This window comes from Dipodomys spectabilis, unplaced genomic scaffold (assembly GCF_019054845.1).
Source record: "Dipodomys spectabilis isolate Male_0828 unplaced genomic scaffold, ASM1905484v1 ptg000145l, whole genome shotgun sequence".
NCBI classification, from domain to species: domain Eukaryota; kingdom Metazoa; phylum Chordata; class Mammalia; order Rodentia; family Heteromyidae; genus Dipodomys; species Dipodomys spectabilis.
In genome coordinates this window covers 23,061,036-23,203,958 of record NW_024870822.1, presented here as the reverse complement: position 1 = coordinate 23,203,958, position 142,923 = coordinate 23,061,036, and the positions used below count along the sequence as shown (strand labels likewise).

Genomic DNA, 142,923 nt, shown 5'->3' with positions numbered 1-142,923 from the left:
TGTTGATTGCCTTTACTAGAGGGTGAGGGTTTTCTGTGGACCCTCAAGGACCTCTTCAAGGTGAGGGAAGAAACAGGGTGAGTGAGATTCAGAGGGCTGTCAAAGCGACTGTTGTCAGTTTTACACTAGAGCTGTTAATATTTTCACTTGAATGAAGGATTCTGAAAAGCACAGGACCATATGGTCTGTACCTTTCACTCCAGTATCCTACAATTTATAATCCAATTAGCCTTTTACCTATTCAGAGTTATGTCAGAGAAGTGTCATTTGCTTAAAGTTACACAATTGATGACAACAGGATTAGAACTCAGTTTTCCTATTCCCAATTCACTCTTTGCTCACTATTCTACTAGGTATCACAAATACTACACTGAACAATAACAATAAGAATCCTGTAACATGGCGCATTTTATTTTAAAGGTAAAAATCTCTCTTCACTATAAAATTTCCTTCAGAAAATAGTGGCCCCCAGGCCAGGTAGAAAGCATTTTTGAAGTCCAGTCTGAAGTTAAGCTTTGTCAATGTACTCTTCATTGTTGTAATTAGAGCCTGGCACATAGTAGGTGCTCAACAAATGCACATGGAATAACTGGATTAATTTCTCTTTCAGCAAGTATATAAGCTCTGAGTACTTAACAAGCTTCTCATGGACCTTCTATCTAACCATTTTGAATTTGAAGACACCCAATTTTGCTTGGGGTATGCTTACTTCATTTCAGATTGTCTTGTCCTGTGTCATGCCTCCCCCTCCAATGGTCAGTTTAGCATATGGAAGTATAAATATCATCTTTTTAGTGGGAAACTATATATGCTATGTTATACAGCTACTTGTGACATTGAATAAAAAGACATCATCTTAGGGATTATTTTTGAAATGCCTCCATTTGTATATATTTGCTCTAACATAGAAAGAATTGTACAGTTTTTCATTGTCATTCTACCTGTATCAAATATTTTTAAAAATTATTAAATAAAATCTACTAGGACTATGACCCAATAATTTATAACAATTTAAAGTTAGTGTCTTAAGTGTTCTAAGTTTTTATTCTTTGCAATTGAGCATAATGAAAACTATTAATAACAATTAACTTACTTTTACTAAGGCTAAGGCGTAGATGATATTCACTAGGAAAACAAGCCAAAGCTTACTGACCTCTAACTTCTGCTATTAATAGTTGTCATCCATCTTCATTTATTTTCCTTTGGCTATTGTTTTGTTGGCTCCCCAACTTGTGTGATTTTTGCCTGTCCTACAAGCTTTATAGACACTTTTTTTCCAGCACTTCGAACTCTCATTAAATCACTTTTTATGAGCCTGTTAGATGATCCCTGCTCTTTGGTTTGCTGTGATGATCCTCATCACAGTTCCTGAGTAGCTAGGATTACAATCATAAGCCACTGGCACCAAGTTATTGACCCAGGTTTCTAAAGAAATGGTTTTCAAGGCAATGTTTTCTCTCTTACTCCAAAGGCCTTAAGTTTGTTTTGTATGTTCAAAATGTACTGTGGAAACAATCATCATTGCTCTTTGTCTAACACAGGATGCAGATCCTGGGTTGGAATTATCAGAGCCTATTCCCAGACCTTTACTTTCTCTTGGATTAAAGCAGAGGGAAAGCACATCCTGCTGGCTTACTGTTTATTCCTGAGGAGTACCCCGATGAAACAATATTCATCTTTTCCTGGGTTTGTAGACACAAATGAAGTACACTGATGGTTATGTATACCTAAATGTTGTGAATGACCTGTGACTGGTATAAAGGGTAAGTATAAATCCAATAAAAGGAACACAGGTCACAGATATACAACAGCTTCTTGGAAATTTTTATACCCTCAGCCTCTAAAGAGGTTCCTAGTAAGAGAAAGACAAGATAGTAAGACTACAAATAGACTACAAGTACATGATTAACAAAATACATGTAAGGTTTAAGTGTCGTGTATGTGTGTGTGAGAGAGAGAGAGAGAGAGAGAGAGATGGTGCTAGGGCTTGCCTGCATTGCCTCATTGCTATTGCTTAACTTTTCTGCTCAAGGCTGGTGCTTTACCATTTGAGCCATGCTTCTACTTCCAGCTTTTTGCATGTTAATAGGAAATGAGTCAGATTTGTATTATTGGGCTGGCTTTTAAGCTATGATCTTCAGAGTTCAGCTTCTGAGTAGCTAGGATTACAGATATGGCCTTATCAGCACCCTTTTTCCTTTTGGTGATTTTGAACTCAGGGCCTCCTGTTTGCTAGGCAGGTGCTCTACTGCCACATCTCTAGTCCTTTATTGAGATGGAAAATTTTAAGTTGAGGTCTGGGTTTTTAAAGTTGGACCATGGTCCAACATTTTTTTTTGCCGGTCCTGGGGCTTGAACTCAAGGCTTGGGTTCTGTCCCTGAACTATTTTGTTCAAGGCTAGTGCTCTACCACTTGAGACCCAGCTCCACTTCCAGCTTTTTGCTGGAAGTTAATTTCAATTGGAGAGTAACAGACTTTTCTGCCAGAACTGGCTTCAAACTTTGATCCTCAGATTTCAGCCTCCTGAGTGGCTGAGCCACTGGTGCCGGTTTGTTCCAACTACTTTTTGACTTCCTGTTGTGGCAAGGATAACAGGTAAACCTTTATCCTCCCAGTTTCAGCCTCCCACAAAGCTAAGTGGACAGGTACAAGCCACCATACCCAGCTGTAAGTTAAGAAGGGGCCTTGCAACTTTTTCTGCTCAGGCTGGCTTCAAACTAATCTTCCTAGGAACTCTGTAGTCTCCCAATTAGCTAGGAGGATAGACATGAGCCTCTGGAACCTAGCTTTTATGAATTTTGATAAAAATGTGAATTTTTTCACAGTACAATGATGATATAACATCAACAAATTTGAAGCCAGGCACCAGTGGCTCATGCCTGTAATCCTAGCTACTTAGGAGGCTGAGATCTGAGGATCATTGTTTAAAGCTAGGAGGAAAGTCCGTGACCCTCTTACCTCCAACAAACCACCAGAAAACTGGAAGTGGTGCTATGGCTCAAGTAGCAGAATGCTTGCTTTGAGCTGAAGAGCTCAGGGACTGTGCCCAGGCCCAGAGTTCAAGCCCCACAACAACAACAAAAAAGCAACCTCCCCCACTCCCAACCAACCCCAAACCATCAGCAAGTCTGAATATGTTGCCTCCCCCACTTTTTGGGGGTCAGTCATGGGGCTTGAGCTCTGAGACTGCACCCAAACCCTGAGCTCTTTTGCTCAAGGCTAGCACTTCACCACTTTAAGCACTATTGCCACTTCCGGATTTTAAGTGGTTAATTGGAGATAAAGCAGGCTGGCTTTGAAATACATTTCTCAAATCTCAGCCTCCCCAGCGGTTAGAATTACAAGTGTGAGCCACTGTCACCAGGCTTGCCTCTTACTCTTATACATGTTTTTTCCTCTTAACACTAAGATTCTAGAATGTTTCTCTACATTCTTAAATCATGGAAATAATTTTACAAGAAAAACACAAAACTACCACAGGGTGGAGTATTTTATCCATTTTTAATTGTCCAATAGGTTAAGAAGACATGATAACAAAAGTCTATTAGTAAATGTTTCTATTATAGTGTCATTGTGTTGCCCACCATTAATGTGGGTGATCAGCTGATCTCCCTAATTTCCAAGTCATTTTGTTTTCCTTTGAGGTACTGGGGATTGAAGCCAGGGCCTCCCACATGCAAGACAAGAACCCTACCATTTAAACCATTCCCTCAGACCTTCCAAGTATTTTCTTATTACTAAGAAAGTAAGCTTCAATAAGGAATACAAAACAAAGCAACCCTAAAACCCAAAACCCAAACATGTATACACATATATGATCTATGGGAATTAAACTCAATTTGAAATGAATTTCAAATTATAGTACACAAACATCACAACCCTCCCAGGAATATAAATATTTAGTATAAAGAATATAAAATAAAGGCCTTCAATTAGGTAAAACTTACTTGCTAATGATCATTTATTGAACAATTTGTCATTTTCTAAGAATAAGAGAGAACAGTATTCTTAACCTCTGAATTCAGGATGTAGTCAAACTAATTTTCTCAAACTACATCATGAGAAATCCTTTGTTACTGAGTTAGGATAGGGAAAACTATAACTTACAAACATGAGAACATTTCACAGTCCTAGAAGGCACACATATTTCCTATCAAAGTAATGCATTTAAGTATTTCATATTTTAAAAAGACAAAGCTGTACAGAATAGAAAAAATGTACATTTTATCCATTAAACACATTTACAACTTTTATAATTAGATATAGTAGAACCTACTTAATATTCATACATCTAAAGAATTATCACCCAGTTTAATGAACAAACAACCATGTTCATTTATTTCACAAGGATAATAAAAATTATATAATTCACAGTAGATCAGTTAGTCTTGGAGCTCATATTGTAAGATAAAAGATGTGGGCAATATCGAGTCACTGCACTTGCTGTTTAATCCTTCAAAGGTGAATTCTGAGGAGTAAAACCCTTGGCTTTAAAGATCCAAACCCTATAAATCTGTGTTCTTCATTTTCAGAAACATTTTAAATTTAGGCAATCTGAATTAAACTCAGCAGTCTAATCCAAAAGGACAATTCAAATTTTTAGAGCTGGAAAACATTTCAGAGGACCACTTATCACAAGATTTTTCAAAATATATCCTACAGCAGACTAAGAATCAATGGAGAGGATTCAGGGATATGAAAACTTGTATTATAAGTTTGGGGTTTTGCATGACAAAAATTCAAATATATAGCATATTACCCATGCATTTTTATGTTTTCATTGGTTGACTTAATATTTTGTCATTGTGTACATAAAGGTTACAGAATGAAATGACTATATGGGGGGTAGAGTGTATGCATGCACTTGTGTATATGGGTTCTAAAAATTACCTTGCAAACAATGTTGCAAAATTGCTGGAATAATGTGAAAACCAAAGATAAAAACTTCTAAAGGAGGAATCTACCAAGAGGGGCTTTCAAGTTCACATCATCACCCAGCGCGTTGCAAGGTTGATACAACAGACCCAAATACTCAGCTTGCATTAACACCCTATAGAAAGTATTTAGTTATTTGGTACCTTTTACTGTCTCCTCATGAATGCCATTAGATCTTTCTTCCTTGATACAGTTTTTTTTATCTTATTTACAAACCCATTAAAATCTTATTCCCAAATTTTTACCAATAAGCAGCAACTTAAATTGTGTACCTTAGTATTAGGAAAACAGTGTTTTCAACTTACTGGTAGTAAGTCAGAAAATGTATGTGAAGTGTTAAAATATTTTTTAAAGATGACATCATGGCCTAGTTTAATATATAATAAAACATTAATGTTAAAATTTTTACTTCATAAGTAAAATCTAAAAACATGGTTGAGTGTTACAGAAAATATTATTATATCCTTTTTAGAGACTTTCACAGGTGTACAGTGGAGCAGTAGAAGCCAAACCATCAATTTTTCAGAGATGCTATACATACATATGGTAGAAAAACCACTTCACTTTCCTTTCTTTTAATCTAATAAATCTGAAGAATCTGAAACCTTCATAAGCATCAAATAACTTATGATCTGAAAATACAAAAGAATTTGTGAAGGAAAGTTTCCTTCTGAAAAACCCAAGATGAGCAAGCCTTCAAAACCCAATCAAAACAGTCAGCTTTAAGAATACATTTCCACAACAGACTTTCCAGCAGAAATTCATTTACAGAGCAAAGTCCCAATTTTACAGTCTTTATCCAAATTATACATCATGGGAAATTTGTGTTTCAGAATACACTGATGAAGTTAAAGGTATGAAAGCACTGTGACTCTTTTTAAGTAAAAACTACTAAAGGAGCAATAATTAACCACAAGGGGGGCATACTCCTTTGTCTCCAGCAGAAAGACTAGCTTTTGAGTTTGCACTTTGATGTAGCTTACCTTTTCAGTCATTCAAAATTTTTTTTCAGATGACTACAACTTTTCAGCAATTTTCCAAATTTACTTTAACTCTATCTAAATAAAGGCCAGAATACTTCCCTGAAAAACAGTAGTGAATCAAAAGCCTCTGGAAATATTGCTATTTTCGGTTAGCAAAGGATTCAAGAGCAATTTGTTCCAATATACATTAGAACAGATAAATAATAGGAAAATATGGTCTAAAACAGTAGCAAATTTTGGCTTACCATAAATGGAAGACACAGGAAGTTTACTTTTTAAAAAATGGGGCATATTTTCAGTATAGCAAAAATAGGAGGGTGAGAAAATTAGTTTTTCTGCACCAGTGCCACGATGTCCCACCATGTTGCCAATGTATTCATAGCCTACAATATCCAGAGAAACTCATCCCCTAAAGTCATGGCCTATGGGGCTGGCCTGCCTCATCAGCCATGTTAAGAATATAGTTAGCCATATCATCTTCAGTGGGTGCATCTGACACCACCCACGATTCATTTGCTCCAGTCATTTGTAGGCGACAAATGGGGCAATTCCTGTGTCGGTCACTCCTGTTAAAACAAAAACACTTTGTTTTCCTTCCCTCTTTTTTAAAAAGGTTTTTTGTCTTTTGTTTTTGGAAAAAAAAGAACAATGATACACGTACATGGCTTTAGAAAAACAGCATAAATGTATCCAATGAAAACCTCTCAATTTCAGTTTCTTACACAGAATAAACATGATCAAGCCTGTAAATATGTGTATGTACATGTGTGTGTCTGTGTGTATATCTTTCTGATATTTATATTGTCTATATTTGTAGACTATTATGGATCAGCACATATTAAGAGTTTTTTCTTTTTTTTTTTTCCCCTTGAGATAGTCTTTCTATGTAGTTCAAACTGGTTTTCCAAGTGGTAGGATTACAGGTGTGTACCATCACACAAGGCTTAAGTTTATTCTTTTTAAACATATACTATCTGGACATGCCATTCATTATTTAACTAGTCTCTTATAGAAGTATATTTCAGTTCTTCCCCGTCTTTTGCTACCACAAGCACTAACATTAAATCTTATCCCTGTTCCCAAATAGGTGAAGTTTCCCCTTATAATAAAATTCCTTATGAATCCTAAAAGGCAACTCGTTCTTACCAATGGAGATTTGATCAAAGTGTGAAGTGTAAATATTTTTGAATTTAAATGGAAGCCATTGCTCTAGGAAGGGGAATAATACAGCAAGGAAGAGTTTTATCAGTAAACTTCCTTCCTCCCTTCCTTCCTTCCTTCCTTCCTTCCTTCCGGGGCTTGAACTCAGGGCCTAGACTCTATTCCTGAGCCTCTCTGTGCTCAAGGCTTGAGCTCTATCACTTGAGCCACAGTGCCACTTCCAGCTCTTTCTATTTATGTGGTACTGAGGAATCGAACCCAGGGCTTCATGAATGCTAGGCAAGCACTCTACCACTAAGCCACATTCCCAGTCCTTATCAGTTAACTTTCTAAGTGATACCTACATGGCTCTCAAAAAATAGAACTATGCTTTAGAGGTCTCTGAAAGGTCTCTGACCAATCCCCTGGTCCATAAGTGACAAGAAGAACTGTACAAAAATGAAGCAATGTTCAAAATGAGATGAAATTTATATGCAGGATAATTTTTCTGATTGAGAAAGAATACACATATAATCATTTAATAAAATTTTGTTTTCTAAAGGTTTTTTGGGTCAAATATTACTGTGGAAACTTAAATACCATATTTGAGCTATGTTAGCATTATCCCCACCCCCATCCAGACCTGAGCTCCTCCCTGCCCTAGAGTTCCATACAGCTGGCCACTCACTCTCTCTGCCTAGACCTACCTGCAAGCACACCTACCCCATTACCAGCCCCAGAGCTACCTGCCACCTGAATAGGGGCAGATGCCATGTGCTTCCTCTCCCAGGGTAGATAAGGCTCCTCTAATAAACCTTATAATAATCTTTCTCCTGTATGTGCCTACCTCTGCTTGGTCCCCTGGGATGGTCATGAAGGATTCTAACAAGCTAGAAGTACATTATGTAAGGAAAAAGTGTAGTGTTTTTCTCCTCATCTCCCAATCTGCAACTAAAGTAATCAAATTTTATCAACAGCTCTTTGGTTTTTACATAAATAGAAATTTATCCTAAAACTGAATATGAAAGCTAGAGCCTGCATGTATTTTTCAAGATATTTTACAAGATAATATGCTCTTTGGTGCACAAAACATCAAGCAAGAAAGACAGTGAGTCCTAAGAGGTGAAAAGCCAAGAAAGCCCTATATTAGCCCAAGCTTACTGCTTGATGAGTTTCCAGCCCTGGAGCAAGAAAACGAAATCTACCAAAAGCCTAGTAGACTGGCAGGGCTGAAGAGATAACCCAGACACTCAAGAGCCCAAGGCAGCTAGAGGTCATGACACAGAGGAATGCAAATCATTTTTTAACTTTTATTACCCCAAAATCAAAAAGTAATAAATCGAATCTCATTAAAATTAAAAACTTTTATTCTCTCAAAGACATTTTTTTTTTCTTTTTGTCCCTGGTGTGCTTAAACTCAGGGTCTAGGTGCTGTCTCAGCTTTTTTGCTCAAGGCTCATATTTTACCACTTGAGCTACAGCTCCACTTCCAGCTTTTTACTGTTTAACTGGAGACAGTCTCACAAAGTTTATTGCCCAGGCTGGCTTCAAACTGTGATCTTCTGATCTCAGCTTCCTGAATAGTAGGATTATAGGTATGAGGCATTGGCACCCAGCTCTCAGACATTCTTAAGACAATGACAAGATAAGCCACAGAATGGAATATGTGCAAATCATATACTGTGCCTGATAAATCACATGTATCTAAAGTATATGTAAGGGACTCTCAATAAAGAAACTGGCAAAGGTTTAAGTGGACATATCACCAAAGAGAACATACAGATGGTGTATTAGCATGTGATATGTTTTTCAATGTTATATCTGTCAGCAGGGAAATGTAAGTTAGAATCATAAATGAGTTACTCTACAACCCGATTAGAATGGCTAAAACTACAAAGACTGGAACATGTCAATACTGGCAAAGATGTAGAACAACTGTAACTCTTATACAGTGCTTATAACAGTGTTTGGAAAAAGATACAACTGCTTTGGGAAAGAATTGGTAATTTCTTGTAATGTTAAACCTCTTACCATATTCCTGTAGGTATTTACCATAAGGGAAAAACTCATATGATCATAAAAATATATGTCCATAATGAATAATGGAGCTTTCATGTGTAATTTATCTACATCTACAATGTGACTGAATCTCAGGATAGTTTTAGTGAATAAAAAAAGCTAAACAAAAAGAGTAGATCCTGTATGATTTGTCATAAAAATTCTGGAAAATTCAAATTACTTTTAGAAATGGAAGCCATTAGTAGTTGCCTTAGAAATAGGGTGTTTGGAGGCTTTGCATTTTACAATAGTGCACAAGGTAATTTGGAAGGTGGGATTGCTGACTATCTTGATGGTGATGTAGTTTTTAATGGGTGTGTGTATATGTTAAATTATTGTATATTGATTATAAATTCTCCTGAGTGCTCAATTCTTATTATAAAGTGATGAGCTTGACTAATTGATCTCTGACATTCCCTCTAGAGCAAAGATTTACGCCTTCTAAATACATACCAAGAATAAATATAGAAATGAAGAGGAAAAAAAGGAAGAAAAAGGAAAAGACTAGACTAAATTAGGCACAAATTTTTTGCAGCAGGAGTATCAAGCCAAGCTATATGACCACATTTTATGAACTTTAGGTATAAAGATAAAAATATCTGTAACAAGTAAGAAGCATGTGATAACATATTATATTCATAAACTGCTTTGTTAAATGGCAGCTCCTTTGAACAACCTCTTAAAGATAAGAAAACAAAATAAAAGAAGCATGTCATAAAATTTCTTATACTAAAGAATAAGAATCTCTCGTATCTAATACTACAGTTTTGTACTTTTCAAAGTTTATTCAAATACTATGTCCCACATACTCTTTGCCTACCCCCAGAGGCAGCAGATAACTTACCATTTATCAATACACTTCTGACAAAAGCTGTGAGCACAGGGCAGGATGAGATCAGCTCGACCATCCATACAAATGCAACATTCCTCCTCATCAGTCAGCTGCTTCACCCTGTGATGTGAAAACAGAGCTGGAACAATGATATTTTCTGTCCATGCTTCCTACTTTGTTTTCATTGCCTTAAAAGCATTATGGAACATCCAGGGGATAAAGCACAATATGTGCAAAAGTTAATACCAGACTAAAAGTAATACCTTCTAGGAATAACAAATACATTAGGAAAGAAACACTTAGGAGAGGTAAGATTCATAAAGACTGGTTAAACAGAATTTGGGTAGAAACTGGAAATATTCAGGTCTTTCTGAAAATAACTTGGCCCACTTTTAATCATATTAAATACATGAATTCAACCAGCACATAATGTATTCATTATATAAGATGAAAGCTGCTTGAAGGCCTGTATCAGGGTCTTACTATGCTGATCTTGACAGAAATGAAGGACTGGCTTAGTCTTAAGTATCTCAACTTTTTAATACATTTTACTTATCAGCATATATTGATAGTACAAGGGGGTTGCACTGAGATCATTCTACAGATGCATACACAGATGCATTACTATCTCTTATCAACTGAGGCAAAAGTAGAGCTAGAATTTGAACACAACTTGGTTCTAGTCTATGCTTGTGTTGCCATTAAAGAGCCAGATATCGAGGACTAACAATTACAAGACAAAATGGAAAACTTCACAGTAATTAGAATCATCTGAGCATGAATACAAACTTGTCGATGGTAGTGAGTCTCATATAACTGTGTGCATGCATGGGGGGGCTAGCAGTAGTCTTAACTTGCAAAGTTCAAGTTGGGCTCTATGGCAAAATACGAATGAGTCTTGCTCACCCCAAGTGTTATCCAAGCATCAGCAGCATTTGCACCACCTTGGAGCTTGACAGAATCTCAGGCTCTTCTGCAAAACTACTAAAAGTCTGAGTAGCACAGTACTGTAAGATCTTTATGAACTAGAAAATTGTAAGGCAGAGGTTGGAACATGAGTGCATTGAGAAGCCTGAATGTGAGTCCTACTTAGATCCATTTCTAATTATATGGTATGATATTTATTTGTCTATACATATTTCTTCACCTGACATGGACCAATAATTTTATTCACAAGGAACTGTATTTAATGAGTTTATCATAATTTTAATAATCTGTAAAAGTACAAAAAATATAAGCTATTAATAAAATTATGCATCAGATATACAGCTGGGCCTCCTAAAGGCCTCCTAAAATCCTCTTCCATTTGAAAGGTCTTTTTCTATTAACCAGTGTATCAGAGTTGCATTAAAAACCAAAAAGTACAGGAAGGCACATAGCAGTCTTAACAGGCACTGAGTTTCCCAATATCAAGGGCACATGAAAGAGATACTTTTGCCACTTTCATTAAGGTAACTGCAACAAGAAAAACATTTGCCACTATATGGCCTGAACATATGGGAAAACACCATCCTTAGCTTTTAGAACACTTAAAAAAAAAAAAAAACCAGGGCTGGGAAGGTGGTTCAGTGGTAGAGTGCTTGCCTTGCATGCTCGAGGCCCTGGGTTCGATTCCTCAGCACCACATAAGCAAAAAGAAAAAAGCCGGAAGTGGTGCTGTGGCTTAAGTGGTAGAGCGCTAGCCTTGAGCTGAAGAGCTGAGGGACAGCGCCCAGGCCCAGAGTTCAGGCCCCACAACCGGACCCAAAAAACAAAAAAAAAATCTCACCAGTCTAAAGAGGGAGTAGAAAAAATGGAATATTAGATCTCTTTGAGAAATGGATCTTTCAAATAAGATAAGCCTAAATACTGCCTACAATGTTCTAAGTCTCATTTGGTCAACAGTATTACCTGTTTAGCCCAAACCTTGAAAATTATTAAAGATTAATAGAAAATCATAAATTGAAAATATAATTTAACTAACATAATACTTGGAAACCAGGTGGCTAAAATGAACTAGAAAATGCAACTGTAAATCAAGCAATAAAAGAGAAATTCTTGTTAAACACTTCTTAACCTTAAAGGACATGTGTCATTATAGATTTCTGCTATTTACTGAGTATGACAGTAAGACAAGATGTCAGCATGTCTGCGCTAACCTAAGTTTTTCTTTTCCAATGAGATATTTATAAGTTTAGTGTCATGACAGTCAAATGGCCACAAATAGGAACTTTCACATGTTAAAGGTTAACAGAGAAGGAAAAGAAAGTTTAGTTAGATAATAATGTAATATTAGATCTCAGTAAACAAGCACCATTCCAGAAAACTCTGGCTGACTTAATTTTCTTTCTTTCTTTCTTTTTTTTTTTTGGGGGTCCAGTTGTGGGGCCTGAACTCTGGGCCTGGGCGCTATCCCTCAGCTCTTCAGCTCAAGGCTAGTGCTCTACCACTTGAGCCACAGCGCCACTTCCGGCTTTTTTCTTTTTGCTTATGTGGTACTGAGGAATCGAACCCAGGGCCTCAGACATGCAAGGCAAGCGCTCTACCACTGAGCCACCTTCCCAGCCCCAGACTTAATTTTCTTTTGGTAACTTAGTACATGCAATCTATGCACCAATGATTTGCTGATTCTTGAATGGACTGCACGTCCTAGATCCAATATTTAAATATTTAACCTTCAATTAGTCACTTTTTGGAATGATTTTGTCACTTCTTGGACTTCACTCTTTAAATAATTCTGGCTAAGAACCTAATACTTACTAAAAAGGGGGTATTAATATTTTCTTTGTCATTAAATGTCAGCATATAGAGAGTAGATTTGTGGAGATCAGGCTGACAGAAACATTGTCTAGTTAAGAGCCACTTATGTTTAGGTTTAATTTGGCAATATAAAATGAATGGAAGCAAAGCAGTAGGGGCTCACCTAGCTATGCAAGAGGCTGAGATCTCAGGATCATGGTGTAAAGCCAGCTTGGGCAGGAAAAATCCACGAAAGACTGCTCTACAATTAACTACCAAAAAGCTAGAAATGGAGCTGTTGCTCAAGTGGTAGAGTGCTAGCCTTGAGCAAAAAACTAAGGGACAACTCCCAGCCCCAATTCAAGCTCCAGTACTGGCACAAAAAACAAACAAATAAACAAAAAACCCCAAAACAAAAGTGAATGGACTGACAGAATAATCTAAAAGCTGATCTGGGCTATAATACCAACTGAGACAAAAAGATCTGAGATTTCAGATTTTCCAATATTTTACATATTGGAGAATAAGTAAAATAGGAATTATGCACTGTATACCTTCCCATCCAAAGACTAGCCTGACAAGATGTTACAGAGGATGAGTTTTCCCCAGGATCTTCAGAGGTGGAGGTTTGAGCCAACACTCCTGCTGCTTGACTTGTTATGTCTTTATAAAGCTGAATAAACTGGTACAAATTCATGATCCGTGATGCTTCCACAATGCCACTGCTTTTGTTAATCTAAAAGTACAAAGACAATGAAAAAACAAAAGGGGAACAAAGATTCAATAGGAATCCAATACTCAATAGAGGCTTATGGTTTGTAAACTACCTTAAAAAATAAGAGTCTGAATAAATGCATAATATCATGTTGCCTTCATTGTGGGGTTCAAAGAACGTATACAAATGCATCTCATTAGATAGATAGATACTCAACTTATCCTTTTAAAGTTGAGTGGGGAGGGAAGAGATAGTAGTAGAAAAACAAAGGAGGGGGTAACAATAAGAAATGTACTCATTAGCTTACTGACATAACTGTAACCTCTCTGTATAGCATCTTTACAAGAAGATAAAATTTAAAAAAATTTTAAGTCATAAAAAAAAGTTGATTAGGAATCCTTTTGTTTAGTGTCAATGAAGTTATTAGATGACTTTCCTGGGCTAAGAAATGAGGTTTAGAGACCAGTATTGATAACTCACTTTAATTTTTCCACTTTAATTTCTCATTTTTTTTTTCCTCTTCATTCTGTCTTGTTTTTGAGACAGTCTTGTTACATAGTCCAAACTGGCCTCAAACTCATGATCCTCTTGTTTCAGCTTCTTGATTGTTTGGGTTCCAGGTGTGTTTGTCTCCAGGCTCAGCCAATAATTTATTAATTAGGACTTAACATAATGGGATACTTTCTTGAGTACCCTTAAGATCTATTTTATAGCAAAACTTCTAAACTAAAACAAGAAGAATACACTACAAAATTTACTAGCAAAATGTTGTTAAAATACCACTAAAAACAAGCCAGGCACTGGTGGCTCATACCTCTAATCCTAGCTACTAAGAAGGCTGAGATTTGAGGATCACTGTTCAAAGCCAGCCTGGGCAGGAAAGTCTGTGAGACTCTTATCTCCAATTAACCGCCAGAAAACTGGAAGTGGCGCTATGGCTCAAGTGGTAGAGTGCTCACCTTGAGCTAAAGAGCTGAGGGACAGCACCCAGGCTGAGTTCAAGCCCCACGACTGACAGCACCTTCCCCAAGCAGATTTTATATTAAAAGATACTACAGTAACACAAATATTTGGAATAAAAACAATAGTTATTACTATTTATTGTTTTAGCATTGGAAAAAGCAATTAAAAATAAAAAATAAGCCACATTCCTTTTGAGAATCACCTCTAATAATCAGAAAGTTGGTTAAATTTTGTGAAGATCAGATTTGTGTGAAGATGCAAACGTATAACTTTTTTTTTTTTTTTTTGACAGTTGTGGGGCCTGAACTCTGAGACTGGGCACTGTCCCTCCACTCTTCATTCAAGGCTAGTGCTCTACCACTTGAGCCACAGCACCATATCTGGCTTTTTCTGCTTATGTGGTGCTGAGGAATCAAACCCAGGGCCTTATGCCTGCAAGGGAAGCACTCTACCACTGAGCCACCTTCCCAGCCCTATATAACATTCTTAATGTGACAGGAATTTACATAGGCTCTGAAATAGGTCTTTATAGTTGAGGGAAGTTCCTTTAGAATTGTGTAATTTAGAGCAAATTATAAGTAATTCATACAAGCTTAGTACTATATTAGTAAAGTTTATCACCCTATAACTGTTCTAATCATAGAACCCTTGTTATTAAATTTATTGAGTACCCACAATTTAGGTGGTACATGCACTATGTGTACTGCTCTAGGTACTTAAAAACATAGTGTATTCACCACCTCCCCCCCATCAAGTTTCATGACAGGGAGGAGAGACAGACCCAAAAAAAAGTGGATTCAGTTAGATGAAAAGCAGTGTTATAAAGATGAAACAAGAGAGAAGGGAAACTGAGGTACAGAGGAGACCTCACAGTAAAGTGAGTCACAAGTGGCCATTTAAGGGAAATGATCATTTCAGACTCAGAGAATAAGAATAAAAGCTGTTCAGTGGAAGTGCACCTGGAGAGAAGCACGAATAGAATGAGAGAAATCAAGAGTAGTGGAAGATAAGTAGCTAGGATTAGAAGCATGAGCCGTGGGTGTCTGGTTTAACTTTATTACATGTGCTCTTGCGCATGTGTGCACTGTGCACTTGCACTCTGGTCCTGGGGCTTGACTCAGCTCTGGGCATTCTCTCTTAGCTTTTTTGCTAAAAGCTAGCTCTCTACCACTTGAGCTACAGCTCTATTTCCAGCCTTTTTTTTTTTTTTTTTGTATGTGTATGATTAATTGGAGGTAAGAGTCTCATGGACTTTTCTGCCTGGGCTGGTTTCAAACTGTGATACTCAGATGTCAGCCTCCTAGTAGCTAGGATTACAGGCACGAGTCACTGGCACCTGGCTGCCAGTAGTCTTTTATTTTGGTATTCACTTTCTAACTAATTCAAGAGTCAATCTGGTCAATCTAACCAAAACTAATCATGGTAAGCACAGTCCTCCAGCCAGGGTACAGGTGTCTTAACATTGACCAATGGGTTGCACAGAGAGTTATGCTGGGTCTTTTTTTTTTTTAGTTTCTTGTTCTTTTTTTTATTTTATTTTATTTATTTATTTATTTATTTTTTGGTCGGTCATGGGGCTTGAACTCTGGGCTTGGGCTCTGTTCCTGCGCTCTTCAGCTCAAGGTGAGCGCTCTACCGCTTGAGCCATGGCGCCACTTCCTTGTTCTTTTTTTTTAAAAGTTAAGTTTTTTATTGTGATAATACTGTACAAAGGGGTTACAGTTACATGAGCAAGGTAATAAGTACATTTCTTATCCAGCATTGTTGCTTCCTCCTTTGTTTTTCCCCTACCATCCCCTCTTCCCTCCCACCTCCTCAGCTACCCCTTCCACCCCCCCCCCCCCCCCCCCCCCCCGCCTAAGTGGTAAAGTTCATTTTTCGACATAGCGTCTTGTACATCTCATTGTTGCAATGGGTCCACCTGTATTCCTATTTAAACAATTTGTTTTTTCTCTTCCCCTCCACAAATTATACCAACATCAAATACAGTGAAAATAGCGGTTGTATGGTGGGGGAGGAACATACAAAACAAAACAAAAAATCACATGGTACCTTATAAATACGTTAGAATAGCAAGGAAGAAAAAAAAAACCATTTGTGTCCCTATCTTGGGGTTCATTTCACTTAACATCATCTTATCTGACCTTTTCTGTTTGTCCCTGACATACACTAGTTATTGCAAATAAGGGAAACCATGGGACCTATGTTTCTTTGAGCCTGGCTTACTTCACTTAATATAATTTTTTCCAAGTCTTTCCATTTCTTAACAAATGGGGCAATGTTATTCTTTCTGATGGAGGCATAGAATTCCATTGTGTGTGTGTGTGTGTGTGTGTGTGTGTGTGTATATATATATATATATATATATATATATGTATGTATGTATCTCACATTGTTTTGATCCATTCATCTACTGAGGGACATCTGGGTTGGTTCCATATCTTAGCTATGGTAAATAATGCTGCAATAAACATAATTGTGCTGGTAGCTTTAGTATGGTCTTGTTTGTGATCATTTGGGTAAATGCCCAAAAGTGGGATTGCTTGGTCATAGGGGAGCTCTATGTGGAGTCTTTTGAGGAACCTCCATACTGCTTTCCAAAGTGGTTGAACAAGTTTACACTCCCACCAACAATGCAGTAAGGTTCCCTTCTGTCCACATCCCCTCCAGCATCTGTTGTTATTAGAGTTCTTGATTATAGCCATTCTAACTGGGGTGAGGTAGAATCTCAATGTTGTTTTGATTTGTATTTCTTTGCTGGGTCTTTGTCTTTAACCAATCCCGAAGCCTGTCTATTTCAGGATTTCCTGATAAGTGAGAAAATAAATAGTTTGTGTTTAAACTAGTTTAATAGGAATCTTCTGTAACTTGTAGTTGATGTCAACTTAAATGATAGAAATAATAGACATTCTAGTTGAGGGAACTCACTAAGTGGAGGGACTGAAATGGAAACATAACAGCTTAATTCACTAGGACTGGTAAAAATGTAGTATATAAAAGGAAATAGCTGTGAAAAAAAGCATAAAAAATAGTTTGTAGCTACATTGTAGATGGCCTTGAATTAGGAAGTAAAGAAGATTTTGAAGGCAATGAGGAATGTAGAGGAATTTTAAACAAGGCAATGAGGTGATGAGAGTTGTGCTTTAGAAAGGCTATTTCACAGCAACATAAATTAGAAGAGTCTGAAGGTGTGGAGATTAAAACAGATTCTAGCTGAATCACAAGGGACCTGAACATTAAGTACAGTCTCCTTGAAAATGTAGAATTGATCTTAGTCATCTTATATGGTATTCTTAGTGCCTGGCATGCCTGCACTCATGTTTTTGCTTTAACAAAATGACACTGAAACATAACAGATAAAACTGACAACCCACTAAGAAAATATGGCATGCTTTTTAGGTAATCCTCAGAGCCTAGATCTCAAAAGGAAAAATCTACTCAGGGACATTTTGGTTGGTTAGGTGTAGATGCTCATGAATAAGCATTCATGTTCAATTTATGACATATGCATACGGATTATTTTTATTGTATCATCGTTCATTTTAGGATAGGGGTTGGGATAGAAGGCCTACTAAAATTTGTGCCTTCATTTTCATACTAAGGTCAGTATGTGTCAAAAGGTTAATGAATGTTTATTTGAATTGAGTCAGAGGAGGGAGGATAAGGCTTTTTGGTTTTTTTTTGGCAGTACTGGGGATTGAACTCAGGGCTAACACTTGAGCCATGCTTCTACCTCCAGTCCTTTTAGCCTAGACTGGCTTTAGACCATGATCCTCCTATTTCCATCTCCTTAGTAGTTGGAATTACATGAATCCCCATGTATGGTAGGAAGGAGGCTTTGTAATGCTCTATAACAAATATCATTATACTTGTAGCAGAATTGATAGATTCAATTATCTGAAATGTAAAGACTAAACTAAAAGATGGTACATTAATGATACATACTTAAAATCACCAAAACAAACCCAAACACACCTTTCTAATAGATTTTCAAATGAATGAAATTCAGTGTTTTTAAAATAAATTATTTCCTGAGATAACTTTAATTTTTAAGGTGTCTTCTTAGACCTAAACAGAGTATTACCTTCGGACCTTAGGGCTCCATAGTAAGCTAACGCTCCAAAAGAGAGATGGGAAGTAAGGATAATTTAGTTTACTATTCCTCTCCTTGACTCTAAAAAGCTGTTACACAGCAAGTAGGGATAACCAGACAATAAGAGTATGAAAATTATGCTTTACAAGACATCAAATTCCTAACATTTATTTCCATTATATTACATTATTAACCATGGTTTCAACCACCAAAATATTTTAAGCCCAGAAATAGAAGCCTCTAGTAGTTTTACCTTAGTACAGACCACCCGCACAACTACTTTCCAAAAGGCAGAGGAATCGGACCCAGGTTGCACCTCAAAGAGAAGATGTTTTTCTTGGCCAGCAGCTACCTTGGCAGTTCTAAAAAGAGACAAGTCTATTTGTTAATTTTATGAAAAGTCAAACAAAATAATAGAGTTATGATTCAAGACACACTTTCAGCTAGTAGTATGGCTCATTGGTAACAACACTTGTCTAGCGAGGGTGAAGCCCAGAGTTCAAACACCAGAGTTGCTTTAAAAAAAAAAAAAGGCTAAAGTTTTGGGTTTTATTTTTTCAGAGAAGGAAATATGAGGAAATCATATGAAGGACAATAACTAATTATTGAATACTAGCTTAAAACTCAGTATAGAGAATGTTTAAAACATAAACATAAAACATCTCAACTGTCTTCATTTAAAGACATGGAAAACAAGTCCAAGAAACCTCGTACTTAAAGAAAAAAGTTCAGATGATTTTACATATTAAATTTTGACTAATGGCTGAGATATGTATAAATATCTTATCAAGGTATTTTGTTATTTGTTGAGTCCTACTTAAGCAACCACATTACTATAACTCTTCAAAAGTATTTGGTTTATAGTCAATTTGGGTTATGACTAAGTAAAACAATGATTTGAGATACTAAATGTAGCTGAGTAATTTTAAGAGTCACAGACTTCAAATATAAAAAATAACACTTTTAGAAGGGCATCAGTAGCTCATGTCCCTAATCCTAGCTACTCAGGAGGCTGAGATCTGAGGATAGTGGTTCAAAGCCAGCCCGGCCAAGAAAGTCCATGAGACTCTTATCTCCAATAAACCACTAGAAAACCAGAAGTGGCGCTGTGGCTCAAATGGTAGAGCACTAGCCTTGAGCTGAAGAGCTGAGGGACAGCGCCCAGGCCCAGAGTTAAAGCCCCGTGCCCGACCAAAAATAAATAAATAAATAAATAAATAATACTTTCAGAGGATTACTCAATATCACACTATCTACACCAATTTAAATCAGTTCAAAGACATATCTAAATATTGCAGCTTCCCTTTTTGGTGTTAACATTTCTCTGAGACCATCAAAAATAAAGTCTGCCAGTAAAAAGAATCCAGCTATGTGAGTTTCTAGTTCTGATTTCTGTCTCTCTGTAAGTTTGACGTTACAGTTGTCAGAAAGTGCTGCCCTTGTGAAAGGCCCAACTTTAACTCATGGAAATTGGTTTAGATTGCACTGATGGTGTTGCTCAGTGGCAAAGTGCTTGCTGAACACACACAAGGCCCCTTGACAGCAAAACCAAATTAACCACTCAAAACCTCAAATCCAGTCTGAGGTGTTCAAAAAGAAATGTACTCATTATTTGTCATATGTAACTTTAACTCCTCTGTACATCATCTTTATAATAACAATTTTAAAAAAGAATATGAAATCACACCATGCACTGGTGGCTCAGTGCCTGTAATCCTAGCTTTTAGGAGGCTGAGATCTGTGGATCATGGTTCAAAGCTAGCCTGAACAGGAATTTCCATGAGACTCTTATCTCCAATAAACTACCAAAGGGCCAGAAGTGGAGCTGTGGCTCAAGTAGAGTACTAGCCTTGAGCAAAAAAAGCTCAGGGACAATGCCCAGGTCCTGAGTTCAAGACTCAGGACTGGCACACACATATACACACATACACACACTCAAAGACTATATCAGAAGTAATGGTTCAAACAGAATTATGCAAAAGATTTATAGGATAAAAGTAGAATATTAAAATTTTAAAACTCAAACAGATTTTATTGAAAAAAATCAGACAACACACAGATATACACAGTAACATGAAAAATCTCCCTCCCTGCCCTCTTGTCTCACTATCTCTTGACCCAGAGAACAAGCACTAGGAATAGTTTAATCTCAAGTGTTCTAGTCCATTGTTTTGGTTTTTGGTGCCCTAGTACTAGAGTTTAAATTCAGGAGCTGCTATCCTTAGCTTTTTCACTGAAGGGTAGCATTCTACCACAGCCACACCTCTACTTCTAGCTTTTTGGTAGCTAACTGGAGCTAAGAGTTTCATGGATTTTTCTACCAGGTCTGGCTTTGAACTGCAGTTCTCAGATCTCAGCCTGCTCCATGCTAGAATTACAGGGATGAGCCACCCAGCTAACCTGTTCTTTATTCTTCATGCCTGGCTAAAAACAGTAGACTCCAGCCATGTCCATATAGACTACTACTTTCTTCTTACCTTATGTATTATATTTGATAAAGGGTGTCTCTTATCCAACATAATTGTCATAAAGTGCAGGAAAATGGTACATGCATTATACACATTTATATACTTAGTGGTCCTGGGCTTTTAGGTGACATTTTTATTACTTCTCCAGGACAGGTAATAAAAAGAGCTTCAGGCTTGGAAAGAGTTAGATCTGCCTTTAATACTTTGGTAATTAATTTAGGCCTCAGTTAAAATATCCAACCCTCATGATTGTTTGCACAGTGTTCAGTGAATGTTGCTTAAATTGAAGACATTAAAGAGAGAACCTTTAAGGTGTACATTTTAATTTACACATACATTTTAATTCTTCATACATATATTTTAATTATTTTCCCCAGATAGAAGACAGAGAGACAGAAGACAAACAGACACACAGACAGACACACAGACACAGACACACACACACACCACACATGCACTACAAAGAAAGGTAGAAGTGCTGCTGTTAGAGGAAGATTTAATATTTAATAGCACCCGCCATCCCCGTCCCTATGGGAGAAAACAAACTACAATATTTTAAAATGTAGTGGTCTGAGCCAATGCAAGGACAAAGAGCCCTATGTGTTTTCATGTATCTATATTTTATACAGGTTAGTATAAATTTGATATAATAAAGAATACATTTACAAAGATAAGAGAAATTTTTATTAGGTATGCTTGTTAAGAAGGTAGAGAAATTTAGGATTTACTAAGAAATTTAGGAATTATGTAGAGACTGAAAAGTATTGACTACTGAGAAAGAAGAAGTGAAATAATTATTTCTGAGAGATGAAAATGGCTTACTATCATCTATGTATTGTTCTGGCAAAATTATGTATCAATAAGAAAACAAGGGAACACACACACACACACACACACACACACACACACACACACACACACACACACACACACACACACACACACACACACACACACACACACACACACACACACACACACACACACACACACACACACACACACCAGAATTGATATACACAAGCCTTTCATTTACTTTTGCCTATTGTAGTCTTTCCCTAGAGTAGCTAACTGACCTATCCCCTTCTATTATGCACCCTGTAAATTCAAAACAAGAGTCAACTTATAGTCTGTTAGTATACAGTTGAGATGTTGGATTGTATTATATTCTAGAATTGCTTTAATATACTCATGGTCTGTATTCCAAGTTTCATTTTAAGATCCTTTAATCTCTTCTGCTCCTACTTTATATTTTAAAAACAGTTATAAAAGAAAAGTCTACATTAATATTAACTTTTACTACAAATACCTTTGGTTACTTCTTATATAGCAATGACATCAAGGAGCAAACATCAAGAAGTAAAAATTAAAAAGAACAAGTCTTACACATCATTAAGTTCAGCTACTCTCCCAAGAAATTCTTCATAAGTTAAGGAGCCGCTTTCTCGAACCAATGTCATGTGTTTTGCTACTTTTTCTGGCAACTTGTTAATAACCAACTGTGTCTGATCCGAAATTTGCTGTCCCATGATGAAAGGATGTCTTTTAGAATCCAGAAAGAGTGTTGCTTCTCATAGTTTCTGTCAAATATATACATATATTTATAAGTTACTTATATTAAATATTAAAATATGAATATATCCATTCTTCAAAAACAAGTAAGAGTAAACTAGTAGAGAGCTAGGAGAGCTTGGTATACTTACATGAACCTAAGAATTTGTTTAAATACCTATATATTTAAAGTAAAACATTATTTGCTTTTTTTCAGAATCACATAGTTAAATGAGAAAGTAGGATTCACTTATGATATTGGGAGGGTAATAAATCTCTAATTCTACCAAGTCAAAAACCAATAAGACACACACATACCTACCTACACACTCTCAAGTGACTATATTTAACAGGAAGCTTGTATACTTTGTTTTCCTAAGAGCAATTTCTTGACTGCTTACCAGGTAAGATTCCAAACTAAGAGCTTTCCATATATGATGTCACGTGTAAAAAGGTAGGCATTATTAAAGCCCTATTTTATGGATAAGAAAGTGGAGCTATGTGACTTTATATATACACTACAGGTGAACTCTGAGCTCCTGTTTTTCATATTCATTATACCATACTGGCTCATAATATCAGCTAAAATGTTATTATTGCATTTATGTGTACTATTTTTTATTTTGAAATCCATATAAATGAAAGATTTTTAGTATGAAAAATTTGATATAATTTAAACATTAAAAATAATTTAACTGGGCTGTGAATGTGGCTTAGTGGTAGATTCCTTGCCTAGTTGCATGCATGAAGATCTGGGTTTAATTCCTTAATACCACATAAACAGAAAAAGCCAGAAGTGGCGCTGTAGCTCAAATGATAGAGTGCTAGCCTTGAGCAAAAGAAGTTCAGGGACAGTGCCCAGGCCCTGAGTTCAAGCCCCAGGACCGGCAAAAATAAAAAAATAATAATTTAACAACCCCATATATTCTGCTTAAGCCACAGCTTCACTTCTAGATTTTTACTAGTTAATTAGAGATAAAAGTCTCAGACACTTTGGGGCTGGGAAGGTGGCTCAGTGGCAGAGCGCTTGTCTTGCATGCATGAGGCCCTGGGTTCGATTCCTCAGCACCACATGAGCAAAAAGAATAAAAGCCGGAAGTGGCACTGTGGCTCAAGTGGTAGAGCGCTAGCCTTGAGCTGAAGAGCTGAGGGACAGCACCAAGGCCCAGAGTTCAGGCCCCATGACTGGACCCAAAAAAAACAAGTCTCAGACACTTTCCTGCTCGGCCTGTGATCCTCATATCTCAGTCCTCCTGAATAGCCAGAATTATAGGCGAAAGCCATTGGTGCTCAGCTGAAAACTACTCTTGTTCTTTAATTCCTCTAGGTATTTTTAATTTAGATTTTGTATAATTTTGTTTTCTAAATATGACTATGCTTAGTTAAAAGGCAGAATCACGCCAGGCTCCGGTGGCTCACGCCTGTAATCCTAGCTACTTAGAAAGATGAGATCTGAGGATTGTGGTTCAAAGCCAGCCTGGGCAGGAAACTCTGTGAGACTCTTATCTCCAATAAGCCACTCAGAAAACCAGAAGTGGCGCTGTGGATCAAGTGTTAGAGCGCTAGCCTTGAGCTGAAGAGCTGAGGGATAGTGCCCAGGCCCAGAGTTCAAGCCCCACAACCAACCAAAAAAAAAAAGAAAAAAAAAAGGTAGAATCACTATTTTAGTAATTTGCAACCAATATATCAATAAAGCAATAATTTGTTGAACTCACTTTAAAATTTAGCCACAAAACATTTAATAACCATTTACTCTAAAATCTTCAGAGATACACTTCTATGTGTTATGACTAGAAAAGAATTGGATGTGTTTATTTTAGATAGTCCTTTTCCTTTGATAAGTAACAATTTATTACACTATAGTAAGAGCTGAACATCTGGTTAAAATTAGGCTAACTGTTGAATAGTGTGTTCCTACAGTGATTCACTCAACAAGTGGGGATGGCAAGTCCTATTCAATACAAATGCTCATTAATAAAGGCACTGGCATTATGTGTCAATCCTTCTAAGCATGTCATATGTATTCACAGAAGAGTTTAATGTACTTTTAAAGTACCTTGCCCAAAGTCACATAGTTAGTAGTAGGGTTTTTTCCTTAGTTTTTAAAAACAAAGATAGGAAGCTAGGATGTAACTCAGTGGTTGAACAATTCCTTACCACATATGGGTCCTTAGTTCCATCCCCAATATGGGGGTTGAGGGAACTATGTGAGTATGAAAATCCAATTTTTAAAAACCAGATCTCCAAGAGAATTTTATTTCATTTAACCATAAAAGACTACTATTTTCAGGCTGGAATGTGGCTTAGTGGTAGAGTGCTTGCGTAGCAGGCATGAAGCCCTGGGTTCAATTCCTCAGTACCATATAAACAGAACAAAACAAGTAGCACTGTGGCTCAAGTGGTAGAGTGCTATCCTTAAGCAAAAGAAGTTCAGGGACAGTGCCCAGGCCCTGAGTTCAAGCCCCAGGACTGGCAAAAAAAAAAAAAAAGGACTATTTTTTTCTCTAAAATTAATATCCATATCATGTAACAAAGGATTTTTTTTGTTTTTGTTTTTTTGTTTGTTTTTTGGTCATGGGCCTGAACTCTAAGCATGGGTGCTGTCTCTCAACTCTTCAACTCAAGGCTAGCACTCTATCACTTGAGCCCCGGCACCACTTCTGGCTTTTTCTGTTTATGTGGTGCTGAGAAATCGAACCCAGGGCCTCATGCATGCAAGGCAAGCACTCTACCACTGAGCCACCTTCCCAGCCCCAAAGGATATGTTTTTATAGGAAAATTTTTGCCAGGAAATTTGCTTTATCATTTAATTAAAAAGTAACCATAAAGCCATATAAAATTAAGATGAGTTACAATAAGAATGTTTTACGATTATCAAAATTTAATGTACCACATTTGGAGTTTATTCTCTCGATGACCTTAGACAGAGAAAAATATAGTGGTACAAAGAAAAAAAAAAAAGGAAGAAAAACTATGACTACTGTTTTGAATCAAAGCCTAGCTGGCAACAATTTTATCGAGGAGATAAATGAAAAGGAGTTCTTAAGGAAGATTCAGACTACTAAAATTTTTTCTGAAGGCAAAATTATACATTTTAAATATAAGCCAAGTAGATTTATAGCCACTGTATCCAAAGAGAAACAATGAGAGATCCTAGCTTAGAGGAGTTGGCATTGGCATGCACTATCAGTGATTTAAGAGTGTCACAGGTTAATAACATCTCAACCACCTAGGGTGATGCACATTTTTTATTTTAAGCCAGACAGCTCCCAAAAATAAACCAGCAAAAAAATCAATAAACTTAACAGAATTTTTTTTGGGGGGGTCCAGTCGTGGGTCCTGAACTCTGGGCCTAGGCGCTGTCCCTCAGCTCTTTAGCTCAAGGCTAGCGCTCTACCACTTGAGCCACAGCGCCACTTCCGGCTTTTATTCTTTTTGCTTATGTGGTGCCGAGGAATGGAACCCAGGCCTCATGCATGCAAGGCAAGCGCTCTACCACTGAGCCACTCTCCCAGGCTTAACAGAAAATTTTAATAGAACTTGAAAATAGAACATTAAAAGAAAAGTCCTTCTCAACTTTATCCCGACCTTTACTACATACACATATATATGAAATCATTAGGAACAATTGATTGCCAACTAGTGTCATGTGCCTGGTGTTTATGTTCTAGGGATATGACAGTGAGAAAGAGAAACAGTGCTTACCACTATGGAGCACCCAATACAACAGGGAAAAGACTCAGTGGTCATACACATAAATATATAATCACAGGATGAAAAATACTAATTCAAACACACCTAGTCTTGTGCTAGGAAAGAAATCTCTGAGCAAACATCTGAGTTCAGAAGAACATTCAAGAGAGGTTAGTAGCATGGTGACAGAATATTCCAGGCTGAGGTTTATAGAAAGGTCCTCCAAGAGGAAGGAGCGATCACACCAAAATGGGTTCTGTTGAGCACTTTTATTGATGACCTGAAGATAGATGTTTCTCTTTTTGCTTATGTAGTGCTGAGGAATCGAACCCAGGGCCTCATGCATGCAAGGCAAGCGCTCTACCACTGAGCCACCTTCCCAGCCTGAAGATAGATGTTTCTCTAACTGTGGCTAACCAAAACTAGAATAAATGATATCCACTGATTCAAGATTAAAATACTAACTTGTTAAAAGTAAATTATATTTATTACAGAAAAAAAGTGACACCTGATTATTTTTTTAAAAGCATCTAGGTAAAATAGGCTTAAAAGCAGTTAAATATAAAGTTTTGAGGGTTTTAATCAAAATAAGTAGCCAATATAATAGAGACATCAAAAATATTTAACAAATCCTAAACTCTTGCTAGGAGCAGATAGCTAGATTAGAGAGAAAATTTTCAATACTATACAGAAGTGGAAAAGGTTATTACATGTTAAATTACTTTTCCTAAAGTATGGAAGCATTTAAGTAGAGATTAGAGGTTCACCTAATTGAATATAAGGGAAGAGTTTTGCCTGGGCGGTAAGTGGAGTAGGTGATCTCTAAACTAATATTTTACTCTCAAAATGAAACTTAACCCTTCCTCTAATTTTCCTGTACCAACTCAATCAAAAGGTAGGATTCTAAACTAGACTGAAACTTGGAATCATACCTATTTTAGCAGAAAAAAGCCCTCAACTTTTATAATTCAGTCTCAGTATTTAATGTAAACTCATAATTATTTGATCAATGTATGTCCAGGACCTAATATTTTTATCCTCTCAGGGTCTGAGGCTGGATATAAGAATTAAACTCTCAGCCGGATGCTGGTGGCTCACACCTGTGATCCTGGATATTCAGGAGGCTGAGACTTGAGGATCATGGCTCAAAGCCAGCCCCAGATGGGAAAGGCCATGAAACCAGAAAACTGTAATGGCACTTTTCCTCAAAGTGGTACAGTGGTAGTCTCAGGGACAGCACCCAAGTGCTGAGTTCAAGCCCCACAACCAACCAAAAAATTAAAAATTAAAAAAAATTAAACTCTCACAAAACAAATAGGAAAAGATATGCAAGTTTTATTTAGTAATTTTTACATGTGCATAGAAGTCCTCACCAGAAAGTTAAGACCCAAAATAGGGCCAAAGGCTTAGAGGTATGTTGGACAAGAAACAGAAAATTGTGAAAATATGCAAAGACAAAGGGGTTTGGGCTGGAGAACTGCATTCTCAAGTACTTCTCATGTTGTGGTGACAAAACTCCCTGGCAGAAACCAATGTAAGAGAGGAAGGACACATTTTGATTCATGGTTTCAGAGGGTTCAGTTTATGCGCTTGGGCAGAACATCATGGGCAGGTGTGGAGCAGAATGGATAACTGAAGTGGAAAGAGGAAATACAGGAAAAGGCAAGGACAAGGAATAATTCCCAAGGACATGCCTCCATTGACCTACTTCCTCCAACAAGGTCCTACCACCAACCTTTCACCACCTCCCAATAATGCCATCATATTTAAAAAAATGATCAAGGTATTAATCCACTCATTAATCCATTCAGAGCTCTCATGATCTAATAGTATCACACCCAAAAGTGTGCTTTACCAGTTTTCCAACTGTTCATCAATCCAATCACGTTGACAATCTAATTGTGGAAAACTAGGAAAACAGTTACTTTAAGGCTTATACAGATTTCTCCTAACTCCAATGCTGTCTGCTTGTCTCTATTGTTAAGAATGTTTTCCTTTCCCCTGAACTTTTCACCTGGGAGTTTTATCTCTTGCTTTCAGAAGAAAAAGGAAGGTTAGAATGTACCTCTTATATCTGCTACATCTAGAAGTGCAAAATAACCTCAAAATAACCTTTATGCCAAAGAACATTTTTAATACCCTACACTGTTCACTAAAGCTGTATTTAAAAAGAAGCCTTGTTAATTTTTTTTGTTGTTGTTGTTGGTCATGGGGGCCTAAGCGCTGTCCCTGAGCTCTTTTTGCTGAAGGCTAGCCCTCTACCACTCTGAGCTACAGCACCACTTCTGGTTTTTAAATGGTTAACTAGAGTTAAGAGTCTTATGGACTTTCCTGTCCAGGCTGGCTTTGAACAATGATCCTATGATCTCAGCTTTCTGAGTTTCTAGGATTACAGTGTGAACTACCTGCACCCAGCCCTTGTTAAACTAAAAACAATATTTTTTTTAAAAAAGGAATCCTTGTTGCCTGTTTATTGAGTTAGGAAATATTCATTTCTCTTTGTGCATTGTTTGGCTCTGGTGTCCTAACTCTGAATGGTAGGGTTTATTGTGGCAGCATATTAGCATGTTTCTTTTGTGTGTGTGTGTGTTTATATTTTCTTTTTTTTATTGTGAAAATACTGTAGCATGTTTTCTTGTCATTGCACTTGGTATCCAGGAAACCTCATCACTGACTCCTTGAATTAAAACACAATCTATTTAGAGACTGCCCAAGACTGATGGCCACAGTGGTTCTCAATCTGAGAGAGAATCTTGAATTCTTTATACAGAAATCAATACTAATATTAACATCTACTATTAATGTAAAAATATGATTGTAATTTGTATGCAATATAAAGCCACAACATATTCACAAAACCAATCTGTCCAGGTCATCCTTTAGTCACCCACTACAGATTTTTCAGTTTGTCCTCTTTGGTGACTGACTGTACCTACTGCTATGATTGCACATATCACCAGTCAAATCACTTGATCACTCCCCTCCATGCACGTCTGCATTTAGGTGTGTTCTCCTTTCTGGAAGATACTAGGTACAACATGTTTTCTGAATGTTACTATTCAGATACATGTGTGTATGCTAATATGGTTATTAATATATGTTATTATTGTTAATTTGTTGACTTGTCTATTATCACTAAACTAGGAGAGAATTAGAAAAAGAAATGTAAAACTGTAAAACCTGGTCATTATCAAACATATAAACAGGGAAATTATTTCATATTAACAAAATACATCCCTCTAAATTACTGAACAGTAGCACTGCATAAGAACATAATTTGTAAACCACTGGCCTAAAATTTAGTAAAGGACACATCTGTAGTTTTAAGATTTCTCCAAGGACTACTTTATTCTCAGACTACTATCTTGTCTGTAACATAGTCCTTTCCAACAAGACGGAGTGGGTTTCAAAAACCATTGGAGGGACTTTTCTAAATAAAGAATTGTTATTTTGAAACTCATAAGGACATCAAGGATTCCAAAAATGCCACATTCTCTGGTGGGTGGTACAGACGAATTGTTGTAGTGCAAATATTCCTTATAAAAAAATTTAACAATCACATCACACATAACTACAAAAAAAGCCCCATAAAAACTTCCTGAAAATTTAAGCCATAATCAGCCATTCATAAAGGACCAAGTCAAATTCAAATGGAAAAGCCTGAGAGTGCAACAGGATGACTAGTTGCCAAGTACTGCAGTATTTAGAAGACCTCTCTGAAAGCCATTCCCTACCAAATTTCAGATCAAGTTTAATCTCAGTAGTAAATATTAATTACTATAACTAGGTTACTAAGGATACTATTTACTTTTTACCTATTGCTTACTTAATCTCTACATCTCTAAGTATCCCAGATGTTTTAAAAGACAGGAATATAACACAACAAATTAACAGATACACAGTGAAATAATTAGGCTAGTCACATAATTTGGAATGCCTGTTCTAGGATCAAAAATGTTAATCAGAAAAAAGTGTTTTCTAAATACATTCCATATTTTGAAATAATACCATAGATTTGTATGAATTTTCTTGGGAGCTTCCGGCCTTTTTAGGAATGGAGGGGGGGAGGGAAATGTGTGGATAAGAATCAAGAGGAATCAAGAGGGATCAAATATAAAAGTCATACACCAAAAAAGAACGATTTTTGAAAGTCATATTCTGGGGGCAGCAAGAAGAAAAAATGCTTAGTATTTGAGTTCTGAATTTAGAAAGCATTGCTACTCTCTTAGAGGGGTGATTTCCACACAGAGGGGACAAATTCAGAAGCTCTGGTCAGTGGCAGTCCATGCCCCAGGCAAAATTCTGAATAGATGCAGTTCATCTATAGCTAGGAGAATGGGTGGAGCACAGAAACAATCAACGAGGTGCAGAAGCTGGAAGAATTCTAAACAACTGTGTGACTTTCAGCCTTAGCGACGAACATGTCAGAGGGGGGAAAAAAAGCTGAGTACCTTGAAATAGGGCAGGGTCAGGATGCCAAAATATGCCATTCATTTCAAAAAGGGAGGTTGGGGGGACAGATTTCAACAATAACAGTAATAGTAAATCCATATTCTGTAAACTCGAGATAACTAGAGGAGTGTTGTCCCGAAGGGCTCCTTCTACACTTATTGGCCAAAGGATATAAAGGGAGCAGCTAGCGCGCTGGGCAAGGGCTTCGGGGCAGCACAGCAGCCTAATCTAATTAGAAATGTAGGGCTTAGCAAGAAACCTGACCCGGCCTGTCCGGGTGACGCCCCAGGCCAACAGTTCCTGACGCGAGGTGTCCCGCGCGCAGGGCGCAGCCCCGGGGGCCTCCTCGGCCCCTCCTTAAACCCCAGGCACTGCTTACCAGCAGCTCAACCCGGTCACCAAGTGACTGACCGCGGCGGCGGTCATTTTCAAACGAACGCTTCAGGGCTCCGGGAGAAACACCGTCACCTCGCTCGCCCAGAGCCACACCCCCAAAGCTGGACCAGCTCCGTCCGCGCCCGCCACTGGGAAGCTCCGGGTGGGCGCCGCGCATCCACAGACCCGGCTTCCAAACCGGCCCCGCGCGCTGAGGCCTGGACAGGGCGGCCGGGCAGGGCCCGGCTTTCCCGAACTCCGGCTCGGCAAGCCGAGGCTGAGCCAGTGTGTCCACTCCCCAGCACGACAGAGGTGGGGCACTAGGAAGGGACGTGGGGAGGGAGCAGCACCGTGAAGCTCACCCTTGGTTCAAGCCATCGCGCTCCCGGCGGCAGCTACGCCGCCACGGCCCGCCGCTGGCATCCGCGGGCGGCGACGGGCAGGACAGTGTCACGGTCGCAGCTCATTGACGCAAAGGCTCCGCCCCCCCCCCCCCCGGCGTTGCCAGGAGACGACGCTCTGAACTCCTTCCAAAGTCGGCCCCCGCCCTACTGGCTGATAACTTGCTGAAGCCGGAGGCCTTTGTGATAACGAAGGGGCGACGGGCCAAACGCAGGAGCCCATTGGCTTGAAACGAGCCTAGGCAAGGGCTTATTGGGTGGCGTGGGGGAGACGGCTTGGCCAATTGCCGCCTTTCCTGGCGCCAGTTCCAGAACTGGGCATCTTCATCTCCAGAGCCTGCGCATCCAGCTGGTGACAAAGGCTGCACTGTGAGCCCCGGTTTGGCTAAGGCTTGGATTCCAAGCCATCAGTGCTGGTTAGTTAGAGATGAAATCTATGGACTTTCCTGCTTGAGCTAGCTTTGAACCGTGATCCTCCAGGTCTAAAGTAGTTAGAATTAGTGGTGTAAGCCACCAGCTCCCCGCAGCTTCTGAATGTTTGACGAATATGTGAACACTAGAATGCCAAAGAGCTTAAAAATAAAAGTATAAGTAACAATCTAGTAAGTTCCCAAATAACAACAACAACAAATTCAAAGTCCTTAAGCCAAATCTAGGCCTGGAAGTCAGAAATCGAATTCTGTAGAAAATATCCTTCTTGGCTTTTGTCAGTACTGAGCTTGAGATCAGGGAACTCAAATCCTCAGCTCATTCTTATCTTGCTCACAGCTGGCTTTCTACCACTTGAACTACACGCATCTCCAGCCCAGCAATTTGCTGGTTAATTGGATGGAGTCTTGTAAACTTTTCTGCCTGAGCTGGCTTTAAACCAACATCCTCCTGGTCTCCGCCTCCCAGTAGCTAGGATTACAAACTTGAACTCCAGCCTTGGAAAAATTGCCTTTTGTTGTTTTTGAGAGAGGTTTTTGCTATGTAGCTTAGGCTTTCCTCAAGTTTTTTATTTTCCTGCCTTGGCCTCTTGATTTCTGGAATGACAGCCACACACCAGCATGTCTGGCTTGACATTTCACTTAAATTGGACATTATATTGGAGGTTCTAGTCAGTAAAATAACACAAAAGACATCTAGATTAAGAAATAGATATAGCAATCTTCATTTGCATAAAAATAAAATTATAGGAAAAGCTTCTAGAACTAAGTGCATTTAGTGGAAGTTATAGGATACAACAAAAGCCAATCGTGTGTCTATAAATTAGCAGTAAACTGAAAATTAAAATATAAAAAATACTATTTAGCAGTAAAAAGTATGATATGCTTAGGGAAAACTGAACCAAATATGTAAAAGACATACATACTGTAAACTGTACAAACTTTTTTTGGGGGGTCCGGTCGTGGGGACTGAACTCTGGGCCTGGGCGCTGTCCCTCAGCTCTTCAGCTCAAGGCTAGTACTCTACCACTTGAGCCAGAGTACCACTTCCGGCTTTTTTCATTTTGCTTATGTGGTGCTCATGCATGCAAGGCAAGTGCTCTACCACTGAGCACCTTCCCAGCCCCTAAACTGTACAAACTCTTGCTGAGAGAAAGACCTAAATGAGTATATTGTTCTTAGAAAAGTCGATATTTTAAAGCTGTCATTACTGTCTAAATTAATTTATAGATTCAAGGTAATTTGAGTGAAAATTCTGAAAGATCTTTTTTGTGGAAATAACCAAGCTGATTCTAAAATTCATACGGAAATTCAAAGGATCTTATGTTTGTAAGACTTTGATTAAGGAAAACAGTATGAGGATTTACACTGCTTGATTTTAAGATAGTAATCAACACAGTGTGGTGTCTGTGTAGTGACAATAGGAGAGAAGGGAATCTAGAGATCTACACCTATGTGATCAATTGATCAATTTATTTTCAGCAAAGCAAATCAGTGGCAGAAAAGACAATCTTTTCAACAAATAAAGCAAACAAAATAACAAAAACTTTGAATAGTTACACAAAAAACAAACCTTTTACTCATACCATATAAACACCCTTTCCTCGTACCCTATAAATGACATACCCTTCCCCTAAAAATCCTTTTTCTCATATCATATAAAAATTACCTATAAATGGATCTCAATGTAAGAATTGAAATTATAAAACTTCTAGGAAAAACCAAGGGAGAAAAATCTTATGATCTTGGATTTGACAAAGATTTCTTAAATATGATACAAAAATTGATATAAGCTATACTTAATTGATAATAAACATTCTTTCAAATGACTGAAGACAATGAAAACATAAGCCACCAAGTTTGAAAAAGTATTTGCAAAATATATTTGGCAAAGGACTTTTATCTAAAATGTACAAAAAAATCCTACGACTCCACAAGAAAATCCAACTTTTAATAAAAATTTGATCAATTTTCCACATTCATAGATGATAAACACATGAGTAGAAGCTTAGCATTATGAATCATCAGGGAAGTGCAAATTAGAAGTGTAATGAGATATTGCTGTGTACTCTCACCATCAGAATGAGTAAAATTAAAGAGCTTGTACCAAATGCTGAGACGAGTAGAGAACTAGAATTCTCAAATACTGATGTGGAGAATGTAAAATAATACAACCATTTTGGCAAAGTGTTTAGCCATTTCTTAAAAAGCTTAACACCTACTACATAATCTAGCTGTTTTACCCTTACGGATTTCTCTAAGGAAAAAAGAAAGCATGTGTCTACACAAAGACATGCATGTAAATATTCATTGTGTTTTTTTAGTAGACCCAAGCTTGAAATAATCCAGGTATCCATCAACAGGTGAACAGAAAACAAACTGGGGCATACCCACACAATGGAATACTGCTCAGCAATAAGGAAAAATGAATGGTTGAAACACTCTATGACATGGAAGAGTCTAAAGTAATTACATTAGGCCAAAAGGGGAAAAATAAGCACAAACTTGTGACAATATTTATATAAGATTCTAGGAAATCTAAACATCTTTAGTGACCAAAGTAAATCATCAGTAGTTAGTTACCTAGGGATTAGGCAGCCTGAGGAGGATAGAAGGAAAAAAGAAGATAATGTTAAAACAATGAGGGAAAAATAATGAGGGATGAGTACTTGAGACAAATAGCTCAGTGGTCGAGCACTTCTTAGCATATTTGAGGCCCTAGATTCCATCCCTACCAATATAGATTCCTTCAAAGAGGATGAGAGGAAACCTTTTTTATTTTGGGGGTGGGGGGCAGTGGGTGAAGAGTAGTGACAGCCATGCCCATTCTCTTGATTATAGGTAATAATTTCACAAGTATATATAATAAACCTTCTCTATAATCAGGTGTATCATATTGTATACCAATAAAATGACTGAAAAGCAGTAAGCTACTTAACGTGGTTGATCCAACCCTGACTTGTCAGGAAATCCCCTCTCTGCAAATTGCTTCTGTTTCACAAAATGAGCCAGTACTCCTTTTCCCATTTGGGAACACTAGGGGGTTGAACTCAGGGCCTTGTGCTCACTAGACAAGTGCCCTACCAATTGAGCTACACCCCTAGTCCCCCTTGTTTCTGGTTTGTTTTTCAGATAGGGTCTTGAGCTAGCTATTTGCCTGGGGCCAGCCCGAGACTGCAATCCTACTACCTTCGCCTCCTGAATAGCTGAGACCCAGACCACGCCTTGCTTGTTTGAGATAGAGTCTAGATAACTTTTTGCCCTGACTGGCCTTGAACTGCAGTCCTTGTCTCCTAAGTAATTGATATTACAGTTGTGACCCAATGTTATGGTGGGGACAATGAGGGTGGGACTAAGGAGACTACACAAATTCAGAGATTTGGAAATTAGAATGAAAATAGCATTGCTAGTAACCCTAGATAGTTCTTTCTTATAATAGCTTTCTTCTTAACTTTGCATATGCATAGTGAATGTAAAATAGAGTACTACAGTATCATTATCCTGAAATATAGGAGATTAGAAACCTTCCACAAAATAGGAATTGTGAAGTTATTTTGTAGCAGGATAAGGGAACTTTTATTTATTTATTTTGCTGGTTCTGAGGCTTGATCTCTGGGTATGGGCACTGTCCCTAAGCTCCTTTTGCTCTAAAACTCTACCATTTGAGCCACAGCATCACTTGCAGCTTTTCTGTGATTTAATTGAAGAGTCTCACAGACTTTCTTGCCTAGGCTGGCTTTGAACAGCCATCCTTAGATGTTAGCCTCCTGAGTAGCTAGGATTATAGGCATGAGCCACCAGTGCCTGGCTTATTTTTCTTATATATTATAAAAGTATAGGGAAATAATTTGAAGGGAACTATAACCATAAACAGTATTAAGGACAAAAAACTTCTCAATCCTTTTATGCAAAATGAAGGTAACTGAAACCTTTGATACAACTATTTAAAGATAATTTTAAAAACATGGGCATTCAGAATTTCATAGTTTATATAGGTATTTCCCAGTTAATGTGGAAGTTTTAATTAAATTATAGTAAATATAGTCCTGTAGTAAAACCAAAAGGATTTGACTCCTGCAGTACTATGTATTTTTCTAGGAAGGAATGCATGACATCTCCTGTTTTTTTGGTAAGGTCACTCAACACCTGTGACAGGACTGTGAGAATATTGGAGAAGGACTGTGAGTGGAATAGACTGGAAACATTGTTAACTTCCTATATGTCATTTGTAAAAAATCCTAAAGTCAATAACAATCATCTGGTCCAACATTCTTCTCTTTCAGATGAGGTAACCTAGATTTAAAGATGGAAAGTAATTCACTCAAGGACTACAGAGCAAGTAACTGAGTTGAGACAGAGCCAGATTTTCTGGTCTGCAATCTAGTGATTTTTCTCACAATGTATTAACACTAACTATCAGTGTAGGATAAAAAGGAACAGCATTACACCACAGTCAAAGTTAATGCTTCATCTTCCAGGATACTATACTTAAACTTTCTGTATCTTATTGATTTCCTTCTTTTCTGGCTACTTGTACTCAAGTTTTGTCCTTACATCTCTGCTTTTATTTTGAAGACATTTGGGAAGCTCATTCATTCATAGCTTTAATTATGTGTGTTTGGGTCATTTCCATGTCTGCATTGCCATTTGCCAACTTTCATTGGCCTTCCAACCCTACATTTCCATATTGCCAATGAATAGCACCCATAGAAATGGATGTGCCTTAGTAATGGCACCAAATGCAAAGATTTCCATATCAAAATGGTATCAGGATTCTAGAGCATTGATGTTGCGGTCAGCAATAGTGACTGCAAAGATCACAGTACCTGGAGAATTCTGCTGTGGATGGATGACCAGGCAGTAGACTCCAGTAGATCTCATCAGAGGAAGCATTGTTGATTGTTTACAGGCCATCTAGGAGATTATATCAAAGACTCGGCAGTGTTGGTTTGTTGGTTGTGCCAGTGTCAAGAATATAGAGAAGCATGGCTTTTTTGAGACAGTGAACCAGGGAGATTGGTGATTCATAGAGGCAAAAATCACAGAAAGCAGTGGAGAAAACTTAGTGCCATATGGAAGGCAACCTCAGTGGTTTATATGCACATTTATAACCTGTTTCTAGATAAGCTTGGAGGGTTTCTGTGTCTCTGTCTGTCTGTCTCTCTCTCTCTCTTTTGAGAGAATAGACTTCTGCTTTAACAGATCTAACTTTGTCCCCCAGCAAAATGTGTGAATTCCATACTAGTAACCTGGTTTTAGTCAGGTTAGCATCTATCCTTCCACAAAGGGTAACTGGAAAGGGGGCATATGGAAATGGGAAAATTCTCCTGCTTATATTATAGTTTAAAGCCATTCTAAGCTCTGACCCTGACACTTTCCTTCCATGCAAGTGCATGGAGAAAACACAAGACAATATTAAGGTATTTGTTCCTGAGGCTGTAGTTTTATGCATTTTTACAACATCTAAGTCTTTGCTATTACCATCATTATTTATAATATTGACTGCTGCTGAATGGTGAGCTTCATGAGGCACAGCAAAGTACTCAAATCTTTTGGTATCCCTAAAGATTTTATTTTAAGTTGAATTTTTTTCTTTGATTGCCAAAGAATGCCAACTTAGCTGAAGACTAAGTGGAATAGAAAAAAAAAGTATTTGAAAGTGCTTATAAAGGGCTCTACTTTCCAGAAAATGATGGCATTTAGTATAGAAATCCAGATAGCTAAGAAAGCATCTTAGACTTCAAAGCCTAAAGGATAAAAATCTAGAATCCAAAGAATCAATTTTTTGCCAGTGTTTATTAGGTTTGTGATTGCTGAAGGCATTCAGCTTTCTGACTTGACCATAGTCCAAACACATTCTATTGTTTGCCTGTTAACATGTGATGTTCAGAGGTGAGTCACTGGCCAGCTCACAGAGTAAATAAAGAACAAAGGTATGTACTTTATGTTATCTTCTGACTAGTAGTAAGCTGTCTTCTACAAGAGCTGTATGTCGAACAAGAGGAAGCCAATATTAAAAAAGGAAACTTAGGTGGACAAGAGCAGTCATCTCTAAATCATCTTAGCACTTAATAGCTGGTAAATTGGTATGGTTTGCAGTTCATGAAATATCACAAGATAGTGCACATTCACTCTGTAAGGTCCGCTCCTGGATGGCAAGCAGACTCCACCCTCCTCGCAGCAAAGTCTCCACCCAGTACCTGCGTTACCTAGGCAACTGAGACACCTGGAAGAGGTCACATCTGCATCCGCTGAGGTCACATCTGAATTTGATGTGGCCACACCTTTCCCCGCCCATACCCTACATAAGGCCTAGCCCAGGCCCAGACTCTCTCTTTCTCTCTCTGTTCGTTTCTAGCTCTCTTGCTCTTCTTTTCTAGCTCTCTTGCTCTTGCTCTTCTTTTCTAGCTCTCTCTGCTCTCTCTCTGCTCTAGCTCTTTCCTCTCTCTTTCCCAGCCACGTGGAGTGCCAACCTTGCCTGGTCCCAGCAGGTCTTCTGAACCTTGCCTGTTCCCAGCAGGTTTACTGAATAAACCTACCCCTTACCTGAATACCACGTGCGTGCTGGTGCTGTTCTTACTTGGCTACCTCTTTTTAAAAACCTAACACACTCAATATTTATTAAGAAGCTATTTTGTATATGCTACCTTTCCATGAAATACAAAATATGGCACATACTACAGGGCTATATAAACAAATTGCAAAATGAAGACTCACTCATGTGATGTGAGACAACCTTTTAAAGAAATCCCAAAGCTTCCAGCTGCCTAGTGTTCATGCTTTTGTGTCATCCTCTGAGAATGAGCTGGACATAGTGACTCACCTCTACTGAGGAGAGTATAACAAGAGTAACACGATGTCATTCCAACAGTAGGTCTAAAAGACTATAAGATATACTCTTATCTGTCCTACTCTTTCTCTGGCTCTTCTTGCTCTCTGCCTGTGAAGAAGTAAGCTGCTATTTTATAAGACGTTCCAATAGAGATGTCCACGGGGGATGGGAAGAAGGGAAGACTGTGGCCAGCAGCAAAGAACTTAATCAACAGCCATCTAAGTGAACTTGGGAGTGATTTTCTAACTCCATCCAGCCCTGAAATGACTCTATCCTTGGCCAACATTTGGATTATTGCTTTGTGGGAGTCCCTGAAACAGATATCTGGATTCCTAACCCTCAGCCCATGAATTAATACATGTTCTCAGTCATTAGGGTTTGAGGTAATTTATTTTGCAGTGAAATAAGCAAGGATGCCCTGAAACTGAAGGAACAGCACTTTCAAAAGAAAATGCAGCATACCTCTCCCCATAAGCCATCATCATTTCAAAATATATAGTGCACAATCATTATCTGTAATCATCCTATCATGCAACAACACACCAGAACTTCTTACTCCTATCTCCCATGACTTAGAGACCATCAACTAGCCCCTCTCCATCCCTCCCTCATCACTACTGTCCTCAGCCTCTGGTATCCACTATTCTACACTCAGCTTTTATATGTTCCAAGTATAAGTGACATCATGTGGCACTTGTCTTTCCATTCCTGACTTGTTTCAGTGATTATTTCCTGTTTCAACCATGTTGTCACAAAGGACAGGATTTTGTTCATCTTATGGCTGAATAGTATCCTGTTTGTATGTGTGTATGTGCAGGTGCCCACACACATTGCAATTTAGGTTTTCACTTTTTGGATATTGGGAAAATACAAAAAAATGGTAGTTCATGGTACTGACATCACTTCTTTCAGACATAATGCTAGTAGGGGGAATTACTGGGTCATATAGCATTTCTGTTTTTAATTGTTTGACCTTTGTGCCTTTGCAATAACCCAAAGTTCAGATTATTTTTTTTCTTGTAAAAACATTCATAAAGGTCTAGCTCAACTATTGCCACTTTTATGAAGGCTTTGTAGATTAAACAAAAAGTCAGAAGTGGCCAACTACACCTGTAACTCTAGCTACTCAGGAGACTGAGGCAGCCTGGATATTTTTGCAAGATCTTGTCTTAAAATAGATTTTTTTTTTGTTTAAGCAAAAGGGCTGGGACTTGTGCGAGCAAGCCTCTGAGTAGATCTTCAGCACTATGGCAAGGGTGAGGAGGGGATGAAAAAGGGCTAGAGGGTAGTTTCCCATAGTCTGTGCTTCAAGGCAATTAGTAGAATTCAGTTGACACGATCTCTTGTAGCTTAATGGTGGTCTGTGTATGTAGAGCCCAAGAGTACAATGAGAAGAAAGAATGTGAAAGGATAGACACTGGGGAGGCAGAAAGAATTAGATCCTGATCATAGGGGCTTGTCTACTCTTACTAACAATGTGTCCACTTTATCCTAATTTCATCTCAAAGAGTTATATTTTTTAGTTGATTGGGAAATGGTAAGCCTTTAACTGGTGCGTATGAATGAGTAATTCTTCATCTGGCCACCGGTTACTGGGAGTGGAGCATCAGTGAATCTGGAAAGTGAGTTTTTCATAAATTTTATTTTCAGATCCTTTCTTTTTACTAGTTTTCATAAAACAATAGTAATGTTAGCTAGTATAGTTTTCAGATGGCTTCATTTGAATAAAATCCAAAAGCTGGAAGCCCTGTGTTGTACCTCAAATTTATTTACTTTTTTTGTATGTCTGGGTTCTGGGACTCAAACTCAGTGCCTAGCTTTCTGGCTTGGCTTACTCACAGCTGGCTGGTGCTCTATTACTTGACCCATACTCCAGCTCCTTTTCCCCAAAGTTAAAGAGGAATCACTGATTTGTAAAATAGACATCTTTCAGATGCTGAGAATGGGCTCAAAAGCAATGACCACTAAGTAGCAAGAGTATGCCTAGTGCTCAGATCTTGGCTTTTCATATTACTTTGTAAAAGAAAGGGGAGAGAGAGAGAGAGAGACAGAGACAGAGACAGAGACAGAGAGACACACAGAGAGACACACAGACACAGACACAGACAGAGACTGAGACTCAGAGACAGAGACAGAGACAGACAGACACAAACAGACACACAGAGACACACAGAAAGTAAAAAGAATGTGCTTAAAGTTTCCAATAAGACCAGAAAGCTAAAAAAAAAAAAATGCTTCAATAAGAATTGGAGGATGGGAACAGGAACTCTCAATTGTCAACACAAGTAGTATTGGCTACAATATAAAGTAGAAATAAGCATTCTGGAGACAATCCTAATACAAACCAATAAATAAACACATGAGTGAGTGAGAATAGATGAATCTCAAATGCAGGAAAATCCCAGGTAACTTATGTAGCTCTTGCAGGGTGTAAGCCATCTATATTTGTAGTGACTGTGTATAGTGACTTTTTTCGGAAGAACACAGGATAGGAGGAGGGAAAAGAATGAGCCTACATGGTAGGTCATATGGATAGTGTGTACCATGATATGTGTTTCATCTCTGTGTCCTTCCTTCTACAAACACCTGACCTCAGTGAGATCATGGGAAAAAGAGAAATCTCAGTGGGGTATTACCTGACCATATTCCTCAACACGGACCAAGTTGCTAAAAACAAGAAGAGCCCAAGAGACTGTTATAACCAAGAGGAGCCTCAGTACACATGACAACTAAATGCATTGTGGTATCCTGGATGCCACATCCTGGATATCAGGGAACAGTAAAGGGACATTAGATTAAAAACTAAGGAAAGTAGAATAAGGTGTTCAGTACAGCTAATAATAATGCATCAACGTTTATTTATTATTTGTAGCAGATTTTCCCTACTAATATAAGATGGTAATTACTGGGGGAAATGTGTATGTATATGGGAACTCTGAAACTATCTTCACAATTATTATTGTGTAAATTTAAAACTTCTGAAATCAGCAGTTTATTTTAAAAGTAAAATGATCTTCTAGAAATTAAATGGGGACATCTTCAATAACTTGGGCACTGTGGAAATTTGGATATTTTTTTGTTAATAGAAGAAGATTCCCATTTGACTTTAGTGTGATTAAAATGTTCAGCAGGCCTGACTCCACATATAAACTATTGTGATGGAACACTTACTAAATTTTATTTACTTTTAATAACAATATTCAGTTAACAAAGAACTGATTTTCATTATGTTGGGAAACTTAAAGCATTTTCCTTTTGGTATGAGTGATTTTACATTTCTTAATAAGGATTTATTTAGTTACCATACATCATTGTTGTTGTTGTTGTTATTGGTATTATCTTACACAGCTGTTCTTCTCTAAGCAATGATTTTGCTTTGGGCACTCATTGTAAGTAACAAAACAAGGGCAAGACAATATGGCATTCTTTGGTGTGAAAATTGGGGTGGTACAATTCTGGTCAAGCCAATTGCCATTTATAGACTAAGTAGTGTGCAAGCATCTGCCTTACTCCAGTTTTCCACACTTACAAATCAGTCCTTGTTGGGCCCACACTGAAATCTTAATATTTGATAGTGACATGGTCTTTCCATAAACATACAATTTCAGAGAAGTCTCCTCCTTAGGATGGAGTATCTTTGGCCAAAGAATTATATCTATTAAGTTTGGGCCAGGGAGGCAGGCATGCAGAAGGACATTTTGGGGCAGGGAAATCCCTTGTACCCTCTGAAGACATTATCACATGGCTACCTGTAGTTTTTGAAGACTGACTTTGGCAAGCTGGAGTGTAGATCTTACTAGGATGCCTTTTTGTATTCTCATTTCTTTTTATTCAGTAGTGAATAAAAGAATTTGACTAGGAAGGAGACTTCTAGATGAGCTAGACTAGCTATAGGTTGACCATAGCTATCTCTGCTATTAGGATTTAGGGTTTTTGTTGTTGTTGTTGTTTGTTTTGCCAGTCGTGGGGCCTGACCTTTGGGCCTGGGTGCTGCCCCTCAGCTCTTTAGCTCAAGACTAGCACTTTACCACTTGAGCCACAGCACCACTTCTGGCTTTTTCTGCTTACATGGTGCTTGAGGAATCGAACCCAGGGCCTCATGCATGCAAGGCAAGCACTCTACCACTGAGCCACCTTCCTAGCCCCAGCTTTATGTTTTTTTGCTCCATGCAAAAAGAGTTAAGCTTCTCTTGAGTCCTTTTTTCTTGTCACAGATTTAAGAAAGAAAGAGTCCCTGAAGTTGACACAGAAGTTTTGAATTGTTTTCTTGTTGTTTTTGGCAAGTGCTCAGTTTCAAGATTGAATATTGGAATGACTTCCATCATCCTATGTTATCATTTGCAAGAGAAGTGTGGTATAGTGTTGGGAGCCAACTATCTCACTGGAACATCTTGAGGCTGTTTCACCTTCTCACCTTGCCCTAAGCAAATACCCTGCAGCTACTAACGACCACCTTTTCACCTTGCCCTAAGCAAGCACCCTGCAGCTACTAACGACCACCTTTTCACCTTGCCCTAAGCAAGCACCCTGCAGCTACTAACGACCACCTTTTCACCTTGCCCTAAGCAAGCACCCTGCAGCTGCTTCGGCCAATGAAAAAGCTTCCTTATTCCAAGCATATAAATACCCTTGTGTGAAAAATAAAAATTGGCAGCTTGATCAGAATCCTTGTCTTGCTGTCATTCTTTGTGTCTCTTGTCCCTTCATTCCTTCTCGCTTAGGTTCACTGCCCTGGTTGAAGTCCTGCGGGTCTGGACAGTATAGAGAAAGGAATATGGGCGGGCTCTTCTGTTATCCTGGCCTGGGATAAAATCCTACCTTTACATTTACCAAGACCTTGACCCAGAAAGTGATTTAACTCTTCTAAAAGTCCAATTTTCTCTCATACCACATGTTCTCTTTCTTTGTTTGACATACTTCTTTTCAAAAAATGCTTTTTATTGTTTTAAAGTGGTTGTACAAAGGACTTGTCATTCAACAAAGCAGTTTGTGAATGCTAACTGATTTGATCAATGCCATCCCTTTCAACATTCTCACTCCTCCTTCCCAATCCAGCCATCCCTTCACTTTTCTTGAATTGGATGTTTTTGCCATTTCACAAAGCAGTTTATGAGTACGATGCATCTTGATCTATGTCACCCCCTTCAACACATTTTCATCCCCTCTGACCCACCCCTTCCCTTATTTTTCTTAATTTTATGGTTTATACAATGAAATTTGACTGTATTTCCCCCCCCCACTACCTCTCTTCATTCATCTTCCCATCTCCCCCCTCTTGGGAATACATATTTCCTAGTGGTTATTCTGTTAGGCTTGATTTGGTCTTTCTAAAGAATTATACTATTTGAGCTCTCCATTGAGTTTTATACTTCAGTTAATTCATTTGTAACCATTTGCACACCACCCTGTGTGTTTACTTATAGATTCATAGGCACATTCTAGTTACCACAAATGAGAGAAATCATGTAACTTGTGTTTCTCTGGGTCTGGTTTACTTCACGAAAATTTTCCTAGTCTTTCATTTTCCTTACAAATGGCACATTCCTTCTAATGGAAAAGTAAAATTCCATTGTGTATATATACCACATTAAAAAAATCCATTTGTCCATTGAGGGACATCTGGGCTGATTCCATATGACGGCTATGGTAAACAGTGCTAGCTGTGCTGATGGCTTTATTGTAAGCCTTGTTTGTGCGCTATTGGATAAATGCCCAGGAGTGGAATTGCTGTGTCATAGAGTAGTTCTATGTCTAGATTTTGAGGAACATCTGCATATTCCAGAGTGGTTGAACAAGTTTACATACCCACCCAACACTGTAATAGACAGTTTCCCTTCTGGCATTTGTTATCGTTAGTTTTGATAATGGCCATTCTAACTGGGGTAAAGTAGAATCTCAGTGTTTCTATTTGCATTTCCTTTATGGCCAAAAATATTGAACCTGTCTTCATGTGTCCAATGGACACTTTTACTTCTTCTGAGAAGTTTCTCTTTGTCATTAGCCCACTTATTATTTGAGTGGTTGTTTGTTTGGAGGTTTATTTTTTGAGAGTTTAATTTTTTGAGCTCTAAGCCATATTTCTTTTGAAATAAACTTTCTTGTCATCTTTACTAAAATAACAATGAATAAATAAAATTCTGATTTTAGAGTGAATGAAAAATGGGAGTTAATGATTCTTATTGCTCAAGGAAGGTATGGAGATGAAACTTAGTAACATGAAATGACTATCAACTTACTAGATGCTCAGCAAAAGTTTGTTTCCTCCTTTCCTTTCTCGTCCTTTCCCCTCCCTTCAATCCCTTTCCCTTCCCTTCTTCCCTTATATAATGGTGGAAGTATGGAGTGATAACAGTCATTTCCAGGTTTCTTCAGAGGATTAAGTTCAGGATAACCCCTCTCATAACAAAATCCACAATTGCTCAAGTCCCTTTCATAAAATGGTGTAGTATTTACACTTAATCTTTGTGCATCCTACCATATACTTTAAATCATCTCTAAATTACTTTTAATACCCAATATAATGTAAATGCTGGGCAAACAGTTTCCATATAGTATTTTAAGGGGACTAACGACAAGAAAAAGGCTATCTATGTTTTTATAGACACATTCTATAAAAAAAAGGTCAATCTACTCGGTTGAGTTTGTGGATAGAGAACTTTTTGGAGGTGGGGCTGTGTACTGTTTATAGCTGTGTGGGCATTTCTTCTCCCTGAGTAAGGGACATCGTTGTCCAAAATTAAAGAAAAAACAATGGCATCCTACAAGATGGGATGCCGACAAGATGGGAGATGTGTGGAAGAATTGAGTCTTTTTCAGCTAACACAGAGAAAGGACCACTACTTTGGCACTTTTCCATTTTCACTTACACTCCTAGAGCTAGACAAAGCTAATAAAATTTACGGACTAACAAAGCAGAGTTTCAGACTCACACCTACAGGGTCAGGCAGGTAACAGCTACGGATGACAAAGACAACAGGAAATGGTACCTTTCCTTTGGGATGAAGGTGCAGGAGGATTGTGGAAGAAGAACAGAACATACCCCATTCAAGAGGGACAGGCCCTACTCAACATCAGCTGATTATTGCCCTGAGAGAATGTAGGTTTTTGTCTCCAGGTCTTTCATTTTTGCAAGGGAACCTAGAGAAATATAAGCACATAAAAATCTCTTGATTTTAATTCTTGGTAATTAAACTAAATTTAATTGTCGGGCAATGAAGAAAGACTATCCCATGGGTTATGTCTTCCTGAGTACAAGGACCCACAGGATGGTGAAGTCCCTGGTGAGGGAGGAAGATAATTAATAGTCTATGCATGTGGGGCTAGGGTGGGGGTGGGGATAATGCAGGTGTGGATTCTGGACAGAGGTAAGAGAAAGATGGAGATCCAAGATAAATAACCTACCTTGAATCTCTGGCTTTCCTCTGAACTCTGAAAATCTCATTGAGATGTAGCATCTGAGGCCCAAGTAAAGGTCTAATTTGGTTTTTTTTTTATTGTGAAAATACTGTACAGAGGGGTTACAATTACATGGGCAAAATAATGAGTACATTTCTTATCAAGCATTGTAGCCTCCTCCTTTGTTTCCCCTTCCATCCTAAAGGTCTAATTTGTGTGTATTTGACCAATTTAAAATAAAATCAGTTGAAGCAAATACAAACCCACATGTTAACATATATAATACTGGGTTCATATATGTTTATATTTGAGCAACCAAAAGTGTCTCTTTTACTTTTCAAAAGCATAGAATGTGGTTTGTTTCTTTAATTTTGCACAGGAGATATAATTTTTATGTAAAAGAGAGCAAAGAAAATTTCTAAATGTTTTAATTTCTGTTTTGGCACAAATATTTTTGCATCAGGCTCTTGTTGCTGGGAAACAAGAGTTGGTGATATATTTGTTATTGGAATGTAGAGGTAATAATGTACTTTTTAGTTATGTTAATAATAAATTAAGGTTAAAATATTAAAATAGTTGTTACAGTAGAAAAAAATGATTAGTCTTAGCAGAAAAAAGTTCTGGAAGTAGACAGGCTAGGGATATCAAAGCAGAAAAAAAGTGTTAGTTTTAGACAGCACTCCACTATAGCAATTTTTTGATGAATAATAATATTCATGATGGAACAAATACTTCACAAAGCACCTGAAATATACAGGTTGAGCATCTGTAATCCAAAAATTCAAAAACCGAAATGCTTCAAAATTGGAAACATTTTGAATGTTAATATACTGCCTCTCAAATGGAAAATTCAACACCATGAAACAGTTTCTTGCACAAACTTATTTAAAATATTGTATAAAAATACCTTAAGGCTCAGAGCCTATATGCAAGGTATCATATTCTCTCTGTGTGTGTGTGTGTCTATATATATGCAGCATTCCTAAGTCCGAAAAAGTCTAAAACACATCTGCTCCCAAGCATTTTGGAGGAGGGATAGTCCATCTGCAGGCGATATTTGGCAACTACTCTTTGAATCTGATTTATGTGTGGTGTGTGTGTGTGTGTGTGTGTGTGTGTGTGTGTGTGTGTGTGTGTGTTTCAGTCATTTGGCTTGAATGCAGGGCCTGGGCACTGTCCCTGAGCTTTTGTGTTGAAGGCTACCACTTTGAGCTACAGCTCTACTTCCAGTTGTTTGGGGGTTAATTGGAGATAAGAGTCTCACAGACTTTCTTGCCTGGACTGGCTTTGAACTGTGATCCTCAGATCACAGTAGCTAAGATTATAGGTATGAACCACCAGTACCAGGCTAAATCTCACTACTTTTTAACATATTAAGTTCTTCAATAATAATTTCTATGATTCTGATGAAATAGAATTTTGTGAGTACTTTCTTTTGTTTCTTATCCAAGTTTATTCTTCCAGAGAAAATAGCAGCAGCAGAGAGAAAAGAAAGTGTGCATGTTCTAAAAAGTGATTTCAATCAACTCACTCAGTGAAGGATACCTGGATCCTGTGTTTATGCCTCTGTCATAAACATTGCTGTCAGTATCCTGGCCTCCTACACTGTATTTTTGCTTCCTAGGGATTAGATCTCAAGTCATGTGGCTCTCCATTGCCTTTAGTTGCTGAAAATTTCCTTTCTTCTTTTACTTGTGCCTGGCTCAAGGACATGCCGAGTGGTGTGTTTCCTTTTCAGAGCTATGGAAGGCCTCCGGCCTGGTCTCAGGGTCTCTGGCCCTCAACTCAGGCAATTATGAATGTGTAGGGATGAACTCCATTAGGCACTTTGGTAGTTCCTTTCTATCACTGGGCTATTACTAGGACATAGTCAGGCTAGAAAGGCTGTGGGAAGCTGTGGAGGTAGGAGGAAAGGTCCAGGAAGGATTATAGTAAGAAGAGCCCTCTCTTTGGAGAACTCCACAGTTGTTTCCTGTTAGAACCCAAAGACATTTTTCTTTGGTTCTTTGGCTCTTTTAGTTTCCCCACCTGGAGCCAGGGGACAAATCAGGAAAGAAACCAGCCTCAGGTGTGCCTTCATAGCACCTTCTCTACACTTCAGCTTCGAGACATCTCACTGTGGTTTTTGATGGACTCTTAGACTCTTCTGAGGTTTTCTCAGTTTTCTTTGATTCCTCATTGGCATTGCTGTCATCAGCCTTCTCTTCTTTTACTACCTTGGTTTCAATCATTTCTTTCTTCTGATTCTTGTTTGTAAAAGGGAAGGCCTTCACATACCTATAAGCATACACAGAAAATGACAGTGAGAGGCTTCTCTGGAATGCAATGGCACGTATTGGCACAGTCCTTCCCCACACTGTACCTTTATTTCAGAGCCCTGATAAATTGTACTTGCTTATAAACACATCCCCATCTTCACAAATCAATCTAAAGTGGACGGTATCCTCAGACACAACTATAGACACAACTCTTCCACCAAAAACAAAGCCAAAAATCAAATGTAGCATATATTTCCTTAGTGATCTATTCATTTATATCTTGATTTTCAAAAGGACAGCACTGATGTCTTTGGTCTGGATGACATGGCTATGCTGAAATAGTTGGTGGTAATGAGGGTGGGTGAGATGAGGAGAGGTTTATGGAGTAAGAAGTGTAGCATCTCCATTTTGACCAATCAGAGGCCAGCGACAACCTCAGAAGAACACAAGGCAGGGAGGTAAAGAAGATGATAAGACTAACAATGTGCCAACAATCTTACCTTTTGATGTAACAAACTGCCAGACCAGCTGCAGCACCAAAGAAAAGGAGAGCAAGCACCAGCAGAGCCGTGGGGACACCTGGGAAATAGACAAGGCCTGCTGGTCCTTCACTTACACATTGGTGTGTGCACATCTAAATGACCCATCTCAACTCTGCATGTGATAGAGACAAGAGATGATGTAGAAGAGTCTCCTCTGTAACCATTTATGACATGGGGGCTCTCATTCACTTCTTTTTCTCTTTCTTTCTCCTTCCCTTTCTCTCTCTCTCTCTCTTTCTCTCTCTCTCTCCCTATCTCCCCCCCTTCTCTCTTATTCTCTCTCCCCCCTCCACCCCCGCCCCCAGTCCTGGGGCTTGCTCAAGGCTAGCACTATACCATTTGAGCCAAAGTTCCACTTCACTTCCAGCTTTTCTTGGTGCCTAGTTAGAGATTAGGGTCTCATGGACTTTCTTGCTTGGGCTAGCTTCAAACCCTAATCTTCACATGTCAGCCTCCTGAGTAGCTCAGATTATAGACATGAGCCACTGGCACCCTTAGCTTCTCATTAACGTCTCTGCTTCCTGCCTATAGAACCGTCGACCTTGCTGCTCATGCTCTCTCTATTTTATGTACTTTCTATTGTAAGGAAATGCCTCCGTGGCAGACCTAAGCTCCGCCCTCGATGGCAGCACCTGCACAGTAGGTGAGGCACCTCCTATTTCTGGCCTCAGACGACATTAAAGGGCTTCCAAGGAGCCAGACGGTACCATTTTCTCCCTTTGTTCATGAGAACTTAGCCTTCGGCTCCTCTGGCAATAAATCTTTTCCTCTATGTGACTTTTGTCAGCGTGATCTTTTGGGTTACTTTCTGCCTAGGTTACATTTTCCTTTCAACTATAAAAAAGTTGAGTTTATTTCCTCTGGCCTTAAGACCCAATCTAGTTAACAGGCCTGCCTGAGAAAGAGGTGTCTGAAATAAAGTCTTAGAAGTTAAAGGATAGGTTTTTCTCTTTATAGAAACATACTTTTTTTTTTTTTTGGTCATGGGGGCTGAACTCTGGGCCTGGACACTGTCCCTCAGCTCTTCAGCTCAAGGCTAGCGCCCCACCACTTGAGCCACAGCACCACTTCCAGTTTGTTTATTTTTTTTTTCCTGCTTATGTGGTGCTGAGGAATCAAACCCAGGGCCTCACACATGTGAGGCAAACAGTCTACCACTGAGCCAACTTCCCAACTCCAGTAATAAACTTTTTAAATCTTTTTTTTTTCTTGGTGTGGTACAGGGGTTTGAAATCAGGCCCTGGTTCTTCATCAGCTTTCTTGCTTGGCTGGTGCTCTACCACTTGAGCCACACTTCTATACTTGCTTTTTGCTGATGATTTTGAAGATGGAGTCTCTCGGACTTTTCTTCCTGGGCTGGCTTCAAACTGTGATCCTCTAGATCTCAGCCTCCTAATTAGCTAGGATTATAAGTGTAAGCTACCAGAGACTTGATTTTTCAAAAGTAAAGCTCTTTTATACTCACAATCTGAAGCTTGTTCCTTAAGATTTGACTTTATGAAAGTTGAGTGCGTATTATGTCTTTATAACTGGCTGCATTTGAGTACCTCTCTGAAGACAGGCTGAATTCTATATGTCATCTTAGTACATAAACACACACATCCACACCTAACATAGAACCAGAAAGCACTCACCTCCAAACCCAGCAACTTCATTCTTGAATGCTGCTTCACTTTCAATAGTTGGTTCTCTGTCTGTAGCTGCAGAGCTAGTTTCTGTATAAACCTCTGTGATACAGATCAGTTTTGTCTTCCGTGGAACTGAGGTGGTAGCTGGAGCAGGAGTGGTAGCCAGAGCACGTGTAGAGTGAGTGGGTGATATGGAGGAAGAGGTGCCGTCGCCCATAGTGAGCTCGGCTGTGTACGTCACAGTTTGTGAGTCAAACATGGGATCAAAGGTGGTGATGGTTTCTGGGAGGCACGAGTTCACCCATGTGTCTGTTGGGAGAGGGAAGAATCAAGACATTGTCATAAAGAAACTCTCAGCTATTCTTCCCACCTGTCTCCCTACCCATCAGGCCTCTTACACTGCAGCCAGAAAGCTCTCACCAAAACACACATCTCATCATGTTACTTGACTGCTTGGTTGACAAGACCCTACATGGTCCAGCCCCTGTCTCTGTGAAACTCATCAGCCCAGGCTTCTCACTGCTTCTGCCCTGTTGAAATCCCTTCAGGTCCTTTGGCATCTCATCTCTCTCATCCCAGGCTTCTTCACGATGCTTTCTTCACCTTTACAACTCTGCTCTTTACTTAGCTAACTCTACCTAAGGTGAAGTAGACGATGTCAAGTGTCAGACCATGAATCATCATGCTGACTTTTTTACTAGATTGGGTCCCTGGGTATATGTTCTTGTCCCTCCATACCCTCTCTCATGGCAGTTCTCGTTACACTGTACCTCACTGGACTCTGAACTTCCTGGAAGAAGGAAGCTTTCTGACTTGGTTTTCATGGAATATCCTCTGTGGTTGGCACATAGTACATACTCAATAAATATTGGATAAAGAAGGAAAAAAGGAGCAGATGAGGAAGCCATACATATGATGCCAAGTACATATGATGCCACTTCAGGATCAGATCCATGAAAAACAAATTTCTCTGTACTCATAAAAAATGTGTAAGGAAGCATTTTTAAAAAGGGATTCAGAGGAGAAGGCATTTACATCCAGTATGGAGGACCCGTGTGTTCATACAGCAAATGGTTATGGAGTACTTATGCCCTTTTTGAGGTGTTAGGTACATGTAACAAGGGAGACAGAGTCCATTCTCCACCCCCCCCTCCTTCCCTCCTTCCCTCCCTCTCTCCTTCTCTTTCTCTCTCTCTTTCTCTGAGTGTGTGTGTGTGTGTGTGTGTGTGTGTGTTGGTTTGATTGTTCTGCAAAGCTGAAGACCAAACTCAGGACCTTGTACTTGTTAGGCAAGTGCTCTTCCACTAAGCCAAATCCCCAACCCCTAGAATCCCTGTTTTTAAGGGGTATACATGCATTTGGAAGGATAAAGCTAATAAAAAATAATCCAGAAAAAATAAAACCAACAGGAAGTGGATTAAACTGATGAGGGTAGATGATGAGGGATACTTTGGAGAAGGTGATAAGAGGTCTCTCTGGGAGGTGACACCTTAGCTGAGAACTGAATGGTGGAAAGTAGCCAGTCATTGAAGATCTAGGACAACAACATTTTAAGTAAAGGGAACAGAAAGTACAAGAGGCAGAGAGAGGTTGGATGAACTGAGCCCATTCAATGAATACAAAGGCCAGGATGGCCAAAATACAGCAGTAACTCATTTGGTATCAAAGAGGGAATAAGATATCCCAGTCAATAGGAATGCGTGAGGCAAGAATCCAGAAGTTAGGAAGTAGAATTAGATGAGGAATATGACAAGAAATATAGTAAGTTCAGATTGAATGGTGTGTGTATATGTGTGTGTGTGTGTGTGTGTGTGAGTGAGAGAGAGAGACAGACAGACAGACAGGCAGGCAGGCAGGCAGGGAGGCAGGCAGGCAGACAGACAGACACAGAGACAGAGATTGAGAATATGAACAAGTATAAGAAGTAAACAAGACTAGGAAGAGAGAGAATGTCAGTGGTAGAGGACCAAAATTTATAATTGCCATGTAACAAATTTGGAATTATTCTATAGGAGAGGGAAGTTTTCATATACATTCACTTTTATGTACAAAAGACCTCATAATTTATGACATAAATTCTCAAATGGGAAGTAGTCCAAGGCTGTGAAGCAGAGGAGTAATGTGACTCTCAGTGGAAGTGTAGAAAAGATGAGCTGCAGAGGGAAGGGATATAATTCTGGAGCAAAGAAGAAGATTGTTATATTTTTCTAGAAATGAGAGATACCAGAAACATCAGATCCTAAAATTTAGATCTCAGAAGGTCTAGCAACAGCACAAAAAGCCATTAATGGAATACTGGCTGAATAGAATAGAGTCATTCATTGGAATCCATAAAAAAAAATGATGCTGAAAAAATGAGAGCTGTCTCCATCGATTGATACAGGGTAATTTCTAGGAGTGAAGTAGAAAAAAGTCACATGCAAAGCACTAGCTATGGAATGCTAGTGTTTTTGTAAGAAAAGGAAATAAGACACTCCCTGTCCCCCTTCCTTTATTCACAAAACAACTTGGAGGGATAAACCAGCAATGAGTGGGAAGGGTGAGTCATGAGTAGAAACAGTACAGGAGGACGAGAGGGAAGACTCCTCTCACTACTTTTTCAAAAAGTACATTTTGGACATTGAGCCACATAAATGTTTTACCCATTCAAAAGTAAAATAAAATAGGACAATAGACAAGCCATAAAACTGATCACAACCAGAAGCAAATGAGACCAATCCACTTCAAAATGAGAATACATTCACATAGAGTAGTGATGCTTTTTTTTTTTTTTTACTTTTTTTTGTGGAGATAACTGGGACCTTACACCCTCATTTGTTTTTGTTTGTTTTTTTTTGTTTTGTCAGTCGTGGGGCCTGAACTCAGCCTGAGCGCTGTCCTTCAGCTCTTTAGCTCAAGGCTAGCGCTCTACCACTTGAGCCACAGTGCCACTTTCGGCTTTTTCCGCTTATGTGGTGCTGAGGAATTGAACCCAGGGTCTCATGCATGCAAGGCAAGCACTCTACCACTGAACCACCTTCCCTGCCCCAATACCCTCATTTGGTTATCTGCTCATGGCTGGCATTCTACCACTTGAGCCATACAATCAATATGGCATTTTGCTAGTTAATTTGAGATGGAATCTTGCGGACTTTTCTGCCTGGGCTGGCTTTGAACTGTGACCCTCCAGTTCTCAGTCCCATGGGTACTAAATTGGGCACCCAGTTGGGTAGTGACTTTTTATTTTTATTTTTTTTTGTCGGTCGTGGGGCTTGAACTCTGGGCCTGGGCGCTGTCCCTCAGCTCTTCAGCTCAAGGCGAGCGCTCTACCACTTGAGCTACAGCGCCACTTCCGGTTTTCCGATGGTTTATTGGAGATAGGAGTCTCACGGTCTCTCCTGCCCGGGCTGGCTTTGAACCGCGATCCTCAGATCTCAGCCTCCTGAGTAGCTAGGATTACAGGCGTGAGCCACCAGCGCCCGGCGGGTAGTGACTTTTTAAAGATCCATTTTTGCCCCACATTTCCTGACCTAACCGAGAAGCACCACTGCGAAGCAGTGGTAATGAAAATAATTAGCTTGCAGATCTTGATTTTTAATGAAAGTTTCCCATTTAAAAAAAAAACAGGGCTCCTTGGAGAACCAAGTATTTCCATATCTGGGACACATTACAGTTCTGGGAAGCAAGGAATCAAAGAATTACTCAAAACCTAATAGGATAAAGTGAAAGTCAAGTAGAAGCTTCTCTGACTTGATGACTTGGGACAATGTGAGCATCTGAAAGAATAAATGAACAATAATTATAAAATATGTTGCAACACATTAAGTAAATTATCATGTGTTTGTGATAGTAAAATAGTATAAGGGGAAGGGGAAAAAGTGTGTGTGTGTGTGTGTGTGTGTGTGTGTGTGAAGGCTTCTTCTTGGGAGGACTAGATGACCTTTGCTAAGGTTAGGTCTGCTGCTGCTCAGGTGACAGAGCTAGAGATAGTTAGAAAAGACATATCATAGGGGAGGCTGAGGATTTGACTCACCAGATGAGTTGTAACAGTAGGCCTTAAACTTTCGGTTCACTGGAGCATTCCAAGTCAGGACACCAATCCCATTCTTCCCACACCTGGGGTTTGGGAGAATCCTCGGGATGACAGTATACCGTTCTCTAACCCATCCATAACTGTGAAAGAACATACACTAGATGAATGGACCAATCTATTGTTGAACAAGGACAGAACCAAGCCAGGCCTAGTGTCCCTTGGCTGAGATAGGTGAATCACAAGTTCAAGGGCAGCGTGGGCTATATAGTGAGATCCTGTCTAAAAACAACAAAACCACCACCACCACCACAACAAAAACACTGCCAAAAGAGCTCTGGCAGCATTTGACAATCCAGCTGTTACTTACCTGCATGTCTCAAAGCCAAACTTCTGTGCTGCTGCAACCTGGTCTTTGCTGGCTAAAGTTAGTCCCAGCAGCTTACAGGCCTCACTGGCTTCCGTGAAATTCATCTGCAGTTCTGCCTTTTTGCTCACAACAGTGACACCCATAATTCTGCATGGCACTGAGATGGTAAGTTCTGCAAAGAAAGGCACATAGTTCCTCAGCTTATTGCTGTCTGTTCCTAGACCCTATAAAGCGCATTGTCTCCATGCAGTTGGTAAAGTCTGTGTGGCTGGGACTGGATTTAGAATAATAAGACAGGCCAGGAATTTCCCACAAGGAGAGCCTGTTGGGTTAGATGAGTGTGTTTCTCTGGTTCAAACTGTAAATCTCACCCATCAGAGTCCATCCTATCCTCCTCATGAAGGTATTTTGCTAACCCTTCAAGTTCCTGAAGGGGAGGGAGGTGTCTAGATAATACAGGTTGCTCCAAACCTGTTTAGAATCCGTAAAAGTCTGACACAGAGAAAATTCAAGGCTCTTATTGATAGGATAATTAATAATACCAGCAATAACTCCAAACTAATGTGGTCGATGACACCACCATTTCTGAAAGGGGATAAGATGTACTTGTTAGAAGAGAATGGGAGTTTTTAGTTCCAAGTCTTGTCTGGCCATTGGGGGGCAGGCTCACTCAGAAGTTCCTAGAGGAACTGAGCAGGCAATCTTTCAAGCATGGTAGAGAAACTAAATATAGGGAGGAGAATTTTATTTTTTCCAGTCCTGGGGCTTGAACTTAGAGCCTGGGTGCTGCTTTTGATCTTCTTTTGTTCAAGGCTAGTGCTCTACTACTTGAGCCACACCACTACTTTCAACTTTTTGGGGGGGGGGGTAGTTTATTGGAAATAGTTTCACAGACTTTCCTGCCCAGGAATGGCTTCAAACCATGATCCTCAGATCTCAGTTTCCTGAGTAGCTAAGATTACAGGGCATGAGCCACTGGCCCATAGCTAGGAAGTAGAATTTTAGAGTCAGATCTGGTGCTTGGATTTCACCTGTGTTATTTGCTAGCTCTGTAACTGTAGGCTAGTTGTTTTATCTCTTTAAACCTGTTTCTTATTTGTAATATAAAGAGGAACACTATCTACCCCATTGGAGAATGAGAGTTAAGCCAAAGAGTTCTAACAAAAATGCTTAGCCCAAACCTGGTGCAGGTGGCTCATGCCTGTAATCCTCACTGCTCATGAGGTTGAGATGTGAGGATTATTATTTGACGCCATCCCAGGCAGGAAAGTCTGTGAGATTCTTACCTCCAACTCAGAAAAAGCTGAAGTGGTGCTGTGGCTCAAGTGGTAGTGTGTTGGCCTTGAGCCAAAGAAGCTCAGGGATAGCACCCAGGCCCAGAGTTCAAACACCAGGAACAGCAAAAAAAAAAAAAAAAAAAAAAAAAAAGCTTAGCCCAGTGCTGGGTGCATAATAGATATTGATAAGTAACCATTGATAAACTATCATCATATGTTATCTTCAGAGCATTTTGGATTAGTGAGTTACTGATTGGTCTTCCACAGGAAATGGAGGTGGTTGAAATGTTAAGGATGTGAATAATATTTTTTTACACACAATCTAATGGACCTAGAAGACCTTTTGAACCTTTCCTTCCAGGTTCCAGGATTTATAGTTCTGTATGAAACTGCCACAGTACACTATATTGAAGCTCAGAGCCTTATCCACTGAAAGCCAACACAGGGTGTTTCCATCTCCCCAGCAATTGCTGTGCAGAAAACTCTGTGGAGTCAATGCTTAAAAACCTCCATAACTTTCTTGTGGGTATTTAAGGGAAGTTTCTTCTAACGAACATAGAAAGAACATTCCAAAGTCCTCTGTGTGCTGTTGCTGTGTTGTGGAGCAGGGGGGAGTGGAAGGGGTTTGTCTCTGAGGCACAGGATTAGGGAATGGTTGCTAGCTTCCAGACTCTTCTCTCACCAGCATTTCAGTAGGAATGATGGTGTATAGGCGAGCAGCAATACTGCCATTTGTACTCTTAGTCACTCCAACACACTGATGTCACTCTGTGCCTAACCTTGCCTCTTTTAGAGAAAACTGAGGCTCGAGGAGAAACTAAGCATTTCTCCAAGCTCACATAGAGATATTTAGGAGGTATATTAGGGGGACAAACCCGATTTTGCCTCTCATTTTTCTTCTTCATGGCAATACTATGATTTGAGGTTAGGGTTTTGTGCTTGCCAGTATGGTATTCTACCACACCTAAGTCTCTAGCCCTGCTTTTTGCTATTTTTTTTTTCTTTTTTGAGATAAGGTCTCACAAATTGCTCTGTTTATGCTGGCCTGGAACTATGATCTTCCTGTTCTCTGCCTCCAAAACTTCAGTTCTTAACTGAGATTCTGCACTGTTTTCTACTACTATGCTATAGGGAGACAGACAGACAGACAGACAGACAGACAGACAGACAGACAGACAGACACACACACACACACACACACACACACAAAATTGTCCATTAGGACACATGTAACTGTCTTGGAATTTTGCCTATTTATTTCAAAGCCTTGCTATTGCTCATGGTGCTTCTTTGGAAGTTGGCTTCAGAGGGGGGTTATTTATTACACTATAAAGCAGTTTTACTATTCTTGCTATCACACTGATCTTTAAATATTATTTGGAGCCAGTGTGGTGGCTCATGCCCGTAACCCCTGCTATTCAGAAGGCTGAGGCAGGAAAGAAAATAGCAAGGCTTAATCTCAAAAAAAAAAAAAAAAAAAATGATATACCTATTCTGGGAGAATAAATATGGTTTTAGATATTTCTGCTATTGTTAATTGGTTGGACAAATTAGTATTGCTATCTGTAATAGATGATTATATTTTCCCAGATTTTTACTCAGAATTAAATTAAGTAAATCTAGCCAACAGAGGCTGGATCCATAGAAAGCAGTTAAACTTTTAAATAAAAGTAATTAATTAATTTTAGCTCTCCTATTGTGTTTATAGATAATAATACAAAGCTGGAGTTCACAGGGGGTACTCCAGCAATTCCTTTCTTAAGACTTCTATGTAAACAGCAAATATGTCTATAATCCAAGCTGCTTTGGAGGCAAAGATTTAGAGGACTGCAGTTCAAGATCAGCCTAAGTAAAAAGTTAGACTCCATATTTACAAACAAGCTGGGCATCATGGTATACATTAATCACTGCTCATAGGAGGCACAGGGAAGATAATTGAAGTCTGAGAATGGCCTGAGGAAACAATGAGAGACTTTATCAAAAAAACAAAACAAAACAAAACAAAAAACCCAGCCAGGTGCCTGTGGCTCACACCCGTAATCCTAGCTACTCAGGAGGCTGAGATCTGAGGATCACAGTTCAAAGCCAGCCTGGGCACGTATGTCCGTAAGACTCATCTCTAATAAACCACAGAAAACCAGAAGTGGTGCTGTGGCTCAAGTGGTAGAGCACTAGCCTTGAGCTGAAGAGCTGAGGGATAGCACCCAGGCCCAGAGTTCAAGACCCACAACTGACAAAAACAAAACAAAACTAAACTAAACTAAAATATAAAAGGGTTAGAACCATGGCTCAAGAAGTAGAGTGCACAAGACCCTGTATTCAAGCCCTAGTACCACAAGAATGGAAGAAAGAAAGAAGAAAGGAAGGAAGGAAGAGAAAAGAAGAAAGGAAGGAAGGAAAAGAAAGAAAGAAAGAGAAAGGAAGAAAGAAGAAAGGAGGGAAGGAAGAAAGGGAGGGAGGGAGGGAAAGGGGGAAAGGAAAGGAAAAAGTAAGTGTAGTTGAAGCAGTATGTGATTAAGAATCAGAACAGAATTCAATGCTAAGTTTTTGAGAGGGTTAAATAAAACTATGGGTGTATACCTAACTCTGTATCTCTATATAACAGGCCCTCAAAAGAGTTCCCATCTTCTTCCCCACTCTTCCACTATCATGACTGGGGACCCTGCTGCTCTTCCAACCTTTTCTTTTCTTAGGAAAACACTGCCATTGTGGAGGATGGGGCAGGGTGTGAGGAAGTAATTGTCAAAGTATGACTGCCAAAAGAGTTTGAATAATGGCAGAGTTGTTGGGAAATGGGAATAGTGTCTCTAAGGAATGACTGAAAAGTAATAGTTCTGAGCCAGGGGTCAGTGGCTCATGCTATAATCGTAGCTGCTCAGGAGTCTGAGATCTGAGAATTGCAGTTAGAAGCCAGCCCAAGCAGAAAAGTCCCCTTGAGACCCTTATCTCCAACAAACTACTCAAAAGAGCCAGTGGTAGAGTGCTAGCCATGAACACAAAGAGGGTCAGGGACAGCATCCAGGCCCTGAGTTCAAGCCCAAGACCAGAAAAAAAGAAAAAAAATTAATAGTTCTGCTATTTGGTGGGATAAAAGCAACCATGTAACTCTAGTCTCCCTTAAAAAATTAAAATATTACTGTAGAGGAAACAACTCTGAATGTCTGTCCTGACATATTTCTATCAGAGGGCATCTTCTAATAGAGGAAGGATAATCTTCCTTTAATGAAAGCACTCAGGGCTTCCTTTGCCTAGAGCTGTAATAAGTGATTTGTGGTTACACTTTTTGCCTACAGTGCAGAATGAGGCTTCTGTGTAGACATTTGAAAAGCCTAGAAATTCCTGGATGTCATTCCTTTGGTTAGGGACTAATGGCAAACTGTCAAACCTGAACTTTTACAGAATTCTTTCAGTTAATTTACTATATATTAAATTTACTGTGAATTAAAAATTGCATTTCATTTTATAGTATAGTAAACTTGAAATTAATGTAATTATATAAGCACTTTGAGAAACATAAAATAGGCCAATATTTACAAAAAGTTACCCATTTTTCCCCACAGGCTTGATGGTTGTTTTTCCAACCACTGTTTGCTTCTTTTTTTGCTAGCTAATTGCAGACAAGATTCTCCTGGATTTGTCTGCTCAGGTTGGCTTTGAACTGTGGCCCTCAGATCTCAGTCTTTGGAGGACCCAGGATAACAGGCATGAGCCACACGCACCCTGGCTTTGCGTCTTGAATAAAACACTGAAAAATGAGTAACTTCTCACCTGTAATTTCCAGATAGCATTACTGAAAATATACTATACCCAAAGATAAAAGCCAAAGTTATGTAAAGGTGAATACAACTCATTTGGGAAAGTTGATGTTATGTGGAAACATTTCTGATGGATCAATACTACCAATTAGATGTTCCACTGACCTTGAGTCTCTTCAGCTGACCTTGAGTGTCTCACCATTCCCAGCAATCTATGGTCAAGAGCACAGTGGGCTGAGACCTTGTGTCTCTTATTTGGAAATATGGCAAAAGAACGTACCTTGAACTGAGATGGAGCCTTGAACCAGGAGCCCAGTGGTCCAGATGGAGGCAAGAAGCCACAGCAGACAGATGTACCTGGCCATTGTACAAACCCCTTAGAGCCAGGGAAGCTGTGCAGATGGCTACTGGCAGTGAGGGAAGCAGATGCTCAATCACCAGGCTGGATGGAGAGTTCTGGAAATATGCTGAAGCTCCCACTGTTTCACTTCATAATGGAGACATCCGGATTTCCCTGCTTTCAGGCTTCTGACTTGTCAAGGTCACTTGGGGGAAATGAGTGACGTCCCTTGAATGCCCAGGCTGTACTTTGTGGATGGCTTTCTGGAAAATTCAGCTAATGCTGACTCAGAACACACACAAATGAGGAAGGCAGATAGCACAGTGTGAGCTGCTGAAGGTTTTCCTACTTCCCAAATTCCCTGACACTGGCTTTCCCCAGGGGCTCAGTTCTCACACCATTCACAGTTATTGTTTGCAAAACCCATTCACCCATACATTCCTTGGAAAGTCTCTGTCTCTAAAGGAGATGGAGCCCAGCTGTGTTTCTTTCCCTTTGACCATCAGTGATGGTTTTTCTCCTCTTCATCTGCATTGCCCTGTGATGTGTGGAGAAATGAAAGCTCCTGAGAGCAAATGCCTCGCTCTGGGACGTTTTATCTAGGTTGGAAATCTCACTACTAATATGGGGGAATTCCCTTTTCAAAAAAAACAAAACCAAAAAACCTACATAAAAACTCATATTTACAAAACACAGAGGGTAAATTAAAAAGCTACTCATTTTATACCTTAGAAAAGACTTTTTGACTTTACAATAATAAACACCACAGGGGTTCTTTTCATCATTTTTATTTTAATAATTTCTGTTACGTTCTGGCAGGCCAATATTCAGCTAAGACTTCCCTTCTCCCTTGAGGAATGTGAGGAATATCTGTACTTGGAACAGCAGTGTACTCTCTATGTTTTCCCAAGTAGATTTTCAGGGGTTTTGCCCTCCAGGTAATTATGGAATCTTGGCTTGTGAACAGTGCTTTAAAAAAATGTGAGGATTTTTTTTTTGGACCAAAGTTTGGCTCAAGGGGTAGAGCACCTACGTGTCAAGTATAAGGCTCTGATTTCAAATCCCAGGACTACCAGTTTGTGAGTGTTCTCCAAAATGATTGTCTTCCATAGGAATACTGTATGGATAATTAATTCTAGTCTATATAAATGGAATTGATCATGAAGTTATATATCTATGCAGAAAATACTAATAATGAAAAAGAATCTGTTCTGTACAAGCACAAAGAACTTCTAAGAGGCCAGGGGAAAAGCCCCTAATGCTCTCCACTGGATGTTGTATTACTTATGCAAGCACAAGTTTGGCTTCCAGTGCCTCAAAAACATAGATGACTACTTAATTACATACATTATTACAGGCTCATGCCTCTAAGCCCTAGCTACTCAGGCAGCTGAGATCTGAATATAAGGTTTGAAGCCAGCCAGGACAGATATATATGAAAACCTCTTATCTCCAATTAACCAGCATACAGCTGGCAGTGGAGGTGTGGCTTAAATGTTAGAGCACCAGCCTTGAGTGAAAAAGCTAGGGGAGAAAGTGAGGCCCCAAGCTCAAGCCCTAGGGCTGGCAACCAAAGAAAACAAACAAACAAAAACCCATAAGATTCTAACATTATAGTAGCAGACAGAGAGGCAAGATCTTATCTTCATAGTTGTTCTAATGCCTAACACCATGTAGGAATGGAAACTAGATTTCAAGTTATTTTTTAAAAAAGAAAAAGAAGGAAGATGGGATGAGAAAAATAGATCATGGGTGGCAACACAGGAGAAATAACTTATGAGAAATAAGAAGTCACTTGATTCTGCAGGATGGGTATCTGGATAAAGGGAGTTTCCCTCATATTGTTGATTCTTAATAATGAGTTTCTGGAAGTGGAAACAATCTTTAAATTTTTTTGAAGTACTGGGGTTTAGGAACATGGCCTCATGCTAGCTAGGCAAACTTCTTTACCACTTGAGCCATGTCCTATGCCTAACAATTTTATTTTTATATCCTCATTGAATGATGTCATCATTGGAATGTGCTTTGCTTCCCTTTTAGAAATTCCCTTTGGACATTGTTTTTCATTTTTATTATTATTTTTCATTTTATTATTTTCATCATTATTTTTATCAGTGTATATTAATTGTACAAAGGGGTATCGTTTGTGATTATTTCCATACATGCACATACTTTGATGAAACTCACATCCTCCATTACTATTCCTTCAGAAATTCTGGATTGGAACTCTCTGTCTTGTTAAGTGAGGATGTTTAGGCACATGGTACTCTCTCATCCATGACTAGGCTGTTCTTAAGCAATAAGAGCTGAAGTGGAGAGCCATAAAGAAAATATTACCAAAGAGTGTTTGCCATTTTAAGAAAGCCTGGGATATAGCACTTCTACCAGTAGTTCATTGGCCAGAACCTTCTCCCATGTTTCAACCTGACTACAAAGAAGTTCCAATCTAGCTTCATGCTAACCATAAAAGGAAATACAATGTGGTGAACACAGTGTGGACTTTGCTACAGTTTACCTTTCTGGTCACATGATATTAGGCTGCCACGAGGCCCTTTCCAGAACTGAGTTATGCAGAACTATGTTCTTGAACCCCTAGCACTGTGAGCTAAATAAACCTTGTTTTGTTTTTAGGTGGTCATAGTGGTATACACCTGTAATCCCAGCACTGGAGAAGCAAAGTCAGGACAATTGATGAGTTCAAGACCAGCTGGGATTCAGAGAGACACACTTCTCCCTTTTATTATTATTATTTTTTAACAAAAGCAAGGGATGAGGATGTAACTCAGTGACAGAGCACTTGCCTCGCATGCCCAAGACCTTGTGCTCAATTCTCAGCACCTCAAAAAGTATTGGGGGCCTGTTACAGGTATTGGTTGATTATTTATTGATTTTTTGCCAGGTTGTATTATGACTAATGCATAACACATTACTACAGAATTAGTGCCTTAAGGGACTGGAGTGGTATGTCTTTGGGAAGCAATTTTAAATAACATCTATTTTTGAATCTTAGTTCCTGTGAGTCAGAAGTCTGGGTAGCTCAGCTAGGTCCTCAACTCTGGTTCTCACCACACTAAAATCAAAGTGTCCGCTGGGCTAGACTCATACCTAGAGGCTCTGGGGAAGACTGTATTTGCAAACTAATTCAGGTACATAGTAAGATTTTTTCTTTTTTGGTTGATCATGGGTCTTGAACTCAGGGCTCTGACCTCTTTTGCTCAAGGCTAGTACTCTCTACCACTTTGAGCCCACAGTTCTCCACTTTTGGTTTTCTGGTGGTTAATTGGAGATGAGTCTCATGGAGGCTGGGAATGTGGCTTAGTGATAGAGTGCTTGCCTTGTATGCATGAAGCCCTGGGTTTGATTCCTCAGTATCACATAAATTGAAAAAGCAGGGTGGTGCTGTGGCTCAAGTGGTAGAGTGCTAGCCTTGAGCAAAAGAAGCTCAGGGACAGTGCCCAGGTCCTGAGTTCAAGCACCAGAACTGGCAAAAAAAAAAGAAAAAAGAAAAAGAAAAAAAAAGAGTCTCATGGACTTTCCTTCCTGGGCTGGCTTTGAACCGCATTCCTTAGATCTCAGCCTCCTGAGTAGTTAGATTACAAGCCCTTGGCCTAGAGTTCATTTTTTGAGATTCTTGGTTTCTAGAGGCCTCTCCATCTTCAAAACAGCACAGCAGGGTTGGGAAAGTGGCTCAGTGGAAGAGGGCTTACCTTGCATGCATGAGGCCCTGGGTTTGATTCCTCACTACCACATAAGCAGAAAAAGCAGGAAGTGGCTCTATTGCTCAAGTGGTAGAGCACTAGCCTTGAGCTGAAGTGCTGAGGGACAGCATTCAGGCCCAGAGTGCAGGCCCCACGACCGAGAAAACAAAACAAAACAAAACAAAAAACAACAACAAAAACAGCACGTCACACTGAGTCTTTCTCATAATCCTCATCCTCTGATTTCCACTTCTACTCTAACCAGAGCAAGCTGTCTGCTTATAAAGGCTTATAGGAGCCCATGGGGCCACCTGGAACATCCTTAAGGCCACCTGTACAGTGTGATGAGATTGTTCCAGGAGTTACAGCTAATATTTAAAGGCTCCAGGTGTTGCCTCCTCTTTGGGAGGCATTTTTGTTAGCAATCCTGTTTATCTATCCTTGCTTAGATCCTGAATCTCTCTGAGACGAATACTTACATCTTCATTTTATCAGTTCTTTTGTTTGAAGTTTGTTTGTTTTTTAACAAAACATGTTTGGAATTTAAAAGAAGCCAGGTGTTCTAATACTTCGATCTCTCAAATTTCTGATTCTCTATATTCTTTCATTTCTACTTCTCAGTGGCTCATTCTTTCACAAGTTCTTACAATATCTCATCAAAACAACCAACAGAAGTTCACATAGTCTAACATCTGATTTCTTCCAACCATGCTTAGAGCTGTAGGCAGCCCATAGGTGGCCCTTCAAGTTATTGTGGGCAAGACTTCATATTTTGTTTTATTCACAACATGGTTCACGACCTTCCAGTTCCTAATATTAGTTTTGTGATACTTAGCTGATAAGCCACTTCCTCATATTTTGCGATCTTGTAACTAAAGGTCCTTATTCGGGGTTCATATATATATATGTATGTATGTATTAGAGTAGCCCAGCTATCACAAACATTCCTGAATCTCATTAGCTTTAGCTGTCGAAGATCCTGGTTCTAGCTGGGCACCAGTGGCTCATGCCTGTAATCCTAGCTACTCAGGAGGCTGAGATCTTAGTAGCTAGGATTCAAAATCAGCTTGGGCAGAAAAGTCTATGAGACTCTTACCATCATTAAACTTTCACATACACCCCCCAAAAAATGGAGATGGAGCTGTGGCTCAAGTGATAGAGCAAATGAAGCTCACGGACAGCACCTAGTTCAAGCCTTAGGCAGAAAAAAAAAATCCTGGTTCAGGTTTCAGAGACCTCAACAGAATCCTCAGATTTTGGTAGGCAAAGAAGGAAATAAAAAGAGTGTTAAGGCTGGGTATGGTAGTTCATTCCTGTAATCAAAGCTACTCTGTAGGCAGAGATCCAGAGGATTGAGATTCAAGGCCAGCCTGGGCAAAATGTGTGTGAGACCCCCATCTCAACCAATAGAAAGCTAGGCATTATGGTGAGCACCTATCATCCCAGCCTGTGAGTAAAACACAAAAGAGATCATGGTCCAGGTCAATCCAGGCATTAAACTGAACTCCTATTTCAAAAATAATGAAAGCAAACATGGATGGAGGCATAGATCAAGTCATAGCCTTGCCTGGAAAGCCTAAAGCCTTGAATCCAACCTTCAATACTGAAAAAGGAAAAAAAAAAATTGAGGGCTGGGAAGGTGGCTCAGTGGTAGAGCGCTTGCCTTGCATGCATGAGGCCCTGTGTTCTATTCCTCAGCACCACATAAGCAGGAAAAAAAGCCAAAGTGGTGCGGTGGCTCAAGTGGTAGAGCACTAGCCTTGAGCTGAAGAGCTGAGGGACAGCCTCTAGGTCCAGAGTTCAGTCCCCATGACCGGACCGCCCCCCCCCCCCAAAAAAAAATTGAAAATGCTGAGTATTGTGCATGAGTTTGTTTTTAGGGAAGTAGAGACAGAAATTTACATTCCCCAGTATCTGCTTCAAGAAAGACCAAAAATTCAAGAGAGCTGTGAAAATAGGATTTGGTGAAAACTTAATAGTCTATCAAAACACAATGTATTATATTTTAGACCTCATAGGAAGGTATGGGAAATGAGGCCCAGGGAGGGGCAAGGGATGAAGAAAGGTTGTTCCAGCCCTTGTGAGGGAGTCTAGAGAATAGTGATCCACTGGCTGGGGCCTCTGCCCTGGTTCTGGAAGCACTGATCTCCAAGGGCATCTAATTCAGGGTTGTAGTGATCTGTGGCTCCACTGTATGGAATGAGGAGTCATTTGACTGCTGTCCAAAGTTTGGAAATACTTTTTTTTTATTTTCAAACTCAGGTATGTAACACTACAGTTCAATGCTGGCACACCTCTGTGAGGCTTAACCTTAGGGACTGAGAGCCAGTGACCCACAAATCCAGCCTCCCCCCTGCCATTCCTTCTGCCACGCTGTACAAGGAGAACAATACAAATGATTTTGTGGCAGCCAGAAAGTGAAGGTCCTTTTAGGTGACATCAACCACCCTGCAAACAACACATCACTTTGCGACTGACCATAGGTGACCAGCCTTGTAGGGCTAAACAGAAATATCATGTTCCAGAGGCAATTTGTTTTTTTCAGGTCAATGTTGCGGTGAAACTACAAGGCCTGTTTCCATTTCACAGCTGCTTTGGCAGAGGCTTCAACTGCTTCAGGTTGAGCTTTCATTTTCACATAGACCAATGAGTACTTTTCCAGCTATTCTCTTGTAAAATGACTACCTTATCCTGCCTTTTCTTTGACCTCCCTTACTCATAATGGAGTAGTGTGGGTGAGGCCTGATGTACTCCTGCAGACCTCCCTGTAGGGCCATTTGGAGGTGCAAAAGCTCATTCTGCCTGCTGTTTGCCTCTATCTTACCTAGGGACAGGGGTTGGAACTTGTGGACAATGAGCCAGCTCAGCCCCGTCTGCATTGAAGTAGGCTAAGATTGGACATTGGCCACCTGGACTCCTGGCCTACAGCTGCTCTCTCTCTCTGGGTCTCCATTCACAGCCCGCCTTTGGCTCTGAGGGGCTCATTAACTAAAGCTCCTTCTGTAGTGTCTGGTCCCTGTGGAAGAGACCAGTTAAACCACCCACTCATGCCCCTAAGTATCTCTACTCCTCTTCACCTTAATGGCACATCCTTGGGCAATTCTGGCAGGCTTCTCTCTCAGTCATTTTCCAGCCATTGTAAAAGATGCCCACTTCGATAAACATGCTGTTTATGGAACACCCCTTGTCCAGGGGTGGGGGTTCTTCTGAAGAGAGGAACACAGTCCTTCAGCTGCTAATCTGTTTTTTATTCCTGCGCTCACATAGATTAGAGAACTATTAGAACAAGCTGAGGTCACAAGAAAGATGTGACTTCTCTAAGAGATGGTGTTGGTACTGGGAAATTCCATAAAATATCATTTGTCTCAGGCTGCCCACCACCACCTTGCATGTCCTTGGTCTGACATTTGTTCATTTATTCTCGTGTCCAACATTTACTGACACCTTCCCAAACTTCAGCCACCATGTGAGGCACCTACCCAAGAGATGGGTAAGATATGGTTCTTGTCTTTGAAGAAGAATGCCCAGGGAGACAGATACATAAATAAATTATGGTAACAAACTATAGGTAGAGGTCAATAATGAAAATGCTTAACAAATGCTGGAAAGCACAGAGGTGGTGACCCATTATGTTGGGTATGGTAGAAGTGGGGAAGAAGGTCACCAAACTGTTTACACTTGGCCTTCAAGATCGGCCTGATGGGGCTGGGAAGGTGGCTCAGTGGTAGAGCGCTTGCCTTGCATGCATGAGACCCTGGGTTTGATTCCTCAGCACCACATAAGCAAAAAGAAAAAAGCCGAAAGTGGCGCTGTGGCTCAAGTGGTAGAGTGCTAGCCTTGAGCTGAAGAGCTGAGGGACAGCACCCAGGCCCAGAGTTCAGGCCCCATGACCAGACCCCACCCCCCCCCCCAAAAAAAAAAAGATTGGCCAGATGAAAAAAGACTGGCAGGAGAAAAACTCAGGAATGGAAGTTCAGAGCAGTGAGAGCGACAGTTTGGAGAACCAGAGATGGTCTGGGGTAGCTGAGGGCTAGTTGGGGGTGTGAGGCCAGTGTGGACTGCATCTAGCTAGAGGACCAGTGGAGAAGGCGGCCCAGCAGAGGGGTCAAGGGCACAGCCCCTGGAGCCAGGTCTCTATGAATGCTGTTCCACATCAAGCCGTGTGTGCTTGACAACTTTCTTGTTTTGTGTCTTGTTTCCTTATCTGAAAATGGGAAGAGTAGTATACATCTCTGAGGTTGCTTTTTTTTCTTGATGACTAAATGAATGCTTACATATTACTGAGATGGTGCTTGACTCATACTAAGTTCTATGTGTGTTGGCAACAAAAGCAAACTCTATCAGAACAAAACCAAAAGCAACTATAACAGAAACCCCATAGAAACCAGCAGCGTCTAAACTGATAAAGATTAAAGTGAAGACAATAGCTGAAAACCAGGAAGGGAGACATTAAATTGGCAAGATGTGCTCCTTCCAGTATATGCTGAGCAGGGGGAACCCTCACCCTTTTTGCCATTCCTGGGGCTTGAACTCAGGGCCTGGCACTATCCCTGAGCTTCTTTTGCTCAAGGCTAGCACTCTGCCACTTGAGACACAGTGTCACTTCTGGCTTTTTATGCTTATGTGGTACTGAGGAATCGAACCCAGGGCTTCATGCATGCTAGATGAGCACTCTACCACTAAATCAAATTCCCATCCCCCAGGGAACCCTCTGAAGCATCCACTTGGGTTGGAAATCTAGTGTGAACTGAAGTCTAAAGGTGTGCCTGAAACACACAGAGTGAGAAAAGCTGAGTGCATACCATTTCTTCTTGCTTACCCAAGAGGAAGGCCAACTGTATAGAATCACTTTTGAAGTGAAGAAACACATGGAAAACAGAAGGTGCTGTACAGCAGCTTGGACTTGGCATTAAAATATGCCATTGAAGCCATGAGTTTTAGTGTCAAACTTTAGTCCATGTGGAGAGCACACAATACAGGTGTCCCATGACTGTCCCACACTTAGGGAAATCTAAGGATGGGCTTGACAAGGATCTTATTGCTCCAGATCACACACCCAAGAGAGTTGTTAGCTTTGTGTACATGCATGTCATATGCATTTTGAATGTGTATAGATGTATATATATTAATTTACATCTTTCCATTTCATTTCAAGCACTGAGCTAAATTCAGCCTAGACAGTATATTTTTTTCTGAGAAACCTTTCTACTCTGTGAAAAGAAACTATGCTTCCAAATGGGAGAAGGGGAGGCTGAAGGATAACCATGGAAAATGAGATGGGAAATGGGAAGATACTCCCATTCCAGGTGTGATCTTTAGGGTCAGCATTAGCTGTCAAGCACATGTCTTCCCGTTAGCCACCGCGAGGAGGAAAATGCCAACAATGAGCATCTCACTGTCCCCCTGGTGAAGATGGTTCAGCTCTCCCTCACCACCTGAGCTAGGAACAGGGGAGTTCCTTGGTCAAGGTCACTTCTTCATCCACCAGATGCACTCCCAGGGCAGTTGTGTTGATCTTCCAAGAACATCTAATTACTGTGTGTGAATAGCTCACACTATTTCTACTCCAAAAATAGGTGTTGAGTGTGAAAAAAAAAAATCCCTCCTCATTCCATGATGAGATGGGTGGCAGCATGTTCACATCTGGATGTGACACACCATATTTGGGGACTGGGTGGTGAGCTGAATCCACTGGAGCAGGGCTTGATGAGAATGAGGCTTTCTACTGTTCTGTAGGCTGCTCGTGCTGGAGTCCTGAGCTCCACCAGGACTCTCTCTGGGCTGCCGAGCAGGTGGATCTTCCAAGGGGCCCATCAGCCTGCTCCACACAAGAGTTATAGGAATTGTAGAGCCCCAGCACAATAGTTAAGACCAGCAGCACTGCAGCCATCATCCAGATCACTTGCCAGTGCCGACACAGTTTGGGATACATGACTTGTAAGAAATGGACCAGTTCTTCAAGTTTACTGTCAATGATAAAAGAGGTAGAGGGTTTAATATAATGAATTCATATTATCATGCCCAGACCCATGCTTCTCCATTTGAGGATATCTCCTATGCTGTCAACAGCAGAGGGTTTTCAGCAGAGCTGTGCATATTACTGAAAATACCTTAGGTATTTTCAGCAATTACTCAAAATACCCTAGGTCTTCTGAATGAGAATCGAGAAAGCTTTGGTATAGGAATCTATACTCAAATTTCCTTAGGTGATTTTTGATGCTACTGTAGTCCCATAGCTGCCATAGTGATAGCTACTGGTCCACAATACTCTTAACTCTGATCCTTTACCGATTCATACCTATCCTATTCATGGGATGATTACTCAAACTGTATTTTACAAGCCTGAGGATATGTGGTTAGCTGATCCATGCACCCATTACCATTGCTTAGCTGACTTAGTGATCCTGCACTTAGTGTACTACTCCCTGACTTGATACCTTCTTCAGTGCTGAGATGTGTAATTTGTTGCTCTCAGTTCCACCTTTGTGTCCATAGTGGAGGAATCATACTAAACAATCAGAAAGAGTTTGATGTCCAGTGATAACTGGTAAAGGTTCAGACCAACCGCAAGAGTCACTTCAAACCACCCCAAAGGCCATGAGAAGATGAGTAGCCTCTAGCAACTTCTAGTTCATATATTTTAGCAACCTCTTTATACTTTCTCAAATTTCTTCCTCTTCTCTTGCTCTCTCCCTTTCTTCCCTTTATCTCTTTTTTTGTACCTCCCCCCCCCTCTTTTTTTTATACAGGGTCTTGCTATATAGCCCAGGCTGGCCTTACACTTGCAATACCCTATCTTAGCCTTCTAAGTGCTGCTACTATACCCAGAAATTCCTCCATTTTGCTCACTTTCCTTTTTGCTTCTTTACCAACTACTTTTCAACCTTTGGTGGCCTAGTGAAAAGACATTTGTTCAGAGATCCAGTATAGAACTCACTGGTAAAGCCCTGTCTATTTTTAAAACTTTTTGAGAAGTGAGAATACTTGGGATTATCAAACCAAAGAGATAAGGCTCACATAGACCCTAAGGTGCAAACAGACACTTGCAGTATACTAGCCAATTGGTGAAGAGTTGGTTATTCTAATACAGAACTAGTAGATGAGTCACCATGGCATGAAAATCTCTATAAATGGCCTCCTTAGGAAGGGACCAGAGGCTCAGTGTACTTACCTCAGATGTTAAAGCTAAGTAAAGGAAAGAGCGATTGGTTTCTTATCAATATGAGAAGTGCATCAGCTCATTTCAGGTACAATTAAGCAAAGATAAAAAGTGAGCACATTAGCTGATGTGAAAATCATTGGTTATTTTAATAACTTTTGGGAAGAGAGAGACTGGAAATACAAGCTTATTTTCTTCTAGACCTTTCTAGGTTCTATTTAAATATAGTTGAATACCCAAATGGAGTCATTCTTTGGAGCTGTATTTCCATGCTCCAAAGCAGACTGCTGGAGCAGGAAGAATCAGTCTCTAAACCCACTCTTAACAGATGACCAAGGATGGGATCAAGATCAGCTTTGTGATTCTTGTCTGGTCACCCACTTCAAGTGTCTAGGAGAGGTTAGAAGCAGAATTCTTATTCTTCTGTCCTCTGTGCAGCTGCCAAATAATATATTTGGCAATGTCCGAGTACAGTGTGACTTCTGTTTTCTGAGAGTTACTGGAAAATTAAAGGCATCGGCCTAACTATCATTTTAACTTTGTAGAACAGGTTTGAACAGGTGGTGAAAAAAAACAAATATTTTATGTCACAGCTCACGCATTTCACTCCTTTAGTGTATTATGTAAATGTCAGAAGATTTCATTTTCTGTTTTATTATTACTCAGATGGGCTGAGTCACCCAAAGTTTCTTTAAAGTGATTCTCTGGAGATCAATATTTATAGCAAATTACATATTACATATAATAGGATGGAAATTCAGACACAAACACTTTAGTGTTTGATGTTGAGATTCTTAAATAAGGCACTGGCTTCTGGGCTTAGCTAAATGTTTTTAAGATACACTAAGTAGAACATGGAACAATTACTAATTTGAGACCTTTCTTGTTACTGAAGTGCCAAACTTGCATGGGGACTTGGGTTTGAGGGCAGATGGCTGTAGGCAACTCTGGGTCTAAGAGACTCAGGGATGGAGAAGCATTGCCCAGTACTGAAGATAACAAACTCTTGGGCTCAGTCCATGTTGGGTTTCAGGTGATCATGACTGGGAAGACATGCCAACCCCTATGAAGAAGATGGCTCCATACAGCTGGTCTTTAAAAGGTGAAGCGACAGCTTGGGGCTGAAGGCTGAGGACCCTATGAAGGGTCTTGCTCCTGCCTGCTATCCATCACCCGGGAACACACACATTCTCAAAATCAAAGGTTAGGTCTGAGGAGGAGAAAAGATTGGGAAACTGATCAAGGCCTCTCAGAATCAGCAGGACCAAGGGCACTTCCAAATGCTGATGACCAGCTGGGCAGAAAGGGACAAAGGAAAGGCTTTCCCTGGAGTTTTATGGAAGGGTGGGAGCTGCCAAATACCTAAGATCAAATTAGCTAGATAAGGCCTGTGCTTTATAAACCATACTGTTTATATTCCATGTACTCTCTCTGTTTATTTCTCTTTTGTTCTTGCTGTGTTTGGGAGCATTAGAAGTTCTAGCTTATTTTAGCTGTATTTAAAGTGACAAAGGGAGAGTTTTTGTCCAGGCTTGGGCTTGATGACAGTCAAGGAGAAGATGCTGTGTTGTGGCCTGAAACATAAGAGCAGATGACCCCTAACGGAGGTGGAACCTAAGGAAAACAGGATCAAATTGCTTAGAGTATGGATTATGCTTGTTCAATTTGAGTGTCTTTCATTAGGAGAGGAGTCATGCCAGCACAGGCTACCTCTCCATGGGAACGTTCCTCTCCCTCCCACTCCCAGAATTCCTGGATGGCTCTTCCCTGTACAACAGGGGGGCTCAAAGGAACTCCACGTTGACAACTATCCCTTTGGTTGAATCTTCCATTAGTGGGCTCTATTGATGACTCCTACATGCTTTGAAGCACAGTCATCCTGCTTCTAAACCTTCACTGATTACCTTTGCATGTGGGTCATTTCCAGTTTAGCAGCAAGAAGTCACAGACATATCCCCTGTCCCAAGTTCAGCAGCAGATCAAATAACCATTTTGTCTGGGGACTGCCCTAGACCCCAGAAGGGAAGTGTTCTAACGTTGCTATAACTACATTAAAAATAAATAAAATTTCAAAGCTTATAGTGTGAATGTACTAACAGAGACGATAGCATAGCATATATGAAGTTTGGGCCATTCTGAAAATCCAGTATGTTGGTGTGCAGTCATTAAACATAAAGGACACTGTCCACTTCTTCTACTGGCACAAGTTTTTCTATGAGATAATCCAAGCCTAGTAGGGTTGAGGATATATTGAGACTAGACAAGGTTACATCACCTGCTCTGTGTTTTAAAGGCCAGGCAGGAAACAGGATCTATAGTCACTTTATCTACATGTTATATTTCCTACCTTCCACTCTAATTTAGGGAAAAATATACATGAAATATAAAGTATCTTTAAATAAAAAGATAAGAATTTCCAGTCCAGAATGAAGAGACTCTATATGGATGACCAAACTGGTTGGAGACACCTTTGCCAGTAATCTGTTTGTCTTCTACCTCATGTGTTCCCTCTGTTTTGCCCTTGTTCTTATTCTTGTAATATATACCTTCCTCTCAGTTTTCAGTTCAGCTCTCTTCCTCTTGGCTTTTTTATGGGGATGGCTGGGTAATGGGCGGACCGTGCTGTGGCTGGGAACAAGTCTACTAACCACCCTTGATCCTTTCTCGGTTCCTAAGAACTCTCCATGGCTGTTTCCCTTGCTCATAAACACCTCAGACTGCTTGGCTCTTGCAAACATACCATGAATTATTTAGGCTCTTGATGTCCTTTACCTCATCCCAAATGAGTGCTCTGTTGGTTTCTGATGGCTCCATACTTGGGCCCTAGACTCATTGCTGTGCTTGACTAGCATTTCCAGAGAATTTGTGCAAGTCAGCCATTAAGGGAATTGTAAACCATTTCAGCAATGGCACAGGCTCCAATTGCAGGCTTCCCACCTGCTTCTCTGGTCCTTTTCCTCATCCTCAGTTTCTTCCATCTCCTCAGGCTCCTCAGGACTCTCACTCTTCTGTTCGTCCTCTTCCTCCTTCAGGTCTTGAAGTTCTTTGGTCTTCTTTAGACCTTCTTGGTATCTAGAGAACAAAAAGGAACAACTGAGTCTGGAATGGCCAGACATGCAACATCCTTTCCTGAGTCCATGGGGGATGGGACTGGAGCAAGCATCTCCAATGATACGTACTTCCTGTGGTTCCACACAACAGGAAAAAGCTGGGAAGGTCCACTGAACCCCAACATGGTTTATGTCAGTGCAATTTCCCCTCACTCCTCAGTCATCCTTCCTGTTTATGTGACAATGTGACAAACTGACAAGGGGAAAAATGTGGGACAGGGTCTCCTGCCTCGGTTCTTGTCCAATAGAACATTCCATAGAGATAAGATTGCATCTCCTCTCCACATAATCTTGGAATTTAACCTATGCAGCCATAGAACAGCCCCTGTGTCACAGCATACTAGAATGTTTTTCAGACATGTCAGGGCTTGACCTAGAGAGGTATTTGGTAAACGTTCACAAAGCTAGTACAGGAGTTTTCCCCCACACTTTCCGGGGGCAGATGACAGTTGTGAATGTGAAGACAAGCTTTCCTGGCATTTTCTGATGTCCTTCTCCCCAGGACTAGCACTGCCCTTAACACAAGCTGTTCACTGTTCAACAGCTGTCTTTAGCTCCAGCAGTTTGGCTTGGGCAATCCCACCAGCATGTATGGGAAGCTGTAGCTTTTGAAGGTGCTCCCTGCCATGTTCAAGGTGATTTTCCACATAGAGGTCTGTGCCCAAGTCCTGATCTATACTGTCACCCAGTGACCAACAGCTGGTCCTAGGTGCTACTGCTTCATTTAGACAAGGGGATGGGTGGAAGTGGAGGACTGGCCAGGAAAGTTGTAGGCAGCAGAGATGCAGCTGCCCCTGAGCATTGTTGGCAGCAACATGCCCACTATGCACATGTGTCAGGAAGTCTCAGGCACCACCAAGAGGAACCTACCCTGGCCCCTGATTTCCAGACCATTCTGGGCAGTGGCATTCTTGTGGCTTTGAGCCTAAAAAGAGAGTAGTCTAGTTATTGTCCAACCACACCCTCTGACCCTGCTTCCTTCTTTCTTTCCTTTGGAACAGTCTCACTCTTTCCTATGGAGTTTCTTCCAGGCCAAGCAGGCTCTGGGGCCTCTGGTTGCTTCCCTAATGTCTGTAAGAAACAGTAGAGGCCGTGGGAAGGTACTGTCTAAGATCTGCCAGGTGCCCTTTAGTGTAGCTCAAGTCTGACTCACCCCTTGTTGTAGGCCTCTTCCTCCATCCTGGCCTTGGTCTCCTGGCTTATCTCCTCCAGGCAGCTCAGAGGTGGTGCAGGGGCTGTGGCTTCACAATCTGCCTCGCCATTTGTCTTTCCACTAGTGAGAAGGAGGAAGTACAAGGTGTCATTTCAGGGAGAGGTTGATTGTCTGCAAACAGAACCATGCCTCTGGCCTGATTCCTGCTTACAAATGAATTTTCAGATTTTTAAAACTCTTTCTATCCTGAGACAAAATTTTATAAAAGCACTAGTCCATGAATCCTCCCATGAATCCTCCCATGATATTATGGGAATATCACATAATCTCCCCTTTTCCTCATGCTCCCAAATCCACCTTTATTCCTATTCCAGGAAGTGTTGTGAGTAGAAAGACAGGAATTTTCCAGTACTGAGATGAGGAAATCACAAGTAGGCCAAAATGTTCTGGGTCATTCCTTACACGTAGTCCATCTTGAGCCTCAACTCCTGCTCATTCTTTCAAATATTTACCGAGTATAATAAAGACATAGGCATATTGTAATGTGGAATTTAAAAAGGGGAAATAAGAATTTTTTTTGCCAAAGTGGTGCTTAGAAGAGAAATTTCCCACTCATCCTCAAAGAAAAACAAGGAGAAGAAAAAATGCACTTAATTACAAATTCCAGTATACATAAAAGAAACCTTACAGTGATAAGAAAGTACAAGGAGAAAATATGTTTAATGTGAATGGCCAGAAAAGGCCTCTCAGGTGGTGAAATTGAAGCTCATGACTGAAAAATGAGGTACAGCTCGTGGTATCCATGGCTCTCAAAGGTCATCCCAGACAGGAAATGCAGGATGTAACAAAGATTCGGAGACTCAAAAGTGCGGGGAAACCTGAGAAGCTGAAAAGGGTGAGTCTGGCAGGGGTTACGGCTTAGACAGGGTAAATCTTTGAGATGTGTAAGGGTCCAAACTGACTTGTCAAGTGGACAAGTGGATATACCCAAGTCAGGCAGATGAGAGCTCTCAACACGAGATATTCATTTGGTGTCATCAGATACACATGAAGTTCAAAGCTATGGAAATGGACAAGATTGCCTAGAGAGACAGCATGAGAAAAAAATGAGAAGACTCAAGAGGAAGCCCCAGCTAGCTCTGCACTAAGCTTGGGGTTGGGGTGGAGGGAGCAGGAGGAGAAGCTCACAGAGATGGAGTAGCAGCTGAAAGGGTACAGGGAAGCCAGGAGAAAGTAAAGCTTTGGGAACCAAAAGGGATATGTGTCTGAAAGGGAGAGCTTCTCATTTTCTTCTGAGTCCAAGGTGACTGACTATTAGACTTGATAATGGAGAGGTCACAGGGAATCCTGAGGTAATACTGAGGTACAAGGGTAGTTGAAAAGACGAAATAAGGAAGGGAAGATGACAAAGATGGGAAATGGAGGGGTATATCAGAGGGAACACTCAGCTGAAGCAGTTGGATCAGAGGATGAAACCCATTTGGATGTAGCAGGGAGAATAAAAGGGATGGCCAAAAAAAATCAATGTCCTTGACTAAAGAAGCCAAGATCTTAGAAAGGCAGAGGAACTGCTCCTTGGTTATAACAAAGAGCAGAAAGTGAAGAGTTGCTGGGGATTGGTGAAGGAAGATGAGACATCGGCCCTGTCACTGAAATGTTCTCTGTGGAAGGTAAGGTCATCTGTGGAGAGGTAGGTGATCCTGGAAAGGTTGAGGAATAAGTACAGTGCAGGAAAATAAATATACTAGAAAATTCTAGTAGCAAGGCTGGGCATACTGGGACCCACTTGGATATATGGATGGGTCCCAGGTTCGATGGAAGTGTCCTGATGGCCAAAGGCAAGATGCCTTCCCTAGAGATCCTGCAGCCCGCCTGGGTAACCAGAATCCCACTGGGAGTAATGTGGTTGTGGAGGAGCCCTCAAACAAGGTATAAGTGTGAGCAGAGCCTTCTAGCCCAGGTGCTGAGACATCACAGCTGCCCTCTGTCCCTGACCTCCTGGGCAGGGCTTGGGAGTGAGCCTTCACTCTGTTCCCCATTCTTGGCATAGGTGTTCTGTTTCTTAGTTTTCACTCAGACCTTGAAAATTTACATTTCATCAGGCTGGAAGCCAAAACCCATTGTGAACAAGAAAGATAACACTCTAAAAATACCAACTATTCATAACATTTCTCCCTTTGCAAGTTACATTATCCACTCCCTTCCATGTGACCTTTACCTAGTGTGCATGCAGTTTCCTATTTGTCAAAATGATTGGAGCAAGAGAAGAAAAACACAGCTGCAGCCAAGGGCAAGGAGAGGAACTCCTTCATGAAATACATTCAGACAGTAGAAATGAAATACCGGTATCACAATTTTTAATTTCTTTTATTTATAGCTGTTGACTTTAGAGGCTTAATGTTAACCAAGCATGAAGGAGGACAATATATTATAGAGGAAAAAAGCCTGCTTGAGGTAAACCTAGGTTCAAATCCTAGGTTCAACACATGCAAATTACCTAACCCTGTTGAAGTTCAGATTCTTTTACTGCAAAATGAGAATAGTAATACAGACTTGATGGTGTAAACTAACGTTGAGAACAGCCTATGGCTACCCTAAGGATTTCTGGGAAACCTTGTGCCTTTCTGTGGGGTGACTCATTCAAATGTGGGTTATTGTTTTCATAAGTCTACCAAGTCAAAAGTGTTTTTCATTGTGCTCAGCTCTTAGTAACATGAGGACTAGTTAGTCAAACTATGTTGCTGACTGGGTAGGCATATTGGATTGAATTTTCCCCACCTAGCAAATAATATTTGAAAGTGATTCCAGCCCTTTTCAACGGACACATTTTACCTCTTGGGCTCAGCAATGTTTCTAAGATAACTCTGCTCACCCTTTGCCAATCCTGGCCAACAGACCTAACTAAGCTAGAACATCTTCTTCCTCCTTGTTACTCAGTCTACATTTCTGGGGCTGCAAAGCTTATTTAAGGGGACAAATTTACTTCAGAATATTATCAATAAGGAGACTAACTTACTGTACAAATCTAGTGTCCTCTAAAATCTTCAAGCAATTTAACCTTGACTTCTTCAAAAGTATAGCTGTGATGTCAGAGATCGTAAACCACACCTCACTGTGATACCTAAGCAGAATGATTGCTTTTATGAAGCTTATCCTGGGTGTCACCCTGTTATAGCTTTACTGGTCCCTTAATGACTATTTGCCTCACATAGCCTGTCTTGCCAACACTCCATTCTTTCCCTGCAGCCATTGGCCATGTTATTTCAAAAGGAGGTCTTAAATCCATCCTCTTCTCTGAGGCCACCACTTTTCTATTCTTTTTTCAGGGAGCATAAACTACACAATCTACAAGTGGTGCAAAGTCAGGCAAGTGATGAAGTCTCTGAGCATTAGTTTCTTCATCTGCAAGATAAGGAGATTAATAGTATATCTACCTCCAGCCAGGTATGGTGGCTCACACTGCCATCTTAGTTATTTGGGAGGTAAATATTTGCAGGATTGTGATTTGAGAGAGTGTGATTTGAGAGTATGATTTGAGCACCTGGGCAAGTAAGACAAGTTTGTATGTAAGATATCGTCTCAACCAGTAAAAGACTGGGTGTGCTGATATGTGCTTGCCATCATAGCTACATAGGATGGATCAGAAGGAGATCACAAGCCAGGCTGGACTAAGCATAATACAAGACCCTATTTGAAAAATAACTACAGTACAAAGGACTGGGATGTGGCTCATGAGGAACATCTGCCTAGCAAGCAAGAACATCTCCGACACTGCCAAAGGAAAAAAAATAGTCTACCTACCTCATGGGATTATTACAAGGATTAGTTAAGACTTGTAATGTTCAGTAATTAGTAAAGTACTTGGCATATAGTGAGTGTTTAGTAAGTTGTAACAGTAATTATCGTCACCATTCCTTGACAATTCTATACCTTTCTTCTTTTTTTTTTTCTTTTGTCAGTCCTGGGGCTTGAACTCAAGGCCTGGACACTGTCCTTAAGCTGCTTTTTGTTCAAGGTTAGTGCTCTACCACTTGAGGCACTATGCCCCTTCTGGCTTTTTCTGTTTATATGGTGCTGAGGAATCGAACCCAGGGATTCATGCATGCAAGGCAAGCACTCTACCACTGAGTCACATTCCCAACCCTTTTTTTTCTTTTACTAAAAGCTGGAATGCTACTAATCTCTTGCTTATCTAGTTTATCAAATAAAGTTAGGTTTTATTTTATAAGTAAGTTCCTAGGGAAAATCATTTATTTTTTATTTTATTTATTTATTTTTGGGTCCGGTCGTGGGGCCTGAACTCTGGGCCTGGGCGCTGTCCCTCAGCTCTTCAGCTCAAGGCTAACACTCTACCACTTGAGCCACAGCGCCACTTCCGACTTTTTTTCTGCTTATGTGTTGCTGAGGAATCGAACCCAGGGCCTCATGCATGCAAGGCAAGCGCTCTACCACTGAGCCACCTTCCCAGCCCGGGAAATCATTTCTTGAGCCATCTTTTTCCTCATCCTGCACCTGTTCTGGGTTTGGTACTCATTTTCTTGTGTGTGTTTCCCTTAGCAACCTGTACTTACAGTAACATTTATGACATTGTAGAATAGTAAGATTATTTCCTGCCTTTCCCATTAGAGTAGAGCTCCTTCAGAATGTCCTATGTGCCTGGATCTTAATGAGTAATTGTTGAAAGAATAAAAGACTAAAAGAATATATCACTCTTCCCATATGTAGAACTGCCTTTGAGTTTTGCTTTGTTTTAAGCTTCAAGGTAACTTTGGATATCACTCTCTATCTATATGCTTCGTTAAGTCTCCAGTTCCTATACTGGAGTCTTGCTTTGTGAAGAACAATTTCTTACAAAATGACCTATGAGAGCAAGGTTTAGAATTCTACAATAAATCACTGGGCAGTGAGTGAGCTTCCCAGTATTTGCTTGTGAACCAGCCACAGGCTGTTTGATCTTCTGTCACAGTCATTGCCATCCCTGCCCTACTTAGTTACTGAATGCTTAGGAAATGTAGAATTGTTTTTAACTTGAAGTTTAATGCAGCAGTGTAAAACACAATGTCGATAGTAATTGTTTAGTAATATAATTTAATAAGATTGTAACGTATTTTCTATCCTATGAATAGGGTAGCTGGAATCCATTAACTGTGAACATATTCATTCATTTTCATGTTGTTTCTTATTGTTAACTGTTTGGGAATCTATTAAATATTTCTGGTTTCAAGACTTAGCTGGAAATTGCTTAGTACCCTTTGTAAATCCAGCGGGAGATGCATTAGGAGTCCCTAGTCTCCTCCTTGGAGTCCTCCCTACCCTTTTTGCAGTCAAGCTTATTTGGTTTTATTCCCAACAGATGAGTCAGTTTCAGCATACATGGCTGATGCTGATTTCTGGTCAGGTGTAGGAAGCAGCTTCATACTCCCTCCTGGGAACCTTTGCTGTGACTGGCTTTGATGCTCACCCTGATCCTTCCTCTGTTGATTCTAAACCCATGGAAAGTTAATGTCGCCAGTGACTCTCATCCATTGACATTATAGGTTTGGAGCTTTGCTTGAAGCCCCCAACTTTGCACCCTAGATTCTCCTACTAAGATCATGTTCTTATCCATTGTCTTGGACAGCAGCTCCTAGATTGCTGAACATTAGTTTTACAAGTCAGGCCCTGCCCCAGCATGATTAGTCTGCTGGGCACAGTGGGCCTTAGATCTGCAGTGACTGGCTTCAGGGGATCCTCTGAAATGGAAGGGATGAGAAGGAAAAATTTAGGGAGCTCTTCAGTACATATGTGACAATTTCTGGAAAGATTCTGAGTCCGTGGAGTAGGCACCATGGCTCTAGGGATTTGGTAAGATTCCATGGCCTTCGTTTCTTCTACATGGTTAAATGTCACCTTTTGACAATTTCCCTGTGATCAAGAAGAGAGATGAAGGGGGAGGACATATCACATAATGAAGGACCTGTGAGCTTTTAAGAGTCAAGTCAAGTGGCAAAGGAGTTACACACCAGGCAAACTTGCCACTAACCCCAGGGAGTCACTAAGTGAGAAGTGGGAGGCTGAAACATGGGGAAAGCTGAGGGAGGAATGCAGGCTGAGTGTGGAGTTGGGAGCCTGGGCGCTTACCTGCACTGATAGGGCACACAAATTTCCTGTAGGGTTAAACAAAATGTTTCTAATAGCAATAGAAAATGATGGACTAAAGTTGTCTGAAGGCAAGAAAGAAGACTAAGGTATCTGGTCCACCAAGTGAGGAAAGACACAAGGGGAAAGTTCTGAGAGGTAGCAGCTGTGATCCAGATGTTTTCCAACAAGCAAATGAAAGAATTTGAAAAGTAAGTTATAAATTCCTCTCAGTACATAGAAACAGTCTGTCTTGCTCTGGCTAAAGATAAAAAGACCTTCCAATTGCATAGATGCCTGGAAAAGTCAAGCAAAAGTCACGCGAAGCAGATACTATGGACTCCTCTCCTAACACTCATCTTCCTTTCTACTGTTTAACAACACATATTTTTCCCCACCCCCAGGAATTTAGTCTTCTTCATGGACTTTCTGTGCTTCAGAGAAAGGTGACTCTCTCCACGACTTCATGAGCAGTTTAAGCCCATAACCAGGAGCCCATTCTCAAGTCTGTGGGTGGTTTAGAAAGGGGCATTCTTACCAGTTCGACAAAACACTAAAAGAAAAGACTGTGAAGCCTTCTGGGTTCAAGCCTAGAAACAAAAGGAGGAGGAGGAAGTGGTGCCTGTCTTCTTCTAGATATTGTCTTGTCTGGAATCTCTGGAAATATCAGTCATTTGCCATAAAACTGTTGATGAAGTCAACACAGAAAGTGGCTAGAAAGCAGGGAACTGCAGATAATGAGCCGGAGCCCTACTGTCTACATTGGACAGTACTTATTATTTAAGCACTGTTGAAAAATAATGGGGGCTTTTTTGTTTCTGTAACCAAGAGAATCCCAATTACCAGAGAAGCTCTGTCTCTCCTGGACCCTACTTAGACTTGGTGCGCTTGGCTTCATCCATAGCATCTTCCTGGGTTGAGAATTTTACAAAGTGGAGCTGGAATGCATGGGCTCAGAGTCCCATGCATTACCCTAAGACTTCCTTTTCTTTGCAGTGCATTTTGGAATTGAGGATGGGAAGAGAGATGAGTTGGGGAAAGGTTCCTTAGGGATTCCTAATATTAAGAAGAAACTCAATGAACTTACTTTTCCAAAAGTGCAGGCAGTGCTGGGGTGACAGGGAGATTTCCTTTACCATTGGGTGATTCTGACTGGATAGGAAAACAAGAGATGGAAGTGAAGATGAGAAACAAAGAAAGCCAAGGCTCTGAGAACGCTGGCAATGCCGCCCCTCTCCTCCCCTCCCCTCTCTCTGCACCCTCTCCTCTCTCCTTTTTCCCACTCTGCTTCAGAGTCCATGTGTGCCTCCTTCTCTCAGGCTTTCCCTGTGCCCCTGTTCTCAGTGTCACATCCCTGGGGGACCTGCAACTTGCTCCTTTGTTCTTTTCCTTCTCCTCTTCTATATGTCCTTGAGAGCAGAGTTTACACTTGGAGCTCTCATTCTGAAGAACAGCCATGAGTTTTTCTCTGTTCCATTTCTTGATTGTGAATGAACATCAGTGAGCCTGGTACCAAACACAGGTCCCAAGTTCCTCCAGGGATGGGGAGGGGAGGGACACTTACAAAAGCCCATCACTGAGACATTTTTCTCATAGAAAAATTGTCTTTGTTTAAAGAAATTGAAATGGATATTTTTTCTCTTATTATACATTCTTCCTATAAAAATATCAAAAGGGGGACTGGACTGGGGAATTATTCAAGTGGTACAGCACCTGTCTAGCAAGCACAGGCCTGAGTTCACATCTCAGGACCACAAAAGTAAGAAGAAATAAATATAAAAAGACACCAATGATAAAATTTCAAGACAAAAAAGGATAAAAATTTCCCTTTTCTATATCATTGTCTAGAGATAACTATTTAGTAGCTCTACATATATTCATCTAGAATTTTCTATGTCTTTATATAGCTACACTCTTTGAAAGTACAAAATGGAGTTATACATGTATATACACACATATGAATGCTTCTTATTCAGAATAAATTATTGACAGTAGTTCTATCCCATAGGAACTCTGTAGTAACACTACTGGGTGTTTTCTGTGTTTCATTGTTATAAACAATGTTACAGTGAATTGAGGGAGGACAATACCAGGTTAAGAATTCAGGCTCTGGGATTGGAGAACCTAGGGTTCAAAGCTGTACCCTATCAGTCACCAGACATTATAACTTTCAGCTACTCAGAGCCACTGTAAAGTGGAAAAAGAATTGAAGCATAAAAGTATGACTGTTAGGCCAAGCGTTGGTGGCTCACGCCTGTAATCCTAGCTACTCAGGAGGCTGAGATCTGAGGATCTCGGTTCAAAGCCAGCCTGGGCAGGAAAGTCCGTGAGACCCTTATCTCCAATAAACCTCTAGAAAACTGGAAGTGGTGCTATGACTCAAGTGGTAGAGTGCTCGCCTTCAACTGAAGAGCTGAGGGACAGTGCTCAGGCCAGAGTTGAAGCCCCATGACTGACAAAAAAAAAAAAAGTGTGACTGTTTACAAGGACACATTCTGTACTACCTAAGCCCTACTCAAGGGACTGGGACCTTTTTTGTTTTTGGTCAGTTGTGGGGCTTGAACTCTGGGCCTGGGCACTGTCCCTGAGCTCTTCAGCTCAAGGTGAGTGCTCTACCACTTGAGCCACAGTGCCACTTGCAGTTTTCTGGTGGTTAATTGGAGATCAGAGTCTCATGGACATTCCTGCCCAGGCTGGTTCTGAACTATGATCCTCAGATCTCAGTTGCTAGGATTACAGGCGTGAGCCACCAGTGCCCAGCAGACTGGGACCATTTTAGAGCAGTAGGATACATGTGATATGGTCTACATTGAGCTTTTTGTTTTTGTTTTAGTCCGTCACTCAAATTCTGTGCTAGAAATTCCTCTCCTCTGGTGGCCTTGCCCCCATGTTGGTGTCCTCTCCATAATCATGAACTTGAGGGCCGGGAGACAGGAATCATCATACTTACCAGGACTGGTAAGGAGGGGATAGGTGATGAGCTGGGTGACTGGCCAGGCAGGTTCAAGGCATTAAACTTGGGAACCACAGCAACGCTGACCCTCCGGCGGGGCATATTCTGTGGGAAGACAAGTGACCTGGGCCTGCTGTCTTGGAGGTAGCAGTAATTATAGTTCTAAAGGGCTTGGGAAAGCCTTCTGGTTCCTAACATTTGGTGAATTTTTTGGTTTTAGGGTAGTGATAGTGTTTGGAATTGGTAGGAAAAAGTAACCAAAGTGAGTTGTGTTCACTCAGTTGGTGATGAATAATCTCTCAACATGTTCCTATGTTAGATGATGAGATCTTTGTGTAACAGAATGGAAATGATCCTTCCTTACAGTGTCCAAATGACTCTGTAGATAATGTATAAAACCTGCCGATAGCGACAGCAAAAGCTCAAGCATCGTATCACATTTGTTTAAGGGAAGTCAGGGAAACTACATATGAGCAAGAAAGGTGAGAAGCTACTTAGTCTAGTAATAGAAGCTTCGTAGAGGGTTTCAGGCACCCGTGTCACCAAGAGTGAAGCATTGCTTGCGTGATCACTGAAACTTCTGTCATAATCTGGGAGCCAATCCCAGTGTTCCTTGAACATGCATACCTTTCCCATTGTGAGGGACATGGACCGAGCCGTTCGAGGGACCCCATCTTCTACAGCAGGAAGGAACAGAGAAGAGAACTCATGTAAGTTTTAGAATAGGCTCCAACAAGACAAGGTATCCATGGGCTGGAACTGAACTTCAAGGGATGATCCAGGATCTGGGTATTATAGACACATCACTTTCTGAGAGATTACCTACAGAGTGGGAACTCTGTTGCTGATCAATGATACTGACTTTTTTTTTTTTAAACTGATTCTGTTTTTCTAATCCTCCTATCCAGTACTGGTTTGGAAATTATCCATTTTAGTTCTAATCTTTAATGTATTCCTTTAATGTTTGAACATACTATTTTATTTCTAAATGAATCAAGATTTCTATTACTTTCTTGAGTAGACCTTAAAACAACAATAATTCCCTTTGACTTTAATTATATTCTTTCACTATTTTTATTTCACCTTGTTTTATATTTCTAAGTTATTCATAATAGTTATTCATTATTAGTTGTATTCCACAATTATTCACTACGATAGTTAGTTTCTATAGCTTAGATCTACCCACATGCCTAGCAATGCCTTTGACAAAAATCATTTGTTCTGGGCTGGGAAGGTGGCTCAGTGGTAGAGTGCTTGCCTTGCATGCATGAGGCCCTGGATTCAGTTCCCCAGCACCACATAAGCAAAAAAGCCAGAAGTGGCGCTGTGGCTCAAGTGGTAGAGTGCTAGCCTTGAGCTGAAGAGCTGAGGGACAGCGCCCAGGCCCAGAGTTCAGGCCCCACGACCGGACCCCCCCCCCCAAAAAAAATCATTCGTTCTTATATCCCACTTTCTCTTTTGAATTCAGTTGCATTCTTCCCTAAGTATATCCTTGAGTTGTTCTTTCAGCAAGAACCTGGGAAAGGCAAATTTTCTTATTGGTTGTCTCAAAATGTCTTTACCTAGCCATCAGCCTTGTGTAATAGTTTCTGTAGAAGTGCCATTTCTAGGTTTACCAAGTCTCTAGGTTGCTCTCATATCTTTGAAGAGATTGCTTCAGTATTTTCTGATGCTATTATTACTTTCGTTGTGTTTGCCAGTCTTCGTACATTAACTTCTTTCTCTGGTTACTTTTAAGATCTTCACTTTATCATTACTCTTCTACACTTACCATTTTTTTGTTTTTATTTCTTCTTCATGCAATTAACTATGTTTTCTGAACCCCAGTATGAAAATCTTCAGCTATTCCTTGAATATTCCCAGTCCTTACTTTTCTCTCTATAGACCACCTCATGAATGGACTGCAGACTTTCTCACTCTATACTCTATATTCCATGTCTTGTAATGTATCTTCTATTTTTAAATCACTATATTCCTCTGCATTTTCAGTAACCATCTCAAGTCTATCTTCTTGTCAAGATAGACCTTCTAGTATTCTGGGAAATGAAGACTGTAGGTTCAGGAAGAAAAAATAGAGCATCAACTATATACTGATTATTAAGGGCCTCAGCTCAGTTGTGACACTTCTTCATTCACAAAGACTGTCACATAGCCTTGCATAACTTTAAAGAGATGGAGATGTATATAGAAGAAGGAGATCTGGAATATTGAGAAATTACCTCATCTCCAGTAGCTACCACATTTACCATTATTTTAATAACTACATTCTTTCATTTCCATATTTCTATGCTTCCAATAATTAATTTTGTTGTTGTTGTATGAGAGTTTGAACTTAGAGCTTTGTGCTTGTAAGGCAAGCCCTTTACTACTTGAACTACATGCCCAGCCTTTTTGCTTTTAGTTTGTTTTTCTGATAGGATCTTGAGCTAATTTTGTCCTTGCTGGCCTCAGACTACAATCATCCAACTTCCACCACTTAAATACTTGAGATTACAGGTGCTTTCTACCATATTCAACTTTTTTTTGTCAGTCATGGGGCTTGAACACAGGGCCTGGGCGCTATCCCTGAGCTCTTTTGCTCAAGGCTAGTATGCCACTACTTTGAGCCAACAGCACCACTTCTGGTTTTTGAGTGGTTAATTGGAAATAAGAGCCTCAGACTTTCCTTGCCTGGGCTGGCTTTGAACTGAGATCTTCCTGGCTCATACTCAACTTTTAATTAACTAATAAATTTGTTTTCCTTTTGGCTTTTTTGTATTAAGTAATATGGTCTTATATGTATAGATTTAACAATTTAGGTTATGATCTTCCATCTGTTATCTTAGCTACATAACTGAATATGGTATGACAGGAAAACAATCTCATAGCTTGGAAGACCTCATTGAACTATCTTTGGGAACAGAATCAATTAAATATGTGTTACTTGGACATCGTACACATAAATTGTAGGTCAAGCTTTGCAAAACAAAACGATTTTAGAGAATGTTAGGATGCATAATTTTTAAAGGGTCTGTCCCCCTTTATTCTCCTGTACAAAAATCAGAAGTCCTTTGTCAGTCATTAATTTTTAAAGACATTCAGATTATGTTACTGTCTGAGGTTCTTAGAACATAATCCTATCATTTGGTGAGTCTGATGAGTCTGGTTTGTGGTAGATTGAGTGTGTGTGTGTGTGCACACGCACGCACGTGTGCGTGTACTTGCGCACGCACGCCAAAGTATTCTATAATTTCATTCTGTGAACTTGTCTTTATCAAGCTTTATGTAGAAGGATCTGTGTGTCCTGGGTGTGGCATGTCTCTAGAGTGGCTGATGGTTTTCCAGAGGCACATCTTGCTGTTCTTTCTGATTCCTTCTGCACATTGCATCATCACCGCTGTCACTCTGGACAAGTACTTTTCCTATGAGGAAGGAGAAAGTATTTTTTCCTACTAGAGCTTATGCTAAAGGAGACCAGCTTGTTTCTTTGCTGGCTGGTGATTGTTTTTTCCTTAAGCAAATTCTATCTCAAGATCTAGTCTCAAGATCTAGTTATCTTTCTGCTTGGTTCTCAGTGTGGACTCTTTCCACAAGTATAGTTGAGAAGTTCAAGTCCTCCTCATACAGAGTGCCAGGGACCAGTCCCCATAAAACTGAGGCCACCCTGTCCCCAGGGAAGCTGCAGGGTCAGCTTGGTTTCACTTCTCTCTTCTTTTCTTGTTTCCATGTATTTCATTTCTTTTCTTGTGGATTCAGCTATTCTTTTATACCGCTAGTTTTATTTTGTCCAGCAGAAATTTCTAAATATTTGTGGTCAAGGGATTTTCAAGTTTTCCAGTCAGCCAGAATAGCAGAATCAGAAAATATTCTTCATAAACCAAGAGTTCAAACAAATTAATAAAATATTCTTTTTTACACGTGGGCAAAGGTTTTAGAGTATTGATAAAAGCAGAGGTGTGTTTAGTAAATAATTAGAAAAGCATGGAAATGCAAATTAAAATGAGAAATTAATATTGGGAGACTATAAAAGTCATGGCTCTTTTTTAAAAAAAAAACAAGAATGATGCTCAATGATACAATGAATTAATTCATTGTGCTTATTTCCTTGGAATAGAAATTAATTAAATGGAATTACCAATGAGTTATTTGACAATAAATATTTTCCTGATCTAGGTTTTTATATTTCTAGAAATATAAAGAGAAATCTTTTTTTTCCCCAGGGCCTTGCGCGCGCCAGGCGGGCGCCCTTCTGTTGGGCTGAATCTCCAGCCCCTAAAGAGAAATCTTAAAGGAAGAACCTGAACTGCAGATAATCAGTATGTCGTATATTTATAAAAGGTTTATTTAAAAAAATAAAGGAGGAGTAACAATGCTTAATAGGAAATGGACTCATTACCTTGCTCATGGAACTGTAACCCCTCTGTACAGTATCTTTACAATTAAAAATATATATTAAGAGGCTGGGAAGGTAGCTCAGTGGTAGAGTGCTTGTCTTGCATGCATGAGGCTCTGGGTTCGATTCCTCAGCACCACATAAGCAGAAAAAGCCAGAAGTGGCACTATGGCTCAAGTGGTAGAGCACTAGCCTTAAGCTAAAGAGCTGAGAGACTGTGCCCAGGCCCAGAGTTTAGGCCCCATGACCAGCAATATATACATATATATATTAAGGAAAAAAATAAAATGGGTACTATCACTTTTAAAATCATGGATAGTTCATTTCACTGTACTCTTCAAGTCTCAGCCATAGATCACTAATTATATAAAGGCTTAACAAAGCAAAGGTGGCGGGCGCCGATGGCTCGCTCCTGTAATCCTAGCCACTCAGGAGGCTGAGATCTGAGGATTGCAGTTCAAAGCCAGCAGGAATGTCCATGAGACTCTTCCCTCCAATTAACCACCAAAAGACTGGAAGTGGCGCTGTGGCTCAAGAGGTAGAGCGCTAGCCTTGAGCTAAAGAGCTGAGGGACAGTGCCCAGGCCCAGAGATCAATCCCATGACCAAAAAAAAAAAAAAAAAGCAAAGGTTGTTTGGTCAGAGCATAACTTACTGACATGCCTGCTGAGTGGGCTCACTCCCTTAGCCACAGTGCAATGCATGTACAGCTTGGAAAAACAGAAGTAGGGTAGAATACCCCTCACCAGTCAAGTCAGCCATCTTGTCCTTTCCCATGAGCCCCTTTCTCATCCTCCCCTCCCCAGCATGAGTGTGGACCCTGTGACATGTGCCCCTAGAAGTCTGCTTCCTTCTGTCACAGCCCGGGCTGTGCTGCTCTGGCTCCCATAGCTTGGGAGCTCCATTTGATCTGTGAGTGTGCGTCTTGAATCTGGATAGTGGATCTCCACATTTCAGTATTACGTGAGTACATTCCAAAGGTGCTTAATAAATATCTGGAGCATGAGTGGGATTCATGGGTAGCTACTTTATCACATAAATCTTCTTTTTGAAAAAAAGATAGGGTCTTGCTAAACAGCTGGATTTCAAATTCGCAACTTTGTCTTCATCTACAAAATGCTGGGATTATAGGTAGTCACCCCCTGCCAGGCTTCATTCCATAAAAGTGATTGGAAAGTGGAGACCACGAACCTTGCAGAGTGATAAAGCAAGAACCTATGTAGTAGGATTCCCCTCTTCTGTGGCAACTTCTCTCACGTCCAGTACTGTTCCCGAGAGGTTTGTCACAGGCCCAGAGGCCTGTGGCTCAGAAGTCTGACTGCTGAGATCCAGAGCAGACAGCCTACAGCATGTGTGTGCTGCCTTTAGACTCTGGGAAGTGTTACTGATATTCCCCAGGAAACTTGTGAAACCTCCTGTTTATAAAGGTTTCTCCATCTGTTATACTTTCCCTTCTCCTGTTTTGGGAACACGGATGTTTGCATTCCACAGGGATTTCTGATGTGACAAAGTCAATTTTCCCCAGCTTGCCACCTCACTCAGCCTGAGCCCAAGTTCGGCAGCACCCAAGGAGAGATTCTGGTCCAAAGTACTGTTATTTCCTTTCTGGACTGAGCAAGAGCCTCCCAGCTCGTCTCTCCCTGTTTCAACCATTACTCTAATCCGTCCTGCATATTGAAGTCAGTTAATCTTCCAAAAATAAAATCTGGTTATGTCATGTGACATGTGCTCAACCAATGATGACTCCCTGTGCTCAGGGACAAAGGTCTGTGTGCTAGCATTGCCTGATGGTTAGTCTAACCCACTGAGTCCCCATGCCAGCATGTCACCATCACAATCGAGGGATGTAAACATGCCAAACCATTTGCTTTATCATTTCTTCCCAACCTCCATACCTTTCTCCATGCTATGCTTCCACCTGGGATGAATCTCCTATTCCTGACTGCAGAACTCCTATTTTACTTTAAAACTCTGGCCTGTTTCCCTTTACTCTCTCAGGCAGAATCAGGCAAGCTCTTCTCTGTGCTCTTATAGCCATCTGTATAGAAACTTAAAAATATTTCTTCAAAAACATTAGTTTTACCTATGAGTCTGCTGTCTTGTTTATCTCAGCGATATCTTCTTTATCCAGGCCCTTCTTCTAACCCCGCTGCCTAGACTTTATCCCAGAGCTGGATTAAGGCAATAATTCCTGGCACTAGTTTGCCCTGGTAATGTGACTCATTGTGATTAGAGGGAGCCCATGTAAACTGCATGCATTTTCCTTAAACTACATGCAATCGCCTTGATGGAAATCCTTGTTTGGATCCCTAATGTTTTCCAGAATAAAGCCCCAGTTCCCCAGTATGTGCTACCTAAAAGGAGGTCCCAAAGCACAAAGATTGGGGGTGTCTAGGATCACTATCACACTGTATACATTAAGTTTCTTACAGTCAGTAGGCTGAAGTCAGCTGCTCTGGTTAGCTGGGTTAGGAGTTAGGGGGTCACTTTGAGGCCACTGGAATTTTCTAGCTCCAGGCCCCCCAGGTTCAAGGGGCAGAGGAGCAGGAACTCTTGCTCAACCAGAAATCAGTTGGGCTTGTCCTGATCTCTCTAGTCCTAGCTGAAAATTAGGGGCCCATACTGCAAGACCAAGATGGAGGGCAAGATCTAGTTCCATACCAGAGGGGCCACAACTGCGGCTTGAATTCTGATTTGCAAGTTTCTTAAACTCCATGAGCTCTGCGTGGTCCTTCTCGTAAGTTCTCTTCAAGTTCTCCACATACTGCATCATCACCTCTGTTGCTTTGGACATGCGCTTTTCCTGTAGGGAAGGATAGTGTGAGTGCTGGGGGTTAGAGGAAGAAAGACCCAGGCAGCACTTGTCTACTCTGAGTGAAGCCCTGGATTGTGAGGATGGAAAGGATAGAGAAAGGCCTCAGTTATGAGAGTCTAGTGCATGGGATTTAGGGCAAAGAGGTGGACCCAAACTCAAATATCAGGTGCTGCAGGAGGTAAGAGGAGGATGGGATTTATTTCTGCTTACAGAGACTGTTCCCTGAGGCTTCATAGAGATGGGGATTAAGTTGTGAATGCAGGATATATGCAGCACCTGGGTGCAAAGAAGTAGGCAGGGGAGACAAAGCACAGGCCAAGAGAACTGCAAGACAGGTTCTCAGAGATAAGACTTCATAGAACTTGTATGTAGGTGAGGATTTATTATCCAGACAGTAATCTCTGGAGAGTCAAAGTGAATGTCATTAAAATTTATGCTTCTGGTTTATACATGTTACTTATGTAGAAAGCAGAAAGCAAATGGATTTGCTTTTAAGAAGAGCAAGCTCATTTGAAGTGCGTTGTAAAGGACCTTGATTTCTAGATGAAGGAACTTGGACATATTCCAAAGGAAAAGGGGAGCCATTGAATCTTCAAGTAAAGGATGACATAATCAGGTCATGAGTGGAGGAAGGAGGGATCAGAGAAAGCAACAGGGAAAGCCAGGACAAGTGCATGAACTAGTCCAATGGAAACAGAAAGGAAGGCAAGGACACGCGGAAGCCAATGTTGGGGAGCCATCTAAACAAGGGGGAGCAGCAGGCATGGTGGCATAGTCCTGTAATCCCAGTATTTGAGAAGCTGAGACAGGAAGATTACCAGTTCAAGTCTAGCCTGGGCAAGAGTGAGGCCCTGTCTCATAAACAAGCAAGTTGCTGGGCGCTGGTGGCTCACGCCTGTAATCCTAGCCACTCAGGAAGCTGAGATCTGAGGATCAAGGTTCCAAGCCAGGCAGGGAAGGAAAGTCTGTGAGACTCTTATCTCCAATTAGACACCAAAAAGCCAAAAGTAAAGTTGTAGCTCAAGTGGTAAAACACTAGCCTTGAGCAAAAAAGCTCAGATATAGTGCTTCGGCCATGAGTTCAAGTCCCAGGATCAGTACATATAGACACACACACACACACACACACACACACACACACACACACACACACACACACACAAGCAAACAAGCTAGAAAACAAACAAAAACAAGACAGCATAATGAAGATAGAATTAATAACACAGAGAACTAGAACACATTTAGAAGGGCTAAGTGCAATAAGGAAGTTCTTTTTGCTCACACATGCCCCCAGGTCCCTAAAAGGAGTGTGCTTAGGTCCTGATGAGCCTCAAAGGGACTTTCCCTTCAGTTTCCCTGGTAAAGGTCCCCACAACCATGTAGGATTGAGACTAGCCACTTCCCTTACATCCTTCCTGTATTGCTTCTCCCAGCTGGGTGACATCCTGGGCTACACTGCTGAGAGTCAGGAAGGCACGAGTTGGGTCAGCACAGTGGCTTGGCCTTCTTTCATTTTACAGGAGGGCCCAGGGTGTACCAGAGATCATCCTCTCACACAAGCAGCAGAGAAGGACACAGGTCTCTGATAATAGCAACAGCTAAAATAACATCCACATGCTTTACAGGAATCACAGCAACCATATATGGCAGATACCATAATTATCCTTTTAGCCTAGATGCTAAAGTGGATGCCAAAGGGAAGCTGTCTAAGGAGCCCAAGGTCACACAGTAAAGGAAGGTCAGAAGCAGTGTGGGAATTCAGGCAGCATTGCCCATTGCCACCATACTGGAGCTCTGGATGCTTAGTGTGGCCAAGAGGGAGCTGAGTTTGGCCCTGAGCCCCAGCTTTGCCATCAGGTCCTATTACAGATACAATATCTCTTACCTGAAATGGCTGGTACCAGAAGTGTTTTGTATTTTGTATAATTTTTTTTTTAGGTTTTGGAATACTTGACTATGTAAAATTTAATATCTTGGAGGAAGAATCCTAATCCTCAATGTGAAATTCATTTGCATTTTCTATATACATTTCATATGCAGCCTGAAGGTAGCTTTATACATATTTTGGTGCATCTGTGTTTGATTGTGAGTTGCACAACTTTCCACTTATCCTATCATTTAGGTGCTTAAAAGTATTGGAACATTTTCTGTTTGCAGAACAGGGTGATTCAACTTACATGTTTCTTAGACTCAGCAGCTTCATCTAGGAAAAGATGGCTACCTGACAGGGTTACTAGAGGAATAAATGAAACAAAAAAAATGTGTTTCCCCACACACATTTTGCCCATGACTATTTCTGTGTGAGTTAAACAGGTGTTTTGTAAGCAAATTCTGTGAGGAGGAAGTTTCTTCAGTTTAAATACATGGGATTCTCAAAAATACATAGGATTCTCAAAAATAATATGTTTAGAAATCTCCAAGAAAAGACTTTAGCAGTACACAATTCTTCCGAGATATACCTCCATAGAGGGTTCCATAACCTAAATTGGAATCCTAGCCTTGAGCCAGTCATCCTTAAGTGGAATCTCTTATTGTCCCCGCCGGTGTCACCATGCTAGTTACTATAGTGGAGCAGAGCCAGTTGGCCGAGGCTGGGTGCTGTCACAGCTCACCTGGCGGACAGCTCCTACCACCTCAGCTCGGCTGGAGAGGCGGGCAGCCAGGCGGTGCAGGACTGCGATGTCTTCCAGCAGCTTCTGATAGGTCTCCCGGTGCTCACAGTGATGCCATAGGGACGCTGATGACTGTGGAGTGACAAGGAACATTACCTGGGGCTCTTGCATCGTGCTACAGACCCACTGTCTGTGTCCCCCAAAGCAGATACTGCCATCCTAACTTTTCCCCATGTGAGGGCATTAGGAAAAGGGGTCACTGAGGCAGGATTAAGTCACAAGGGCCCTTTTTAATGGGATTAGAGCTCTTGCCCTTTTTCTGCCATGTCAGAATAGAATGAAAATTCAGAAGTCTGCGAGCCCTGAAGGGGTCTCATCAGAACCTGACCATGCTAGAGCTTGGATTTTCAGCTTCCAGAACCATGAAAAACAAATGTTTTTTCAGGCCACCCAGGTGAGGACATATAGCATCTCAAGCAAAGACAACTAACTACCAAGCCTGAATGTGGCTCTCCTAAGACCAGACCTGGTGGTGGAGTAACTAGAAAGAAATTTGTGCGTTAAAATATGAAGGAATAAGTGGGGTTTTAAAAATGGTTTGAAGCTGGGGTTTCTGCAATGGATCACTTGATCCATTGCAGAGAAAGAATTGCAGGAGATCAGAGAAAGAAAGGTATAAAGATTAAAGGTAGAGGAGACTCAGGCCTCACAAATCCAACTGTCTGGGGAAGATCCTAGCTGGAAGAAGAGGAAGGGCCCAGGCTACAATGCCTTCTAAGGATTGGACACTCTGTATCTAGCTCCCTCCTGAGAAGCTCCCCAAACTCAGAGGCCTAGCCCACAGCTCTGAGACAGCTGGTCTTTCCAGTCCCTCCCCCAGGTCCTTCCAGAATGCTGAAGCAAACTCTGTTAGGATCTACCCCTGTTCTCATTTCAAGAGACTCTACTTGGTGAAGTGTAACACGTGTCATATCCTTTGGAGATAGTACTCCATGGGTTCCTTGCATCAGGCTCCACGATTACCGTAATGGAAGCTTTGAAGTTTTCCAGTTCCTTCTCTGTGTTCTCCTCTGTCAGGTTGCGTTCCCTTTCGGCCTGGTTAATTCTAGCTTCCAGAGTGTAGCTGTCATTTCTAAAGGCCAAGGACAGTTGTACAAACACGTTCTGTTGGGAACAAGAATGTGGGAGAGGTGCTAGGAGGAGATACTGCAGGGACAAAGCTGCAGGTGGGTTTCTTGTTTGAGCATATGACAACAGTCCCCAAGGAAGCCATATGCAAACAAAACTTTACCTCATAGTAACTCACACAAAAGGTGGAGAAACAGTAATTTGAGGTTTGGCTAGGTACTCCCCAGCACCAGAAAATGAAATGCATTTTGCTAAGAGAGGAGGGGGGGATGAGAGGAGGGAAGGGGAGGGGAGAGAAGAGGAAGGGAAGGGAAGAGAAGAAAAGAGGAGAGGCGGGGAAAGGAGCATTTTACTTTTCCCTGAATTACAAAAAAAAAGAGATCCTGTGTTTGGGTTTAGATAAACATAGCTATTGCAGCTGAGTGTATAAGCAGTTTGGATTTATTGCATGGGGGATTATGGAGATTTTGGCATGAAACCTCTGTATTTAAAGAAATCCTATTTGAAATTTAAACCTTGTTGATTTAAAGCAAACTACAACCAGCATCTAGTCTGAGTACTCAAAAATCCTACATTAATAGCAGCCTTAAGTAGCTGCCAGGAGATGAAGTAAGACAGATATGATCTAGTTAGAATAAACGTTCAGGAATAAATATTCCATGCCTAGAATGTTGCTAGCATTCCTGAATGAATTTTGAAAGGCAGTATTGTTCAGACATGTGATTCCTGGAATAAGAGGAAACTACTGGGGAGGAGAAATAGTCAGATGGACTCCACACAGGAAGGAAAGAAATAAGAAAAAGAGAAATAAGGGCCTTCAACTTTGGAGCCTTCCTCTGCCCTATCTGAGCTAAGTGGTATCAGATTTATACTCTGTAGTCACTGACTCTGCCTGAGCTTCTGAAGGTCATGGAATGCAGCCCATAATGAGCCATCTCCAGAGATGCCATGATGATGATGATGATGATGATGATGATGATGATGATGATGATGATGATGATGATGATGATGATGGGGGTGATGATGATGATGGCAATACTAAAAACAACCCCATCTTGGTCATCTATTATATGCTAGAGCTACTGTGAGTTTTAGGAGCTTTACCTCATTTAATCCCATAGCAACCCTGTGAGTGAAAACTGCTCTGATTTTATGGGCAAAGAGATTGAGACCAGAGAAGTCTTTAACATATTTAAGGTGACAGGGAGGAGCAAAGCCAGGACTTAACCTCACACTGTCTGATTCCAAAGCCTGTTTTACCTCCACCATGCTGACAGCAGATCACATTAGTATCCATGTGAACTTAAATGAACTACCTGTGGCCTGTCTCTACAATGTCAGAGTGAGCTTTTCACTCACAGCCCAGTGATGAAGGGTCTCTGTCTTCCCCAGCCTCGGTCTATAAGCAATGTGCCATGCTTAGTACTCTATGCCTGGTTATCCCCTTGATGGCAGAATGACGCAAGGAGTCCTGAATTCAGACAGAACATCTGAGTTTAAATCTTGCTGTTCCTAACGACTGGATTTGGCCTGTTGGGTAAATTATTTTACACTTAGCTTTCTCCTCTGTTTAAATTCCTGCTCCAGCTGCTTTTCAGAGCTGCTAGGAGGATCCGCTGAAGCTAGAAGTTCAATGTCTGGTGCAAGGTTATTGCTTCTCTCTGTGGTAGACATTCCACTTTGTCTTTGCTTATCTGGTCCTCAATGATCATCATTTCTCATTCTCTTGCCTCTGGTACGAATTTTGTAAATCTATCCCTTCACCAGCGAGGAACACAAGCTTCTTTGCTCACTCACCACCCATACTGGGACAAGGAGACCCAAAAGGAGTCATGGTCGAATCAGAGGATGCTGTGACAGGGGTAATGCTACAGTCAGCCTAGCTGGTCCTCTGGCAGCAGAAGCCCCCCAAAGATGAGTGCCTTCTTCCTCTAGACCAAAGTTTAAAGTTGAAATTCAACTACCTTTCTAATAATAAGTAAATAAATGTGTACAGTTCTGCAGTCTCTCAGCTGGCTGTGGAGCTAAGTCTACATTGAAAGAATATGGGCAGCCCTTGAAAAAAGACTTATTTCCAACTTCCGTCTCACCTCTGAATAATATCCATCAAGATCCTCCACTAACTGGGGCAGGAGTAGGAATCTCAGTATTCAGCAGGCTTGGGTATGAAAAAACCTATTTTCCCATAGTCCTTCATTCTAGCTTTTGAGAAAGAATGTTAGGCTGAAGTTGGAAGAAGAACATTCTGGATAAGCTCAGTCAAGCACAGACACTGTATTTCATCCAGCAGGGAGTGACTTACCTCAACTTCCTTTTCAGTGAGTGGCGGGGCACTGTGAAAAAGACAAGAATGCACAAATGAACTTTATCCAAACTACTGGGTAAACCAAACGTGACTCTGAATGACAAACAGACCATGTGTTTCCAGGAATGGTGTGGGCTAAGCTGGTGAGATAGAAATGATGCAGAGTTCCCTTTGGATGCCCTGTCCTCTGTGAGACAGTGACTTTCACAGAGGCAGTGTGGCAGCTGCGAGGTCATACCTCTGTGAATTCCATGTCAACTGTATCAGGTATTACAGGTCATGTAGAGATGGTCTCCAGTGCATGTGAGGATGTACATAGGCCATACGTAAGTGCTATGCCCTGTTATATAAAGGACTTTTGTGGATTTGGGCATCTGTACATAGGATGAGACTTGGGGTCCAGGAACCAATCCCAACAGGGACTGTGGGATGACATTATATGACATTCAGATTTAATAGACATTCATTACTATTCACTCAAAGAAGGCTTGCTGTAGGAATCAATTTTTAAAAGTTGTGTGCATTTAAAAAACCATGCACATCTGCCGGGCACTGGTGGCTCACGCCTGTAATCCTAGCTACTCAGGAGGCTGAAATCTGAGGATCACGGTTCAAAGCCAGCCCAGGCAGGAAAGTCCGTGAGACTCTTATCTCCAATAAACCACTAGAAAACCAGAAGTGGCGCTGTAGCTCAAGAGGTAGAGTGCTCGCCTTGAGCTGAAGAGCTGAGGGACAGCGCTCAGGCCCAGAGTTCAAGCCCCACAACAGACATAAATAAATACATACATACATACATACATACATACATACATACATACATACATACATACATACATATACATCTGAATTACATTCTAGTGTTTCTGGGGCCGTTTTAGGTCTGTCTCTGAGGGTTGTGGCAAAGGTCTATTTGAGCCAGAGTTGAAAAGAGTGTCTGGAGTCTTTTCCCCAGTTAACCACTGATGACTGAAATCAGAGTCGCAAGAGTCTCCCAGCTGGCGCAGAGGTGACTTTCTGGAAGGCTCTTGTACAGTTCCCACAGCCTGTGCTCAGTAAGCATCCTCTTATCTGTACCCCCACTCTGTATGGCTGCCACTGTGGCTCTTGCTAGTAACTAAAGCAGACCCCATTTAAAGCCCAGATAATGTAAATATGGCTCAGTCTCTTTCCTGTGCTGGGTGGAGAGGCCGGGAGGGGTCCGACCAGCGTCATAGGACTTGGCCAGAGAACACACCATCAATAAGCTTCTCAGGAAACACAGCTTCCTCCCTTCGACGGGTGCAGAGAGACCCTGAGAGCAAAGGTAGGGGTCAGCCATCTCTGCAAGGGGGCTGGTTCTCACCCTTCATGAGGGATAGTGAGAGCCTTCCTGCCAGGATGAGGCAGCAGCAAGACCCGGTGGCCATCACAGGATAAACAACTGCAAAGATGTTTGATGCATACCATCCCTGTCACAACCCCACCCAGAGGCCCTTACTCTGAAGGCCGCGTACTATTCACTGTTATGTAGAACATACACACACTGTCCAAATGATTTATCAGAGCACACGGAGGTGCCTAACTCCTGGGTTTGTTTGGCTCTTACGTGAAATTTACATATTTTCATAAATAATTAACCAAACATTTTTTTTTCCTTTTCAATGACTTACATTCTAGTGTTTTGCTTTACAACACATCTAACCTTTTTTTTTTTTCTTTTGTTTTGAATGTTGAAAACTGTGAAGACTCAGGGAACATGACATAGCTGTTTCCTAATACAGAGCTGTGCCTTATAAACTGCTGTGGGCAGCAGGGAGGCAGAGCTGTGGGCTGCCAAAGGAACGGTGTCTTCATGTGACCTCTTGTAAATCTTTGAACAAGTGCTTATTTCAGTTCTCTGCCCATCCTGAGAAACTGGCTATTTGCACTGAGTTATAAGAATTCCTTATATTTTCTAGCAACAAGTCCCATATCAGATAAATGATTTGTAAATATTTCCTCCCATTCTGTAGGCTGCCCTTCATTTTTGAGATGTAATGTTTGGAGCACAGACTTTGTTATTTTGAAGTACTATTCATCAATTTTTTAAAAATCTTGCTGCTTATATTTCTAGTGCCATATCTAAAAGCCAGGCCCATAAAGTTTACTGTTTTCTTCTGGGAGTTTTCTAGGGTTAATCTTTCATTTTTAAGTCTCAGTTAATTTGTGTGTGTTATGTGAGGTAGGCTAGTAACTTCACTCTTTTGCAGGTGAAATCTAGGTCTCAGAATTTTTGCACAGATGCCTCATTTTGTCATTTGTGTATCTCAGGTTAATTATTATCTCATTAGAGAATACGTCATTCTCTGTATGAGCCCTATTTCACAGACTTCCTGGACACTTCACTATCTCAAACCTCCATCATGTTCTCTTTATAACTTAACAGTTACCAAGGGCCTGTTTGCTATGTGCTAATACTACCTTAAATCCCTACTTACACTTGATCTCATTTAGCCAGCACCACGCCACTGCTAATGACAGAATACGCATGATCCCTATTGTACATGCAATGGAGCTGAAACTCCAAAAGAAAAGGCACTTTCTCCTCATCAGTAAAATAAGTCTGGTAAGTTTTCCAAGCAAGCCTTCATGCAGTTCCAAATATTCTACACTTCTTTCTACACAGTTATTAGTTCCAGAATCTCTCCATTATGGGTAAATGCTGTTTCTGAACTGAAATCCACATCTCCTGGCCAAGTGCCCATGACAGTCTGCCACCATGCATACTTGGTAACCCTCATGATCTCAAGGATTGCACCTGCTTCTGAACCCAACCTGCTCTTGGGTTCGAAACACTCAGACTGGCCCTTCCTTAATCTTTTTGTTTTGGATACATTACCCCAGCCTGGACCACTGGATTTTCTGGGGATAATATTCAAGACTGGTTTGCTGTGTTCCACCTAGAATCTGGCCCAGAGGATACCTAACATAGGACCTGTTGCAGCCTGCATTCAGATTTTACCTTCCAGGGAGAGACTTGTGGACCCGCAGTTTACGTAGCAGCACATCAGAAATATTGGGCATGACGTCCAAACCACTCTTTGACTCTTCTTCCTCAATAGCTGGGGACACTTCAGAAGGGGGGCCTGAAAAATAAAAGTGCTTCCTTATAAAGGATATGTTTGAAAAAACAACAGTACTGTTTCAGAGAGCCAGGAAGACCTTCAACACTTATAAGCATTTCATTATAGGTCAAGGGCTTTATAATTACCATCATACTTTATCCTCACAATGACCAAGTGAACAGAACTTGCCCATCCTATTTTATAGCTAGGTAATTCAAGGCTCAACAAGGTTAAATAACTTGTTCAAAGTTACAGACCTCATTTACAAGGTCTATCTGTTCAAAATTCTTTCTCATAATAGTTCCCCCCACAGTGTCAAGCAGAATCTTTTCACATCTTGTTTTTTGAGACAGAGTCTTACTACATAGCTGAAGCTGTCCTTGAACTCACTAGGTAGCCCAACTCATGATCTGCCTGCTTCAGACTCCCAAGTGCAGGAGATGTTATGGCTGGAGTCAGCTGTTGGGCTCAGGAAACTGGGAGGTGATTTAGCTATAATATTTTGGAGGAAAAATAAAACCTATTTTATAGGCTTCTTAAGAAGTGTCGGGGCTGGGAAAGTGGCTCAGTGGTAGAGTGCTTGCCTTGCATGCATGAGGCTCTGGGTTCGATTCCTCAGCACCACATAAGCAGAAAAAGCTGGAAGTGGCACTGTGGCTCATAGTAGTAGAGCACTAGCCTTGAGCTGAAGAGCCCAGGCCCCATGACCGGCAAAAACAAGCATACAAATAAACAAACAAAAGAAGTGTCTTGCCTAATTATTTTTCTCAAATAAATCAAAAGTTCTATCTTCCAGATCCTTCCTAGAAGTCTGATTTCATAGTCCTGTAGCCAGGAATAGAAACAGGAATTTTTCAGCTGTGTGCTGGTGGCTCATGTCTTAATCCTAGTTACTCAGGAGGCTGAGATCTGAGGATTGTGGTTTGAAGCCAGCCAGAGCAGGAAAATCCATAAGACTCTCACCTCCAATAAGCTACTCAGAAAAGGCTGGAAGTGATACTGTTGCTCACATGGTACAGCACTAGTATTGAGCAGAAGAAGCTCAGGGACAATACTCAGGCCTCCAGTTCCTACAACTGACAAAATTAATAATTATAATAATAATAATGATAGTAACAAGCAAAACGCTGGAAGTGGAAGTGTGGCTCAAGTGGTAGAGTACCAGCCTTGAGTAAAAAAGCTACAGGACAGTATCCAGGCCCTGAGTTCAAACCCCATCGTGTACACACAGACACACACACACACACTTGCACGCGTGTGCCCCAAATCTGTATGGTTGTTTTTTTCTTTAGTCAATTCAGGTGTCCTCATGATGTACAAGGATCACTTCCCATTTACATGCAAGAATTTATATATATATATATATATATATGTATATTTTTAAATAATTTACATTTATCTACTATTTATTGTCGCTCATTGCCTTTGGTTTAGCAGCTTTCTGGCCTACATGGTCATTTTCCAGGGCTGGAGGTCAGGACTATAAGCACAGTTGTAGTGATCATCTAAATTGAGACAACTGGTCGTCACATGAGAGACCAAGCAAAGAGAAGAGGAGATGTAGCTGGATTCAGTTACATAATCTTTGTTGGGCATCAATTACTAATACCTGTAATCCTAGCTACTTAGGAGGCTGAGATCTGAGTATCATGGTTCGAAGCCAGCCCAGGCAGGAAAGCTTGAAAGACTATCTCCAATTAACCAGCTAAATTGGAAGCTTAGCTCCAGTGTGAGAGTGACAGACATGAATGCCATACTGGCGTATATGCATAGAAAAGAAATCTTTAAATCCACTGAGTTTTTCAATAATAAAATGGTACTTCTATTTCTTGATATTTATTCAAATAAAGAAGCTAGAGGATCATCTGTTAGAGATGGGAAATCAACCATCTTTCTTTAGGTATAATTTGAGTAGAATAGATGTCCTCTTAGTGACTTGTCAGTTCTTGGGTTCTGTCCTGGCATTTATTATTCTCTGATATTTCCACATGACAGATAGCAAACCTTGAATTGCCTCTGGCCTCACTCTATATTTCCATATCCCTACCATACTCAGCAAAAAATATGAGAGTAACAGACTCTGACAACTCTGTATGATTGATTGAGCCATCTGTAGTCTGTTCATCAAGTGACACTATATCAGGAGATTTTGCTCCTCAACTCCACTAAGTTGGGGAAGGAAAGAAGGTGGGAAAAAAATCAACCAGTTAGGACTTCTGGCCTTATTAAAATAGGTACTTGAGTGATCCCAGATTTGGTAGACTGCAAAACCACCATCCTCTTGAGTGCAACCAAATTAACAAGAAAATACTTAAAGCTTTTCAAAAATATATAAGCAAGAATACACGAAAAGGCAATACTCTTTAAAAAAAAAAAGTGGCAAGGCAGCTGGGCGCCGATGGCTCACACCTGTAATCCTAGCTACTCAGGAGGCTGAGATCTGAGGATCTCGGTTCAAAGCCAGCCTGGGCAGGAAGGTCCGTGAGACTCTTATCTCCAATAAACCACTCAGAAAACCGGCACAGTGGCTCAGGTGGTAGAGCACGCACCTTGAGCTGAAGAGCTGAGGGACAGCATTCAGGCCCAGAGTTCACGCCCCATGACCAAAAAAAAAAAAAGCAAGAGAAAAACAGAAATGATTAGGAATACTTGTGGCTTCCATCCCACCGCTGAATGAGTTCTGGAAGGCAAATATGAAAGGAACACTTCTGACAAAGTGTGATAACTCAAAGGGAAGTGGACAGAGCGGCGAGTCAGCAGCCTGCGGAGAAAGTTTCTCTAAAGAAAGTTCTTCATTCCACCACACCAGCCCTTGGAAGAGGCGAAAGAGAAGGGGAAAAATGCCCATGTTGCCATTTCACTTTTCTAGGCAGAATGATAGTGTGGTATTTTTATCAGAGTTGCTTGCCTTGAACAACATGTAGGAATTTACCTGAAAGGAAGATGAAAAACAAATAAAACAAACCCCTCTGGCTAGAGCAAAGGGCAGGGGACAGATGGAAAGCCTCCACAGAAGCCCTCCTCCCACTTCTCACTTCTAGTAGCCAGCGTCATTCAATTTTGTCATCTTTTCCGTCTTTGCCCGATAGAAGGACCAGTGAATTCTGGAAAAGATTGGATCAAGTATTTTTGAAAAAGAAATACTTAGGCCAGCTGTCTTTACAATTCTTTCCTAAGTTCAAGCCCCACGACCGACAAAAAACAAAAACAAAAACAAAAACTATATACAATTCTTTCCTAAATTTGTGAAGCCATCCAAACCCCATTATATATGCCCCAAATTTGGTATGATAAATTCAAATTTTAGACTATAAACAAGAAAGAAGTCAAAATGAATTATACAAACACTTTACCAACAGTTTAAGATGAACTTCCTCATTTCTCCACCCTCTACCCAGGCAGCACTAAAACAAAGAAACATAAAACACCCAGTCTTCTGCTAAAGCGCTGAAGAAACCTCAGGCAAGATAGGAAGGAATTGATGAAAATTAATCAGTCCCATTATAAGAGTAAATGGAAAATCTATGTAGAAATGTCTAGATCACAAGGAAACAGAATGAAAACAAGTGACATGGCAACTATATAAAAATACTAGGGTCAAAAGAGGAAGGAAAGAGGGAAGGAAGGTAGAAAGAGAGGAAAAAGGGAAACATGTAGGAGACAGATGTCAGGATGAAAACTCGGCTGCAAGACACACATAAAAAAATGCAACAGTGCATTCCTGTGTAAAATATATACTACAAATGCTTGACTCTAGGAGAAATGAGAACCTGAAAAAAAAGGGAAAATAAGCATTCAGGATGCAGATGAAACTTTCATCCTGAGAGGGAAGATGTCATGTATTTAAAGAACAAATAGAAAATCAAAATAACAGAATTAATCAGGAAGCTGGAAAATATAGAAGTAGTTAATAGATTGGAAAAAGGAATATAACATATGTAGCTTCAAACTGAATTAGTAAGGAGGGTGGGAGAACTTTACTGACCAAAAAGAGTATAAAGAAGGAAAGAAAAATGGATGTATTCAGAGCTGGAATATGGACCTGGATTTGAGACACCATTGATCATTCCATAAATTGTATCCTTTCTGAGATTGCAAACCTGAGACAAAGAATATTTTCAAACATATAATAGAAAAAATGTCCTCACTTGACAACATAATTACTTTTTTTTATTTTGTTAGTGGTACTGAGGATTAACTCAAGGATTCAGGCAACTACTCTTCCACTTGAACCATACCCAGTGCCTTTACTTTCAGGTTGTTTTTTGCACCATTGCTCAAGTCAGCCTTTCTACCTCTGCCTTCTAAGTAGCTGGGACTAAAGGCTTGTTTCACTATTCCCAATTTGGTCTTTTTTTTGTTTGTTTGTCTTTCATTTGGCAGAACTGGGGTTTGAGCTCATGGTCTTGTGCTTGTTAGGTAAGACTGTATCTCTTGAATTATACCTCCAGACATTTTTGCCTTAGCAATTTTTTCAGACAGAATTTTGCGCATGGCCAGTCTTAAACTTAAACCTTACTTGTCCTACGTATAACATCCCATATAGCTGGGATTACAAGTATATGCCACCATGCCTGCCTTGTTTTTTAAGATAGGCTCTTCCTAACAAATTTTGCCAATGTAGTCTTGAATTGTGATTCTTCCATATCTGCCGCTCAAGCAGCTAAGATTAGAGGCATGTACCACCATATCTGGCTATTTACACATTATATATGAAAGAAATGCTTCTCTAACTACTCTCACAGGGAAAAAAAGACACCTTCAGGGAGACAAGAGGGTTAAGGGAAAACAACTGATGTCAACACTGAGTACAGAGAATCAATGTGTACAGTTTCAAGGGGAAGAGTTGTTCAAGAATTTCATAACCATGCAAGGTGTCTTTCAAGAAGAAGGCAACATTTTCCAACATGTTAGATTTCAGGGAACATGGTAACTCTGCTCCCTCATAGCAAAACTATTGGGTAATGAAATCCAGCTAAACAAATTATAAATGAAAATAATAAACGAGAGCAGTAAGCCACTAGAGGGACTAGTGATAAGCATGAAATCCTTTTACCTATGAGTCTAAGGCTAAGCAGCTGTGGAAGCCATCACTGCAGAGTGGAATGTACAGTGTTACAACCTGGCTGATAGGCAAAGAATCCTGAATCTGTGTAGGCAGAGAAGGAAGTCAGGAAGAAATACAGAGGTAGGCAAAAATGCTGTCTGTCTCATCTCTTCCCACAGCAATTTAGTAAGCAGGACTGTAGTGACAAAATGTTCTGATCTTGCTGGGCGCCAGTGGCTCATACCTGTCATCCTAGCTACTCAGGAGGCTGAGATATGAGGATCACGGTTCAAAGCCAGCCTGGGTAGGAAAGTCTGTGAGACTCTTATCTCCAATAAACCACCAGAAAATTAGAAGTGGCGCTGTGGCTCAAGTGGTAGAGCGTTTGCCTTGAACTGAAGAGCTGAGGGACAGCGCCCAGGCCCAGAGTTCAAGCTCCACGACCAACAATTTTAAAAAATGTTCTGATCTTCTGGATTCTTGATCTCTATAATTTGGGGCTTTAATCCCGGTGCACCCCTCTCAAGGATAGCTAATTTCTGGAGATAGGGAAGAACTCTCCTTCAAGTATACCTTCAAGGACAGGTTGGGAGGGATGTGTGGGAATGTTGAAAGGGGTGACATTGCTCAAGATGCATTGTATTTATAAACTACTTTGTTAAATGTCAATTCCTTTGTACCTAAAGATAATTTTAAAAATGTACCTTTCACATACAAATCAACCAATCCAGAAGCTTCAGTCCCACGCATCTCTCTTACCAATCTCTCACACACTGTCTCCCAGAGCTGAGTATCAGACTACACACCTCTTCTCTACTCTAGCGCCTGGTAAAAGTATTCAGATGAATCCTAAACTTGCACAGAGGACCCACTTGCCTAGCCCACCCCTTCCCATGAAAATCCCAGTAAAGGTTTTAGGACCATTGGCCTCCTGTTTGACCACCATCCTCTCCTAAGTAGACCTCCTGATGAACTGTGCCTCCTAATTACAGAAATCAGTGAGTACAAATTCTTCCTTCATGACAATCAGTTCTGAGTCGGGTATCTTACCAAATCCACCTAAAGCAAAGGCTAGACACAGAGCTTATAACCATCACCCAAAGTAAAACATATGATGCAAAAAAAAATCTCCCAACTTTAATGTATTTCATAATACATTGTCAAACTAATTTCTCCTCTTTGGAGGAAAAAATCACTAAAATTCAGCAAGCCCTACAGTTTCACTTCAGTTTAATCCAAACCAATTACACTGTAATTGTTTTACTTCAAAGAAGCATAATCTCCCTCCCCTCTTCCTCCATTCTTCTGTATTTTTGAGGAAGGGATATTTGGTGTAAGCTATTTTTAAAATTCTTTTTTTTTTTTTGGTCCGGTCGTGGGGCCTGAACTCTGGGCCTGGGCACTGTCCCTCAGCTCTTCAGCTCAAGGCTAGCGCTCTACCACTTGAGCCACAGCACCACTTCCGGCTTTTTTCTTTTTGCTTATATGGTGCTGAGGAATCGAACCCAGGGCCTTGAGCATGCAAGGCAAGCGCTCTACCACTGAGCTACCTTCCCAGCCCCTATTTTTAAAATTCTTTAGCATTTTTCACTATTAGTCAAGATTTTTGATAATGAACATAAACCATTTCTAACAAAAACAATAAACTTATTTTCAACATATTTGTCTGTACTAGATCATTCCAAAGGGGAAATATTATTTCTGGTTATCTCAGGGACTTGGAAAACTAACTGTTGGGGCTTTAGCTAAGCAAGCTCTGATGACAAAAATGCTCTTCCAAAACATAAGCCTAATGGTTGAGATAAACTTTCTCCACATCTATCTCCCTGGGAGGTAGTGGGGGGAGGGAGACACACATATATAACTGTCACTTAAGACACTACTAATATGATAAGAAAATAAACATAACTTTGGACATCTACTATTCACTGAGTATCAGCCATACAGTAGATGCTCTTTGTTGCTTATTCCTTGCACTATAGTAGCCCTGCAAAGTAAATATTACTAAGATCACTTTCTGGGGTAGGGGAGGGGTGTAATGAAGCTCAGCTAGATTCCCCAGGCCCCAATGGTTAGTAGTAGACTTGGGGTGTACAAGATGGTCTTTCAGACTAGTTGAATCCCAGCTACTTCCCACAAGTATGCAATGTGGTCTCACGCAACACATTGTCTCCTCAACCGACTCTACCTCATGTTCCCAGTTCCTGACTAATGTACCATCATCTACACAGTCATGCACACAGATACCTTGGGATCATCCTAGTCTCCCCCTCAACTCCACCCCTAGTCACCATGCCTTGCTGAGCTTACCTCCTAACAGCGCTCATCATCTTGTCTCTCACATATTCTCTTACCATTTCACCACCCCCTCCCCAGGCTCGTTCCTCCCCTTCCCTTTCTCCCTCCCTTCTGTGCCTCCTTCCTTTTGGTGATCTTGGGTTTTGAACCCAGATGCTATGCCACTTAAGCCATACCTCCAGCCTCTTTTTCTTCTTTGTTATTATTTTTTAATGAGATCTTGCAACATTTTGCCTTGGTGGGCTCGGATGGCAGTGCCTGCTGTGTGGCTGGGATGACAGGCACACATCGTTGTACTCCATTTGTTAGCTGAGATGGAGTCTTACAATTTTTTTCCCCCTGAACTGGCCTGAAATGGAGAACTTCCTAACCTTCACCTCCCCAAGAGCCACCATACCCATATCCTCTCACGCAGTGTCTCCTGTGCAAGGGCAGCTTTTGTAACCCGGCCAGAAAATTTTTTTTTCCTAAAACATAGAAATGATCCTTACCTGCAGGGTTCTCTGGCTTTTCAAAGGGTCCTAATTGAAATTCAAATTCATTAATTGGCCCTCAAAGCTTTCACCCTTCCTGATCCCAGCCCACGGTGACAGCCTCGCTACCTATCTGTCTGGAACACATGGCATTCCTTCTGTTCCTGAAACATGCCAAGTACTAGAAGATACCTGCCTTCCTTGGTTCCTATTGTTACATCTGCCTGGAGGCGCCTCTCCCTCCCTCAAATCAAAGCTCCTCCTGGAAACTTTCCAAGATTCACCCTTCAGAGCCGGCTGTTTCTTCCTCTTTGTTCTTCAGTACTTTGTGTTCTTTTAACATCTTATTGCGCCGTATCATAGTGGCTTTGTCTCCCTTGTGATTTCCTCTCTGAGACTGTGAAAGTGAGCTCATTCATTCATGAATTCATCTCACATTTACTGAATGCTTACTATGTCCCAAGCAAGGGGCTTCAAGCTAAGAACAGAACGCTAAGAAAAACCGGGATGCTATAGTCTTCTGAGAGTGAGCTTGTCATCTTAAAGGAGAGAGCTAAATCAGGGGAAAACTCATTTTGTTTCACACTGTGACTGATTTGACAAAGGAGAAAGGACATGAAGGTCCTGGAGGTGCCAGGAAAGGCTTCTCTAGGTAAGTGTCGTTTGATTAAATGGGAGTCCATTAGGCAGCGAGGAAGAGAGCATTCCATGTAGAGGGAACAGACAGCATGTGCCAAGCTTAAAAAGGGGGAGGAATGAGTTGTTGAAAGAAAGCCAAAATGGGAACAGTGGGTGGAGAATGGTCCCAGAAGATGCTGGGTGAGGGTTAATCACGTAAGGCCTTGAAGCTCCCACTGAGCATTCCAGTGCTCATCCTCATCTCAGAGCAGAATAAACCTCTGAAGACCCTTAAACAGATTTGCATTTCGGAGACTCTTCTGGCCACCGAGTGGCTCCTGGTTTGGGAGGGGTTGAGAGTACGGGCTGTGGGCACTGCTGCAATGCCTCAGGACGGCTGCTGGGACAAGGCCTGCTCTTTGACAGTGGGGCTTGAGACTTTAACATTTGTTTTGATTGACTACATTTCCAGAATGTAGCCTGGGAGCTTGCCACTATCAGTCTCATCTTTGCCTTGAAATAACGTATAAACAAAGAACAAAACACTGTACAAAATGGGAAGAGAAAGGAAGTGTTAGATTGTTGGGGAGATCAGATGCTTTGGGTAAAAGGGCCTTCCAGTGCTTAAAAACTGAAGGAGAGCCAAAGTTCTGAAGACTCCAGAATGTTCTGATAAGGATCTTCCCCATCTCCCAAAGGAACAGTCACTAAACATGCTAAAAGCCTAAAGTTTTCCACATGAGCTCATTGTGTTGTTGAGTGGAGAGCCTGTAAGTACTGTCTGGGCCAGCACCCGGTGCTTGCAAAGCTTTTGTTTGTCCTGGGTACAGAAGGGGAAAGGGTTTTCAGAATGTAAAAGAAGGAAGTTACAGTTCTGCAGACTGTAGTCTGACAGTATGGCTAGCTGTCTACCACACCTCAACACTGTTCTGTGCACTGTGGAGTGCCAAGTTCAAGAATGTCCCATTTGGTTTACAAAATAGAGTTCTACAACCTCCATGATGGAAATCAGAATGAATGTCAGATTCTTGCTGATCTAAGGACAAGTTTCACATAAAACATTCCACCAGCAAAGTAGGAGCCATCTAGATGGGTAAATAGGGATGCCAAGAGAATAAGAAACTTGCCTGAGGCTTTACAGCTGGCAAACAATGAAGCTTGAGCTCTTAGCTAAACATGAGAGAAATTGAAAGGAATATACATTTATTAAACACCAACCATGGTTAATTTACTTTTTGAAATTTGATGCTGATAGCAGTCAAATTCACATATCTGATAATTTCATTTCTAAGATTCAGTTTACTCTCTATTCAAATTTGATAGTGTGTAGATAATGGATATCTAAACTGACATAATTTTATAAGCTGATTAGGTAGTATGTGTATACAGTTAAAGATAAATATCTTTTGATCAACCAATTGGATTTACAGTAGCCCATATAAAAACACATTTCTCATGAAACTGAAACCCCTTTGTACAACTACTTAATAAATGAAAAGAAAAAAGAAAAACACATTTCTGTGAAGACACATATAGGAGAATGTTCATTATATCATTGTTTATAATAGAGAAAAAATAGAATCAAAATAAACATTAAGAAGAAAGGCAGGCTTTAATGGTTCATGACTATAATCCTAACTACTCAGAAGGCTGAGATCCAGATCATGGTTGAAAGCCATCCCTGTCATGAGATTCCATCTCTAATTTACCAGTAAAAACCAGACTGGAATCAAAAGGTAGAACACCAGTCATGAACTAGCAAGCCCAGAGTACAAGTACTGTCCCCCTTTCCCCAAAAAAGAAGAAAAAAATTCATTAGAGATATGTGGGGAAAATATATTTAAAAATTAAGAAGTTCTTTCCATATTAATTAAATGTTAAATTGTCTTAAGTTTATTGTTAAGCAAAAAAGATGATGTGAAAGGCACCTAGAAACCCACCAAAATCTGTCTACATGAATGGAGCCCAGTCTGAGACACAGCCGGTTGTCTAATTAGCAATCATCTCCTCCAGCTCCCTTACCATGTGTTAAGAGCACCAGATTATGTCAGTATCCACAAAATTGAAGCTAAGGGATATAGCCAATTCCCACCCTACTTATTAAATAACAAGACCTGATCTTAAAATGGAGGGAAGGAGAGGAGAAGGGAAGGAGGAAAGGAAGTATGGAAAGGAAGAGGGCTCAAAATGGAGGGAGGAAGGAGAAGGAAGAGGGAAGAGAAGGAAAAGGCAAGGAAAGAGAATGGGAGAGAAGAGTGATATTCTCTTTATCATATTGTCAAATTAATTAATTGTGTCAATAATAAAATAAATATAGATACAAAGAGTAACAAAAACAAGTGATGAGTTGGAAAAAATAAAAATGACCACTGCAACAATGAGATGTACAAGTTGGCCAGGGAGGAGGGGGGTACGGGAGATGGGAAGGGATGGGAAGGGGAAACAAAGGAGGAGGCAACAATGCTTGATAAGAAATGTACTCATTACCTTGCCCATGTAATTGTAACCCCTCTGTACGGTATTTTCACAATTTAAAAAAATTGCAGAAAAAAAATGACAGGTGGTGTGATTGTGAATTTGAAAAGGTGTTCTGCAAAGTGGCCAAGAGCCTTTGAAGTTAGATGCATCTGGATGCCAATCCTGGCTTCAGCAGTTAATAAACACATGATCTTTTTTTTTTTTTTGTCAGTCGTAGGACTTGAACTCTGGGCTTGGACTGCTGTCCCTGCGCTCTTCAGCTCAAGGCAAGTGCTCTACCGCTTGAGCCATAGTGTCACTTCCGGTTTTCTAGTGGTTTATTGGAGATAAGAGTCTCACGGACTTTCCTGCCCGGGCTGACTTTGAACCACGATCCTCAAATCTCAGCCTTCTGAGTAGCTAGGATTACAGGCGTGAGCCACGGGCCCAGCTTAAACACATGATCTTAACCTCCAAAACCTTCAAATTTCTTGTTTGTAATGAAGGTATTAAATCTATTCTCAAGGTTATTATGAGCATTAAGTCAATACTGCCAAGTGCTTGGCACAGTGTATGGCATTAGTAATGACTCTAGTTGTGATAATCATACTACTAGTAGTAATCATACATACTGTGCGCCATAAGACATAAGAGACATATACAAAGGACTATAAGCCAGATATGATGGTGCATGCCTGGAATCCAGACTTGGAAGGTAGAGGCAAGATGATTTTGAGTTAGAGGCCAGTCTGTGCTATATAGCAAGAGACTCAAAAACAAACAAAACAAAATACCTTCCATTTTTTAGAGTTAAAAGAATGGAATGTTACAATAACAGAAAGACCAACTGTGTGACTGAATGAAAAGTAAATGTTTGAAAATTATAAGCCTGAAAATTGTCAAACAAAATTCAGGCAGTCCTTTCTGAATCCAATGTATAGTTAGAGTAACCACAACTAAAATGTTTGAAATGCTATAAATTTCAAATGTGAATGTAGTTCTAGAGAGGCTAAGGAACGTATTTAAGGATTCATTCATATGTTTCTGGGGCTGGGACATAAATTAAAATCTGACTTGTTTTTTGTTTTGGTGGGGTTTTTGGTTGTTGTTAGAATTGGGATTTTTATCTTAGGACCTCATACTTGCTATGCAAGTACTATACCACTTGAACCACAACTCAGCCCCTTTTTAACTTTAGTTCTTTTTTCAGTAGGGTTTCATGTTTTTTCTGGGGCAGTCTTATACTCCAATCCTCTTACCTATGCTCTAACGTAGCTGGGATTACAGACGTGAACCACCATATCCAGCTTATTGGTTGAGACAGGACCTTGATAACTTTTTGTCCAGCATAGCCACAAAATACAAGCCTCCAGATATCCATCTCCTAAGTAGCTGGGATGACAAGCTTGAGCCACCATGCCTGGGCCTCAAATCTCTTGACTTCTTGTCCAAGTGTTCTTTCTATTACTTTGTACTAAATCTCTATATCCTGAATATTAACAAATATTCTGAAAAATAGCGATGAGGGAGAACTAACCCCATTGCCAAGTAAGAAATAGTATTATTAAAGCGGAGATTAAAATAGTTCAGTTGATCAGAATAAGACAGAACTGGAAGCCCAGTACTAGCCTCTGGTGTGTATATATGTGACTACATTTCAAAGGATAGGATGAAATAGTATATGACTTGTTTGCATGAGGCCACTAGAGAAAGAGGTCAGCTTCATGGCAGCAAAAGTGAACAATTGTTGCCTTAGGGAGGGGGAAGGAAAAAGGGGCTCTGGTGTTTAATGGGTGCCAAGTTTCAGTATGGGAGGATGAAAGGTCTAAAAAGGATGGGGTAATGTTTGTACAACATCACATCCTTAATGCCACTGTACATACTTAATGCCACTGAATGCTATGCTTCATATAGGAAAACAGTAAACTTTGTTACGCCTATTTACCATAGGCAAGAATTAATACCAAAAGAGGGAGCAGAGCATACTGGCTACATCCTATTCTGCCTTTGTGAAATACAAAAGAGAGTAAGGAAAGGAGAACGTTTCTGAGCTCGAAGGACTTACCCAGAGAACGGGATAATTCAGAGAAGGGAGTGACAGTAGGTCAGGAAGGAGACAGGACATGGATAATGACAGAGGCTACAGATTGGTGGGCTCTGGGAGCCTGTCCTCCTCTGGGAAGATGGAGGGACAGAGTCTGGCCTGAAGAGACTTGGCCTTCTGAAGGCAGCTTCACTCTTTGTGGAAATATAGTTATTGGTCCCCCCTGCCACATTTTATACAATTTCTCCCATTATTTATTCAAGAAATCCTATCTCAGGGCCTACTAGCAGCACACGCTGCAGAATGCCTTGGAAGCAGAGCTATACACGCAGGCATATGCACTCAGGTGCGTACACGCGCGTGCATGCACACACAAACACACACACGCATACATTCAAGCATACACATGCATGCGCACATGTGCATGTACCTTCTTACACCCAAAGCACAAATTGGGCCTTAAGATCTTCTACTCTGGCTGGGAGCTGGTGGCTCACGCCTGTAATCCTAGCTACTCAGGAAGCTGAGATCTGAGGATCGCGGTTCAAAGCCAGCCCGGGCAGGAGAGACTGTGAGACTCCTATCTCCAATAAACCACCAGAAAACCGGAAGTGGCGCTGTAGCTCAAGTGGTAGAGCGCTCGCCTTGAGCTGAAGAGCTGAGGGACAGCGCCCAGGCCCAGAGTTCAAGCCCCATGACCGACAAAAAAAAAAAAAAAAAAGATCTTCTACTCTGGAGATATTCTGTATCCGGTACTAGCATGTTCCAGGTATGTGAATATAATTTATTTATTTCATTTATCTCCCTGACAACTTTTTTGTGTGTTTTTTTTTAGATAAAGTCTCCATATATAAAAAAGGCTAGCCTAAAGCTTAGATCCTCCAGCCTCAAGTTCATAAGTGCCAGGATTATGGGTATATATCACCAGGCCCAGCTCCTGATAATGTTTGAAACAACACTGATTAGCTCTATTTCACATGTGGTAGTAGGGAAGAGGAAGATTAGGCACCAAGGGATCAGGTAGCCTTCCCAGTCCACATGGCTGCTCAGTGCCAGAGCCAGGACTCTAGCTGGACAGTTGTAATTTGCAGTGAGGCTCAGTAGCTGCATTGAGCTGAAGACAGTGCCAAGGGTGATGGGAGTTGGGCTGGGTCCATCAGTAGTATGTAGGAGGGCCAGGACCCTATTCCTATTTTTAGATGAATGTGGTGGAAATGGGTGGGGAGGTGGAGAGCAGGTGGCTTGGAGGAAGGGACTTGCATCCATCCATTGGGGTTGGTCTTGGGTATGGACTTTGTGGTGACAGCATATTAGGAAGAGATGGCCTTGGGGACCCGAAAAGAGGAACTGGTCCATTTATGCAGCTTCCTGGGTGTGAGGAGAAAGGCAATGTCAAAAGTTCAGGCATAGGGCACCTTCCAGACCCGCTGTTGCCAACAGTGCTCAGAGGAGGCTGGCAGGAAGTAGACGGGTTCTGCATGGGCAGGAAACACCATCTGCAAATAGTGAGTGTCAGGCTTGCTGACAGGAAGTCTAGGGTTCATGCATTTACCCTCATTGAACAGTGCAGACAGTCCAGCTCTAGCCCTGCCCACTTACCTTTTTCCTGCTCAGCTGCTTCACTCAGTTCGGGAAGCTTGAGCCCCACTAGATTTTGATTTCTCATCAGGATGTGCTCCTTTGTGGGGAAAAGAGAGACACATTGCAGACAGTATCACCAGGCTGGGCTCATTTCTTGGTTCCTCAGGTGGTTCTGTGCCCAGCATTAGGTAGGAACCACATGTACACGGGCAAAGACGTGTGGGAAGATGTGAGGTGCACCAGCACTTCTAGCCTGAAAGGAACCTGAAATCCCACCATTAGTCCCACATGCCTTGAGTTCTGAGCCACCATCAGCCTGGTCTGCTTGTTAAAGAAGTCTGGGTAAATGAATAGCCCAATCACAGTGACTGAGGTTTGCAGAGAGTTGCAGGACAGCAGGCGTGTTAAAGGCTCTAGGTACAGGAGGGTCCTTTAGGGCTGCTCCTCAGTGGCACCTCCAGACAAATGGAGACTTGGGAATTGCTACTGTGGGGCCTCAGCAGGGATTTGCTGAGGTGGCATGCTGACTACACGTATGTGACACAAGGAGGTCCAAGTTTGCTCCAAACCAATTAACACAAGACCAGAGTCCTCTAGTGGAAATGCCTGGATGAGAGACAGCACTCCCCATCCCTTGTGACTTATGCCATCAATAGATTTCCAGCATCCTAGGTAGCCAGTTGAGTATTTGGCCCATAGGTAAAGAAGGAAAGAAAGGGACCAGCAGAGGGTGCTCGTGATCAGGCATGGAAGTCACAAGCCAGGCCCTCTTGACAAGCAAGTAGTCCCTAACCCCTTAGCTCTCAGCACACTGGACTGGGTTACAGGCCAGAGGCTCAGCTATCAGGCCAGAGGCTGATAGTAAGGGGCCTCGGCTGTCCAGCTTTATTTGTTGGGTGAGAGAAACATGCAAAGATATGGATAGTAGGAGGGGAATGGCTGGTCATCAAGGCTTTTGAGATTCATGAGGGAAGATCCCTGGGCTGGCTGGTCCAGTTGCTTTTATCTTCCTCCAGATTTGGAAATTGTGGCCTAGCCTGGTATAATTATCGATCCAGGCCCCTATTGTGACCCACTAGTTACTTGGCTTTTTCCATCTGTGGGTAAAAAATTCTGTATACTGTTTACATCAACAGGCAGGGCCAGCTTCTCCTGAGCTTCCACCTCAGAGCACCAGGCACGATTTCTGAATTGGACAAGGGCCAGTATTGGACTACATCCTGTTAACAAAGGAACTTCCTCACTCACGCTAGAGTTGCTAGCATAGTTTGCTTCCTTTCCTGCCCCACATACCCTCTGGGTGGGAAGGGGGTCAGACCCCATCCTATGGAATTCCAGTCTGATTCCATAGGATTCCATGGAACCCTTGGCCTGTCTGGGTTGACCTCTGGGTGGGGACTTCTTGTGTCCTTCGCAATCTATTCTGCCGCCTCCCCCCACCAATGCCCATGGTAAACAAATGGATGTCATTATAGCAACAAGAAAAAAAACCCTACTTTCTCCTGACCTTGCCCAGTAGTAGGTCTGACCAGGAAGTCTCTCAAGGGCTCCTGTTTATAAGCCATCAGCTCCAGCTAGAGGAGGAGAACAGACTGGACTGAGGGCCTGTATGTTCCCTCCATAACCCTACCTTCCCCTGAAATGTGACTTTATGTGGCAATGACATCCCACACTGACCTCTGCCTAGTAACAATTATAAAAGGTGATCATAGTATCAGAAACTGGTGTTATGGAGAGGCCACACTGGTGGACCTAGCTATTCAGGTTGAAACCTTTAGGGCCTCATGAGTCCAAGTCTAGGCCACAGCTGCCCTACCCCAGGGACTGGTATCAGGTCCAAACTGCAGCCCAGGGGAGACATGGCATGCACACCCTGCCCAGCGGGCCCACAGGGACCCACCTCTCGGAGCTTGGTCAGTTTTTGCATGCGCACAGGCTGTACTTGTATCTGGAAGTCTTTGAGTCCAGGTACCTTGGCCGGCTTGCTGATGGCTTTGCCTGGAAACCTTTTCTCTTCTTCAGCCAATGGAAGCTTGGCAAGTACTTTCTGCAGCCGGGGACCTGGCTCTTCAGGGTCACTGTCCCAGGAGACCCCCCGTATCAGAGGGGGCCGGGGTATGGGCGTATGCAGTTCAGCTTTGGTGCCAACCTTGGACCCCAGGGACTCTCCAGATGAGCCTTTTCCTTGGGGACCAGGGGAAGCCACCCCTGCTGAGCCTTGGGCTGGACTTCTTGGCAGAGGATTGCCCTCCTTAGCTGTCTTCAGGAGCATCTTCCCCAGTTCGCTCTCAGGAGAGCCAGGCTGGGGGCTATTCAGGGCCATTTTCCCACCACTGCTTGGACCAGGAGGTGGGCCCTTGGGTGTGGTCTCAGGGTGCTGCAGAGGATCAAAGTTTTCCTTTTGCTCTATTGCAAGTTCTTTGGTCTTCTCAACTGTGGGAGAGCGAGGAATCAGCCTGCCCTGAGACACTTTCCTCTGGTCATTCTGTTTCCAATCAGCTAGCCCTTTGGGGATATTCTGGAAGAAAAGAAGTAAATTTATGACCCTGGAGACAGTTTAAGGAGGTGACATAGTCCTTGTTCAGGGGCTCATTGGTGTTTGTGGGGAAGAGGGGAGGGGGTGTAGTGGGCCAGGTAGCAAGGGGACAGACAGCCTCTTAGTCAGATCTGAGCCAGTAAAGAAGATACACAAACAGAAAAGGCCAGCAATTCAAAACCAGCCAAACCAACCCAAGAACTAGGAGCTTAGGAGAGTTGGATATAAGACAGTTTTGTCTCCAAGTCAGTTGCCCAGATTCTAGTCTTGGCAAGATCCATCACTCTAGAGAGAGTCACTCTCCCTACTAGGTCTGGAAACCTTCTGAGATTGTATACAAATGGCATGTTTGTGGGGTTGAGGGTTATATTTTTCTGGGAAGAGAATCCACTGCCTTCTGGAATTTCTCAGAGAGCTCCATGATGCAAAAGAGAATAAGAGCCCCAGACAAGGTGATCTTACTGCTCAGAAGTTTTGCCATTCATGTTCCTCTTTCATTCCTCAGGAAGCCTGCTTAGTGAGCGACACTAAGTCTGTGTCTAGGAATCTATGAACGAATCTATGTAAGTGCTAATGCTCTTCTAGAAGATTCTAATCCAGATTCAGTTCCAGGTATGACTGAATGACTGAATTTTAACCTGCCTTCTGCGTCACCTGCGGTACTTGGGTACTTTGCTCCTGCAAGATGTGGGGTGCTATGATTTTCTCATCAACAGTGATGAGATTTTCCTGGCCACCTCCAGCAGAATCCAACTGCGAGTTGAGCTTTCCTGAAAATTTCCTGGTGCTGACAGGAGTGGTGGCTGCTTTGCCCAGGGGTTAGACCTGGGGGTTTGCTACGCTCTGCTAGCCTCACTAGGGAGGCTTGAGAACATGGCTGCTCTGAAGGACACCCACTTCCGTCTCATTATAAGGCAGAAGTATCTGATGATTCCTTCATTGTCCACAGAGAGAGAGACAGACAGACAGACAGAGACAGACAGACAGACAGAGACAGAGACAGACAGAGACAGAGAGACAGAGGCTAACCACAGACCAGTTTAAGCTTCTAAGAGGCTGAGTCCCCACACCTAAATCCTCTAAATTGGACAAAGCTCAGACTCACAGGCTCGCCAGGGTGAGATGAAGAGACGTCGGCCTCATTGCCCTTCTGCTGTAGGAAGTAGACATGGATCAGCCTGAAATCAGGGGAGACCTGCCTCCCTCCCAAAATGTCCTCCAAAAAGCCTTCCCGGCACCTCACTCAGGGGTCACAGAGGACCTCCTGGTATTAGGGGGAGAGTAGGGATTAATGGCATAGATACAGACCAGTGGGTCACATACAGACCTGTGGTGGTGCTCCGGGCAGAAGGGACTGTGGGCTGCTGCATGCATCCAAACCTAGAATGGTCCCAACACTAAGAAGTGATGTCCAGCACCCAGACCCTCAGCTGTAGCCTTTTGCTACAGAACCTCCTCCCTCCCACAACATTTTCCCTTAGCAATCTTAGCCCCAAGAGCCAGAAACACCAGTGTTTTTGTGTGCCTCGTGAATGCCAGGCAGGTTCTGCAGTGGCTCTCACTGACTCTCCAAAGATATCATATGAAGCAACTGAGGAAAAGGGACCTCAAGGGCAGGAAGTGTCCATACTGGGATGTGAACCCAGGCTTCCTAACTTGAACCTGAGCTTTACCTAGACAGAATATTGTTTATGCTGGCTGGAGAGTATAGTTCTGGACACAGCCCAGTGAAAGAAGGCCTAAATAAGAGAGGCCTTTCCAAATAAGCTCTATGGAGATTTCTCACTGAGTCCTCCCAGGGCAAAGAAAGCCCATTACAACCCTTCCCATAACCTTCTCTCCATTCTCACCCTAACATGTCTCTTGCTGCCTCACTACACTGGTCTACCTCAATGAACAGTATATCAGTATCCTCTGAGCCTACTTAACCAGGCCTAGCTAGGAGCCCCTGGAGTGGAAACCCAGGAGGAATCTTTAATGGGAAAGCTGCAAAGTGGAGGTGGGAGGGAAATGTCACAGGAAGCATCCTCTTGGGCCAGGCTGAATGGTCCCCGCTATGGGAGATGTTGGAGCAGAAGTACCTGGGTGCCAGGCCTCACCTGGTGGGGTGGAGACGGTAAGTGAGCTGCTTCTAGAAGGTACAGGAGAGGTTCTGGGGCTGAGGTCTGGGGAGGCAACTGTGGGGACAGACACAAACCAACTGGCATTCATGAAGGGTCACAACTTCAGCCTCACAGAACCGTCCTTTCTAGTACTTCGCATCCCTGGAACTGGGCCTGCTTTGTTGGGGCCAGAAACTAGTTGTGGACTGTCATATGAGACCCCCTACTACAGCCCCCCCATCCATATTGACAGAGTGGGCTTTCAGGTAATGAGGGTACAGGCGAGAGTCACACTCCTCTGCCTGCTGAGCCTGAACTCGAGTCTTTTAAAGGAATTAATGACACTGATCGACAGGTAGGATCTCTGAAGGCTACACGGTAGATGTCCCAGGATAGCGCTGACTCCAAATACTCCCCTTATCCTCCTATGTATATTCAGACTTGTCTAAAACCTGCTTCAACTTTGTGCTCAGGAAGAAGAAGACTCTAACATAAGGATAGCTGAGGTCCCCAGGAAACCATGTCTTCTAACCCCAAATGTCTGAAGACCACAGGAGCCCAGGATGACTCCCTCTGATATTTGCAGAGGTACCCACAGGCCAAGGCTTCCTGGGGAAGGACTCCATCAAGCAGAGCCACCCAGGGCTCGGTGTACATGGCCTCACCACAGAGGATGTCTCTGTGCAGCAATGGAAGCTCTTAGAGGAGAGAGGGGACTCAAGTCAGAGGCATGTGTATCATCCTGGCTAGTGTTTATTAACAAAACAGGAAGTCACCATGACAGTCACACACAGGGCTAGAGTTGGGTAGGGATTTTAGGCTTCTGGAGCTAAATAAGACAGCCTCTCCTGGCAGGATCCTCTTCATAAGATTCAGGCCTCCTGGGACCAAGAGACCTAAGAGAAGGTAAGCGGGAAGCACACACTCCCCGAAAGCAAGGTTCTCACTGCAGTGGGGCCTGGTCATCCTCTCCCTATGCTTAGCCTCCCCCCTACCTTGGATGGGCCTAGGGACATCACCTGCCCCCTCCTGCCCATGCCCTACCTGATGGGGAGTCTCCGGGGCTGCTCCTGGACTTTCTTCCACGGCGGGTCAGGAATCGCTCACTCACCGACTTGGCTTCTTCCAACAGCGCCAGATTTTTCTTCTTGTCCTCCTCTGAGATGCTGATGTCTGGTAGCTGATCATTTACCAGGTCAATGACATGCCCCGCAGGGTCTGCAGAGGGAAAAGTAAGCTTGGAGTGAGAGTCACTGCATCTTTGGTCCTGGGCTGAGAGACCCTACCACCCCACACCTCAGCCCAGATGCTACCCAGAGCTGACCCAGCCAGCAGCTGGCAGCCAGGTGCTTGTGCATGAAGGCTGTTTCATGGAGACAGAAGCTTCCTCAGATTGCTTTCTGGTTTGTAACTGCTAACTTCTGTCACACATAGTCATGAAACCACCTTGGATTCCCAGAGCTGCCCTTAAACCCTGCTATTAAAGAAAAGCCAGCCCAAGCCCCCTGTCCATGTTATCAGCTTCCCCGATTGGTTCGTTCTTCTGATCTGGGAGCAATCCAAAGATTTTGGGTCCTAGACACATCACATCCCACAGCCACCTTCTGAACCCTTTTTCCCCTAATTCACATATTCTCATTCCCTGAAACCATCCCTTTCCAGCAGCAGCTCTGCACAAGCTGACTAAATGACGCCATCTCTCACCAGCTACTGAGGAGCATGAGTGTCATTCTACATACTTCTTTCTTCCTCAGACTCCACGTCCAACCACCTGACCCAGACCTGGCATTTACCTGAAACTTGCCCCTCAGCTAATGCTCAATAGCACTTACCGAATAACTATATCAAACATCTAATTGATCCAGCTTTCAAACCATATCCTCCATCCCATCCTCTACTGCCTCTCTGAGTGAACTTCCTAGCGACCTCATCTGCTGAGAACAGCTCATGCTCATCATGGTGACATCCAAACTGGGTCATCCACTTCTGCAGTTCCATAAACTCCTTCCAAGCTCCCTCCACTTCAATTCCTCTATTATAAGCTTCTTCCAGCTCTTATTCTCCTTTCAGCCTCCTTTCCCACTCTGGTACTAGTTCCTCATTTCACTTGATAAAACTAACTAATTCACCACTAACTTTAATTCAGAGGAACTAACCATTTCTACCCACAACCCCACCCTAAGTACCAAGAGTAAGAATGTATACCAGCCATGGTCACTGAATGAATGTAATCCAGTTGGCCACAGCGATTGGCTCAGGGATGGTATGTGAGGCACTCATGGAAATTGTGTAGGGGATATTAAGGAGAAGAACTCCAGCCTGGTGCCCGTGGCTCACTCCTGAAATCCTAGCTACTCAGAAGGCTGAGATCTGAGGATCACAGTTCAAAGCCAGCCCAGGCAAGGAAAATCCATGAGACTCATCTCCAATTAACCACCAGAAACTGGAAGTGGTGCTGTGGCTGAAGTGGTAGAGCATTCGCCTTGAGCTGAAGAGTTCAGGGACAATGCCCAGGCCCAGAGTTCAAGCCCCACAACAACAAAAGAAGGAGAAGGAGAGGGAGAAGGAGAAGAAGGCGAAGAACTCTGTACTTGAAAGCTTGGAAGTGCTAATAGCCACTTAACATGAATGAAGGGCCTGCCCAAGAAGAACTAATACACAAGAAAGGAGACTTGAGAGATGGAATGAGACAGAAGCTCAAATACCTTTCCTTTAGAATGCCTGCCCAACATTATTCTTTTCTGGAAAAAAAAAATGGCCCCTTCTTGCTGGGGTTTCCAAGCTCTTCTATGAAGGGTCTTATATCGTTGTGATTATGTGTGCTCGCTTTTCAGTCTCCTTATAGACTATGATCAGCATGAAGGCAGGGACCAAGTCTGTGTCATGCCTAAGCTCCAGTGACCCAGGAAAGACTATGAAAAACTGGAGACCCAGCAGGTTATCAGATTGCCCAGCCTTATACTCAACACACCAGCCAGGCTGAGTCCTTGAAGAATGAAGGAGTGGATGCTTTGAGCTCCAGAACTAAGCATCAACCAGATGTTCTTTCTCTCTCTCTCTTTGGCTCTCTTCGTTTTCCTCTTCATGCCCTCCCCCTCACCATCTTGACTTTTCAACTGACAAAATGTAAACCAGACATCGCATTTCCAACATTAGGGGGCACTGCTTGCCACCAGGGAGGGGGGTGCAAAGGTAGTTAGAGTGAGCCACCTTGAACCCAGTCAAGATGCCAGCTGCTCATAGACACCTTCAGATTGACCTAGCCCTTACCCACAGAAGTTAGTGATGCTGTGGAAACTTTCAAGTGCCGGTGAGAGAGCCTCCTGTTGGGAGTGGGAGCTCTGAAAAACAGAAAAGAGTGATCATTAGGAGAACAACTTAGGCCTGAATTGTCTTTCCACATAATCCTAGAGCATCGCCTTAAAAACACATGCAGGAGGCCTCTGCCTCTTTCCTGGGAAACTTGTTAGAACTAGAAATTCTCAAGACCCACCTCAAATATAGGATCATACATCCTGGAAATGACCCAGGGGGTGGGGGCATCATTCAACAAGTTTCCATTTATCCTGATGCTTACTCAAGTGTTCCAGTCACTACTCTAAGGAGACGTAACTTTCTTACTATAGTATTTTACTATCTACTCAAGCGCAGACTCTAAGCTAACAGCTAACATGTAAAAACTTCACAAAATCTGATTAACTGTGGTCTTGTAGAGAAGTCTATGATTTCTGATTGGCTCCAGGCCGATCTGAACCTATAAAAGTGGAGGGTAGGTGAGAGAACTTTGGCTTAACCTTGTCTGTCACCCCATGATGGTATTGGATTACTTATACTTATTTCATATTAAAATTATTAAATATGAGGGACAAAGAGAATGAACACTAAGCTCTTACAGATCTGACTTTGCCATTTGAATCAGTGTTCTCCTCCTCACTCACTACATGTGTACCCCCACTTCTCATTTCCTTCTTTGAATCTGACCTGTTGTCCTGCTCTTTCCCTTGGTGATGAATGAATAAACCTTTGTTTGATATTTGATCACAATGGATGTGTGTGAGAATTATCTCTTTTTTTTAGGTGTTTGAAAATTATACCCCCAAATCTCATTCCAGCTGGATTGATGCATAAACCCATGCTGTGCTCATGAACTAGTGTCCATGTGGGACCCACTGTGCGCAGGGCAAGATTCTACAGTGAAACACTTCTGCCTCTGATTCTCTGCAGGTATCAGGGAAGTTCTTATGGAAAACTTTCCCTGACCATTTGTGCTTTTCTTAAAATCAAGCATAATGCAAAAGGCTAAACTCAAGAGATGAAAACTCATTTGGGGAAGAAAGATAATGTCCTAAGTTTTGTCTCCTACTTAAAAAAAAGTCACTTGATGATGTATATCAACCAAGTGAATCAAAAACTCAGAATAGAATTATTCTGAGAGAAAGGGTGGCATTGTCCAAAATAAATGTACTCTTTACCTGACTGGTGTAACTGGAACCCCTCTGTACATCCATGACCTTTATAATAACAATTTAACTTTTGAAAAATACACTATCTGATGTCCACGTTCTAGGAAAGGTTGACTGTCATAACACAAGGTTCAGGCACCTGGGAAGTGTACCTGTTGGCCAGGTTTTTGTCCGTTTCTCCTTCTGGTGAACTGGCATCCCCCGTCAGGATGATTGTAGGTGGGTTATGAAACAGTGCTGCGGAGGGAGGGCCCTGGGCGAGCATAAACACAGATGGAGTTAAGCTTCTGCTAAGAGAGCATTCCAGGGTTGGAGTGGCAGCTTTCACTCCAGCATTATGACCACATCTTGATCAGGACAGCAATGCAGTGTGTTTGCTTGTTTGTGGGATGTATAATGAGATCCATAAAGATGTACTTCAACAGGCCTAAGCAGACTGGGAGGTACAAGTTAGTCCGCATTAGCAATAAGACCTTGTAGCTTTCTAGTTCTTTTACTACCTACTAGCTGCTAAAATATTTTCATCTCACAATTGTTCCCAGGTATGTCTGGGAAACTCTAGGCATTTTCTCACATGCCCACCATATGAAACTGGTATCTATTATTTTTCTTCTCTATTTGTTTGACTGCCAGGTGCTGGTAGGCCCTTAGTACTCTCCTGCTGGAGGCCCAGTTCCTAATGCTTGTGAGCATAGCAGACTATCTTCCACAATTGGTTCTGCTTCTTGCTCCATCAGAATAATGGCATCGGTCATGCCCATGGCCACCTTCCCTGGAGGTGAGTCCCACCTTCCCAGGTCTTTACCTCCAGTGGCCCTGCTGCAGCCTGGCAACACCAAGGCAGAGCCGTGTCTCCAGCCCTCAGTGCAGTGTTAATTCTGGGAAGAGCCCCTCTTTTCTTTTCATTCTGCTTTCATATTAAGTAGGTTCTGTATAGTGCTGTGTGGACCTCGTAAACGCCACAGCTTGTAGTGAACCCAGCGCTTTTCATTCCAGTTGCGCTCTTTCTTCCCTTGGCCTTAAATCTAAGGCGACACAAACTGGAGATGTCTCTGAGTAAGAGTCCTCTAAGGAGCATCACATTGCTTCCAAGGCCAGAGTCCTGAGAAGTTGTTCCCTGGTTTTTAGGCTCTTATCTTTGTCAGTGCAGGGAGTTGCAGTGGCCCGAGAGGTGGGGCGGGGAGGGACTTAGATTCTCCCCACATACAGAAGGAAAAGGGAATTTGAACAGGAACTTCACTAGTTAGGAACAAAAAGCAGCTCTGCCTATTGGAAGCTCAGAAAGATCTGGTTCCAATGCCTGTTCCTTGCTTATGTACTGTGTGTCTTTGAGCAAATTACTTGATCTTTTTTATATTTAAGTGCTTGTTATTTTGGTGGTACTAGGGTTTGAGCTCAGGGCCTGCACTTGTTAGTCAGGCACTGCTTCACTTTAGCCACACCCCTAACCCTTTTGCTTTAGTTATGTGTCAGATAGTCATGCCTTTTTGCCCAACATGACCTTCTACTTATACTGAGAAGAGATGATAGGCATATGCCCAGTTTGTTGGCTGAAATAGGGTCTTGCTAACTTCTTACTGGAGCTGGCCTGCAACCTGGATCCTCTCTATCTTCACCTCAGGAGTAGCTGGGATTACAGGTGTAAACCCCTGCACCCAGCCAATCATTTTAGAAATTATTTTTATTTATTTTGGCAGTACTGAGGTTTGAAATCAGGACCTTGCACTTTCTGGGCAAGTGCTCTGCAATGGAGTCATACTTCAAGCAAGTTATATAATCTTTCTATGCTCTAGGATTCATAAAGTCTAACTTTCAAGGTTGATGTGAAGATTAAAAAGAATGTCAACAAAGTACCTAGCACAATTGATGTTTTCTATCAATGACTACTTCACTGTCATGTTGTCATCATCGTCTTCTCCTCCTCCTACTACCTCTTTTCCTCCTCTTCCTCCTTCTTCTTTTTTGCCATTCCTGGGTCTTGAACTCTGAGCCTGGGTGATGTCCCTGAGCTCTTTTTCTCAAAGCTAGCGCTCTACCATTTGAGCCACAGCTCTACTTCCTGGCTTCTTGTGGTTAATTGGAGATAAGAGTCTCATGGACTTTTCTGGGTGGCTTCTAACCACCATCCTCAGATCTCCGCCTCCTGAATAGCTAGGGTTAAAGGTGTGAGCCACCAGCACCTGGCTACTTTTTCTTTTATCCAACAAACACATCTTGTTTTCCTATATGAACCGGAAGCCTCTTGAGTTGCAGAGAAGACTTTCAAGGGCTCACAGCCAAGCAAAAGATATAGGAAAGTAGCATATTTATGATCAATATAAGGTGATAAGGGATGGAGAGCATGTAAAATCTTAGAGACAGAAAAGAAAACTACATAGTCAGAAAAATGAGAAGACTATGTCAGAGTGAACACAGGAACCAGAGGTCTTGATGGATGAATAGAAACTTGAAAGAAACAGTTATTAGGGCAGAGGTCCTGAGCAAAGGAAATAACATTACCAAGAGTTATAGTAGGAGTCAGGGATTTGTCAATACAGCTGGAGCCAGAGCAGAGGCAGTGTGAGACAGAGAAGGGATTGAAGCTAGAATGAGTAGTTGAGGTAGAACTGAGGGACTTTGAATGCTTCTCCACTAATTTTGGTCCTAAGAATTTGGACCCAGGAAACCCTGAAAAATAAGCTTAGGAAAAACATAGCTTCCATAAGAAAGAACAGAGAAAATGTGGAAGCATTATCTCTACCACAACTGGATAAAGATGATGGAAGAAAGCTGACTAGAAATCATGATGCCCATGGCTGGACCCAAACTGACCAAAGGTTCCTCTTGGAATTCATACCTACAGAGTTTCCCAAAAAGTTTCATCCATTCTCTGGATTATATCAGTTGAGATGAGGTAGTCAGTTTCAACCTCTTCTAGCACTATCTCCCAGTTCCCACAACAGCAAAATGGCACAAGGTCTTCTCTGTCTTGGACGAAGCTTGTGCTATAAAATTCATTCATAAATAGGAAGGGGAAACAAAGGAGGAAGCGACAATGCTTGATAAGAAATGTACTCATTATCTTGCCCATGTAATTGTAACCCCTCTGTACAGTATTTTCACAATAAATTTTAAAAAATAAATAAATAAAATAAAATTCACTCATGATTGACATTTTGGTAAGTGCCACATGGCCTGCAGATCCTCACTAGTCATCACTGTTATAAGACCAAACAGTGTCTCCAGCCTGGGTGAACCTGTTCTTCCATCTTTTGCCCACTGGGCTCCCCTGGGAAGAGGCCAGTGAGCAGCAGGTTGGCTGAGGACTTCCAGAGACAGAAGGGAAGCAGGACAGTGGTGTGTGGGCCTGAGGTCAGTGGAACAATATTCAGGAAGCTGCTGAGATCCAAACAGGAAAGCAGGGTCACAGTCTCGGGTGGCAGAATGCACCATGGCAGCAGATAAGAGGTAGGTGTCAGGCTAAGTAGGAGAGCCAGGGAAGACAAAGACATCAGGGGGAAGGGTGTCCCTACTGTGTGGGATTTCTAGTGACCAGGAAGGGCTGAAATTTTTCCAGAAACTTCTTTTCACATCATTAAGAGTTTCTACTATGAACTCTTGCGTGCATGTTCATTAAAAAATGAACATCCTCTGGGCATAGTTTCTGAGCATGGGATATAAATTAAAGACCCATGGGCCCTTTTCCTAGGAATAGCAATTACAAGTTTTAAAATTAGTCACCAACATTTCATACTTGGAAGAATTGGAAGATGACCTGCTTTTCTTGAAACCAAACTACCAAGCAATCTTGGCCCGCAATTCTGCAGAGTAATCTGGAATCTCAGTGGTCCTAAATTGGCTTACTCCTATCGCTGAAGATAGCTGGCTTCAAAAGTGCTTATGGCTGTCTCTGTGTCACCAGATTCCCTTATGACCCAGTCATACCACTTCTAGGCATCTACCCTGAACAACAGGAACCAATATACAAGGACACATGCACCTCCATGTTCATTGCAGCACTGTTCACAATAGCTAGGATATGGAAACAACCCAGATGCCCCATCACAGATGAATGGATCCAAAAATTGTGGTATCTATACACAATGGAATATTATGCAGCCATTAGAAATGACAAAATAATGGCATTTGCAAGGAAATGGATGGAGCTAGAAGAAATCATGTTGAGCGAGGTAAGCCAAAAGCAAAGAGACAAATGGTACATGGTCTCCCTGATAAGTGGATGCTAAATCCAAAATGTTAGGTGATACGACAAAATTAACAGGACTTAAGAAACAAAGAACTTCCACTCATCTGGTCGAACCACTACTAAATATCCCCATGCTGCTGATCACATGTATGGTGTATATGTGTACACTGTTATATGTTATAGACCATGATAGACAATTTGCTCCAGGAAAGTTAGAATGAGCTTGTGACTTTAAATGAGCATCATTATTCCATAATACTGTGAAATTTGGGAAATTATGTAATCACTTAATCACAATAAAAAAAAAAAAGCACCAAAAAACTAGAAGTGGCGCGATGGCTCAAGTGGTAGAGCATGAGCCTTGAGCTGAATTGTTCAGGGACAGCTCCCAGGCCTAGAACTGAAGCCCCATGAGTGACAAAAGAGAGAGAGAGAGGGAGAGGGAGAGAGAGAGAGATCTTTCATGCGATTATTTCTAACATATTTATAAGATTATGTCTTTGTTGCCTTGTATGTCCCTCCCCCATGGTATAACCCCTGCTTTCACTATATATGATGTTGGTATATGTGGAGGGGAAGGGAAAAAACAAATTGTTAAAACAGGGATACAGGAGGACCCATTGCAACAATGAGATGCACAAGTCGTTATGTCGAAAAACGAACTTTACAACTTTGGTGTGGAGGGATGAAGGGGGGGGGGAGGATACGAAGGGATGGGAAGGGGAAACAAAGCAGGAGGCTACAATGCTTGATAAGAAGTGTGCTCATTATCTTATCCACGTAATTGTAACCCTTCTGTACAGTATTTTCACAATAAAAATATATTAAAAAATAAAATAAAAAAAAAAGTGCTTATGGCTGTCTCTGTGTCACCAGATTCTCGTCCCCCACCTGGCTTTCTGGAACTCAGGTAGTTTGAGCACTTATGTCATCTTCATTCATGATAACTCTTGCCACAAGAGCACCAGTGAAATCTTTGGCTGTTCTCAAAGTAAGTATGGGATTCTTTCTCTGGGCAGATTTTACTTTGACTCTCAATCTTTCAGCTCTGAAAATTGTCTTTTTCATACTTCCCATGTTTAGAGACTCTCTTGCTTTTATGAGTTCTCCAAGAAACAGGAAAAATGCACATTGGCTAAAATTTCATTTTCATGTTCATTGTATCATATGACTTTTGGCAATCTTGTGATGGAGCTTTCATGAATTCCCAGCATGCACCAAAGCAGGTGGATGACATCTATTGAAAGGAATGGAATGGGCCAAGTGTTAACTATTTATTTCCTGTTCTAGTCTAGAAAAAAAAAATGTGGTAATAGTGGTAAAATAAGTCTCCAAAGAGTTTAACAAATCAATATTATTAGACAGATTTTATTTAAATTCATTGGCATACTACCAACTTCCCAGAACAATCCAAAGTAACCAGTAATAAAATAGAAGGCATAAAAACATGAGACCATACACATCGGTGAATTATTTGATAAATGTAAATATCCATAGCAAATAAAAATAAATGCTTGCTCCTTCTAACCACCTGTGGTTTAGCACTGAACTCAAACTGTCCTGAAAGCCAATGAAGTTGCTATATATGAGGACTTGCCTCTGACAAATATTGCTTTAAAGAACCATAGACATACATAAAAACAACAGAAAAAGAACTCCATTCCTTATTCTCACATCTCAAAGACCTGAAAGGTGAGCAGAATCTTAACTCACATCCTCATTATCATTCCCACGCATTTGTTATAGCCCACAATCTATGACTCTTCACTTGTTTACCCTTCCTACCCAAATCTTCCCTAGGTATCTTTATATATCTATTCATCTCTCTCCCTACCACACATCCATCCACTCATCTCTCTTTTTGTCTTTCTCTGTCTCTCTGTCTCTCTCCTTTTCTTCCCCCCCTCTTCAGCTCTTAATTCTGCATCTTCACTCAGTTGACTCTGCAGATATTCTCAGCCTCTGCTTTCATGACTGCCTTATTCAAGTTTACAAGTCTTGCAAAAAAAAAAACAAACAAACAAAAACTTTCTCTGAGGACAAAAAGCCTCATGCTGGCTTCTCTCTGGACTCTAGGAAAAGGATGGAGTCTGTGAATACTTGCATATTCTTATCCCTTATTCTGGCCATTCTGCCAGCAAACATTTATGGGATGCTTGCTGTGGCCAGGTCTCAGCTCTTTGGCCCAGGGTGAAGCTGGCAGACCTCTGCAATGCTTCCACATAGCACCATAGAAGGGAGGGAAGTGGACAGATCTTTCCCTCTCCAACTGATAGACAGCACTGTCCTCCTCCTCATATTGGCATACACCAGGTAAATTGCCTTTAAGGCAGTGGAGAGAGATGCTTTCTGGTTGGAGTTTCCATTGTTTGCTGGCTAACGTTCTCTAATAGAGCAGCTCTCTGACAGTGGCTGCCTGGTATAACACTTGACTCATAGGAGGAACAGAGCAGACATGCCCACAGTGATGGGCAGAACAAACCAAGCCATGGATAATGAGTGCCACGCATGTAACTACAGACACACACAATTCCAAACTGCTCGAAACCCAGGAGGCATAAAGCATCAGGAGCAATCCTCTAAATCCCGGAAGGAAGTAGGGAGGGGAGTCCTTCCTCTCTTCTTCCACTGCACTCTTGCAAGATATACAAGCAATAAAATCAATGTTCTTTCCCTAATTAGCTTACTGAATGGGTGGACAAGCTGTGACAACTTCAAGTTTTCTGTAAAACTGTGTCCTGCTTGGGGGCCATTCTTTTTTTTTGTGGGGGGGGGTCTGGTCATGGGGCCTGAACTCTGGGCCTGGGTGCTGTCCCTCAGCTTTTCAGCTCAAGGCTAGCACTCTACCACTTGAGCCACAGCACCACTTCCGGCTTTTGTTTTTTCTGCTTATGTGGTGCTGAGGAATGGAACCCAGGCCTCATGCATGCAAGGCAAGCGCTCTACCACTGAGCCACCTTCCCAGCCCTGCTTGGGGCCATTCTTATCCTGTGTGGTTGCCTTTGAGTTTAGCAGGTACTGGGAAGACAGTAATCTCAGAGAATGAAGGAAGTTTTCAGAGACCCCCTCCAGTATATTCTGCCAGGATTTAATACACTGTAAATACTGTCCCTGCTCCCATTCTGAGCTCCAAGTAGCAGACAAAGTCTTGAAAAGAGTGCTCAGGTAGTTAGCACATGATTAGATACAGAGTCTGCCAAGCAAAATACTGGCTTGGGAAATTCAAGGCTTCAGGCTCAGGAACTGTGGTCTGATATAGCTTCCCTCTTCCTAGCTGAGTGACCTTGAGCAACTTACTACCCCTCTCTGTGCCTCTGTTACCTCATCTACAAAATAACTATAAATGTCACAAAGAAGTTGTAAGGATTTAAATAGGTTGCTATCAAAAAATAAATAAATAAATAAATAGGTTGTTATCAAAATAGAATTTCCAGATAAAAATAAGTACAGGAAGCCCAGTGATATTTGAATTTCAAATGAACAATGCATTCATTTTAGTGTTAGTATGTCCCACTAATACAAGTATCCATTTGTATTACATTCCCCAAATCTATCTACCTTGCCTGGAAAGCTACAGATGAGCTCCTGGTACCCAGTGAATGAATGGTCAATGTGTGATAGGGGTTATACTCACCTGTTATCATTGGGAGTGAGCCACCTGCTTCTCAGGAAACTGATTCTTGGCCTGATCAACCATTTGGAGTCAGAGTTCATTGGGAATTGGATTAGCCTTTCTGGTCATAGCGCCAGAAAGGGTGCATCTCTCTTGGGATGGCTCACCATGCAAGCCCTCAGGTCAATAACTTCCCAAAAGCCCATCAATAAGACCCTCTTCACTGGCTCCACCCCTCTCTTACCCAGCTGCTTCTCAAACAGTGCCTAGTGAGGGTCATAGATCAAAGACATTAGGAAGTACAGAAATGAATATAGGCAAACATAGTGCAAGGAAGGGGTGGCTACACAGGCCTCCCGTATGCTGAGCCCTGTGCAGATAGCTCTAGTTTCCTTAGTTAATCCTCGTAGCAATCCTTTGAGTGAGACTCAGGAGATGCATGTACAAAGTGGGGTTCTAAGGCCTCCTGATCTCATAAAACATGGTGATGACGTGAAAAGATGGAAGCGAGGTCCTGAGCGTGAGGTAGGTCACCAATAACTTTCCTTTATTCTCTTTTCAACCCTATTGCACCACATAACGAACTTGTTCCTTTGTTTTGCAGCTTCTACTCAGGCTGTGTTCCCCCCATAGTGCCGTGCCTCTATCCAACTGTCTCCTTCCCCTGCTCCTGGTTTCCTTCAGGCCTCTGACATCTCTTCCTTTAGTTCCTTATGGAAGGTACCTCTTCCTCCAGAAAGGCCTCAAGCCAGTCCAGACTAAATACACAGCGTAGAGGAGACAACAAGGTCAGAGAGTGCTGTCTGCTCACTACCTCTCTTACTGGTCCATGGGCTCAGCCTCCCCAGGGGTCCATTCCGCTTCCCTGGAGTCAACCAAACACTGTGGGGTTGGATTATTGCCCAGCAAACTCACCCAATTATAAGCCAGAAGGTCACATTTTGTTCCCCTCAAATAAATCTTATAGAAACATTTAAATGTTTATTTCACCCATAAATTCCCAGGAATGCACAATAGTTTCCTAAGCACTGGACACAGGGATAAATATAGGCCAGTGTCATAGATGGAAATATTAGCTTCAAATCCTCAATATCACATGATTCAGCCTGGGGTAGGAAACTAAGAAATAGCCCCAGCTAGGGGGCAGACATTGGGGAGTGCAGCTCCTGGAAGGGTCCTTGGATGACACCCCCAGGAAAGGGGGGTCCTGTGGGGAGGTAGTGTGGCATAGGAGAGAAGCTGGGTATCCCATTGGAATCTAGAGACTGAAATCCTACTCGGTGAACTCCAGCAAACTACTCAACTACTCCATTTTGAAGTTCTCAAACATCCTATGAGGCAAAGAAATGACATTTTCCAATTGTTTTCAAGCCAGAAACAGATAGCATAACAATAATAATAACAAACGTGAGGGTGGTAGTGGTGGGTATGCACTGGTTACCCCTTGTCCCTGTTTCCCTTTCTTAGAGCCGAGGGGGTGGCAGGCAAACACAGCCTCAGAAGAAAGAGGCCTCAGCTGTAAACCGACTCTAGTGCTCTTAGGACAGGATAAAGGACCCTCAGGGGAATTACAAGAAAATCATTATTCCAGCAGCAAGTCCAAAGGCCATGGGAGAGAAAGACCATTGGACATAGGAATCCTCCCTGCCAAGCACTGACAACAAGTCCCTTGCCCCTCAAAGGCCTCTAGTGTCTACCCTGTGGATCCTTCCATATGTCCAAGGCCTGCCTTGCCTCTGTTGGACCCTTTTCCCTGACATTGTTCATTCTATTCCCAGAAGTCAGCAATCTGTAGTAAGATTATCTTGCTTTCTGCTCCATACCAATACACTTCAGGAGCATAGACCTGAGACGGTGGAGAGTCATTCAGCTAGCGAGTGAGCCTTTCATCCATCATCATCTTCTATCCTCCCTTCCCAATGCTTCTTCCATTCCTCAATCTAGCTATTCAATCATCCAAGATGCCAATCATTCATGTACCTACGCTGCCATACAGCCATCCAAACCTTCCTTCTTCCCTGCCTTTCCTTCTTTCTTTCCTTCCCTCACTCCCACAGTTTATGCTGAGAGTAGATACATACATATGAAAGACACAACCCCTGACTCTCAGTAGCTCACCACAGTCTAACATGGACAACAAAGGAACGAAGAAGAGCAGGCTACTCCATCTTTTGCAAAAGGAAGTGGGAATAAGTCACTAATATTCTCTCCTGACTGTCTATACCCATGAACACCTCTGAAACATTTTGTTCTTTGACCCAGACACCCCTACAGCTTTAGCCTCACAATTCTTACACTATGACTGTCCTTTCGACCCTCCACCAAGCTTCCTTTCCATAGAGAATAAGACATCCAGCACCTGTTCCCCACACCTGGGGCCCCTGTTGCTCAAAGCACAAGCTTTACTGCTGGGTAGAAAGAGGCAAACTGACAGAATACCTCAGCAGAAAACTTGGGCTGGAATCTTCATGAACCACAATATATGTGACCTTTGGCAATCACATAAATTCTTAGACTTAGTGTTTTCATCCACAAAATAGACATGCTCAGAATATTCCTTGATAGGATAAAACAGGCACCCAACAGATTTCCCCAGTATCTCATACACTAGATGCTAATACTTTTCTTTTTTTTTTTTTTCGGGTCCGGTCGTGGGGCCTGAACTCTGGGCCTGGGTGCTGTCCCTCAGCTTTTCAGCTCAAGGCTAGCGCTCTACCACTTGAGCCACAGTGCCACTTCCAGCTTTTTTCTTTTTTCTTATGTGGTGCTGAGGAATCGAACCAGGGCCTCATGCATGCAAGGCAAGTGCTCTACCACTGAGCCACCTTCCCAGCCCCAATACTTTTCTTTTTTGTATGCTGGAAGTAGGGCTTGGACTCAGGGCCTGAGTACTATTCCTTAGCTTTTTTGCTCAAGGCTGGCACTCTACCACTTGAACCATAGCTCTACTTCCAACTGTTTCGTTAATTGAAGATAAGAGTATCATGGACTTTCCTGCCTGTGTAGCTAGGATCACAGGCATGAGCCTCCATTGCCCATCACTAATGATTTCCTGATCACTTTTTTGAAGAGATTTCATTGGATAAAAGATCTGATGTTATGGTTTGAACATGAAATGTTCACCCATAGACTTGTGAGTTAAAGCCATGGTCCCCAACTAGTGGCACTATTTTGGGAAGTGCTGGAAACGTTAGGAGGAGAAGTAGGTAGGAGGGGAAGCAGTGTTCTGAATGTCATCCCTGGCTACTTCCTGTTGTGCATTCTGCATCTTGTCTACCTTAAGGTGAGCAGCTTTGCTCTACCACATGGGCTCCTCCATGTTCTATCTCACCAGGGTCCCAGAAACAATGGAGCCAAAGGATCATGGAATGAAACCACTAAAACTGTAACCAAACAGGTAATTCCTCCCATTAAGATGCTCTCAGGTGTTTTAGCCATGGCTATTGGAGGGCTAATCTACACAGCAGAAATGACCTTGGGGAAGATGAATTCAAAACCCTAAATAGAATATTCAAGAACTTCCTTCCCTGGTTTCTGGTGATGTGAGCATATGTAATTGTCTCAATTTTCACACCTTTAAAATGGGAAGCTAAAAGTACCTGCTTGCTGGAATTGTGAAGTTACTGCATGAAGAGAGCTTAGAAGACTGTCTAGCTCATCCCAAGCATGGTATTGAGGGGGTCTCTCTGGGCCAGCTGCTGGTAGGTGAGAGACGCTGTTATACACAGCCTTTACCAGGTTGTAGGTGTTCTGTATACATTCTGAATTTCATCTTCCCCTCATTCCTGATAAAGAATTGGTTCTTTGGGTCATAAAACTATTACCGCCAGTAGGGAGAAGTCGCCATGGGTAATGCAGACTGAACCTATCAGCTAGTGAAGAGAAGACCTTTATAGCTCAAGGAAGGTGAGAGAGAAACTGGCTTATCTAGTAAAGCATATTACTAAACCCTGGATTATCTTGGGATAGCACAGGGAGAGGATCCTCCAGATGCTAGTAGACAGGGTCCCTATTACTGTTGTTCTGTCTTATAGATGAGAAACAGACAAGATGAATAATTTATGTGGGATGGACTTTCCCTCTCTTCCACGCTGCTATAATATGTATATCTAGGACCCAGAAATATTTCCGTGTGCCTTCTGGAACCCCTTGCCTGCTTAGAGAACACTGCTTGGTCATCTCTCTAAGAGGATAGACCACCAAGATTGGATCAGACGCAGACCAATGACTGAGAATAAAGCTAGGATGGAATTCTGACTATACTACCACCAACAGGGAAGGAAAGTCCTGGTTTGTTGTGGTGGCATTTCCTCTTGTTTTCAATTGTAAGTCCAAAGAGGAGGAGCCCAATAGCTTCCTGGCCTAAAGGTCTAGGGGATCCACAAGCAGAGCTCCTTCTTAGGGCTACATGCAAAAGGCTGTTTCTCTAGAGTCCATCCATTCTCAATTCAGTTGCTTAAACTATGGGGAAAGGTGAGTTGGTTCATTGAGTTCTATAATGATCTTAAGCCACAAGATACTGCACAGCAGGACTAAACATCAATGTCTAACTGAACACCAAAAAGGAGTGCCTTAGCTAGGAGCCAATGGCTCACACCTGTAATCCTAGCTATTCAGGAGGCTGAGATCTGAGGATCATAGGTCAAAGCTAGTCTGGACAGGAAACTCCATGAGCCTCTTATCACCAGTAAACTACTAAAGAAAGCTGGAAGTGAAGCTGCGGTCCAAGTGGTAGAACACTAACTTTAAACAAGAGAAGTTCAGGGAGAGAGTGAGGAAAGAGGTAACATGGTCTAAAACAAAATGTATCCATGACTTGACTTATGTAACTTTAGCCCTTCTATATATTACCTTTGTAATAACAATAAAAATTTAAAAAGTGCCCAGGCCCTGAGTTCATGCCCCAGAGCCAGCACAAAAAAGAAGGGGAGCGGGGGAGGGAGTCTCTTGGGAGACACAGAGCTGCCTCCTGGCTGTGGCCTAAGACAGGTCAGAGCAAGGCAGTTTGTTTTTAGGAATCTACATGTGCCATGTTGTGCTGTTTTGATATCTGGCTGAGGGAGAACTAGGAAGTCACAAATGTCTTAACAGAGTGTGTGGCCAGGAGTTCTGTTCCCTGGCCCCTGGGCTTGCACACCTGAGGGAATGGTAGGCTGAGGAGGTGAGTAGGATCCAGTGCCACAAGCTTCAGTGCTTTGGAAATCACAGGACACAGACATCTGCACTTCTCTCAGAAAGTGGCTTAAGGAGCACAGGACAATGTCCCCTGGCCAAGGCCCCAGAGTCCTCATAAAGGACTCAGAGGCAAAAAAGGCAGTGCTCAGAACAGGCCACCAAATAGGAGTGTTATCAAATGCCAGGGTTCAAATCCCAGGCCTGATACTTTTTAGCAGTGTGATCTTACAGGAAGGTAGTTAACTTCTCTGTGCCTCAGTTTCCTCAACTATGAAACAGCCCTTCATAGGCCTGATTGTAAGTTAAGTGATAAATGGTACCTGGTTGGTTGTGATCACTGGATAGCCACATATTTTGTAGGCAGTGGAGTTGGGGGCAGACTCAGGTGCTAGGGGGAGAAGCTAGAGTTGGTAATATGAAGATGTAAGGTCTATCTGAGCTCACACTGACCTGTCCCTAGGAGTTTCTAGGAACCCCTGGAGGAGAATTGGAGAGAGGATCACAGGGAGGCCAAAGCCATTGAAAATCAAGCTTGTACTGCTAATGAGAGCTTCTTCACACCCCAGTTTGCCAAGCATCTCTGAGCTCATACTGTCCCATTGAGTTGGCTTCCTGACATGGTTGTTCAAGAAATCACCTAATGCACTGGTCAAACTGCTTCTGGAGTTGAGGGCTGTACAGTGAAGTGAAGATAGGTTACAAGTGTCCTGAGGAAGAAGTAGGGGAGAAGAGACTGGGGAGCTAAGGAGGCTCTGAAAAGACTCAGATGTTGCTTCTTTTATCTGCAGGAAATTGTCCTGCTGCAAGCTGTTACAGAGGGCAGGATTGGAGGGACAACTCTTAAGAGGCAGATCCTCCATGGCCCAGGACAGAGCTGGCCAGTCGTAGGTAGACTCCTTGTGGGTCATGAGCTTCTTGTCATGGAAATATTCGTAGAGATTCCCAAAACCATCCCCTAGAGATTCCCAGGTTGTAGGTCTGGGGGACTCAGGAATCTGGGGTCCAGAAATTGCCAATGGTGACTGGTTTAGGGAATCACAGCTTTGCTGTGTAGTAGGGGCTTAGATGTGATTGAGGATCCTCTACCTCTGACAGCCTGTCAGTGGCCCCCTAAGGCCCCAGGTATATGCTCTAATAGCTTCTCTTATTTGGCTACAAACTGTTCCTTTGACTCCTTTTCTTATGTCCCAGCCAACCAAGAGAACACTGCTCTGAACATAGCTGGACAGAGTGAGTTTATTGTTAGGAGGATTTGTTTCTTGATGGCCTTTAATTACAGCTTCTGATGGAACGGAGAGAAAGAGAGCAGGGCAGAAATGTGGTCTTGTAGCCTTTGTTTGTGTGTGAGGCCTTCCCTAGTGCTCTTGTTAATGATGGGAAATGGGGGCTGGGATGGGAGCATCCAAAACTAGGACTGGACCCCAGGGAGCTGTAAACTCAGAAGGATGCTCTGTTTTTTGACTGCTTCACAGAGTGGGAATTCACACAGAACTAGGATTTCCAGCTGCGTCCCGGCCAGCCCCGCTTCCCTGGCTGCCTTGCTTCCACTACTCCCAGGGATTCAGGCTCCAGCCCCTGGAGACCTCAGGGTGGCTCAGGAGGCCTGACGCTCCCCTGAGGCTCTGGTTGCCTGAGGAGCCCAATGTGTGCAATAGAGGCAGAAATCCTTTCGGGGCCCATGTCTGATTCACTTCTGCAAAACTCAGAGAGGCCTGGAAATAAGGATAGAGAGTAAAAAGAATATTGAGTCTCACACGGGCCTTCTGGGGATCTATAGTGTCTTAGTCCTTTGGTCCTTCGGTCCTTCGGTCTGTAGCTGGGCTAACAGACAGGATAGAGGAGGCAGCAGCTGATGCTTTTCCTGGGTAAGACATGAAGAACTACAGGCAAGGCACAACCCGACTTGATTTCAAAGGTCTCTGGACCAGGATGCAGAGCAACTTGGATTGAAGGTGATACCAGCTAGGTCTGACTGCAGAGTCCCCCTTCTCTTACATGCTGTGCTTGCTCTTTCCTGATTGGACTTGGGGTCCCAGCTGGTTTGAATTCCTCACATGTCCTTCTCCTGCTAAGCTCTAGCAATGCAGAAGCCATTGGACTCTGCAGACTTTTGTCATGTGCCATAAGTACAGAGATAGATCATAGCCTTAAAACGGCCTTCAGAGAGTTCTGGTTCAAGATCACAGGGAACACTGAGCTTGTGTCAAGCTGTTACGGGGAGCTTGTGCTGACCAATCGGGGGTCTCTTTCCTCCACTTTACAGTCAGCTCATGCTTGTCACCCTCAGAATCTCACCTTCACTCTGTCCTAAGGTTGTTCCTACGTGTGATGGGGCGTTGGAGCATTGAGCATTGGAAGGGTCAGTGAGTTTACGTGTTGTCTCGTTTTATTCTCCTGAGGATACAGTTTGAAAGAACCTTTTTTGTGGAACTGGGTTTTGAATTCAGGACCCCCACAATTGTTAGGCAGGGTAGAGGAGGCAGTTGAATTGTCCACCTCCCAGCATAAAATAACTTTTTAATTAACTCTTTAAGAGCAGAACTCAGTGTAAAAACCTGTGTTTGCAAGTGATGGAGCTGCATCTTCACTGGTCTTTTCTTAGTACTGTGTTAGGAATGGTTTATTCTTAGAGCAGATGTTTTGGGGAGTTACACAGAATTTTAGAGCTAGAGTTTGCATCTAATCTAATTCCAGAATACTACTATTGTTCATGAAATGGAAGAAGCCAGGGATGGTAGCTTTGGGAGAAAATCAGGGCTTGGGAGTGAGACAGAGTCCAGGAAAGTCATGCTTTTGAGAGCAGTCATACTTGAATCTAACTGTGAGTGTTTTGCTCTACATTGTCACTCCTTCATTAATCTCCAAGTTTCCAGATCTTGGCAACCTTGATGGTTTCTGCCAAGCAGCAAGCACCCCATTATGAACCAAGATGCCCCAGGGTGGGTATAGAATATTAAAAACAAACAAACAAAATCACCGAAGCTTGAGCTTCAGTTTTCAGAGTGGTGTCTTGTGCTACTCTCATGTAGGACAAAGTTCTGCAGCATCTCATGAACTTGGGACACAGTTTCAAGGGTCTGATCTTTTCTAAGTAGTTGCTATTTAAATTCCCACAGTCATAATGTGTAAGAAAACAAATACCATCACGACATGAAAATGTTCACTAAGAATCTGCCCATTTGGAAAAATAATGCTCACACATACATTCTTCCTTCACTGAGCAAATATCTGTCTCTATCCCATGCGGCTCCAGTCAGTGTGGATGACAGATAGAAGAGGATGATACGAGTTCAGCGCAAATCAACGACAAAGTTCACGAAGTCAAAGCAAGCCGCAATGGAAAGCTCCATGTGCAAGTTCTGGATACAATGGAGCTGAATGGATGCCAATGAAGAGAAAATCCAATAGGGATGATGGTAAGATAGATTTCTCAGAAGGGAATGATTTGAATGCAAACACAATAGTCAATGTATATATGTGAAAATGGAACTAGAAAAAATGAAGGGATGGTAAAGTTGGGAGAGATGGAAGAGAATGATGAAAGAGATGACATTAATCAAGATACATTGTACTCATGAAGTGACAATGAATTGAAACTCCTTTGAACAACTGCTTACATAAATAAAATCTACAAAATAAACTCAAAAAGGGAATGATTTGAATATTAAAAGATTTAAAGAGATCCTTGGGGAAATGAATGGAACTCTTACATACTATATGGTCTCTTAATGAAGGTGCTATAAAGTAAAATGTGAAGAACTGCTATCATGTTGGTATTTTTAAAAATCAACTTTGGTGGGGGGTGGGGGGGAGGACCGGGTGGAGGGAGGGGAGGAGTATGGGAAGGGATGGGAAGGGGAAACAACAAGGAGGCTACAATGCTTGATAAGAAATGTACTTGTTATCTTGCCCATGTAATTGTAACTCCTCTGTATGGTATTCTCACAATAAAAACATAAATAAAATAAAAAATAAAAAAATAAAAAAAAATCATCAACATCAACACTTGATTAATTCTTTGTTCAACTTAAAAAATAACCTTGTACTTTCTAATATAGAAATAGCTAAAAATAGCCTGTTTTCATATTTCACTTGCACAATAAAATCTCAGTGATATCCTTTCAACAAGTCTCTGTTTTCACTGAAAATTTTCACTATATACGCTGTAACTCTGATCTTCATTTTAAGTGGATTCACTCGGAGGGGACTTTTGGCTGTGTCCACTACCCTGACATGACTATACTCTCTCTTCCATGCCTTTCTCCAGTGCAGAAGGGACCCTACTGGGCCAGGGTGTTTAAACTTCCCGTGAAACCTCAGTAGACATAGCCTAGAGGTGCAAGATCTCAGCCCACTGCAAGCTCAGAGTAATAGTTCCTCAATGTTCAAGCAACCCACTTCTCCAAGCACCTACTGCAGCCGCAATGACTGTCACAACTCTCTGGCCAGCTGGAGAGATGTAGCCTCGGACCAGGGCAATGTTTTGGCCCCCAGCCAAGCTAGCCATGGATAAGAAGAGGCACTTACTTGGCTAGTGGGGTTCTGGGCTGCCTGTGGCTCTCCGGGGGGCTCCTCATCCTCAGGAATGTGGGGCATTGCAGCCTCCTGGCTGGAGTGGCCCGGAACCTCTGCTGCGTCAGCCCCAAAGATGCTCCAAGAGGCCTGGGCTCCGCAGGCTGGGGAGACGCCAAAAGGACAAGTCAAATTCCTTCCCATCGCTGTCCCAAGCTGGGTTCCATTTCCAGGAGCCAAGAGCCACAGAGAGAGCTTGCTTGAGTTTGCTTCACTGCTGGAGGTCAAGCTAGGCTAGGAGCGGCCATTCAGAATCACATTTCCTCCTGCTCTTTGGCTTTGTTTACAAAATCAGAAGTGACCTTTTGCATCTAATTTGGTCCTTACAGTAAACACAGCTATTCTAGAAGGGAGAAAAAGTGCCTCCGGCTCCTCAAAGCCATAACTCATAGACAATATTCCATTGGGATTAGATTGATATTTCTGTATCATTTATTGAGCTTCTATTGAGCGTCAGCCACTTGAAGCATTGCTAACTCATCTAATTGAATCCATATGATGATCTATAATGTACATGTTAGGAATCCTGTCCTACAGATGAGGGAGCTGCTTCCAAAAGTGGAAGCCACTCATCCTAAGTCACTTAGAGAACCAGGCAATTGCATCCAGATTTTCCCAATGTGAGGCCAGGGCTATTTGCACTGCACCACACAGCCTTTCTTGGCTAAGTGTCCTGACTTCCTCCCCAGAGAGACAATAAAGAACACTGTCATTTACTGAGTACTTACTGTGTCCTAGGGCCTAATCCAGGTGCTGCTGAAAGTTAGAAGAAAGCTCCAACACTTCCTGTGCCTTTAAGTGTTTTTCCTATCCACAGAAAGGATTGGAAAGGCCCAAATGACAGAGGACAAGCCCAGATCTGGCATCAGCCACAACTGAGAGATCCTCTGACAATACATACATTTCTGGACCTGGATCCTTGAAGCAGGTGGGATGTCCAGTTCATTGTGGATATTCAAAAGATTCAATAGAAAATGGTAGTTGATTTGTGTTTCAAGAACTAGAGACCCTGAATCTTGGCATTTGTCATTTGCCTGGAATA

At 41.6% G+C, this 142,923-nt stretch overlaps 3 protein-coding genes across 3 annotated transcripts; all 3 read right to left on the bottom strand.

Annotated features, from left to right (window-relative positions):
- Positions 1–3,483: 3,483 nt before the first annotated feature.
- Positions 3,484–31,421, bottom strand: Rnf141 (ring finger protein 141). The gene is made up of 6 exons (XM_042691424.1): positions 31,340–31,421; positions 22,293–22,486; positions 18,692–18,800; positions 13,222–13,403; positions 9,962–10,069; positions 3,484–6,485 (listed from the first exon to the last, which is right to left on the bottom strand). Exons 2-6 carry the CDS (start codon positions 22,433–22,435, stop codon positions 6,335–6,337), a joined length of 693 nt encoding a protein of 230 aa, XP_042547358.1. The 5' UTR covers positions 22,436–22,486; positions 31,340–31,421; the 3' UTR covers positions 3,484–6,334.
- A 15,901-nt stretch (positions 31,422–47,322) lies between these two features.
- On the bottom strand, positions 47,323–60,542 carry Lyve1 (lymphatic vessel endothelial hyaluronan receptor 1). The gene is made up of 6 exons (XM_042691492.1): positions 60,153–60,542; positions 54,841–55,012; positions 54,474–54,613; positions 50,468–50,770; positions 48,792–48,870; positions 47,323–48,310 (listed from the first exon to the last, which is right to left on the bottom strand). Exons 1-6 carry the CDS (start codon positions 60,235–60,237, stop codon positions 48,124–48,126), a joined length of 966 nt encoding a protein of 321 aa, XP_042547426.1. The 5' UTR covers positions 60,238–60,542; the 3' UTR covers positions 47,323–48,123.
- An 8,512-nt stretch (positions 60,543–69,054) lies between these two features.
- Positions 69,055–142,064, bottom strand: Irag1 (inositol 1,4,5-triphosphate receptor associated 1). Its single transcript, XM_042691737.1, has 20 exons — positions 141,837–142,064; positions 124,488–124,588; positions 123,143–123,213; positions 120,917–121,090; positions 119,870–119,947; positions 119,098–119,150; positions 118,876–118,923; positions 117,135–117,752; positions 115,253–115,331; positions 100,614–100,737; positions 97,631–97,661; positions 95,224–95,364; positions 94,201–94,332; positions 91,435–91,576; positions 85,030–85,079; positions 84,400–84,507; positions 82,537–82,601; positions 75,333–75,452; positions 74,007–74,141; positions 69,055–69,876 (listed from the first exon to the last, which is right to left on the bottom strand). Exons 1-20 carry the CDS (start codon positions 142,023–142,025, stop codon positions 69,633–69,635), a joined length of 2,703 nt encoding a protein of 900 aa, XP_042547671.1. The 5' UTR covers positions 142,026–142,064; the 3' UTR covers positions 69,055–69,632.
- Between the last annotated feature and the right edge of the window lie 859 nt (positions 142,065–142,923).

Coding starts and splice junctions, on each gene's coding strand:
- Irag1 (XM_042691737.1), bottom strand. CDS start 142,025: ATGGGAAGGAATTTGACTTGTCCTTTTGGCGTCTCCCCAGCCTGCGGA. Junction 115,332..117,134: donor AACTGACCAAGCTCCGAGAG/GTGGGTCCCTGT, acceptor TTCCCCACAAAG/GAGCACATCCTGATGAGAAA. Junction 94,333..95,223: donor ACTTCAAAGCTTCCATTACG/GTAATCGTGGAG, acceptor GTCACTCCACAG/TCATCAGCGTCCCTATGGCA.
- Rnf141 (XM_042691424.1), bottom strand. CDS start 22,435: ATGGGACAGCAAATTTCGGATCAGACACAGTTGGTTATTAACAAGTTG. Junction 10,070..13,221: donor GCTAGTCTTTGGATGGGAAG/GTATACAGTGCA, acceptor TTCACATCACAG/GGTGAAGCAGCTGACTGATG. Junction 6,486..9,961: donor CAGAAGTGTATTGATAAATG/GTAAGTTATCTG, acceptor TTGTTTTAACAG/GAGTGACCGACACAGGAATT.
- Lyve1 (XM_042691492.1), bottom strand. CDS start 60,237: ATGGCCAGGTACATCTGTCTGCTGTGGCTTCTTGCCTCCATCTGGACC. Junction 55,013..60,152: donor AGGCTCCATCTCAGTTCAAG/GTACGTTCTTTT, acceptor CTTTCTTTGCAG/AACTTACCATCTCAGTGCCA. Junction 48,311..48,791: donor GCAGTTTGTTACATCAAAAG/GTAAGATTGTTG, acceptor GTATGCTTATAG/GTATGTGAAGGCCTTCCCTT.